General features: G+C 39.3%; 2 protein-coding genes across 5 annotated transcripts; both read left to right on the top strand.

Annotated features, from left to right (window-relative positions):
- The first annotated feature begins 31026 nt into the window (after positions 1 to 31026).
- Positions 31027 to 130170, top strand: LOC114664714 (cystatin-B-like). 4 transcript variants are annotated; one of them, XM_028818940.2, is made up of 3 exons: positions 31027 to 31119; positions 129504 to 129605; positions 129959 to 130170. In XM_028818940.2, the coding sequence occupies exons 1-3, from the start codon at positions 31042 to 31044 to the stop codon at positions 130082 to 130084; spliced, it is 306 nt and encodes a 101-aa protein (XP_028674773.1). In that variant the 5' UTR covers positions 31027 to 31041; the 3' UTR covers positions 130085 to 130170. The 4 variants fall into 4 exon arrangements, with proteins under 4 accessions (XP_028674773.1, XP_028674803.1, XP_051783743.1 ...); XM_028818970.2 differs by lacking the exons at positions 31027 to 31119; positions 129504 to 129605; positions 129959 to 130170 and adding exons at positions 92038 to 92170; positions 97353 to 97454; positions 97806 to 98152; XM_051927783.1 differs by lacking the exon at positions 31027 to 31119 and adding an exon at positions 92050 to 92170.
- On the top strand, positions 61917 to 67534 carry LOC114664736 (cystatin-A-like). The gene is made up of 3 exons (XM_051927817.1): positions 61917 to 62027; positions 66952 to 67038; positions 67347 to 67534. Exons 1-3 carry the CDS (start codon positions 61956 to 61958, stop codon positions 67437 to 67439), a joined length of 252 nt encoding a protein of 83 aa, XP_051783777.1. The 5' UTR covers positions 61917 to 61955; the 3' UTR covers positions 67440 to 67534.
- Positions 130171 to 144179: the final 14009 nt, after the last annotated feature.

Raw genomic sequence — 144179 nt, 5'->3', positions numbered from 1 at the left:
ATAGATAGATAGATAGATAGATAGATAGATAGATAGATAGATAGATAGATAGACTCTTGAATGACTAAAAAGAAAGAAAAGTAAAAAGAAAGAAAACTTATTTGTCAGTTACAGTCATAGTAAGGAATTATACAGGAGTTCCTTGTGAATGCATCTTGTCAAAGGTAGGAGAGGAACCAGTAACATAGATGCCATACTTACTACAACTCAGCAGAATAAATTAGTGTATTTTTGTAAATAAAATAAATGAAGGCTGTTTTCTTTTCTGTATTGCTGACCCATTTACCAGTTACATAATCCTAGTCATTCACACATTTGATGTTTCCTAAGTTGTGTTACCCAAAGCAGGCATCTGCTGTCACTTGTTACCGATCGTAACTACTGTGACTTTCATTCAACACATGACCTTCCTTTCTGTCATATCTGTAAAACAGGACACCTTATCTTTACATAAGTGTCAACATATGGTAATAGTAAATTGAATGCGTGAAACTTAATTTTTACTGATAAATTTGATTTTCACAAATTGATTATGTATTGTTTATATTGAATGACTTCTTGTCCTTGTTCATTTTTAGCTTTTGCCTTTAGCACTCTTAGAAAGCACAGCTGACTCTGTTTAGCTTTAACGATACCGTTCATTAGAGTGTCACTAGTGCACTCATGACCAGATGCCCCTTATACCTGTGGTGAGCCAGTGTATAATCGATCCTTCTGGTTTATCTATCAGTGGAATTATGTTAAAGTGGATGGTAACATTTCTACCTGGCATTTTCTTCTTTCGAACCATACTAGAGAGGCAAATTTAACCTGCAGAAACTACATTGGACTGGGTTCTTTTCTTAACACGACCAGCGATGATTCCCAAACTATTGTTTTCCCTTCCCTTTACCAATCGCACCAGGTCACTTCTAATGGTGTACAGCCTGAATACAGTTTTATGAGAAACTGTTCTTCTATCTCCACTGCTGTAAAGAAAACCCAGAACTGCCTAAATGCATTCTGACCTTTTTGTGGGGATTTTAGACACTTGTTCAACATTTCTGGGGTTCTGATCCTAGCTATGCTAGCCAACTGACCTCAGGCACCTAACTCCTACTTAGTATATGGCCATCATGCTTATATGTGTCTGCCTTTGGACTGGTGTGGAGTGTGGCCTATGTTTTACCTGATATGACTGTTCCTTCAGACCCTGTTCCATCTTCTATTCAGGTTAAACCTGCCTCCATCTCAGTTTCTCAGATAAATTCATATGGCCTGTTAGTGTTACTGACATCTCCAAAGCTGCTCTACTTTACTCCTAATGGCCTGAGATATGGAGCAATTCTTCTGCCTCACATTTTTTGGCCTGCAGCCAGAGTACACATAAACTGACCGATGTATTGCACTGGTGGTTAATCTCACCTCTAAGGCCCTTTAAAAACTTTTGGCTGAGGCTCTTACTACAAGAACGGTGACTTCCCAAAATAGTATGGCCCTGGATATGCTTCTGGCAGCCCAGGGAGGTACCTGCAAGGTGTTAGGTCAGAAATGTTGCTCCTAAATTCTGGACATGTCTCACAATATATCTGACCTGGTCTATAAGACTTTTCATGCAGCTGACCTAGTTTCTGCTCTCAAATGGACATTAGAATGTAATTCTGACTGGTTTAATGAAATTCTTCCATTGTTGCCCAGCCTGGTTAAAAGCAGTCTTTGTTACTATAATACTTTTTGTCATCACCATTCTATTATGCTACTGTATTTTTAAATGTGCTACACAAATCCTTATGACACCTGTCATCAAAATCATGGTAGTCACTTCTGCTCCCCCTCCTGATATTGGTTATGTTGCGCTGTCACTTGAACTGCCAAATGCTAATGTAGACCTACCTGAATCAGTTGCTTAAAACATAACTGATTACTGTTGTTTTAGAAGAAGAAAATGGGGGATTGTGAAAGTTAATTTTTACTGATAAATATGATTTTCACAAATTTATTATGTATTGATTATATTGAATGACTTCTCTCCTTGTTAGCTGTTAGCTTTTGCCTTAAGTACTCTTAGAAAGCATTTTAATTTAAGCCTCTTGATCTGTGATCCAGTCCTACTGCTACTTTAGCACAAGTATTGATAAGAAAATCAGTACAATCAACTACACCAGAATCTTGACTCCAAGGATCCTGTTGTTGGTGACTAGCAAAGACATGAGAAATTAAACTAATCACTTCTATAATTGACAAAGTGTGTGTGACAGATTTAGGGTCCCCGTGACCCCTTGAACCCTCAGACCACACATTAGACACCAGGTAAAAGTCCAAATATTATATTTATTAGGACAAAACGTGCACAAAGCACCCTCTTCTCCACAATCTTCAAATAAACACAATAAACAATAAATCAATAATCTTCCTCACTCCCAGACGCGTTGCCACCCTTCCACCCAGCTCAGCTCCTTGACCTGGAAGTGTTTCGCCCTCTCTGTCCACGTGACTAGGAACACTTCCAGGTCATATAAAAACTCCACTTCTTCACCCCGGAAGCACGTCGTTTCTTACGGTCATGTGTTCATGACGCACTTCCGGGTTATAGGGCACGTAGCACTCTGTGATCCTCCCTGCAGCGACTCCTGATGGCCCCGACGTTATCCAGCAGGGCTGTGTATTAAAACTCCATAGTCCATGATGCCCTGCTGGAACTCGGGGCATCCCTATGTTGCAGATAGGGCTCCATCCGGCGGCTTGGAGGTGTTGGCCGGAATATATGGCTGGCAATCCTTCACATGTGTTAAAGAAGTGTAACCATCATCTGTAGATCAGTCATATTTTTCTATGTACTGAGTGGCTCCAATTACTTGTCAATAAAGTTTTTTTTCTCATCCTGGGAAAAAAAAAACAAGCATGAAATATTTAAGAGAAATGCATGTGAATAGACATGTCTTGTCTAACATTACTTGTGGTGCAGCCTTATGCGTTAGTTTCTCTCAGTCCGTTGTAACCAATTTGATGGGCATTACACTGTTTCATTGTGACCAAATGCAAGGAGAATACTGGCAATGCACACCTTTATATCTCTGTATATTAAAACATTCCATTGTCAAACATACATCTGTGAAGCTTAACACTTCAGACAAATGATAATTTTGCTGTTTTTCAAGAAAATGCACTGTAACTATTACACATTTTCTTACTTTTTTTGCTTATTCTTACCAAATGCAACACATCTACAAGAGCAATGAGCTTGGATCCATCTATCCATCCATCCATTTTCCAACCCGCTGAATCCGAAAACAGGGTCACGGGGTCTGCTGGAGCCAATCCCAGCCAACACAGGGCACAAGGCAGGAACCAATCCCGGGCAGTATCCTTCAATAAGGGCGCGCACAAAAAGGCGAACTTCAAAAGGGCGACCTCAATCGGACGCCGCGAATAAAGGCGCGCGTAAATAAAGGAGAGCTTCAAAAGGGCGACCTCAATTGAGCGAATGTTTTAATATTCTTGCTTTCGCCTTTTTATACGTTCAATCATTGCCTTTATCTAATAAATTTTCTGTAATAATTTTGTTGCGTTTGCCTTTATTCACTGTGCCCAATTGAGGTCGCCCTTTTGAAGCTCACCTTTATTTGCCGCACCTAATTGAGGTCACCCTTTTGAGCGCACCCTTATTGAATAGAACCATCCCGGGCAGGGTGCCAACCCACCACAGGACACACACAAACACACTAGGGCCAATTTAGAATCACCAATGCACCTAACCTGCATGTCTTTGGACTGTGGGAGGAAGCCGGAACGCCCGGAGGAAACCCACGCAGACACGGGGAGAACATGCAAACTCCATGCAGGGAGGATCCGGGAAGTGAACCCGGGTCTCCAACTGCGAGGCAGCAGCGCTACCACTGTGCCACCGTGCCGCCCATGAGCTTGGATCATACTTTTAAAAATAGTGTAAATTAAATTAATATAAACAGTGTCCAAATGTATTTCCTTTACTAAAGATCAAGAAAAAAACACATTGTTAACGATATGTACTCTCTATGTGAAAATGATGTCCCAAAAAATTTACAGCACAGTCCGCCCAAATTCACAACCTCCTGATCTATGACCTGTTACTTAATAATTGTAGCTGCGTTTTCCCAAAATTACCAAAGTTCTGCAGCTCTAGCATAAAAAATGTGATTCAACAAAAGCCTGACGTGCTGAAATGATTCCATAGACAAAATATCTTCGTTTTTAAAAGTTTTAGCTAAAATTTTAAGTAAAACAGTTCACATAAAAAAGATAAAATTGTAATAGCAAAAAAAGAAAAGTTCTTGTTAAGAAAAGATCTGTTCAAAGCTTAAATCTTGTTACATTTCAAATCATTACAAATCACTTATAAATGTTTCTGAACTATTTCAAAACGACAGTCAGAAAACTATATGCCTATCCCATTTCTAAGCTGAAAATGGGTCGTTTAAGTCTCTGTGTACTGGGACTTATTCTAAACAACAACCGACACAATTATCACACTGTATCTCCGTTATAGCAAGAAAGTTCTATCTCTTACTAACTTATAGGAGGAAAAGACTATACCATTGTCTATAACTATGGATGAAAATTATATTCTATTAAAATTAAGATTCTAATTTGAGTTTAACTCAAAGTTTTAACTTTCTAAGATTGGCTCTTACAGTACCAGATAATAGAGAAATTAAGGCATTTTAAGTAAAAGATAAGTCTGTAATATTCAGTTCAACAAAACCACCACCACCACAATCCTGCCTTCTTTAAATGTCATATTTTAAAGACCTGTTTGGCTTTAAGTGAATGAAAGATTCCCTATACCACATGAAATATGTTATGTTAAGTAAAATACTGTTTTTCTGGAACTCTTCATCAAACCTCAAAAACACGCAGAGGTACGCTGTCTTTTATATTCTATTCAGTGCAGTAGGATGTGAACCAGGATGCAGCCAGCTAAACGGATGGCTGGAGGTATCTCTCAAACACTAATGGATGCACTATTTTACTAAAATACATCTCAAATAAAAAGTTGTTTATTTCTTCAGAAATATTTTTGTAACTCAAATATGTACAAGTACAATAAATAAATCCATCCTGCCCTAAGCAGCTCTCTACTGCATATTACCTATTACCTTAAAACAGAACATACACATCACTCTGGGTGGGTCTTAGGGAGCTGAAGGGTGGGAGGAATGGGCAGACTGCTTTGTTTGCACAGTTGAATTACAAAAACATACTGTTCTTAGTGTGTGTGTGTATGCGTGCATATGTGTGTGTGTTTTTAATAAAATGTTTTTTTGGCTTAAACAAGTCTGCCTGTATTATTTGTCAATATGTAACTACGTTTATTGGCTATATACAGTATAAAACAAGAACCTATATTTTTTGTACTTTTGACATTTAAGTACACATATATTGGATGCTTTTAAACTTCTACTTAAGTAGTTTTCTCATGGGCAACATTTAATTGAGTCATTGTCTAAAAAAGTATGTCTACTTTTACTCAAGTGTGGCTGTTGGGTACTTTATGCAACACTGGCCAGAAGAACCATGCTTTCAACACCACATCTGGTCATTTAAAAACTACAGAATAAGTCTTAGGTGTGTAAGCATACGTTTAATATGTCACTGTGCTCCGTGCAAATCTATCTTATATAAACCTGATTTTGTTACTCTTATGTGGTACAGCAGACACATAGCCAAATTTAGCAAACTAGAATTGCCATGCATGCAATTTGACAAAACACAGACTAGAACAAATGGACACTTTACGCAGTCAGACTGTGGGAAGCTGTAAGCTGTTCTATTTCTGTCTGTTAAGTCAGCAAGGAATTGTACCCTTGTTTAAGCATCATTGCCTTGTTTGGAATTGCATACTCATCTGAAGGTATAAAGCCTTGGAACATTGCCTGGCACACATTTGAAGTTATCGAACAGATGGAAGACATCTCCACCTGTTCCTGAGAATGCCTTCCACATCTGCACTGACGAAACCAACAGACTCCACTCCTTGGGCCCCCACTCCTGAACCGGATCTTCTCACTAGCTTCATTCGTCTTTGTACTATCTGCAGTATAAGCTAACATTAAACAAAGTTAAGTTATTTCTCCAACATGATTTCTTACCGCCGTATCACTAGGGAGGAGTATTGTCTTTTATGTTATATCTATATAGATTCGGGTTAAGTAACACGCTGCAATCACAAAAAAACTCATTCCCAGGGAGTGAGCGCCCCCTGCTGGATACAAGGTGACAATTAGCTAAGACTTCTCAAGTGTTTATGACTTTGGTTTTTGGTCAGAGTCTTGGAAAGATTTATTAAACTGTTAGAAAAACTAACTGTAGCAACCCCTGCTTGTTAGAAGGCTGCTCTTTTGATCTGTCTCAACCAGCAACAATCACTGTGGATTTTTTATTTCAAACAAATGTAGCCACTGCAGCTGCAGTGTCAATTTATTAAAAACTCTTACTCTTCTCTGGATTTGCATATCTCTATATCCATCCATCCATCCATCCATCCATCCTCTTCCTGCTTATCCGAGGTCGGGTCGCGGGGGCAGCAGCTTGAGCAGAGATGCCCAGACTTCCCTCTCCCCGGCCACTTCTTCTAGCTCTTCCGGGAGAATCCCGAGGCGTTCCCAGGCCAGCCGGGAGACATAGTCCCTCCAGCGTGTCCTAGGTCTTCCCCGGGGCCTCCTCCCGGTTAGACGTGCCCGGAACACCTCACCAGGGAGGCGTCCAGGAGGCATCCTGATCAGATGCCCGAGCCACCTCATCTGACTCCTCTCGATGCGGAGGAGCAGCGGCTCTACTCTGAGCACCCCCCAGATGACTGAGCTTCTCACCCTATCTTTAAGGGAGAGCCCAGACACCCTGCGGAGGAAACTCATTTCGGCCGCTTGTATTCGCGATGACTAGCTCATTCCACCAACCAGGAACTAGACAAGGATAGAGTCTGGACTAAGATTTGACATCGAACCAAGGTGACATCACCAGACACCATTCATCAGTAGTGGTCGAGGAGATGATTATCCACTTTTCATATTTTAAGTGACTAATATATTGATTTATGTGCTAACATGAGTAGCATGGGGTGTTTTGCACATTTGTAGCCTGTTATTTGATATTTACCAGCATAGACAATGTAACTGATACACCACAGATAACATGGATATGTGTGAGATATTAAATTTAAGTCTGATGTTGAATAGTCCATGAAAATATGAAGTTTCAGTTTGACTTCATGTTGTGCATGAAGCTGCGGGCTACAAATTATTACATGTTCAATGTCTAATTCTACCCTATACTGTTATTTCAATCTATTTTTAAGTAAATAAAAGTGCATCATAATCAGAAAACAAACAAAAATATTTTTAGACTCATACTTCAAGCTAACAAAATACTCAAAAACCATTAACTGTTAAACTAGCATATTCACCTGTTAGACAGGAATGACAAACTGCTGAGTCTGCCAGAAAAGAAACATAGCTGCGTGTGGAATCTGCTCGGTTTGCTTTGTCTAATCCTTTCATAGTGGTGCTCCAACCTGAGCTGTTGGCTGCTGCATTGCACTTAAAATGACAAGAATAAACTTTGCTCTATCCTTAACACGCACAATTTTATTTGTTTTTAATGGTACCACTTATATGGTTGAGGTAGCTGCATGGATTGTTGCTCAGGAGTTGGACCTACAGGCCTAAAATGAGAGATAAAAAAAATTAATTAATTTCTGCAGTACATTATTATTTTAGTAAAATACAGTAAAGAATCAGTAAAACTCAGTTGTAAGCTAGTTTGCAACAGAATATTACAATGGAATGAGTTCATCAGCGTGTGTCAGTGGTCTGTATTCCCTCACTTTGGTGACAATCACAAAGGCTTCATGACAAGGTGGATTCAGTAAAATTTGAATAGCACATGTAGAAACTGCTCATGTCCACAATGAACCTGAATGACAATGACAACATTCCACCAAAAATGAAGCAAGAGCAACTGCCATCATAAATACAGTAGTCACCTCAGCAATACAATCTTGTCAATGGCATTAAGGACTGAACAAGTCCCCCAACACACCAGTTATCTTGAGTTCTGTCAAACCGTTGAAGAAAGATTAGGACAGGTTGGGGAGCAGGCACAGCTACAGTACTTTGCTGCACCCACCACATGACGAAAAAGTTCAAGATCCTGGTTGGCAACCCCCTAGGAAGACACACAGTCCAGTCCTACCCCTCCGGAAATAAACCTCTATCTGCTGCAGCCAGGTATTACATGGGTGTCCCCTTGGCCTGGTCCAGCCACTGGGTCCTCAGCAATGAGGATTCTGCGAGCCGGATCACCCTTGGGGAATTGCTCCACATGGCTGTAGTGCCATAACTGATGCTCCTTCACAATGCATGTAATGTGCATCATTCGGGACTCTTTGAGCAACCGCTCATTCGACACAAAGTTAAACCAGCGGTACCCAAGGATTCTCCGAAGAGACAGAATACCAAAGTAGTCCAGTCTTCATCTCAGGTCACTGGATAATGTCCATGTCTCACAACCATACAGCAAGACAAGAAGCACCAGGACTCTAAAGACTTGGACCTTCGTCCTTTTGCAAAGATATCGGGAGCGCCACACACCCCTTTCCAGTGACCTTATGACCCCCTATGCTCTCCCAATCTGTCTACTGACTTCATAGGAAGAGTCACCAGAGACATGAATGTCACTGCCCAGTTAAGTAAACCTCTCGACATAAACGGACACACTGCAGATGGCTGAGCACAAGAGGTCATTATAGACCTGGATCTTGGTTTTTATCCAGGACACTCACAAACCTAGACACTCAGACACCTCGCTTAGTCACTCAAGAGCCATGAGCAGAGCCTACATGCACTCCGCAAAGACCATTGCATCATTGGCAAAGTCAAGATCAGTAAATCGTTCTTCACCAACAGCCGCTGGACCCCAAACCCTGCCCAACACCCAGTCTATGCAAGCATTGAACAGAGTAGGAGCAAGAACACACCCCTGATGAACCCCAGAATCAGCTGGGAAAAATGCAGAGGTTCTGTCTCCACTCTGCACCAGAGTACAGGCGGGTCATGATATCCAGCAACCTTGAGAGGATCCCGTGAAGTCTCAGGATGTCCCACAGGGCAGGTCAATTAATTGAGTTGAGCACTTTACAAAAATCAACAAAGACAGCAAAGGAACTCTGACGATATTCATGTTTGCGATCCATGAGAACCCCCAGCGCCAGGATGTAGTCGATGGTAAACTTCTTAGGCATAAAACCAGACCGCTCCGGTTGCTGGTTGGTGAACAATTGATCACGGATCCTATTGAGGATGACCCTAGCAAAGACCTTACCTGGCACAGAGAGCAGTGTTATCCCCTTGTAGTTATCCAGTTAAAACTTTAAAATTGCAAATTAACATTTATACTGTCAGAGACACAAGTCTTATTAATATTTTAAGAGCAAATCATTTTCCAAGCTTTTTTAAGAAACAGCTATTATTCTGAATGTGCCCCCAGTATGATACATAAGCTAACAGGTGCCACACTTCAGTCTTTTTGTACACAAAGCTTTCAACTTAGGGCAAACACACTCACTTTGATCAAGCACCAACTTCCTCCCACCTCAAAACATTTATGCAGGAAGGCAGGACGTTTTTCAAACTTTTTTTGGAGTTTTTTTCGACTTTGGTTTTCATCTGTGGTGTTAAAAACAATATTTAGTTTTGGTCAACACAGAATGTCTTGATTTTCTCCAACATGATGGACTTGAGAAAGAGGCTCTGAAGGATGTGTACTAAAGAAAAAGCTGAGTGAAGGAAAGGAAGCTTACAAAGCCAAAATAGAAAACAAACTCACTCAGAATAACATGAAGGATATCTGGAATGAACTGGGCATAATTACTGGACTCAAGCAATCCAAGGTTCAGGAGCTAGATGGGGATGTGGAAAAAGCTATACCCTGAACCAATGTTTTAATAGATTTTCCATTCTACTGCCACCTTCCTCTAATGATCATCCTCCCCACACCATCCCTACTATATTAACAACTCCTGCAAAGTCAAGTGGAATGGCCAGTGACAAGTCCACCTCTGCCCATCAGTGTGGGCTGGCCATAAATAAAGACCAAGTAAGGAGACAACTGAGGAAGCTATACACAGAAAAGCTATGGGAGCAGATTGAGTCTTCACAAGGAACAGTCCTGTCTCCTTTTCTCTTCACTCTGTGCACTTATGACTACAAATATAACACCAGGTCATGTCACTTGAAGAAATTCTCAAATGATTCTGCACTTATGTGGTGTATTGATAAAGGGGAGAGACAGAGGAGAGGAGTCTGGGGGAGAACTTTGTTTCTTGGTGCAAAGAGAATTGTCTGTACCTTAACATCAGCAAAACCAAAACCGCAGCAAAGAGACTCTATGTCCGGTCACTATTCAAGGAGTGGATGTAGAGGTGGTCCACTCCTACAGGTACTTGGGTGTCCACATTAATGGCAGGTTGGACTGGTCTCAGAACACAGAAGAACTATATAATAAAGGGCAGAATAGGCTCTTCTTCCTTGGGAGACTTCTTCCCTTTAATGTGAGAAGTGACATCCTTCACATCTTCTACAACTCTGTAATGGCCAGTGTGGTGTGCTGGGCTGGTAACATCACCTCAAGAGATGCCCACCGAATCAATAAGCTAATTAAAAGGGCACACTCAGTTATGGGACACACTCTGGAACACATGGAGGTCGTAGCAAAGGAGACAATTAAAATAAAACCGAGTGCCATTATGAACAATGCTGGACATCTTGTCTCTGACACACCAACACTGAGGATTTTCAGCCAACGAATCACTCAGCAGAAGTGTGTCAAGAAACACGACGGGGGCTCTTTTATACCAACTGTAATACGGCTGTATAAAGCCTCACTGGGACTAGGAGTGCCAAGTCAGTTTTCCTCTGATTTTCTTGCTTTTTAGTCATTCTTATGTGTGTTTAGACCAAAGTGTGGGTGTATATTTATATATTTGTGTGTTTATTTATATGTTTATCTATCTACCTATTTATGTATTTATTTGAGCATCTGCAATAAAGTCAAATTGCCCCTGAGAACAAATAAAGTTCTTTCTATTTATAATTACTGTATTTTTATATGGTACTAGGGTGTTGTACCATGTTAGACATTATGAATGTAGTGAGAAGTCAAGCAAAATGACACCTTTAATTGGCTAACTAAAAAGATGACAATATGCAAGCTTTCGGGGCAACTCAGGCCACTTCTTCAGACAAGATGTAATTATATTGATTACATCTTGCCTGAAGAAGGAGCCTGAGTTGCCTCGAAAGCTTGCATATGGTATTTTTATGGTAAAACTATTAAATTCCCATTAATCTTTATATGGTTACAGATGCCATCTTTTTTTCCCAAAAAGGAAAAAAGCACTGCCAACAGGGCTACTACATTGAATAATAATTCTGTAAACTTCTCTTGTATATAATCCTACATGGTATACTGTTGAAGTTTAGAAAGTGCTTCGATGTTGCCCTTAAGTAATGGCATACCCATTGATTATGACAGGTACGCTTAATTCATTTCTAACAGGAGACTGGGTGATGAAGCCCACCTTCCAAATCCTAAAAAAGGATGGCACACTTTTTTAATTTCAGAATGGCTTTCAATTTTCCTGTGAAACATAGCTCTCCTTAGAATATTTGTTAGAATTTCTTTTATTTAGATAATTATTATTTAAAAACCCAATGTGTTAAAAAGTTCCCATGGCCAAAACACTATTTTATCAAACTGAAATAATTATCAGAGATAAGTTTGGAGATTTGCTTTCTTTGGGTTTGTTTTTCTCACTCTTCTCAGTTCAACCTCGAGATCAACTGCTCCATCTTAGAATACTTCATTATTTATGTACAAAATATTTTGTTTTTCCAGCAGAGAATTTATAATACGAGGCCGGGAGCAGAAACAAGCCAAATTTTATAACTAGGAAACTAATAAACTATTAAGCAAAACCAACCTTTACCAAAACCTTTATAGTAATGGTGTAGAAATCTTGCATAGTGCCTACAAATTCCAATCATCTTGATTGTGTAGCACTGTAAATCATAAAGATCATGGGATTTCTAGATAAAATGTGCAATTGTATCTCTTAATATTATCAATGACAAAATCAGAGACACATTTATCAAGATTTTTCTATGTCTTTAGATGGCTGAGCAGTTCAATCCTCAAGTGACAGAAGGACAGAAAGATTAATTTTAAAGTGGTTTCTGTTTGGATTTCCTACTCTTGCTTCAGTTCCTATCTTTCGCCTTTCTGTAAGGATCTTTTTAATACTACTGCTCAAGAATTCTATATTCATTGATTGACAGAGATTAATAATACATTCTTTTAGTTGAAATTCAGTGGAACTACACACTGATTAGTTTGTTCCCTGGAACAGAAAGATTGTAATCTTTGCCAAATATTTTATTTTCTTGTGAAAGAACTGCAGTGTTTTCCTTAAGCTGATTCATGTCAATAATACGTTATTTCAAACTAATTGAAATTCCTTTTTTTTTCTCCCATACACTCCCAGGGGTTCTGTGGAACTGTGTTCTGGTTAGTATATATCTTACATGGAAGAGAATGTTTACCAGCAGACATTATAATCTTGGCCTATTTTTAAATTTTCTTCCCAACAAAATGGCAAGTGTGTTTTGAAACAGGTCTCATCTTTACCAAAAGATAAGAATAGAGAATAACCAGTCTTACTTTTTGTGAATGATTACACTTTACCTCACAAAAATTTCAGACCTAGAGACTTGGCAGTCTGTAGGAAAGCCCCTACAGGTTAATATATTAAGACTGGCACCTTGGCACGTTCAGGCTGCTTTGTTCATCACAACTCCTGCACTGTTTAAGCTCAATTGGACAGAAATACCATAGTGATTAAAATTCATATTAATTTATTTCTTCCTTGAAGATTGCTATGAATTATTAACTTCAACCATGATAACATAAGTTGTTTATTAATGTGAAATCATTGGTTTACATGAACTTTAATTTTTCTTTCCTTCTCTGACACAAAACTACATTAACATGCTTAACAGGTTGTCTGTATTCACATAACTCCGCTTGAATCAGCCTGAACAATTCACCAGATTTTAGGAGAAGATTGAAGGGAAGTGAAGCATAGAAGTGGATGCAATAGAAAACCAATTCTACATGGGACAGTACTTCTTTATATAAAAACACACTTACTGTACCTACACTAGGCAAATTCAGAATGGTCTGTTAAATTACTGTATCAGTCTTTGAGGTTTGTCAAGAGACCAGAGGGTCTGATCAAATAGCCTCCTCTGTACCAGAACAAGAAATTGGCTTAGTAGGAAATGCAGCCCTCTTTCCTGGAGCTGCAAGGCAGCATTACTGGGATTGTGTCCCACCCTCAGGTCAATTCAGTTTAATTTACTTTTTACACTGCACTTCTAACAAACAGTTAAGAAATTATTAGACAAATGTTTTTAATATACACATATAAATGCCTGAATAAACAATTGTTTAGCATGCTCTTAAAATAAATAAAATATCATTTATTAAAGAAATAAGTTCAATGATATTTCCGTGCTGAAAACAAAGACGGTGAAAGATACACATGATCCATGCCACAGACAAGAGTGAATTGTAGTTCTGGGTTCAAGACAGAGGCAGCTGAGCAGGATAAATATGGAAATACTCAGGCAAATGAAAAGAATGCAGAGACGGCTGCTACAAGCTTTGATTATTTTGCACAAAAATAAAAATAAACGTGCCAAAGTGGTTCTTCAGAGTGATATTGTCTCCCAAAAGACTCATCACATGAAGTTTCCAGAAAGAAGCTTTATTTATTTTGATTTATAACAGAGTTACAGTAAACAACCAAGAGTAGATGGTTTGACGGATTTATGAAATGACACTGGGTCCTGTTTATTAAGAAGAATCCTGCTAGTAACGTAGGCCAAGTTCAAGGTTTCTTAATCTGTTATTGTCTAGCAGCCTACTATACATTAAAGATTTTGATGTTCTTTTTTTCTCTTTCTCTACATATTAGAAAGTTTTTTAAAGCACAAAGAACCAACTTTATATGCAAAGAACCCTTCCCAGAGTGGAATGGTGCATGGTCAAGCAATGGCTCAGTGAGGAACCACACAACCCTGTAAAGGATTTCATACTGTCGATAAGCTAGTGCCTAATTTGAGTAATACTGACATTGACTTTTATGTAATTTACCAATATGTTTTTTTTTATTATTTTTATTGAAGACCACACACCCATACCTATTCAAATACAGGTGTATATATTTGAATAAACAAGTTAATTTATTCTGAGCTGCTGTGTGGAATTCTCTGCATCATTTACCAGTGTCCTGACCGACATTCCGGAGTGAATACTATAAGTACCGAACACACTACAGATACGGAAGTTTGCTACAATGTTGCCCTTCTGTCCTCAGCTGTGAAGGCAGTAAGCCGTGAAGAATTCGAAGCTGCTTCTGCAGCTATACCTAATGAGCGTGTACCGTACTTTTGCATACTGCACGAATTTTCTGTTAAAGATGATTTTGTGTTCAGAGGGTCGGATCGGTTAATTGTGCCGGTTAAATTCCGACAGGTAATTGTGGACCTAGTACACGAGGGTCATCAAGGAATTGTCCACACAAAACAGAGGCTTCGCGACCTGTACTGGTGGCCGAAAATGGATGATCTTGTCACGACAGCAATCAAGTCCTGTCAGCCTTGCTAATCAAATGATAAGACCGCAAAGTTGTGTGCCGCGCCGTTACAACCCAGACGGGCCATGGCAGATAGTTGCCATTGATGTGATAGTGCCCTTTGAAATCACACCTGCAGATTTTCGCTTTGCCTTCACACTATTCCTTAAAATTGCCGGGAGTTGGTTTTACAAACCAGATTACTGCTTCAGCTGTAGTTGCTTTTTTAGCATCTATTTTCAGTCGCCAAGGCAACCCTCAATGCTTCATGTCTGATAATTGTCCTCAGTTCACATCTTCTATGCTTTCCACATTCCTACAAGAGAGGGACATTCAGCACACTAGATCGGATAATTATCACTCTCAGGTTAATGGGTGTACATCTTGCCTGAAGAAGGGGCCTGAGTTGCCTCGAAAGCTTGCATATTGTAATCTTTCTAGTTAGCCAATAAAAGGTGTCATTTTGCTTGGCTTTTCTCTACATTCATAATGGCTAACACGGTACAACACCCTAGTACTTCAGGTTAATGGGGTAATTGAAAGATTTAATCGAGTGCTCAAGGAAACGGTACAAATGCTTAATTTACAGCGTAAGCCCTGGAAGTCATCCATTACGGAATTCTTTCATATCTTGAGAACTATACGCCGCATGCGATAACGGGTATTTCGCCTTTTGAACTGCTTCATGAGCGCAAGATGCGTACTAAGCTGAACGTATTGCCTTTGTCAACCTCTGTTGGACTACACGATGCAAGCATAAGACGATGAGTTGCTGCTAAGCAGAATAAGATGAAGAAATACACGGATGATAGAAGAAGAGCTTGAGTCCCGTTACTGGGAAAGTGGGACACAGTGCGAGTAAAAATACCTACCCTTGTGTCTACTGCCTCATTACAGTAATCCCATGCCTGTAAATAAAGAAATTGGAGAAAGTAGCCACGTGCTTGTTGACGGTAAAATACGGAATGCAGCGCGTTCAAAGTCAAAGAGATTAGTCTATTGTTTTACGAGTATTTCATTGTTGTTATCTTCCCTTTTGCTAGCAAGCTTTAGACGGGGAGTTAGGTATTTAAGAAAGGGGGGGATGTTATGTTGTGTTATTAATTTTGGACAATAGTGGCACTGTACAAAATGATATAAAAAGAACCGAGACAGAAATGGGAGGAGAGTTCCTAGAATGAGATTGTGAGGGGGAGCTGTATTATTACTTTTTATTTGGCTTAAAGCCTTTATCCCTGGGACGTGAGAGATACAATTGTTTACATATTCATTGTTTTTCACATTGGAGCACAGGCAGGTGAAGTGACTTGCTCATGGGCACACAGTGTCAGTAGTGGGATCTGAAACCACATCCTCACAGTCTGAAGTCCAGTACCTTAACCACTACACCACACTGCATGCCTGGTACACAAAGTACCTTTTATTTCTTGGCATACAAAATCCAGACATTTGTTTGGTCTTGTTAAGTACCGAACTCTTATTTGGCAAAAGCAACTAAAGGTGATGTTTCTTCAATCCCACCTGTCAGAAGGGGGCCTTGTTTTTTGATTTCCTGGATAATCCAGTTACTGATTGCGTCAGGGTTGTCTGTGTAGGTATTTGCTGTCTTGCAAAGGAGTCACCGCTTTGAAGTCTGGCCTTGGAGGATGTCTGTATTTACCTGAAATTAACATGTTTGACAATATTGGTTTGTATTTACCTGGCTTGGAAATATTGGTTCCTAATCCACATATCTGTACTCATTAATGGTTGGTAACAATACATTTTGTTAACTTGTGTTTTCATTAATTGTTAAACCCAGGAAATTTAGATGTGCCATTGATTAAACTGATTGTCCAGGACTGACAACAGCAGGGACTGAAGGAGATTTAAACTCCTGGGCAGCAGAAGGCAGGAGAGGACAGTCCACAGAAAACGCTGCCAAGACACTTGGAGAGAGCAGAGGGGCTCGTAGGGCAGACAAGGGTACCTGGCTGGCATGACGTGAGGCACAAGGACGGCAACACTTTCAGGGAGGAAGAGACAGCTCCACAAGGAGACGCCGGATGTGGGTTCAGCGAGAGAGAGAATCCGCATGAAAGGACCAAGCAAAGCTGACAGATGAGAAATGAGGCGTGCCTAGGTCCCAGTAACACAAGGAGCCCAGAGTGGAAGAAAAAGGAACAACGAAGAGAAGCTGACAGGGATTCAACAATTTGACACAACTTCTGTAGGGGAACGAGTGTCCGGGGAACAGAGTGCATCCATGGACAGTTGAACAATTAAGTGTTGGGGTAACACAGTGCACAAACTGGACTCTGCACCACTAAAGGTTGTATCCTCCAATTCTTGTTTTTAATGGACTTTTAGAGTGTGGACTGTGTATTTTCCTTTTAAAAAAAAGGAAATTAATTCCTGATATGTTTAGGTTTTGTTATGTTCGTTTATCTTTTTAATGTACCTTATATTGTCTTGTGTAATAGAACTTACTGTTGTTTTTTTCTGAAATTACTGTTGTGTCTTTCATTGTGTGTTTACTCACCGCCAAATTTAAAGAAACCTGTGTGCTCTTATTGATAAATTTCAGGAGTTCCTAGTCTCTTAGTAAAACTGGGTGGCGTAGTCGGATATTTAAATGGTGTCAAAGTTAGATTACCTGTAAGTGTGACCAGACACCTGTTACACACCTCCCTAATGTCTTATTTTGGAGTTTTACCAAGTGATTAATCAAAGTGTTTTTTTTTTTTTGTCTGTTAATTTTTCTTATATAAGACACTTTTTAAATACATTTTTAATGCAAGAAGAGTACTGTAGTGTGGCTTGATATGGAGTAAAACAAGGGGAGCCTAAAATTTCCATACTTTTAATTTACATCCATCCATCCATCCATCCATTTGCCAACCCGCTGAATCCGAACACAGGGTCACGGGGGTCTGCTGGAGCCAATCCCAGCCAACACAGGGCACAAGGCAGGGAACCAATCCCGGGCAGGGTGCCAACCCACCGCAGGACACACACAAACACACCCACTCACCAAGCACACACTAGGGCCAATTGAGAATCGCCAATCCACCTAACCTGCATGTTATATAATTGCATTTACATTTCGATCAAAAACATTTCACAAGTTACATAGTACTTCAGATCAAAAAAGAGCAGAATAACTCAAAGTCAGTGTGAAGGCTGAGTCAGTGTCATGGCTACACAGCTCTGCCTTTCAGGTTCTCCAAGCCACTGTATTTGTTTTTAATGGACGAATGGAGGTTCCTGAACATTGACACCTCTGTCTGAAACAAAAGCTTTCCACTATTGATTAACATTAGTAAACCCTAAAATGAAGCATTAAATGTGTTTATTTTATTATTAGAAATCGCTTATTTTCGTCTGTTGTTCCTCATTGCATTATTCTGCATTAGTCTGACAATTTCTAAAATCGTTATAAAATGACGTTACACTAAAAACATTTATCAAAACTAAAATATTGTAATTATTGTAATGTTGTCAGATTGGATCAGATAAAGAAAGAGGGGGAGACACCCTCACTGTGCAAACTTCTCAGCAGGGAGTGCATGGAGGGGTTGAGAGAGACAGAGCACTCAATGCTCTTTTTGCCAAAATCCTTTGGTTTTGACGTGTGGTTTCCGTGCAGTCTCAGTTGTAGCATGGATCGACCTAAAGAGGTGCAGAGTGACAGAGTAGAGAGAGACTTCAAATTGCCTCTGGCGGTGGACACGGAAGGTAAGATCAAGGTGGAGTTGATGAAACAGGAGGGACATCTCGCAGTAGGAGCGGTGGAAATGAAGCGCAGCTGAGCAAGGAGACACGAGCTTTGCTGTTTAGGTTTTTAAAAGCATCTTTTTGCAGGTCTTTTTATGCGTGTCTGTGCACGCGCGCACTTTTACTCACATATCACCTGCGAGCTCCTTGCGTATCAGACAACTTGCAAACCCGCAGCTCTCCTTAATAAATACATTGATACAGAACTACTGTACTTTAATGCAACAATTGAATAGCATTTTGACTTATACTCATTTAAAAACTCTTTGAGATGATTTAAAGACAACTATTAAAATTCGGCTTATTTTTTAAGAACATGGACCTTAGCAGAGATGCCATTGATCCCCAAGTGCAGAATGGCAGCTTCTAGTGTGAAAACCTCTGCCAAAAACCACCAATCATTAAAAAATATATATTGTATCAGACGGCCCTGACATGGAAGGATGGGGGAAGGCATCTTTTTAGAACACTGCCTCCCCCAAGACGCTAGATGGCAGCTTTCCTGGACTGCAGTAGTGGCACTATGGGAGATGGAGCTCGGCAACACAGCCCTGCTGGGTACCATGGGTGCCACCAAGGGACTCTGTGGGAAGATGGTGGGAGATGGAGATCTCACCTAGCCCGGAAGTACTAGTGGATCACGAGGATGGAAATCCTGAAATACTTCCTGGCTGTTTAAAAACTTGACTTCTCCATCTGACCCAGAAGTGCTGGCATGTCACATGGCTGGAAGAGCAGAAACACTTCCTGGTAGGACAATAGAACACTGTCAGGGGGCATCAACCCCAGAATTAGAAGTGTCAAACCGTTATCATGTCCTTGCAGAGTTGGACGGTGTCTCTGATCATTCTGAGGTGGTAGGGACGGATGAGGAGCCCCAAAGGGCCACCTCAAAAGCAGTTCCCAAAAAGAGAGAGGTAGTGATAGTTGGGGACTCAATCATTATGGGTATTGAAGTGCAGGTGTGCTCCAGAGAGAGAGAGAGTCTCACACGGTGTGTTGCCTTCCGGGAGCACAGGTGGGAGACCTGCCTGGAAGGGTGGATAGGCTCTTGGCCAGAGTGGGAGTGGATCCAGTTGCCACTGTCCATGTTGTAACAAATGACATACATAAGGGTAGTCTGTCAGCTCTGCGATCCAAATTCAAGAAATTAGGTGCCAAGCTGAGGAGCAGAACTGACAAGGTAGTCTTCTCCGAAGTTCTGCCTGTGCCACACGCCAATCCAGGTAACATTGAGGAGATTAGAAGGCTTAATGCATGGCTCAAACCTTGGTGCGGGGTAGAAGGGTATAGGTTTATGGGGCATTGGGACTCCATTTGGAACAGATGGGACCTGTTCCGCCGTGACTGGTTACGTCTGAACTGGAGGGGCACCAATGTATTGGGCAGGCGTATGTGTAGGCTAGTCGAGGATTGTTTACACTAGGGAATGAGGGGTCAGGGAATTTAGGACAGGCCAGTTTTAGATCTATACATGGAGGAACAAACAATGGTGTAGAAATAAAAATGCATAGTAATGTAAATTCTAAGCAAACATTTAAATATAGAAGGAGTAACCCTTTAAAATAGGTTGCCTTAATGTTGGAAGTATCAAAAATAAGGTAAGTGAGTTGGAGTTGTACACAGCAGAGCATAATTATGATATTACAGCAATAACGGAAACCTGGCTAAATAACAAAGATGGGGATGAGTGTAACATAGAGGGATACACATTTTTTAGGAAGGATAGACAGAACAGTAAAGGAGGTGGGGTTGCTGTTTATGCCAAACAGGATTTAAATGTAAGTTCTCTTCAGTTGGACAATGAGCCCCATCTTAGTGAGGACATGTGGCTTCGCCTGGAAAATATTAGGGAAAGAGGTCTTATTTTAGGAGTGTGTTATAGATCACCCAATTCAGACAGTAATTTCAACACACATCTTTTTAGTAATATCAAAAAGGCAAGTTTACAGGGAGATATTATAGTCATGGGGGACTTTAATTATCCAAATATTAACTGGGATAACCTTGCAGATGGAGGAGCACAAGAGCAGGAGTTTTTAGAAATAATTGGTGAGTGTTTTCTAACACAGCATGTTAAAGCACCAACACGACGTGAAGCCTGTCTGGATTTAGTATTTTGTAATAATCAGGATAGAATTGAGGGTGTAGAGGTGATTGAACCACTAGGGTCAAGTGACCATAATGTAATACAATTCTCAGTTTTTTGTAAGAGTGCAGATGCAAAGACTCAAATTGTTAAGTTGAACTTTGGTAGGGTAAATTTTGAGCAGATGTGAAAATATCTAAGTAGGATACACTGGGATAAGCTTTTAAGTGTGGAGACAGTCGAGGAGCAGTGGAACAGGTTTAAAAATGTTTTACATGTAATGCAGGACAGATACATATCTAAATTTGGAATTAATAGGAAAGTAAAAAAACTCCACGGTGGATTAATAAAGATTTAAAAAAAGAAGTTGCAAAGAAAAAAACTGCTTTATAAGGCATATAAGACGAATGACTGCAAAGTGAATCGTAGAGCATATGAGAACATGAGGGCAACCATTAAAAAGGATATCAGGGAGGCTAAAAGACAGTTGGAGAGGAATATAGCAGATAAGGTGAATGACGACCCTAAGAGATTCTTTCAGTATTTTAGTAGTAAAAGAACAGTCAAGGAGGAGGTCAAGTGCATCAGAAATAGTAAAGGGGAATTAAAAAATGCAGACAGTGAAATAGCGGATGCCCTAAACTTACATTTTTCTGAGGTCTTCACAAGTGAGCAAGTGGATAACTTCCCAGAGGTAACAGTGACTACTAAGGAGATACTGAGGGATTTGAGAATTGTAGAGGGAGAAGTACTGCTCAGATTAAATAAGCTGAAATCAAACAAATCACCAGGACCAGATAATATTTACCCTCGAGTTCTTAAGAAGGCTAGTGAGTACAGATATAAACCCTTGACACATATTTTTAGGAAGTCATTGCACACTGGAGAGATTCCGAAGGACTGGAAAATGGCAAATATCATCCCATTATATAAAAAGGGTGACAGGACAGATCCAAGCAACTATAGGCCAGTAAGCTTAACATGCATCACAGGAAAATTAATGGAAGGAATTACTAAGGATAAGATCGAGCAGCACCTGGCAAGGACAGGAGTTATTAGGAACAGTCAGCATGGGTTCAGAAAAGGGAGGTCGTGTTTTACTAATATGCTAGATTTCTATGAGGAGGCAACAAAAGGATATGATGGAGCAGATGATATTATTTATCTGGACTTTCAGAAAGCATTTGATAAGGTGCCACATGAGAGGGTGGGCATCAAATTAAAAGAAGTGGGAGTTCAGGGTGATGTTTTTAGATGGGTGCAGAATTGGCTCAGACACAAGAAGCAGAGGGTGATGGTGGGAGGAACCTCATCAGAATTGGCTGATGTTAAGAGTGGTGACCAGCAGGGGTCAGTGCTAGGGCCGCTGCTATTTTTAATATATATAAATGATTTAGATAGGAATATAAGTAACAAGATGGTTAAGATTGCAGATGATTCCAAGATAGGTGGATTAGCAGATAATTTGTAATCCGTTATATCATTACAGAAGGACCTGGATAGCGTACAGGCTTGGGCAGATTTGTAGCAGTTGAAATTTAATGTCAGTAAATGTAAAGTATTACACATAGGAAGTAAAAATGTTAGGTTTGAATACACAATGGGTGGTCGGAAAATCGAGAGTACACCTTAGAAGAAGGATTTAGGAGTCATAGTGGACTCTAAGTTATTGAGTTCCCAACAGTGTTCAGAAGCCATTAAGAAGGCTAACAGAATGTCAATTTATATAGCACAATGTGTGGAGTACAAGTCACAGGAGGTTCTGCGCAAGCTTTATATCACACTGGTGAGGCCTCATCTTGAGTACTGTGTGCAGTTTTGGTCTCCAGGCTACAAAAAGGACATAGCAGCGCTAGAAAAGGTCCAGAGAAGAGTGACTAGGCTGATTCCAGGGCTACAGGGGTTGAATTATGAGGAAAGATTAAAAGAGCTGAGCCTTTACAGTTTAAGCAAAAGAAGATTAAGAGGTGACATGATTGAAGTGTTTAAAATTATGAAGGGAATTAGTATAGTGGATCGAGACTGTTATTTTAAAATGAGTTCATCAAGAAAACAGGGACACAGTTGGAAACTTGTTAAGTACAAATTTCGCACAAACATTAGGAAGTTTTTCTTTACACAAAGAACCATAGACACTTGGAAAAAGCTACCAAGTAGTGTGGTAGACAGTAAGACATTGGGGACTTTCAAAACTCGACTTGATGTTTTTTTGAAAGAAATAAGTGGATAGGACTGGTGAGATTTGTTGGGCTGAATGGCCTGTTCTCTTCTAGAGTGTTCTAATGTTCTAAAGTTCTAATATATTAAGGACTGTGGAACACCCAGCAGGTGAGCCAGAGTTGGGAGGAGGTAGACAAAGGTTGCTGGGAGGTGTGGAGGAGAAAGAAAGAAAGAAAGAAAGAAAGAAAGAAAGAAAGAAAGAAAGAAAGAAAGAAAGAAAGAAAGAAAGAAAGAAAGAAAGAAAGAAAGAGAAGAATTGTGTATTGTGTTTATTTAATTGCACTGTAAGAAGGAATAAAAAAAAAATGATTAAATCTCTTCTTAGTGCTTTTATCGTTTCCTGAGTGTCTGTCTGTTTGGTTTAAGGTGACAGTGACCTCTAGCGTCCATAATATATAAGAAGAAACATAATAATACACTTTTGTTTTCTAGGTCTTGTCAGCTTTTGGGTTTTATAGCAAAGTCTACCTTTAGGATTCTATGTTTGGAAAGACTGCAATGACTTCATTGTTGTAACAGCAGTTCTAATATTCATATTGTAGCGACTACAGAGGGTGAGACAGTTTACTGAATAACATGAAACAGTGAAAACCCTTCCCCAGCCTGCTGTTTGGGGTCACTAGATACCCCTCTTAAACAATAAATGTCACTATGCTGTCTTCACCCCCCCTTTTTTTTTACAGTGCCCTTCGAATTACTTTCCCTGTTAACTTCTTCATCTAGCTCATTATCCACATACCCAACTCTCCCTGTCATGCGCACCTCCTGTCTTTTTATGCAGTCATAAGCAACTCAGAGCCTCTCCTAAGAGGTGTGTGCTCCATTAAATAGAAAACATTGTAAATATTAATTACAAGGCGTCACAATATTTATGTAGATAGAATCAGAAGATAAAGAGCTGCTCTCATCCACATAGATTTTTGAGTATGGGTTTAACTAAGCTGAACCTGGAAAAACGTTTCTCAGCAGTCGCTGCTGATACCAGTGATGGGGCAGCAATTTTCAGCAATTCCAGCAGCGCTTGAAACAATAGCATCAAACTTTTAATATATCCCACATTGCTTGGATGCTGATTTATCGGCCGATGAATGCAGAATAAAGTACTCTCTGCTTTGTCAGGAGACCCAGCCCGTCTGCACTTGAATGGTTCTGCCATGTCAGGCCGTCTCTAGTCCTCTCTTAGGCAGACCCACATGCAGACAGGGAGACAGACACACTGTCATCCACAGTCTTATGATGCTTTGTTTGGTTGTTAGTATTCTTGAGTTGATGGGTAAACAATGCTGTGTGCTTTACAACACAGCTTTGTAAAGATCTTTAATATTTTTTCAAGTGTGGATCACCTGACCACCGTAACATGCCAATTAGAAAACATGGCATTACAATTACAACTAACATCTGCGTCATAACATAATATGAAACAACTAGACCAGCTTACATGTTACTGTACATTTTGTGGAGAGTTAAATGCAATAATGATCATAATGGTTTTCATTTCCATATGAGAAAGCAATCGGCCACCTACTAAGCTTTAATAAGGCCTGCTGCTTGGAAGTGATCATTCAAGATGTGGATGAATTTTTTTCTTTGTTAAATCAAATGATAAATTAAAAATAGTGCATTCTGTTTACTCAGGTTGTCTCTTGTATTATATTAAATTTGTTTCTCAATCAGAAACAGTTAAGTGTTATGAATAAGAAAAATAGAAGAAATCAGGAAGGGGAAAAAGCTTTTTCTTGGCACTGTACACTTACACCTATTACAATGATAAGCATTAGCTTTGTAGGAGCTTTTGAACAAAATGTGGAAATTGCCTAAAACGGTTGTTCTTTTTGTCTGGCCATCCTTCTGTACCACCCGTCCAAAGCTCTAATTTAAAAAAGCTTTGAAACCATTTGGAAATCGTCTGTGTAAATACAGAAACATTCTTTGCAGCCTCAAATAATGTTTAATTTACTAGTTCAAATTTACTTTATAAAAGACTATTTCAATTTACATATTTTTTTTTTTATCCCAGAGCCATTCTTTATTGCAAAATAGATGAGTTATTGTAATAATGACACAGTTGTGTGTGTGTTACATCAGTAGCTTCAGCAAAACTCGGTCTCATCAACCCACTTCTCCTGCTGCTTAAAGTCATATTAGGTGAGTAAAATAATATTTATTAACATAAACAGTTAAAAAAATGCAAAGCAAGGATTGGAAAAAGTCCATTTGTTTTTCTAAAATGAGCTGAAGAGTAAACAAGCTCTATAAGCTGTCACGCCCAAGTTGAGTACACACGCATTAATGATAATTACATTACACATGGGGGTAAACACCCTCACTGCTGCATTATCTGAAAATTGTAATAATTCAGTATTTCTCTAACACTATCATTTATCGACAAACACACAACATGACCCACTCTTTGACATGGTACGATCCCGCCAAAAATTTTAGCTTTAGATGTCAACAGATTTTAATTCTCCACTGGCTACTTCTTTATTTCTTTTGAGCTGGGTTTTTAACTACATGATACTGTGAAATGTTATTTAAAAAGTGGTATTTTTAATCTAATAATATATGTAATTTCTGTAAATTCTGCTATTGCTTAATTTTGGATATGACCAATTGCAAAGAAACTTAGCAAGAAAAATGTATATATAATTAAGCAAATAAACAAAACAAAAGTACCCGACAGTTACGCAATGCACACATTTTCAAACTCATTTCTAACTTTAATAAATTTAGTAACAGGATTGATTTTGACTCTTTTATGATCATGACAAGGTCCGAGTAGGTTCTAAAAACAGATGAGTATTATAGCGAGAAGCTGAAGGAAATATTTTGTGATAGCCCTACATCCAGACTGCTTTTAACTCCTCAGGTTCAACACAATGTTGAAGAACAAGAAGGCAAGAGCTTTCAAGAATTCACACCTCTGCAGTACTGAAGTTAGCAGGTGAATGGAACCAACCACTTGATTGAGGTAAACGGGTTTGCTCAGTGGTCTCTTGTGTATGCCGATGATCATTTTCTGCAAGCTGAGAGTACAAATAGACTGACATGTGCCTTCTGATAGTTTGTGTATCATTGTGGTGGGGCACATTCAAGGAAATATCTGATTTCACTCACAAAATTCCAGAGATTGAATGGCTTTACAATATTCTATTCAAGGCTTCCATTTTCATCATTTTTGGATTCTTAGGTGTTGTTTTTACAGTTTAAACTAATTGTGTGTTTGATATTTTCAAGAACAACAAGATATATGTGAGTGTGATGTTTCACTCTCTCAGTACAGACAAATCTGGTATTCCTATTGCGGCCTTGCCTGTTGACCTTTCCACACTTTTGATGGCATTCGGTGTTTGCCATGCAGGTTCAAGTTGGACATGAAGATTCCCTGCACCTGAAAACTCACTCAGACAAAGGTAATAATCCGATCATCGAAGAAGAAAAAACTTAGTGATAAGCTAGAGCCATTCTAACTTTGTGTTGCAAAATAAATTATGGTAGGATTTTACTGTTTTGCTCTATCAACCTTTTTTGTAAAATCATAAGGCATAAATCATCAATTAAATGGATTATCTTTGAAACTTGCTTAATATCTTACTTTAGGTTGTGGGTTTGGCCTGCATATCTCTCCTATCAGCACCCTCTCCACTGAATTAGGATTTGGTCATTAAGATGTCTGCTCACACTGAATGTCGCTGCTTCAAGTTACGGTTACTTGGATCATACACTGGTGATTGTAATGTGACTCACACTCAAAAAGTAGGACGTCTGAAATTTTAGAGGATTTTAAGATCTTTTACTTGGCAGTATATTTCAATTGGTTTGGTGGTTCAGAGGTAGCACTGCTGCCTTGCAACCAGGAGACTGTGTGCTTATGTCAGGAGCTTCTTTCTAGGTTTGTGTGAGTTTCTTCCAGGTGCTCCAGTTTTGTCCTACAATTTAAAGACAGGTGGATTGGGGATGATAGATTGGCCCCTGATGTGTGTGTGTGTGTGTGTGTGTGATTGATCACCCTGTGATGGGCTGTCGCTCTTTCCAGGGGTTGTTCCTGCCTTGCACCTGATGCCCACTGGGTTTGGCCCCAGCCGCCCTGTGAACCTGCTCAAGATAAGCAGGTTTTGAAAATTGATGGATAAAACACGGGGAGAAATTCTACATTTTACTTGTATTTCAGTCCAATTAATATCAGAGACTTTAAAACATTTCCTTGACTAGTTTCATTATGGACAATTTTTTTTAGTAAATATTCTAAAAGATGTATGTTTTATTCAAGTATGTCTGTTGAGTATTTTATACAAGTATCTATCTATCTATCTATCTATCTATCTATCTATCTATCTATCTATCTATCTATCTATCTATCTATCTATCTATCTATCTATCTATCTATCTATCTATCTATCTATCTATCTATCTATCTATCTATCTATCTATAACACTATACAAATGTATAAAGTACAATAAAATTATTTTTAAAGCTATTTGTCTGTTCAGTAAGTATTTGCGTGTTAAACACTAAAATATTTCAATAAGCATAAGTAAATATTGGGTGGCATGGTGATGCAATGGTAGTGGCACTGCCTTGTGGTTCACATCCTGGGTCCTCTCTATGTAGAGTTTGGATGTTCTCCCCATGTCTGCATGAGTTTCCTCCCACCGTCCAAAGACAGGCGGGTTAGGTAGGTTGGTGATACTAAATTGGCCTGTGTGTGTGTGTGTTTTGTTCTCCCTGTGGTGGACTGGTGCCCTGTCTAGGGTTTGTTCCTACCTTGTGCCCTGTGCTTGCTGGGATAGGCTGCAATAACCCTGTTTAGGACTAAGCAGGTGAGATAATGACATGACAAATAAATTTTGATATAATAAAAGTAACAAGAATATGGGTTATGGCTTTAACTCTTAAACCTCCAGTCGTTCAATATGAGACTTGTCAAACTGGTGGCTGTTTCTCCTTCATCCCATCTTTAGCAGATCAAGGAATTAATACAAAAGGAGACTTTTTGATGACTTGGGATTTGGTGCATTCTACTGGCTGTAGTCCATGTTCTCTATTTCAACTTCCATTTTCTTCATGTACACTGTAAAAAATGTTTTGTTGGATCAACCTAAATAAATTACTTCACAAGGTAACAAGCAATTTAATTGATTTCCTTCAAATTTTAAAAAGTATTTGAGTAAACTTAATTCATTTGAGTTTGTTTTAACCTTTTCAAAAACTTGAATAAAAGCAAAAAATGTATTTAGCTCAAACCAAATTTCTTTAAAAACTCAAATTAACTGCGGTGGGCTGGTGCCCTGCCAGGGGTTTGTTTCCTGCCTTGCACCCTATGTTGGCTGGGATTGGCTCCAGCAGACCCCCGTCACCCTGTAGTTAGGATATAGCGGGTTGGATAATGAATGGATGAACTCAAATTAAAATTTTGTCCATTATTGTATTCACTGTAATGCCAACTTAAATTCTATATATATAGTCACAAACTCGAGACAGAGTCATATAAAGGTTTGGGGCAGCCACCCGTATAATTTGGTTTCCTGGCTGCAAAGTTGCTTTTCAAAATAATACAGCACTGAAGTGTACAAAACCGAGTCCAAACAGAACTGAGGGAATAGGGAAAAGGTGGAGGCTTTTAAAGGGGGAGACAGGAAGTGAAGTCAAAGGGGTCGGGATCATGGAGGTCTTCTGCCATTGGTGTGAGCCCAGACATGACATCACAAGGGCTGGAGCCGGCAAAGTCTCCAAAGCGATTTTTTGCTTTAGACTAAATAGAAGTAGTTACATTAAGCAACAGCAGGGTTTTTCAATTTGAAGTAAAGCAAAAAATTACGTTAGGTGAACAAACATATTAATATAGTTTATTACAACTACTAAAATTACCTTAAATCAAAAAGAGCCCTTTTTCTCTTTTTAGAGTGTAGGGCGGCACGAAAGAAGAAGAAGAAGATCAGTTTTTCATTGTTACTTAGATTATGTTGCAGTCTTTTTCCCCCCTGTAAGTTAACATGAAACAGAACTTTCTTAGCTATACCTTAGCTAAGTGTTAAATAAGCCAGTTAGGAAACAGACACTCTTCTAGAAGCACTGACTGATAGATCAGTTTGCAAATACAACATTGGTATACGGTCAGCACAGTGGCGCAGTGGTAGCGCTGCTGCCTCACAGTAAGGAGACTTGGGTTCACTTTCCATGTTATCCCTGCATGGAGTTTTCATGTTCTCCCCGCGTCTGGGTGGGTTTCCTCCGGGTGTTCCGGTTTCCTCTCACAGTCCAAAGACATGCAGGTTGGGTGCATTAGCGACCCTAAATTGTCCCTAGTGTGTGCTTGGTGTGTGTGTGTGTGCCCTGCGGTGGGCTGGTGCCCTGCCTAGGGATTTGTTCCTAACTTGTGGTCTGTACTGGCTGGGATTGGCTCCAGCAGACCCCAGTGACCCTGTGTTAGGATATAGCAGGTTGGATAATGACTGACTGGCTTTCTTCATGTACCTCTAGCTAAAATCTGTCCTTAGGACATGTGGTCTTCCACTACCTTTTCCTCTTCTCTTCCCCTCTTCCTTAATTTCTATTATTTTTTTGTATTTCAAACCTGTCTTCACCTTTTATGTTGCTTTCTGTAAAACTGCCTAAGGACCTTTGCCAACATATTCACTTCAGAAGAGTGACCTCCCTTCCTCTTTATTTTGTATTTGTCGCCCATACTAGTATGTCCATTTATTGCAGCATTTAAACGACAACGTGATCATTATAAGATCAAAATAACACACCGATCGTTCTTAGGCTTTTAGTGCACCTGGCCGCTGTGTCGAGATCTCGGCTGCTATTCTTTTAACTACTAGATGTCAGTGTTTTCACGAAGCCCATCACTTCTTTTCAACCGCCTGCTCAATTTGAGATACACCCAGTGCCGCTACTAGGTTGTTTTGAGCCCTAAGCCAAGCCTATTAGTGCACCAACCGACTGTTTGGTACAGTGACTAACCCGTGCGTCTGGTTCTCTCTCCCAACAACCACAACAACATTTGGGCCTTATGATCTGCGCCCTAGGGTAATGCCTATTCGTCCAAATGGTGTTCCGGATCTGATCATACCCCTAATTCTGTCTCACCTGAAAGGAATCAAGCACCGTCAAACCATTGTTAATTAACAAATTTCAAATGTGAACAATTATAAATAAATTCAATACAGCAGTGCCAGGAAAATAAAGGAAAAAAGCAAACATTTGAGCAACAGGTGACAAATACAGCGAACAAAACTGAAAGCAATATGTTATCATATAAGGTCTGACATTGACATTTCAGATAACTCATAACTCCCTTTGTGTTGTACTTGAAACAGCAGGCTAGGTAGCACTCCCAAACATGAACATATAGTACTTGTTTATTTATTTACCTGCAATTTATTAAATAGATGTTTTGTCCTTTTTTTTTGATAGGTCACGTTTACCCTTAATTATCAAAAACGCCTGAGAAACTTAATTGGTGATGTACTTTATCCATTGATTTTATGAACCCCTGGAGGGAGAAAGGCACACCCAATACCAGGCACGAACCTATCTTACGAGGACACATTGACGCACACACAGTAAAATTTCAAACCACTCTTTTAAGATCGAGCTCTTTGAGATTTGACAGGACACTCGAGCATTTGAAGAAAATACCCACCTGGATAAAAAAAGAAAATTGACAGATAGAGGCACACTAACCTAGTTGTGTACCTAGTACTTAGTTGTGAATTTCCCCTTGGGATTAATAAATTATCTATCTATCTATCTATCTATCTATCTATCTATCTATCTATCTATCTATCTATCTATCTATCTATCTATCTATCTATCTATCTATCTATCTATCTATCTATCTATCTATCTATCTATCTATCTATCTATCTATCTATCTATCTATCTATCTATCTATCTATCTATCTAGTCTAGAATTGTACCTTGTTTGCTGTATATTTTAGTCATTAAGTGATTTAAGTATGAGAAAAGTGCTATGTAAAAAAATGTATTAATGTTATTAGTAGTATTACTACTATCAGTTTGATTTACTGCTTATAACTAGTCCCGCTGTAATGTGCTGTTCAGTAGTAACGGCACTCTAAACTTGAGGCCACGCCCTAGTTTTGGACAGGAATGTTTTGGGACTCCGCCCACTATACCTGCCCTCTCAGGTTCCGTTCGTTGCGCCCTTCTACATATATCTGCCTTTGACAGTTTTGATGTTTCACTTCTATTCATTTCTCTTCTTTCTGAACTTCTCCTGAAAATCACCAGGCAGGTATGGACAAGATACCCATATGTGGAGGGTGGTCGGACGACATACCAGCAGATGACAATGTGAAGGAAATCTGTAATCAGGTCAGTGTAATCTATTAAATTGGGACAGATGTAACTTGTATGAATTTAAGGAGTGTAAAGTTAGCCCACTTTCCCACTCTTTGGCAGCAGACTGGGGTCACTAGCTCGGTTGTCCGAATTTGCCCTACTTTATGATAATAAAGTAGCACTTTGGGAAGTGTACGTTCCACTGATGGGCAAGGACGTTGACGTGAGGGTGGGGGGTGATTGAGATACCTCAAGAAACAGCAGCAGAGATGGGGCGCAGACAGAGCAGCTAAAGTCTGGGTGACTGGGTGGCCACCTTTGAACCAATGTGGAGATGTTGAGTCGTCTCTCGGAATCGAGGCAGGTGTGGCAGACGGGTTACATCTGAACAGTGGCATGCAGAGGCTTGAAGATACCCGGGGCAAACTCCTTTATTGTATGCCCCCAAAGGTGAGGTGCTGTCAAAGTGAATGGTAAAGAAGGCATATTAAGTAAGAAATAAACACTTTATTCAAATTATATATTCATTTAAGTTCGTTTCTCCAAATTAGATTTCCTCTCTGAAAACACTTGTACTACTTCATTTTTAAATCATCTATGAGGAATTCTTTTTCAGTGCTGGTTGAAAAGTCCTTATGAAAGAATTTAGAATTCTTAAAGATTTTTTAGTAATAATTCGTTGTATGTAAACATCATTAAAAATAGTAAAATATTATAATGTATAGTCGTCACCATTGTTTATAACAATGCCTGACTTTAGTGTGCTTAAAAAAGCTTGGATGTGAAAGGTCAAGAACCCCGACCGAACTCCTGTACATGCAAGAATTATAACATAACCCAGATTTACTCTGGCTACACAGACTTCATATTTCTCTGGCTTACCTTACTAGACTAGCTAGAAAAAGAACATGACAGATGAAAAAAGGGAGGTAAACTCAGTCTCAGAAAAACACTTCACTGCACCAACGTTGGACAAATGACCCATAACACGTTCACTGCACATATGGGACTGATGGAGGGAGAGAGAGTGGAGCACATATCTCGTGCTGAAGCCATTTTCAAGGTTGTTTGACTCATAGGTTCAATTTCCTGTGCTATGTGAAATAAACATAATGTTTTCAAGAGAAGGCCTGTTTTCGCTGCTCGGGGCCAATGCTTCTAGCACTTAGAAGTCCCAGTGCTTCACTGAGAATAAGCTAAAATAATTTAAATTTGTTCATATTAAATTAAAGTTATTTTCCAAACAGGACTCTCCTAGAAAGTAACAGTCTTTGGATCGGATACCATTCCAACCCCCCCCCCCCCCAATATGGATGCCCTGGGCTGTCGCGCCCTGAAATCCCCCCTGCACGCCACTGCTTTTGACTAAGAATGAGTGGGGTGGGGCGAGACTGGCAGCGTGTGTGTGTGCAGGAGCAAGCAATACACAGAAAGCCAGAGAGATGTGCACGAGCGGCCCATGTAGCGGGTCCGGGCGAGGAAGAAACCATCAGACAGTTCCCAAAATAGTGCTAAGCCCATTTTTCTGTTTTCTGAGCACCTGGATCTTTACAATATTAACTGATTACAAGTTTCAATCTATAAGTGTGAGGCACATCAAGATGACCTGACAAAATCTGCTGTGCAGACTCTGCTTTTCTATTTTAAGCTTGACATGAGTTAATAATATAACCTTTGTCCTAACGACCACTCTCTCTCTCTCTTTTTTTTTTTTAAGGTTTCAGATTGGTTCTTCATTGTTATACCATTTTTGGTTCCTAAAAGATCCATTCACATTAAGGTTCCAGAAAGTACCGTAATTTATTTAGATCTGAAAAAAGGCACCGTAAAGTGAATAACCGCATGAATAGCTTGGTAACAGATTTGTGAAATACCAGTGGGTTACAATTTTAAATGGACTCTTATTTCATACAATAATGCAGGCTTACTCAATCTGTTAGTATTCTGCTAGTTGGCCTACAATAAAACATTTCAGTTGTTTTTCTACATATTCGGAAGTGTTTCAAAGCACACAGAACCGACGTCATATGGAAAGAACCCCTTCCAGAATGAAAATGCTGAATTGTCATACAATAGTTCTACGAGGAACAGCACAACCCAGTAAGGGACCATGTAATAACATTAAACAGCCATAATTTTTAATTGTGCATGATGTACGGATCTTTTGGTGGGCAGTAGTTCAAAAGGGGAGAAGGGGCATAATCCTAGGTTAGTACCCACTTTTATCTGTCTTTTTAAATGTCTGAGCACAGTGTTAGAAGCATTACAAACAATATCCACAAAGCAGCAAAAAGTATGTTTGTCCATTATTGTTAAGTATGTTCAATTATCAAAAAGTGTGCTACACCTCCTCTGCACTGCATATAATTTATTTTCTTAATATAAGATATATAACACATAAGGCAAAATGGCAAATTAAAGAATTCTCATCTAGTTACATGAAACACCAAATGGACCAGGACAGCAGGAGTTCACATCACAGGATGTCTACATTTTTTTTCCCTCAATAAAGCCCCTATTGTGTGTCAAATTCTGTATTTAGGAAGCCACTAGAACAGATCCTTATATACCACTGATCGCTAGTCTTTTTTGAGCATTAGACCTTAACCAAGGAAGAGTAAATGTATGTGAGTATATTCAGTGCCATCCTTAATATAGGGGGCATAGATGGATTTTTTTTTCCTTGCTTTACCCCTCTGCTCCACAGTACAAATTAAACAATTCATGTGTTGTTACAGTGCACACTACTGACTTTCAGATAAGGGGATTTGCCGTGTAGAAATGGCAATACTTTTTCTACATGATTCCCCCCCCTACCCCCATTTCAGGGCACCATAATGGTTGGCACGCAGCAATGTCAGGTCTATTAAAGCCGATCTCATATTTAGTTCTTTGTCACATGTCCCTTACATGCAATAACTGCTTTAAATCTGCAACTCATATGCATCACCCAGTGCTGAAGATCTTCTCTGGTGTTGCTATGCCAAGCCTCTCATGCAGCCATCTTCAGCTCCTGCTTGTTTTGGGGGCTTGTCCCCTTAATGTTTCTGTTCAGCATATTGAAGATCTGCTCAAATGAATTTAAATCAGGTGACTGGCTTGGCCATTCAAGAATTTTCCATTTTTTAGCTTTGAAAAACTCCTCTGTTGCCACTGCAGTATGCTTGGATCATTATCTTGTGGTGGGATGAAGTGCCATCCAATGAGTTTGGGGGCATTTAGTGGACCTTGAGCAGGTCAGATGTTTTTGTATACCTCAGAATTCATTGTGTCACCACCATCAGCAGTGAAGAGAAGTGTGTCAGGGTCTGTGGCAGCCATACATGCCCAAGCCATAACACCCCCAGCACCATGTTTAACAAATGAGGTGGTCTGCTTTGGATCTTGGGCAGGTCCTTTTCAAATCCACACTTAGCCCTTTCCATCACTCTGATGAAGGTTCATCTTTGTTTTGTCTGTACACAAGGCCTTTCTCCAGAATTCAGAAGGCTTTTTCTTAATTGCTTTTTCGCAACTGTAATCTGGCCATCCTGTGTTTGTGTTTAACAAGTGGTTTATGTCTTGCAGTGTGTCTTCTGTATTTCTGTTCATGAAGTCTTCTGCTGATAGTCATCTCTAACCTGAAGATTGTTTCTGATCTGTCAGACAGGCGTTTGGGGCTTTTTCTTTACCACAGTGAGGATTCTTCTGTCATCAGCAGTGGAGGTCTGTCTTGGCCTACCAGTCCCAATGTGATTACAGCGCTCACCAGTGCATTATTTTTTCTTAATGACATTCCTGGAAGTTGATTTTGGTCATCCTAATGTTTTACCGATGTCTGGTTTTTCAGCCTCATAATTGCTTCTCTGACTTTGATTGGCACAGGTCTTGTCCTCCTGTTGAACATTGACAACCACAGACTCCAAAGGGTAGAAGCAAGCTGAGATATCATATGAAGCCATGAAACCCACCTGAGGAATCACAAACACCTGTGACACCAATTGTCCAAAACATTATGGTGCCCTGAAATGGGAGGACCATGTAGAAAAAACGTTGTCATTTCCGCACAGTGTGACTGAAATGCATTTAAATCCTCTTAAATGAAAGTCTGCAATGTGCACTTTAGTCACAATGTCTGAATTGTTTGATTTGTAATTTTAGACTGTGGAGCAGAGGGCTAAATCAAGGAAAATGTGTCTTTGTCCCCAACGTTATGGGAGGCACCTTTTTATATTTACTGAGATCTCAGCATGGGAAAAAATCAATAGTACAATTTTGTCTCGTATAATTTGTCAGCTCTTGGGTATTTTAGGGAAATCATCCTTGAAGAGCTAATGTTTTGATAGATTGTAGAGACTTCATTGTTCTTATAGCTCTTCTAATAGTAATGTCTTTCTAGGCAGAATCAGAATATCAGAGAGCTGTTCTCATCCACACAGATGTTTGAGTAGGAACTTAATTAAACGTAGCCTAGAAAAACTTCCTTTAGCTGTTGCTGTTGAAATGGATGATGGGGTATCAGTTTTCAGAAATTGCAACAGCTTTGGAATCAATCACATCCACCTTTTTAACATACCTAGCATTGCTTAGGTGCTACTCTTTTGGTGGGTGTATGTAGAATGAAGTACTCTCAGCTCTGTTGGGAGATGCACCCCACGTGTGTTCAAATGGTTCTGCCATGTCCGTCTGTCTCTGTTCCTCTCTTTGGCAGACCCACATGTAGACAGACAGATGAACCCTCACAGACACCCGCAGTTTTGCAATGCTGTGCTTGGCTGTAGTATACGTGAGTTGATGGGCAAAAATACTGTGCAGTGTGGAAAAACGGTATAGATCTCTAAAAACTTTATTAAAAGTACGGTGCACCTGAGCCAACTAGAAAAGTTGGTGTTATAAGTAAAGTGAAAGTGTGAGACTGGAGCACAGACAAAACAACCAGTGCATCAATATTTATATATATTTTTTAGAGTTAATAGTAATGATTATCAAAATCCTTTGGACAATATGGCGTTTAGAGAATTTCCCTTCTCCCAATAACACAGTTAATGGCTCATCCTTTTCACTAAATAAATGACATGTGACTTCTAAGTACACATCCTATATGTATGGATGTCCACATGTCAGTGGTTAGAATCACTGCTATGGCCTTTTGCCTCCTCTTTTTCCTCTTTAAATTTCTTTCCACCGTACTGTTCAAAATTTGTCGGGATGGAAGGATAAAGGTTGGATCTGAGACGCCAACAAACTCTCTAAATCCGACATCATCCAGAATGGTAAATGGATGAGAATTCTTTACTACAATAATCACCAAAGCCTCATCAATCATGAAAATTGTGGTTCCTGCAATATAATAAAATTCTGGCATGCTAATATATACTATAATATCCAATAGCCTAAATTGTTTTAAATACCATTTAATATTTTTTCTGAAAGTGAGAGGAGCTATAAAGTAGAGGAATACACACCACAGTAAGCTAGCTACCTGTAGAAAAATGAAAGAATGAATAGAATGGCAGTAGGCCAGCACCTGCAGTGGCATAGCTAGGTGGGGGCAAGGGGGGACATCTGTCCCCAGGCAAAGCATCCGGGGGTGCCGAATTGATGTTCCTCATTGCATTTTGGCAAACAGGAGGGGGCGCGAAATCTTTAGTTGTCCCCGGGCGCTGAAAACCCTTGCTATGCCTCTGAGCACCTGAAAATTCAAGCAATGATGGAACATCCTCATGGTTTGTACAGAAGTGTCTCTGTATTTCTGTTGTTTTATTAATATATAAGCTGTGCTACCCTTCTAAGTCATATTGAAATCTAATTAATTTTTGCATTGCACTATCTATTAGAAAGCATTTTGTAATTCATGTAGTAATAAAATGCATTCTCACAAATGTTTGTGATGTGCCATCTGTTGGAATGACAAATGCAATGCATATGTCTCTGTTATATGGCATGTTTAAAGAATTTGTAAAAGTAGTGTAATGTTGGAATGATACAGACAGGCATGAAAATGAAATGGAAACTGATGCCATCAGAATAACGTGGCCAGAATAATGATGATATCTTTGTCTGCCATCAGGTGGTTGAGGAGTTGCTTTGCTCTCGTTGCTTGTGACTCCTCCTTCTGGGTGGTCATGCTTTTAGGCCCAGGGACTGGAAGGGGTGGAGACGGTTGCCCTTATTGGGGGGTTTGTCTCTGCTCTGTGAAGGAAGAACAAGACAAGATGGCTAGTGGCAGTGCCTCCTCTCAGTCCTGGGTGGTATCACATACCTTGGAAGAACTTGGAGGGTGACCCTCTGATGCCCATCCATGACCAATAGTACTAGAGAGTGCAATGTGTTTGATGTTGATTAGCACATCCAAGTAAGAATCTTGCTCCACTCTGTACAGATAACACTAAGAACCCAATGAACCTGTAATACTGTAAACTTAGAGGTGTATTAACTAGGCTATGAGTTTAGATCTGGGGTCTCCAACACGTTGCTCACGATACCGGTAGCTCGCAACCCCTTTCCATGTAGCTCGCCAAAGGGTTAATGAATCCTACATAAATTTAAAAACTTGATTAGTCAAATTAGGGGTGGGCGATCTTTCCAAAAATTCATGTCACGATCCTTTTGAATGTGAATTTCCCATTGGGATTAATAAAGTATCTATCTATCTATCTATCTATCTATCTATCTATCTATCTATCTATCTATCTATCTATCTATCTATCTATCTATCTATCTATCTATCTATCTATCTATCTATCTATCTATCTATCTATCTATCTATCTATCTATCTATCTATCTATCTATCTATCTATCTATCTATCTATCTATCTATCTATCTATCTATCTATCTATCTATCTTTTAACACAAAATCACAATCCACAATCTGAATTGCAATCTATCTTTTCAATATGACATACACTTAAGAGACTATCCGGACTCAAACTCATCAAGACCTAAGTAACACTTTATTTTAAATATCAAACAAAGTTGAATTCAATTGTTTTCTCATTCGTTAGCTAGGTGGATTTAAGGAACATGCCCTGAAGCTGGCCAGTGAGTAGCTCTCGGCCATTTTCATTTTGTAAAAGTAGCTCTCAGGGGAAAAACAGTTGGAGACATCTGGTTAAGATAGACTTTTTTTTGTTTTTGTTTTAGAACAATCTAGATGAGAACAGGCCATTCAGCCCAACAAAGCTCACCAGTTCCATCCACTTAGTTCTCCTAAATAACTTCAAGTCGAGTTTTGAAGGTCCCTAAAGTCCTTCTCTGTACCACACCACTTGCTCAATTATTCCATGTGTCTGTGGTTCTCTATATGAAAAGAACTTCCTAACGTTTGTGTGAAATTTACCCTTTTAAAAGTTTCCAATTGTGTTCTTATGTTCTTGTTGAACTCGTTTTAAAGTCACAGTCTCAGTCCACTGGACTAATTCCCTTCATAACTTTAAACACTTCCGTCATGTCACCTCTTAATCTTCTTTTGTTTAAACTATAAAGGATCAGTTCTTTTAATCTTTCCTAATAATTCAAACCCTTTAGCCCTGGAATCAGCCCAGTTGCTCTTCTCTGGACCTTTTCTAGTGCTGCTATGTCCTTTTTGTAGCCTGGAGACCAAAACTGCACACAGGACTCCAGACAAGGCCTCACCAGTGTGTTATAAAGCTTGAGCAGAACCTCCTGGGATTTGTACTCCACACATCAAGGCGCTATATAACCTGACATTCTCTTAGCCTTCTTAAACATAATGACAGTAAAAGGTGTTTATACAGTATATATATATATATATATATATATATATATATATATATATATATATATATATATATATATATATATATATATATATATAGTGGCAGGTGGCCGGGTGTGGTCATCAGCCGCCTGCCTATTTAAGGAGCCACCTCCCTTCAATCAAGGCGGGAGTCGGGTGAGGAGGTGGACAGGGTTGGAGAGGAGGCGGCAAGGAGAGGCCTGAAGTGTGTGAGAAGAGAGAGAGAGAGAGAGATACGGCTGGGGAAGAAGCCGAGACGAAGAGAGGTGGCTAAGTGAAGCGTAGACTTTGGGAGACTGTGGGGGTTTGGTGGCGGTGCACTTAGGACTTGTAAATAATATAGTGTAAATAAACGTGTGGTGATAGCTGTAAATGTGTCTGCCTGTCTGTGTCCGGGCCGTACTATTTCACAGTCATTTTTATCAATACAGGTCCCCACCTTGACCCAGGTGGAACATCCTGCCGACTACGCCACTGTGAAATAGTGCGGCCCGGTTCATGTGCACCCACAAAGTTGATGTTACAAAACTCCATATCATTGTAATAAGTGGAATGCATGTTTAAGTGCTTATATACTGCATTTTAGAAATCTGTCTTCATAAAGTATGTCACCAGCTTTCTCACAACTGTATGTACGAGAGCAAAGAAATGCAAGGAACAATTTCATGTGGGCTCCTTTCGAGGTTCTTCCTAAGTTGTAAATCTGAATGAAAACATGCTGTGACACCCACAAATCCAGACTGCTTTTAACTCCACAGATTCGACCTGATGTTGAAAAGCAGGCAGGCAAGCGTTTTCTACAATTCAAACCTATAAAATACAGAGGTCAGGTGGTGGCAGGAACCAAGTACTTGATCGAGGTAAACATGTTTGCTCAGTGGTTTCTTGTGCATGTAGATGACTCTTTTCTGCAAACTGAGAGTACAAATAGACTGACGTGCCTTCTGTTAGCTTGAGTGTCATTCTGGTGGGACCACATTCAAGGAAATATCTGACTTAATTCACAAAATTCCAGAGAATGAATTGCTTACAATATTCAAATCTTGCACTTGGGGGGTTTGAGTTCTTAGTTGTAAATTTAAAGTTTGTTATTTTCAAGTACCACAAGGTAAATGTGAGTGTGATATTTCGCTCTCTCAGCATGGATAAACTTGGTATTCCTATTGTAACCTCGCATGTTGGCCTTGCCGCACATTTAATGGTATTCTGTGATTGCCATTCAGGTTCAGGTTCAATGCCTGCACGTGCAAGTTACCGAGGAGCTGCCATGTTATGGAGGTCAGCTGACGGTCATCGGTGTGAAGAAGCCAGCAGACAATGATGAACTCGAGCCATTCTAATTTCGTCAAGGCAAAACAGATTGTGGTTGGATTGTGCTGTTTGCTCCATCTACCTTCTCATTATAAAATCATGATGCAAAAATCAAATAAATTATTTTTTTGTAATTCATTTGACATCTTTCCTTGGGTCTATTTTAGATTGTGGGTTTTTGTTCTAAAAATTGCTCAGTTAAAGTGTAAACTGCACTATACTCCCGAACAGTAATTGCATGATTTTCAATGGGAGTTCTTAATTTGGGTTATTTTGGAATAAATGGTAATAAAAAAAACAGTTTCAGATGGTTGAAATCTAACAAACAACCCTGCAAGGCATGTAATATTTCAGTAACCATTTTTCGGTTGTAGATCTACTTCTCACCAGGCACTTCACCACGCTCACCAAGGATTGGACATCTGTTTGACTTTGCTTTGCTGTTAATACTATGAGTACTCAGATTGTAAATAAATTTTATATGTGGTTCTGGTAATTCAGTCAGAAAGAACAAAATAACAATCAGAAAAGAAAGCCATTTGGTCTGTGAATCTCAAATTTATTCAATGATTTTAACCTTCATGGCTCCTTGCAGATATAAAATGGCAACATGCTACTCTTTTTCTCCAAGTTTCAGATAATCTCAAACAATTCTTGTGCATCAGGTTTTTGGAAATCTTTTCTGAAGTCCACACTTAAACTTTTGAATTACTGTAAAAGTTTAGGTATTGGGGTGTGGCATTTGGTTTCAGTTTCGGCTTTTGATCATGGCTTTTTGTAACCTTTAGCTTTCATCTCTGATCCTTTGTGCTTATTTTGTTTTCTGTCTTTAATTTTTGTGGCAGAACATTAGTGATGGAGCAGTAAGTAAGTAGTTAACACCACTACTCCATAGTTCCAAAATGCTGGGTTTAAATCTCATGCCTGGGGACCTCATTTATATACCTTAGAGTGGTTTTGAGAGAGAAAATATGTGCCTTTTACCCTTTATCAACTCCAAATGTTTTGTAACTCTGCATTCGTGAAAATCCCTCAAACATCACCCAATTCACCCTGAAACCACCATATATGGACCATGCTAATCAACCTTCGAGATATGCAATCGCAATACTGCTGGTAGTGCATCCAATAGTATGAGACAGAACTTCTCATTCCAGGGTACAAGGGATGAATTATGAGGAAAAGATTAAAAGAGCTGAGCCTTTTACAATTTAAGCAAAAGAAGATTAAGATGAGACATGATTGAAGTGTTTAAAATCATGAAGGGAATAAGTCCAGTGGATCGAGACTGTTATTTTAAAATGAGTTCCTCAAGAACATGGGGACACAGTTGGAAACTTCTTTAGGCTAAATTTCATGCACATATTAGGAACTTTTTCTTCACAGAGAGAACCACAGAACACTTGGAATAAGCTTCCAAGTATTGTGGTCAACAGTAGGACTTTAGGGACTTTCAAAGCTCAACTTGATGTTGTTTTAGAAGAATTAAGTTGATAGAACCTGTGAGCTTTGTTGGGCTGAATGGCCTGTGACAAATATGGCAAACAAAACTGAAAACAATATGTTCTATAAAGATGTAGAAGTAAAGCATAATCTGATTTGAGCTATACTTGACACAGCAGGCTGGGTAACCGGTTTTCCTATAAAGCAATTACTGTACTATGATCACACCTAAACATAAACATGCATGTTTAAGTAATTACAATTTCTGACATAAATGTTTTGACACTTTTTTATTTAATTTTATTGATTTTTATTAAAATAAAATAACATTCCATACAAATAACTCAAGTTTTACAAAAAAAAAGGTTAAAAACAAATCAACCCCAACCCCACCCCTGAGAAAGAGAGTGAGGCCAGCAGAGTAAAGCTTTAAGCTAGTAAAAATAAGTAAATAAATAAATTAATAAATAGAGTAAAAGATAGGAGAGAGCCTTCATCTCCAATTTAAAAGCTTATTCTAAAATGTTATTGATTAGATCCTGACAGGTTTTGCACAGATCCTCTAAGTGAGAATTAGATTTATTCCAGTTTTAAATAGCATATAAAATCAGATACCCACTGATTCACAATAAGTGAGTTATTGAGCAAGATAAGTCTACGTGCCAGTAGTGTAGTAAAGGCAATCACAGTTTGTTTGTCCTTCTCCACGTTAAGTCCATCTGAGAGTATACCAAACACAGCTGTTAGTGGATTAGGGGGGATTTGTGAGAATTTGATTTTTAGCAATTTCAAATAGTTAGGAGGGATTGTGACACCAAAGGTTTCTGAAAGGCATTTAAAGATTTTGGTCCAGAATGATGTTAATTTGGTGCACACCCAGAACATGTGACCTAGTGAGGCTGGAACTTGACTGCAACGTTCGCAGGTTGAATCTTGCCCTGGAAACATTTTAGACAATTTTAAATGAGACAGATGTGCTCGATATATAATTTTGAGTTGAATAATTGAATGTTTTGTACGGAGCCCGAGAGGGGACATAAAATTAATGGGTGAAAAAAAAAAAGATTCACTTTTTCGATATCTCGCAAAACGTTTCAAGGCAAATATACTTCCAGGTCATTTGCTCACCATATAAACGACAAGGATGGGACACACGTTGTGTTAGCTTTTCTGTGCTTGGCCTCAGTAGGTTAGGTTAATTAGCTGTTGATAACTGCACTGAGGGGCAGCAGTAACAGTGCTCGCCAGCAAATGCAGAGACAGCAGAGGAGAAGATAAAAATGACAAATGGAGCGCTTCGGTTCTGATACACCAAAGACTGAAGAGTCATGGAGGAGGGTTTGTTAGATTTCTTGTGGTCGAGAGACGTCCCAGAACAGGACATCGCGAACAAGCAAAGAGACCAGGTGGGCTGAAATTCCTTTCATTATCTTAAGTGCTTGTATATATTTTGAACCAAATGTTAATGTCAAACAACAAGACTCAGTGTGACAGTTCAGTAACCACATAGCTATCGTCGTTCACGTTATCTTAAAACTGTATTTTGGAAAGTCTTCATTTTCTTTATGTCAATTTATGTAATTTTCTAGTTTACTAAGTTAAGAAACATTAACTTAACGCTACCTTGTAGCTAACTAACACAGTATGACACACGCTATAGAGGCTGCTATACCCATCATTTATTTAATTCTGATCAAATTTACAAATATAATTTAGCAAAAGTTCTCTCTTGGTCTGAATTTTAATCTTGGTCAGATCTAAATAAAACGCAATATATACAACTCGGGCAATTACAGCACTAAGCTGATTACAATGGTCAACAAACATTTTGCTACTGGGATTCTTTTACCTGTACTTTAACAAATTTCACTTGCTGACTCCAAATGTGAAAACCATTTTCGTCCAGCACGTCCCATTTTTTAGTTATGATGTTCCAGGTCTTGGACAACTAGGGTGACTGGACAGTAAAGGCGATGCGTTTCAGCATTTAAGAAATAAGTTTGGTCTCGAGCAAAGTGAATCCAAAACTAAGGAAGGTGTTTTGTTGGCCCTGAGATACGTGAACTGATGCTTGACAATGAGTTCAAAAAGAAACTGAAGCCAACTGAATCAGCACCCTTATTCGTGCAGGTTGTCCAGAATTTTCTTGACAGTCACAGAGCAGAAAATTATACTGAGCTTGTGGAGAATATGCTGAAAGTATATTAGCTTACGGGAACCAGAATGCCACTGAAGATGCATTTTTTACATTCTCATCTCGACTTTTTTCAACCAAATCTAAGCAATGTCAGAGATGAGCATGGGGAAAGATTTCATCAAGATATAAAGGTGATGGAAAACTGATATCGGGAAAAATTCACTCCGAGCATGATGGTTGACTACTGTTGGTTCTTGCAAGAGAGACAGATTTGCAGTACAAGCACCAAAGCGAGTGCCTCCAACATTTTTGCGCACGCTGAACTCACTTTTATATTGAGGTAAATTGACATAAATATGCTTTAGTGTGTCTCTGGTATCGATTTCTGGTTTGATTTCAGAATAAACACATCAATACAATTTTGGTGGGACATGATCCAAACTCCAGATATCGTGTTGATATATTATATTGATATTCAAAAGTGTCTAAATGTCAGTAATTTGTATTTGAAAAACCTGATGTGCTATCTTAATTCTGAATTCATATATGAAATCAGTGTAAAAAACTTGATAAAGAGATGCTCTGAAGTTCCCAGTATCAAACAAAAAATATTTTTTTGTAGACCAGTGACTGAGAAGCACTGTCCTTGATTGAAACATTAGCATGACCAGGATAAATTAATGTACTGTAAATACCTAAGGTGTTCTTCTTATGTTAAATGACAAACTGACTTTAATTACACCTTAAATTCTCTTGTAAATCGCAAAGACAACAACAGTAGATTTCTGGAAAATGAAAAGGCGTATAATGAATTTTGTAAGGTGGCCAGCTCTCTTTGAGATTCCTCACTATAAATTCTCAATCTGGGATTATTTTGAATGGTCCCACCACTAGTTGAAATGAAATGTTCCGAATATGGATCTTTCTGTGTGCGTGCATGTGCATCCACGCAGGTGTGTTTTTATAATTCATATTTAAACTAACAGTATTACATCTGATATTTCAAATTTACAGATAGACAAGGCAGTGCTGTCCATCATGAACGATGAACAAATGGCAAAATATATCTCTTGATATGGTGACAAAGTTGCTGTCCTCTCCTTCTGTCAACAAGCAAAGTGCAGCACTGATAAAGAGACTCTTTTACAAAAATTAACAGATGAAATAGGACCACAGAAAAAGAAATCAAAGACAAAAGGAGCCTTGTGTGGTACATCATCTGTGATTCAAAAGCAAGGTGACATGATGGAAAGACAGCAAAATAATGCAGGAGAAAAGACCTCAAGGAAGATTGAAATTGGGTGGCTTCATTTTAGTAGTAATGAATACCACCAAGTGAGGACCAGAAATGGTGGAGGAACAAGACATGCCACAGTTGAAAAGACAACAATTGTTTCTCAGGTTTTGGAAACAGGAAAGGAGCTGTTTTTCCCAAATGGGCATTCAACTAAAGGAAGAATTGAAGACTTTACTTTTGATGTCTGTGATTTTAAAAGAAAGTAGATTCCTATGGATGTTACGGTTGGCACATTTTATGAACAAACCAAACTGAAGTTGTTCAGATTTTACATTTGCACAAAAGAAGATGCACCTTTAACAGATGAATCATCTGAAGTAGATGAGTCCTCAGATAAGGAATCTTCTGTGTATTCATCTGTCAGCACAACAGAAGAAGTGGATCCGCTGTTGACTGAAACTATTGCAGATGATTTAATCACAGATGTGGTGGAGCACAGACATGCATCTGACAGTGGAACCAGTGAACAGGTTTGTGATATTAGAAGCATTCATAATAAATACAGTAATGATGATGATGGGGAACATTAACGGAGATAGAATCAACTTTAAGTAATAAGTTAATCCACATGAACTTTATAAAACAAAGTTGCATTTTGTGCCGGCAATCACTCCAGTGCTTCTCTGGAACTTTTTGCATGTGCTATCGCTTCTCTAGGATGCAATTATTTTTCAGGTCTTTGTTGTTTATGTGTGGTTAGATCCATTTAATGGTATGAACATTCCAAAATAAATGTAGTTCTTTATTCTTACTAAGCTTTTGGTACTAACGCATTTTGTTTTTATTTTCTGCAGAATGTTCATTTTCAGTTGCAAAAAACAAAGGGTACTCTTTGAGACTGTTGGAGCTCAATGCCAGCGGAAATCACATTATTCTCATTCAACCCCAGAAGACAGTAAAATACTTCACACTGAAAAAGACAGGACCCAAACTCATGTGATGATGATGACAGCATTTGGAATGATACTCTCCAATCCTCTGATGATTTCTCCAACTTCTGTTTTGAAAGTATTGATCTGACAAGTGTACACATCTCTCCTGAATCTTCTGAAGATATTGCAGAACTCAATGCAGAAGAGGCAGATACAATTGCATGGGATTCAGAGGACGATCTTGGTTGAGAATTTGGTGATGAGACTGTTGTGATAACATGGAATTACAATACGGATGTCACACAGGTAATGCATAAGATCAGGAATCATTTTTGAAATAGAGGCAGGAATAAAAATACCACTAAAAACAGACCAAATAAAAATGTGTAACTACTTACATTTATTAAGTTAAGACATTTTTTAGGATTTTATGTTCAGTAAACTCAAATATATAAGTGTTACTCAGCTGTGCATTATTACTACATTCCTACTTTTGAGAAAATGAACCATTTTTTATGTTATATGTCCTCTTTGCTGCTGTGTATGCTGTATATGAAATAGCTGCAGTCCAAGAGCTGCACTAACTTACTTGTTGGTTTGCCCCTTGTTATTTTAAGGATCTCATTTATCCTCTGGGCAATAATTGATAAACATTAATTTTTCAAACTGCATAAAGTCAAAGAAGAGCTGATAACAACCAGTGGAATGAAAAGTACTTTTTAATATTTTTATCAGAAAGACATATATATATATATATATATATATATATATATATATATATATATATATATATATATATACTGTACATATGTATATATATATATATATATATATATATATATATATATATATATATATATATATATATATATATTTTGCAGCTGGAGATCCACGAAGGGAGAAAAAAGAATCACGTATCATAAAATAGTTTGTTTTTTTTTGTTTTTTTTTCATTCCTGAGCTTTCAACCCCTATCAGGGGTCTTCATCAGAGGATAATGCTTAGACTTACAAGAATCAAAGGCAATATATAGCAACACATTCAGTGGGGGGTGGGTAGAGGTGACTAAGTCAGTATGATCAATGGGTGGGGGGGGGACTTGTATAGTTTAATTATTGTGTACATGTCCTTCTTAAGTTGGCATATGCTGGATTTATGTCCAAGTGTCTGTCGATGGCGTTTTCATCTGATAGCCAAGACTCAGCCAACTCTCTGGCACTTTTAGTACTGGCCTTAAATTTTACTTTTACGTTGTCCCAGTTGAATGTGTGTCCTGTCGATTTAGTATGTGCATATATCAAAGATAGTGCGTCCTTTCTTCTGACGGCGTTGCGATGTTCCTGTACACATGTTGAGATTCTTTTTGACGTTTGTCCTATGTATACCGCTGAGCAAGAATTGCATGGAATACTATAAACTGCGTTTCGTGTTTCGGCTGTCAATTTCTTGTTTTTAGCATTAAACAAGACCGTGCGCAGATTGTTCGTGGGTTTATATGAACTTTTCGTTCATTCATATCTCTCAACATTGTTATGTCCAAGTCATAGAGAAACAACAAAGTAGCAATAATTGTTGTTATCAAAGGCCCGTGGATCCAATGCATCTAATGACACAGTTTTCATAAACAACAACTTGTGATTTCTTCTGCCTATGGAAAAAAAAGTGTTGTCTTACTTTTAACTTTTTAACCTTTTGTCAAAATATACATTTTGACTGTCTCCTGGATTTAAATTGAAGGGCATTATTTTAAAAATTTTAACTTTTGCAAATTACAGTATGCAATAACATTTTTGGCTTGTATGTCTGCTGTCAGTTAATACTGTATAAATTAATATAGTGATTGTGTTTTTTCATCTTACTTATTATTTAAGAGTGCAGAACTGGATGGAGAGCCTTTGTCATCAGCTAGTGGCCAACATCCGCTACATGTGCTGTCCGTGAATGAAGAAGAAATGCAGACTGCACAGGTAAAACACAGCACAGCAAACAGCCTGCATACATCCTTTAAGTGATAGTATGACATTACATAACCGTAAAGAACTTATGCATTGGAAATATTTGGCATTTTTGGTTTATTATATGATAACTCAAAAAATAGGGAAGACCAGGATAAAAGTTCATATTTTCACATCAGTCTGGTGGTGGATGATCACATACGCTGCCAGTGTGTTGTGCCCTAGTGATATAAATCACATATTTATCTTCTTTTAAAGCAAATTGGCTAACTTGTATCATTCTGCAGTTAGTTAGAACTCGGGGATTCTTTTCAAACAAATAATAATTTGGATGATCTCTGTATATTTGGGATCATGATAACTACTATAATATGGTGGTGAACATTATTCCACTCATCCGAATTGATCCGTATTGATAGCAGATGCAAAGCAGGGGAAAATATATCAATCAATCCTACATGCAGCTCTTTTGAAGATTTCTTTTTTCTGTTTTGCTGTTTTACAAACAAACCTGTATCATTTATATGATTGTTACTTGTTAATATAATTACTGTGAAGATTACTTAATCCAAATATCGAGTCATGATTTAAGGGATAATTTGACATGTAAAAGTCAGCTATCTGGTATACCAATTCTGTTCCTGTAAATGTAGTTGTTTAATACACTGTGAAGCCATGAAGGAATGTTGTCAGGTTTGGAAAGTAATTTTAATATCATTGTGATGCTATCAGTGTTTTTTGAAATGTTTTTTGTTTGTTCTAGCAGGACAGTGGACCACAAGACTTGCCTTTAAATTCAAGCAGCCAACTCTCCTCATCTTTCTCAACTGACAACTTAGGGAACCCAGAGAGCCCATGGTGTTTATCAGTCCGAAGGGTAAAGATTGTTGAAGATCTTTTGAAAGTATTTATGGACAGCAGCATAATAGACTTGACTCTAAAAATGGACTTTGTAGATGAGAAAGCCATTGATGATGCTGGTGTGTCTAGTGAGGTTTATACAGCATTCTGGGAGCAGTTGCTTGAACAGTGTGTAGGGGAAACAGAGTGGGTTCTGAGGCTGCGGCAAGATTTCTGTGAGGCTGAATGGCAAGCTGTGGGACGTATCTGAGTGAAAGGATTACTAGACCATGGTGTCATGCCAGCTAAACTTTCAAAAGGCTTTTATATTAGCCTGCATCCATGGAACCGACTCTGTTGATGCGGATATTCTGATGATGTCATTTCTAAATTATCTTCCTCCTGTTGAAAAGGCTCTCCGGGACACAATCGAGGACTTGCTTGATCTTTTTACAAGGATGGGTTCCCATTTCCTCCATCCAAAGTACAACATTGAGGCAGCCATCCACACAATGGCTCATAAAGCCATTCTCCAAGAGCCAAAATATATAGTAGATTGCTTCTCCACACCTATGGCATCGGTACAGCTGAAACTTCCAGACAAGGAAAGAGTGTTGTCTCTGTATAAGTCAAAGAAAGCCACCAGAAAAAGAGTGTCACAAATGTTAGAGACAACAAAGGTGATACTGACTCAAAGAGAACAGACAATCTTCAACCATCTCCAGCGTTATGTGAAAAATGGTGACCCAGACAAAGATGAAAAAATTGTTCTGCACTGGTTCTTCTGTTATATGTGTTGACAAGATTTTGGTCAGCTTTAATGCTGAAATTGGGCTCAACGGAAGGCCACCTACACTGGAAGTACCATGCAGTGTTCTTACCCAGAATTTTGCACAGAGTTTGATAACATCCTGTCCAGCAACTACTTTGAAATGGACCTCCTTTAAAGCAGACAGTAGTGCTGATCAGTAGTAGATAGTAACAAGCCTTGTTTTTGGATTCAGTTTTCTTTGTGAAAAGAATTGTGATTATCTAATGTATGGTTTCTTTCCAGCTGGACCAGCAAATTATGTCAATTCTTGTCTAAACTACAACTGGTTATCAAAATTAAATCTGATTATTTTTCACTGATTGACCAAATGACCAAACAGACAAATTAACGTTTGACAAGCAGCAACATGTTAGGCTCACTGAACTCCTTTTTGAAGCCATATATGAAGTGACCCCTCCAAGATACTCTGGACTTACAGAGATGCATTATTTGCCTCTCTAAGGTACATGTACAAGTTCACAGCTTGATATGGATCATTTGGTAGATTGAGGTGGGTCTTTGCCATAATAATATTGCATAGTTCATATATATCCGGATTGCAGGGTTTGGCTGACCGAAAAACACATTCGTTTTTGTACAGTTGAACATGGTCATCTTCAACTGGGTTTAGAAAATCACTTGTCCTATACAGTTCAGGCACAGCAAACATTACATTAGGTCAACCGCTGGGGACATTTATGTTTTTGGATGGCCTGATGGTGTGCGCATTCCAAACCTGTGCAGTATCATCCAGCTCATCCTGATAAAGAGAATATGCATGCAGATTTAGGCAGGCAACTAATAATCTTGAATCATATATGAAGCAGAGCTGTATAATATAATATCTACACACCATATTTTTAACTGTAATTCTCCCCTCTCTCTGCATCATCCTTGACTCTGTAATTTCCCATCCTATCATCTTTTTTCTATTCTTTCTCTTTCTTCTCTCTTCCTGCTCTTCCCCTCGCTTCTCACAAACAAACACACATATAACACTATGTGAAAACATTATCATTCATCAACTCACCTGGATAAGTCCCATGCAAGAAAACTGGAGAAGGAAAGCCTTTGAAGCCATTGTCTCTGAGGTCTGAAAACAAGCATAACCATAACTCTATGCACTGGCAGCAAAGAAAAACACCACCAATACTCAATTCTTTGCTTGGCAGTGCTGGCTACCTCCAGGAAACTGTCAAGTGTATTGTCTGGCTGAGTGGGGAGGAGGAAACGCTGAAACCCTCTGACATAACCATTTTCAGTTCCAAGATCACCCCTGACTCTAGGACAACCAAATAAACATTGCACTGCTTCCATGTAATATTCACCAATCACCTTTGGGTCACTATGTGTTGTGTAGGCATTAAAACAGATGATTTTTCTGGAAAAGCTATCAATGCATCCTTTTATACCAATACCGTATGGCTTAAGTTTATCATATGAATCCAGGTGTCAGGTGAAGTTCGACCCTTTTGAAAAGTAACTCCGTCGTCTGAGATGTCTTGCCTGCCTTAACAACACTCCTCTGAGATCCAACTCCTTCATAGTCAAGCGCACATCCTCCTTCCTCACGCATAGTCCATGTTCTCGGCAATTAGCGTACATCCATCTGTACCCGTGAAGCTGCCCAGAGTACTGCAGTTGGTTACGAATGAATTCCCCCATGTCCACCAGTTCGGAGTACGTTTTCCGATGAGAGTAGCCCTTTGCGCTAAGTATTCGTTTCAACTGTCTCTCACTCATGTGTAAACCGTGTTTACTGCCAAGCACTGATTAATATCTTTATATTTGAGGCCAAGTTCAAAATAAAACTGGTTCCATTATTCCACTGTTGTCATGTCTATGGTAACCCACTGACCCGGAAGTACTTTTACAATAAAACTATTGCGAGATCTCGCAAAAGTATACAGTGATCCCTCGCTATATCGCGCTTTGCCTTTCGCGGCTTCACTCTATCGCGGATTTTATATGTAAGCATATTTAAATATATATCGTGGATTTTTTGCTGGTTCGCGGATTTCTGAGGACAATGGGTCTTTTAATTTCTGGTACATGCTTCCTCAGTTGGTTTTCCCAGTTGATTTCATACAAGGGACGCTATTGGCAGATGGCTGAGAAGCTACCCAACTTACTTTTCTCTCTCTCTCTCTTGCGCTGACTTTCTCTGATCCTGATGTAGGGGGTGTGAGCAGGGGGGCTGTTCGCACACCTAGACGATACGGACGCTCGTCTAAAAATGCTGAAAGATTATCTTCACATTGCTACCTTCTGTGTGCAGCTGCTTCATGAAGCGACATGCTGCATGGTGCTTCGCATACTTAAAAGCTCAAAGGGCACGTATTGATTTTTCAGTTTGTTTTTCTCTGTTTCTCTCTCTCTCCCTGCTCCTGACGGAGGGGGTGTGAGCTGCCACCTTCAACAGCTTTGTACCGGCGGTGCTTCGCATACTTAAAAGCCAAACAGCCCTATTGATTTTTGACTGCTTGCTTTGTTCTCTCTCTCTCTCTCCTGGCATACACACCTTTGAAAAGGAAGATATGTTTGCATTCTTTTAATTGTGAGACAGAACTGTCATCTCTGTCTTGTCATGGAGCACAGTTTAAACTTTTGAAAAAGAGACAAATGTTTGTTTGCAGTGTTTGAATAACGTTCCTGTCTCTCTACAACCTCCTGTGTTTCTGCGCAAATCTGTGACCCAAGCATGACAATATAAACATATGGTTTCTACTTCGCGGATTTTCTTATTTCGCGGGTGGCTCTGGAACGCAACCCCCGCGATGGAGGAGGGATTACTGTATATATTTTTTTCACCCATTAAGTTTTTTTTTCTCCCATGTCCCCTCGCGGGCTCTGTACTTTTGTACATATGGAGCTTGACTGAATTCTGTGCATTGCTACCTTCCATTCCTTTTCTGAGATGTTGAGTGAGTGGTGCATGGTTTTATACATTATGAAAATGCTGTCTGAGTCCTCAAGATTGATCAATATTTTTTCCATTATTGAGGTTGGTTGGAGGTGAGGAAAATTGGGTAGTTTCTGTTTAACAAAGATTCTAATTTAAAGGTAGTGAAAAAAATGTATTACTGGTAAGTTAAAAAAAAAAAAAAACTCCTTGGTGGCAGGGCCACGGGGGTGGATGAGATACGCCCGGAGTTCCTCAAGGCTCTGCATGTTGTAGGGCTGTCTTGGTTGATACGTCTCTGCAACATCGCATGGACATCAGGGACAGTGCCTCTGGATTGGCAGACCGGGGTGGTGGTCCCCCTCTTTAAGAAGGGGGACCGGAGGGTGTGTTCCAACTACAGAGAGATCACACTCCTCATCCTCCCTGGAAAAGTCTATTCTGGGGTTCTGGAGAGGCGGGTCCATCGGATAGTCAAGCATCGGATTCAGGAGGAACAGTGTGGTTTTCGTCCTGGTCGCGGAACAGTGGACCAGCTCTACACCCTTAGCAGAGTCCTGGAGGGTGCATGGGAGTTCGCCCAACCAGTCTACATGTGTTTTGTGGACTTGGAAAAGACATTCGACCGTGTCCCTCAGGGAATCCTGTGGGGAGTGCTCTGGGAGTATGGGGTACCGGACCCCCTGATAAGGGCTGTTCGGTCCCTGTACAACCGGTGTCAGAGCTTGGTCCGCATTGCCGGCAGTAAGTCGAACGCGCTTTCAGTGAGAGTTGGACTCCGCCAGGGCTGCCCTTTGTCACCGATTCTGTTCATAACTTTTATGGACAGAATTTCTAGGCGCAGCCAGGGTGTTGAGGGGGTCTGGTTTGATGGACTCAGGATTGGGTCACTGCTTTTTGCAGATGATGTTGTCTTGTTTGTTTCATCAGGCAGTGATCTTCAGCTCTCTCTGGATCGGTTTGCAGCTGAGTGTGAATCGGCTGGGATGGGAATCAGCACCTCCAAATCCGAGACCATGGTCCTCAGCCGGAAAAGGGTGGAGTGCCCTCTCAGGGTTGGGAGCGAGATCCTGCCTCAAGTGGAGGAGTTCAAGTATCTTGGTGTCTTGTTCACAAGTGAGGGAAGAATGGAGCGTGAGATTGACAGGCAGATCGGTGCGGTGTCCGCAGTGATGCAGGCTCTGCATCTGTCTGTCATGGTGAAAAAGGAGCTGAGCAGTAAGGCAGAGGTCTTAATTTACCAGTCAATCTATGTTCCTACCCTCACCTATGGTCATGAGCTATGGTTAGTGACCGAAAGAACGAGATCGCGAATACAAGCGGCTGAAATGAGTTTCCTCTGCAGGGTGTCTGGGCTCTCCCTTAAAGATAGAGTGAGAAGCTCAGTCATCTGGGAGGGGCTCAGAGTAGAGCTGCTGCTCCTCAGCATCGAGAGGAGTCAGATGAGGTGGCTCGGGCATCTGATCAGGATGCCTCCTGGGCGCCTCCCTGGCGAGGTGTTCCGGGCACGTCCAACTGGGAGGAGACCCCGGGGAAGACCCAGGACACTCTGGAGGGACTATGTCTCCAGGCTGGCCTGGGAACGCCTTGGGATTCTCCCGGAAGAGCTAGAAGAAGTGGCCGGAGAGAGGAAAGTCTGGGCATCTCTGCTCAAGCTGCTGCCCCCGTGACCCGACCTCAGATAAGTGGAAGAGGATGGATGGATGGATGGATGGATGGATGGATGGATGGATGGATGGATGGATGGATGGATGTTTTCCAAACATTAAAAACTCACATATGTTTGAGAGTGTGGAAAAAGGTGGTTCTCATAAAGAAGTGCCACAGATAAAAGCTTCTCTATCTTAAGAATACTTCCTACATTGGTTCCAGATTCTGAATGAGTGAAGCACAATTGGGTTGTTAGTATATTGGCTATGACTTGTATTTACTGAGGTACAAAGCAAGGAATATAAAGAAGTACTGCAGGATTTTATTTCTATTGTGGACCAAGCCTGTGTCTGTTCATCTATTTGTGTCCATGTCCAGGTTTTTATAGCTTGTATATTTGCTGCCCAGTAATAAAATTGAAAGTTAGGTAGAGCCATGCCACCTTCCACCTTAGGTCTTTGTGGGGTCACCCTTTGGATATGGGAATGTTTTAAATTTCAAATATATGAGGTTATGGTTTAATCTAATTTCTGAAAAAATTATTTATCGATGTATATTGGAATGTTTTGAAATAAGAAAAGAAGCTTAGGAAGTATATTCATCTTAACATTGTTAATTCTTCCAGCTAAAGTGAGATGAAGGGTTTACCATCTATGAAAGTCTTGCTTAATTTTTTCCATACAGATGACAAAATGCTGTTGATAAAAAGCTTTATGTTTACTTGTGATGTTTACCCCTAGGTATTTAAACTGATCTGCAATGATAAAAGTGATGGAATCCAATCTGATATTGTCTGCTTGAGAATTCACTGGAAAGAGCACACTTTTATTAAAATTGATTCTGAGACTAGAAATCTTTTGAAATTCTATTAGTGCTGTTAGGACTGCAGGCACAGTATTTTGTGGATCTGATATATACAGTACCATATCATCTGCATATAGAGAAATTTTCTGTTCAAGTCCTTCTCTGATAATCCCCTTTATCTCATAAGAATTTCGACAGTGAACTGCCAGTGGCTCAAAGGTGATTGCAAAAAGCAGTGGTGACAAGGTGCATCCTTGCCTATGTGGAATGGAATTTAAAATCTATTGCTAGATTCTGTATGAAAATCTACATGTTCTCTGTGTGGCTAGGTATTATTATAACAGATAAATAAGCGTGCTTACATAGCATAAAAACTGAGTCCTGAAAGAGCCAAAACAAGATCATGTGATTGACCATTACAGGATGCAGTTTTTGGCTACACCCGAACTTGTCTCAGCAGTGTCTAAAAATATTTTGTACCATTTATTATGTAAACCAAAACTAATGTTATGTTTGCAAGTACAAGAGTTCTTTTGTGCTAATTATATGAATGCATTAAGAATGTTAAGGTATGGAATGTGGAATATGAAAATATCTATCATATAATCCTATTATGATATTATAATGCTACGCTTGTGTTGACTGCTTGTTCTACCCTGCCTATGTATGGTTTATACAAAGAAACTGTTTTTAGTATACGCTGTATATTTTATGCAAAGACACCCTGAGTCAGCTCCCTAGGGCAATTCCTCATGCATAACAGTTGAATCAAAGGATATGTCTGGTTATTGTCTACATAAGTTGCCAAGTGTATGACAAGTTTTCTGTTAAATTTTCCAAAAACTATATAAAAGATTAGGATTTCCGTTTTCCGTTGTAATCAACAAATTGTGTAAGAATGTTCTGTGACATTTGGATGTAATCGAACTTACTCAAGCATTTTTGAAGCGCTTCTTTAAAATTTATCTTATAAAAAGGAAGCTCATCCCCCTAAGATTAGCTTTTTTGCACTTCAGACTGTCAGTGAAAAAAACTGGCAGGCCTTGCAAAGCTGATCTGCTCATCAAGAATGGTAAAGAATAAAAGAACTCTGCTTATTTGAATTGGTGTCTGCCTGCTGTTGTCTCGACCTTTCGTCCGCACCTAGTACCACGTTCTAGTTTAAAGTAGTCTGAATTAATGTTGTTAATACAAACTGAAGTTTCTGGACTGGTATACAGTAGTATGATCCACACACAAATGTTCGGGCCAAATCCAAATTTCTCCGATGTAGTTCAAAGGTAGTTCCATTTGACCATGTCAAATGCATTTTCTGCATCCAGCGATAATAAGATCTTTAGGGTGTTAGACTTTGTGAGTAAATATATTACATTAAATAGGCATTGGAGATTGGAAGGTAAGTGTCTGCCTTTAATAAATCCTCTTGGGTCTTGTGATATTACCGAAGGGAACACTTTCTCCATTCTCCTAGCTAGGACTTTAGAGAGTATCTTAACATCGTTGTTCAGAAGTGAAATTGGTCTGTATGATGCACATTGTAATAAGTCCTTATTTTGTTTAGGAAAGACAGTAATTAGAGCTTGACAAAAAGTTTGAGGTGGAATTTTATTGTCTCTAGCTTTTGTAAATGTTGCTAATAAAAGGGGAGCAAGCTTAATTGACAATGTTTTATAAAATTTGGCAGGGTAGCCATCAGGGTGTGCTTCTTTCCCACTCTGAAGTGAGTTTATAGTATCTAGTAATTCTCAAAGTGCCAGAAGTTTATCCAGTTCCTCTGCAATGTGAGAAATGCATTAGATTGTGTCTTGTCTTCTTTAAGCTCAGTAGAATATAAGGACTTATAGTAGTTTCTAAATGTGTGCATTATTCTGTTATGATCAATGATTTTGTCTCCGTTTGTGTTGGTAATTACTGGGATTGCATTGCAAGTTCCTGATTGTGAATTTGTTTCTCTCCGTGTTCAAAGTAATGATGTTTTGATTTAGAAATGAGTTGTTCTGTTTCTTTAGTTGTCAAGAGTTTGAGTTCTAAATGCAGATCCTGTCTTTGCCTATGAAGGGGTTCATTTGGACACCTGGCATATTATTGTTCTGTTCTGTAAATTCCACTGATAACCTCTGATACCTTCTTGGCTTCCAATTTATTTTTGTGGGGAAGATATGAGATAATCTGTCCTCTTAAGAAAGCCTTCAGAGTTTCCCAGAATATTCCTGCAGAAACCTCTGAGGATGTATTTGTCTCTAAAAAAATCAATTTGCTTGGATATAAATTCTGTACAGTTCTCGTCTGCTAATAAAAGTGGGTTAAGATGCCATCTGCAAGATGAGTATGTGGGGCATAATGATTTTAGTTCCATGATCAGAGGAGCATGGTCGAAAGTAATGATAGCATCATACTTACAACATTTCATCGTAGGCAAGAAATTATTATCTATGAAAAAATAATCAATTCTTCAGTAGCAGTGATGAGTGGAAGGAATATGCTCTTGAGTTTGGGTTTAGAAATCTAGATGGGTCTGATAAGTTGTGGTCAGTTACAAACTGTCTAATTGTTTTTGCGGTATTAGACGTCATCATACTTGTGGCAGAAGACCTATCTAGGTATGGTTTTAAAAGACCATTAAAGTCCTCTGCCATTATAATTTAATGAGTGAAGTATGTTTTGGATAAAGTCCCTATCATCTACATTGGGTGAGTAGATATCATTTTAAAGTTAAATAATTTACCTGTAACAATCACATATCTCCCTTCAGGATCAGATACTACATCTGTTACTATAAATGCTGCTGTTCTATGTACAAGGATTCCCACACCTCTAGTTTTCTTTGTAAAGCTGGAATGGAATATTTGGTCAGTCCAATCTCTGTGCAGCTGAAACTGATCCTTGCATAAAAAGTGGCTCTTAAAATCATATTTTAGCGTTTAGATCTGTTAGGTGAGAGCATCCTTTCTTTCTCTTTCTCTTAATTTCCAGTTTTTTATTGGATTCTTAGTTGTAATTGTAAAATTTCAAAATAAGATGTATGTTTGATACTTTAAAGGACTACAAGGTGTGATATTTCACTCTCTGTGAACAATGACAAATCTGGCATTCCTATTGTGACTTTGCATGTTGACCTTGACAAACTTTAGATGTTATTCTGTGTTTGCCATGCAGGTTCAAGTTGGACATGAAGATTATGTGCATCTGAAACCTCACCAAGATTTTGATGTTTTTGGACCTGGGGTGGAGGTCACCATTAAACAGTCGAAAAAACTCAGTGATGAGCTAGTGCCAATGTAATTTTATATAGCACAGTTGACTATGGTTGGATTTACTGTTTGCTCTATCTACCTTTTTTCTGTGAAATCTTGATGCAAAAATCGATTAAATGGATTGGATTGTAAAGTTGCTTAACATCTTACTTTTGTTTTGTTTTAGGTTGTGTATTTGTCTTGTGCATTTCTCCTATTAGCGCCCTTCACACTGAATTAGGATTCGGTAATTAAGATGTCCGCTCATGCTTAATGTTGGTTCTTCAAGTTACAGGTACTTGGCTGATACTCTAGTGATTGTAATGTGACTCACACACAAAATGAATGTCTGAGTTATTTTAAGGATTTTAAGAACTTTTTTTGACAAAATAACAAATGGGTGGGTGCCATGACTGTTGCTTTGCAACCAGGAGACTGTGGTTCAAGTCCTACTTGCTTCCTGTGTGGAGTTTGTGTGTTCTTCCTATTGTTGTGTGGGTTTCTTCCAGGTTCTCCACTTTCCACCCACAGTCTAAAGACAGCAAGTTTGGCAATGCTAAATTGGCCCCTGGTGTGTGTGTGTGATTGTTTACCCTGTAATGGACTGGCAGCCTGTCCAGGATTTGTTCCTGCCTTGCATGTGATGCCCACTTGGACCGGCTCCAGGTGGACAGAGAACCTGCTCGACACTTGCCGGGTTTGAAAATGGATGTATGGATATAACATGGTGAGAAATCATACATTTTACTTGTACTTAAATACAATTAATATCAGATACTTTAAAACATTTTCTTGAATAGTTTCATCAAGGGCAAATTTTACTTGAATGTTAGTAAATTTTTTGAAAGGTGTCGCTACTGTTTTTCAAGCATAGCTGTTGAGCACTGTATACAACAAGCTTCCACCATTAATTTATCTATCTATTGTCACACACGTGCGATTGGGAGGCAGCAAAAGGGCCTGAATAATAAAAGTACTATGCCAGACCAGGGGCTGGTGAGCTGCACTCTGTCTCTCAATCCTCTGCAGACCATGCACAGGAAATAACAATGTTAATGTCCTGTAGAGGCTGAATCAGAGTTCAGATCTCAATCCAGTTGCGAATTTGAGGCTGGACTTGACAAGTGCTGTTTAGACACAATTAACATGCAGCCTGACAGACCTTGAACAGTTTTGTAAAGAAGAAAGCAGGAAAATGGTGGTGCCCTGATGTGCAAAATTGACAGAGAGAGAAAACCTGTGCTCACAGACTGAAGGCTGTCATGGCTGCAAAAGGGGACATCTACTAAATATTGGTTTTGCAATCAGTTATTTTAGGTTTTATATTTACAATTAATTTAGATCACTGTGCAGAGATGTTTTCACGTTGATATTAAAGAGTCTCATTCAATGTGAAAAATTTAATTCACTGGGATTCAGTGTTATAAAACAATAAAATGTAAAAACCTCCAAGTGCTGAATACTTTTTATAGGTACTTTGTCTATGAGCAGCAGTTATACCACCTGTGCTTCAGAAGAGGTCATTCACCTGAAGCTGAGCATGTTTGGGCCTGGCCAGATCTTGGATGACAGACCATCTAGGAAAAGCTGGGATTGCTGCAGGAAGAGGTGTTGGTGAGACCAGCAGGGGGCGCTTACCATGTGGTCTGAATGTGGACCAATGCCCCGGTGCAGTGATGGGAAGACTGTGCTGTAAAATGGTGCCACCCTCTGGATGAGACATAAAACTGAGGTCTTGACTCTCTGTGGTCATTCAAGATCCCTGGACATCCTTTGTAAAGAGCAGGGTGTATCCCAATGTCCAGGCTAAATGGCCCTCCATAGCCCACTCATGCTAATGTCTCTAACTGGGTATCTGTCTCTTGCTCCATCACCACCTCACAGCTCATGTGTGGTGAGTGTACTGGCACAAAAATGGCTGCTGTTGCATCATCCAAGTGATGAGCAGCACATTAGTGGGACTTGAAGTTGTTCCCCATTCACTTTGTTAGGCACTTTAAGTAGTGGAGAAAAATGCTACATAAATGTTTGGAACTATTATTATTATTATTATCTTATGTGCACAAAACTTTTAAAGCTATTCATTCTGCAAATATTTTGTGCTTGTGAAAACACAGTAAAATAATTAAATTAACACATATAAATATTGGCACAATAAAAGGAGCTGAATATCTGCTCAGGCTGTAACCTTTAAACCCTCCACTCTTTTGGTGTGTATCTTGTCAGATTGGTGGCCTGTCCTCTTTCTTCCCATCAAGTCATTAGCACAGTAGGAGACATTTTTGATGATTTGGGGCTCAGGCCACTGACTGTGGTTCAATTTCTTTGTTCCGTCCTCCATTCTCTTCTTGTACTCCCATGTCTTTCAGACATGAGATGTTCTGCTATCGTCTTCTCCTCTCTTCCCCTCTTTTTTAATTCCTCTTATTCTCAATGTCCCCATGTGAGACCTGCTGTCATTGTTTACGTTGCTTTGTGTAAAGCTGCTTAAGGGCCTTTGCCGTTATACTCAGTTTGGAAGAGTGACCTCCCTTCCTTATTTTATAGTCAAAAAGTGCAACCCATACTAACATGCCCATTTATTACAGCATTTTAATGACAATGTGATCATTATGAGGTCAAAATGAACACTTTTAGTGCACCTGACCAACTGAAACTATGCGATCGATCAACAAGGACTTGCATATCTGCGCTTCCTCAGCTCACAACTGCTATGATTTCTGTAAACCAACGGGATTTCACTATTTTCAAAGTTTCAAATGCATTTCATGCACAACCAGAAAGAAGCCTCAGACACTGCACGGGGCATTGTGAGCCTATCACTACTTTATAACCACCTGACAACTGGTATTTATAACCTCATCTGAAGGCAATCAAGCACCACTGACCCAGTGTCAATTCGAAAATTAAAAGTGAAGAAAACAACACAAGACAAATATAAATTTTGTAGTGTATTTTTGTATATATGATATATGCAGTAATTAACACATCGGTCTGCGGTGGGTTGGCGCCCTGCCCAGGGATTGGTTTCTGCCTTGCACCCTATGCTGGCAGGGATTGGCTCCAGCAGACCCCCGTGACCCTGTGTTAGGATATAGCGGGTTGGAGACTGACTGACTGACTGACTGAGTGACTAACAAATCGGTAATGTGCAGCAGTGAGCAGTTTGATTTGGACAAAAGTGATAGTCTTAAACCAAAATCCATCCATCCATTTTCCAACCTCCTGAATCCAAACATAGGGTCATGGGGGTCTGCTGGAGCCAATCCCAGCCAACACAGGACGCAAAGCAGGAACACATCGCAGGCACACACTAGCGACAATTAAGAATCGCCAATCCACCTAACCAGCATGTCTTTGGACTGTGGGAGGAATCTGGAGCACCTGGAGAAAACCACACAGACACGGGGAGAACATGCAAACTCCACACAGGGAGGACCTGGAAAGCAAACCCAGGTCTCCTTACTGCGAGGCAGCAGCGCTACCACTGCGCCACGGTGCCGCCTTTAAACCAAAATTTTTTAATTAAATCATAATTGACAAATGAAAAATGAGAATAATTGCAAATAATCTTAGCACAGTGTTGCCAGAAAAAGACGGGAAAAAATAAACATTTGACCAACAGGTGACAGATATGGCAAACAAAACTGAAAACAATATGTCATGTAATGACATTGCATATCTAAAGCTTAACCTCCTTCGAGCTATGCTCAACACAGCAGGCTGGGTAGTTTTGGTAAAGAATGTGTTGGGGCCCTGCCCACCGCCTACCCACTCAGGTTCCACCCTCTGTGCCAGTTTACTATAATTTGCCTCCAACAGCTTTGATGTTTAACTTCTATCCAGAGCTTCTCCTTTAAATCCAGAGACAGCTATGGCTGAGGTACCTGGCGGGGGGACACACATCAAACCAGCAGATATCACAGTGAAAGCAATCAGTAAAGAGGTGAGTGTAATTATTTTAAGACGAGATAAGATTACGGATGGACGTGAGTTATTATTATTACTCATTATTTGGATAAAAAAAGAGAAACGATTGTCAGTCAGTCAGTCTCCAACTCACTATATCCTAACACAGGGTCACAGGGGTCTGCTGGAGCCAATCCCAGCCAGCACAGGGCACAAGACAGGAACAAATCCCTGGGCAGGGCGCCAACCCAACGCAGGACACACACACCAGGGATAATTTAGGATTGCCAATGCGCCTAATCAGCATGTCTTTGGACTGAGGGAGGAAACTGGAGCACCCTGAGGAAACCCACGCAGTCACGGGGAGAACATGCAAACTCCACACAGGGAGGACCTGGGAAGTGAACCAGGGTCTCCTAACTGCAAGGCAGCAGCGCTACCACTGTGTCACTGTTGCTGCTTGAGATACAATTGTTTACATTTTTATTGTTTTTCCCAATTAGAGCACAGACAGGTCAAGTGACTTTCTCACAGGCACACAGTGTCAGTAGTGCGATTTGAAACCACAACCTCAGGTATCAATTCCAAAACCTTAAGCACTACACCACACTGCCTGATTGTTACACAAAATCCCATTTTTTCTTGGCACTTTGAGTGTTTCAAAATCCTGACATTTATTTGGTCTTGTTCAGTATTGAACTCTTATTTGGCACAAACAACTAAAGGTGACGTTTCTTCAATCCCACATCCCTAATGTCTTATTTTGGAGTTTTACCAAGTGATTACTCATAGTTTTTTTTTATATGAGTGTGTGCGTCTCTTAATTGTCTTATAAAAGACACCTTTTAAATACATTTTTAATGCAAGAAGAATGGCGTGGTTTGAAATGGAATAAAAAAGAAAAGACTAAAATTTCCATACTTTTAATTTACAAAATTATACAGATACATGTGCATTTAGATTAAAAAAAAGTTTACAAGTTACATAATACTTCGGATCAAAAAGAACAGAATAACTCAAAATCACTGTGAAGTCTGAGTCAGTGTCATGGCTACACAGCTCTGCCTGCCCCGTATTTGTTTAAAAGGACGGATGGAGGTTCCTGAACATTGACACCTCTGTCTGAAACTAAAGTTTCACACTGTTGATTAACATTAGAAAACCCTAAACTGAAATGTTGAATGTGCTTATTTTATTATTAGAAATCATTAACATTTGTCTGTTGTTCCGCATTGTATATTCGTCTGCCTCAGTCTGACAATTTCTACAATTGTTTAAAGAATGATGATAAACTAAAAGCATTTACTAAAACTAAAAATTTTGTAATGTTGTCAGACTGGAAAGGGGGCTGGAGCAGGACACGGTGCAAACTTCTCGTTGGGAAGTGGAGGAGGTGGAGAAAGACAGCATTCAATTATTAAGATGGTCTTTACTGCAAAAATCCCTCGGTTTTGCCCCGTGGTTTCTGTGGGTGGGCTCAGTTCTAGCTTGGATTTACTAAAGAAGGTGTGGAGTGAAAATGTGGAGTTTGAAGCGCTGGCGGTGGACACGGAAGATAAAAACGAGATGGCATTGGCAAGATAGAGATGAGTCGTGCAGTGTGGAATCTGTGACTCAGAGCGAAGGAATTGAAGTAAAGCTGAGCATAGAGACACGGGCTCAGGCATTACGTTTTTTAAGAAGCACTTTTTCACAGGTTTTGTTGGTTTTGTTTGCTTGTGTGTGTCTGTGCTCCCTCACATATCACTTGAGAACTTCTCACATATTGCCAACTTGCAGCTGTAGTCATTAATAATATTAATATGGGACTATTTTAAAGCAACAATGGAAGACCATATTCAGTTAATCATACTTAAGTGTGATCATTTTAAAACAATCCTTAAATTCTGGATATATATATATATATGCGCGTGTTAAAGTTGTCTGTGAAGGGCTCCCTGTTTAAACGCGGCTGCCAGTCGTGAACTGGGCCCTTCGTCGCATAGCATTATGATTTTTTATAAGGGAAACAAAATTACAAAACAAAACCGTTGGACATTGATTCGATTAATCACCACACTCCAACCTCATCCAACGATACTCCCCCTCACTTCCTCTCCTCCTCCATCACTACTGCCCTCTACTGAACACAGCAGGAACACCACACAAGGCAGTGAATTAGCGGACAAACAAAGATCAAGATCCAAATGAAGATATATATATATGTATGTATATTTAAATGTGAATGTTTCCAGGGTTTCCATGGATCCCCAAGTGCAATATGGTGCCCCCCAGTTTAAAAACACCTGCCACTGACCACCACTCATTTTTGTGCATTAGACCTTCAACAAGGAAAAGTGTGAGTGTGTGTATACACACAATACACACACACATACATATGTATAGTATGTAAAGAGCTCTCCTCAAATGAAAAATAATACACTTTTGTTTTCTAAGTGTTGTCAGCTTTTGGGTCTTATAGCAAAATCTGCCTCTAGGATTCCATATTACGATTGAGTGCAATGACTTCATTGCTGTTACAGCTGTTCTAATAAGAAGATTTTTCTACACAGAATCAGAGATCCGAGTCAGAATCTGATCAGATCAGAGTGCCTAACTCGTCCACATTGATGTTTGAGTTTGCACTTAACTAAGCTGATCCTCAAAGAACTTCTTTTCAGAAGTTGCTACTGATGTAGGTGATGGAGCAGCAATTTTAGCATTTTAAACAGCACTGGAAACCATAGCATCAAACTCTAAACATACCCACCATTTATTGGATGCTACTTTTTCAGCAGGAGTATACAGAATGAAGTACTGTCAGGTGACTCATCCAACTGCACTCCAATGGTTCCGCCATGTCAGTCCATCTCTGTTCTTCTCTGTGGCAGAGCCACATGCAGACAGACAGACAGATGCACTCTGAAAGGCACTCACAGTTTTGTGATGCTTTTCTTGGTTGTATTGCAGTAAAGTTGAAGGGTATAAAATGTTGTGCATTGTGAAAAAACAGCTTTTGTAGAGATCTTTAATACTTTTTAAAGTGGGGTGCACCTGATAACCAAAACAAGTCAATTACAAAAGCTGGCATTATGAGTACAACTAACCCCTGCGTTACAACATACTATCAAACAACACAGTCAGCACCCAAGTATTTCTTCTACATTTTTGTAGATGTATAAGCAATACGAATTCTAATCATTTTTTTCAATTTTTCAAATAAGATAACAATCAGTAGCTTACCTAACTTTAACAAGTCACATATCTTATCACAAATTCTATGCTTAGGAGGCAATCAATTGTGGGTTGATGAACCTTTTACCTTCAATGAATCAACTGATCATTTAGATATTGTGTATTCTGTTTACTCAGTATGTATTTTGTATTACACTAATTTGTTAGGTGATCACAAACAAATTAAGTGTTATGAATAAGCAAAAATAGGAAGGCGGCAAATACCTTTTCTCAGCACTGTGTATAATCACTTAAAGGAAAATTGCACATATTACAATGGCAAGCATCTGTGTAACATCCACTTTGTAGGACCATTCAAACAAAATGTGGAACTCGCCTCCTCTTGTCGTTATTGTTGTCTGTCCACCTTTCTGTATCAGTGGTATAATACACTTATTCTTCAGAGTTTTGAAATTTAAAAAGCAATGGCAAATTTTTGAAATTGTTAATGTAAATACAGAAACATTCTCTGCAACCTCAAATTTACTATTTCAAATTTATTTTATGAAAGATTATTTCAATGTGTATATTTTTCTAATCCATTGGCCATTCCTAATGGCAAAATAGATGAATTGCTGCCATGCCAGCAGAGCTGTGTGTGTGTCACATCAGTGGCTTGAGCAAAACTCAACCTCACCAACTCACTTCTCCTGCTGTTTAAAGTCATACCAGATAAGTTAAATGATCTTAAAAAACATAAAAGGTAAAAAAAAAGCAAAGCAAGGATTACAAAAAGTCTATTTATTCTTCTAAAATGAGTTGAAGAGTAAACAAGCTCTGTAACCTTTCACGCCCAAGTTGAATAAACACGAATAAATAATTATATTTACATTACACACAATAAACAGCCTCACTGCTGCATTATCTACAGATTTGTGATGATTCAGTATTTCTCTAACTTGATCATTTATTGACACACAGACACAGTGGCTTGCTCTCCATCATGGTACAATGCAGCCAACAATTTTAGCTTTAGAACTTGCAGATTTTCTTAACTTTTTCTTTATTTCTTTTGAGCTGGGAGTTTAACTGCATGCTATTGTGACATTTTATTAAAAATGTGTTGTATTTACTCTACTAATACATGTACTCTTCTAATACTAATACATCTAAAGACGCCAATACCTGCGGGAAGCAGAAAGGAGGAGGATTTGCTCTCTATGTGAACACAAAAAGGTGCAAACACAGCACCCTGAGGCGCTTATGGTACTCTCTGGAGACTTTAACCATGTGACGCTGGATAATTCTTTTGTGAATTTTCCCTTCGTAATTAATAAAGTATCTATCTATCTATCTATCTATCTATCTATCTATCTATCTATCTATCTATCTATCTATCTATCTATCTATCTATCTATCTATCTATCTATCTATCTATCTATCTATCTATCTATCTATCTATCTATCTATCTATCTATCTATCTAATTACTGTACATGCTGTTTTCACTTAATTTTGAATATGACTTTTTACAAAACAGCTTAATAAGCAAAATCTAATTTCTGTCTCTTTGATTAAGTAAATTAACTAATATTGTATAAACCTCTGAACCTACCTGACTGTTACACAATGCACACATTTTCTAACGTTTTTCTAACTTTTATTAAGTTTGGTAACAGGATTCAGTTTGACTCTTTTATGATTGTGACAAGGAAAGAGTAGGGACTGAAAATGGATGAGTATTATGGTGAGAAGCTGAAGGAAATATTGTGTGATCCTCCTAAATCCAGACTGCTTTTAACTTCATAGTTGCCTCCCGATGTTGAGAAACAAGTAGGCAAAAGTTTTGAAGAATTCACAAGTCAGAAGGAGAATGGAATCTACTACTGGATCAAGGTAAACACGTCTGCTCGGTGGTCTCTTGTGCATGTAGATGTCTGTTTTCTGCAAGCTGAGAGTATAAATAGACCAACTTGTCCTTTTTGGTAGTTTGTGTTTCAGTCCAGTGGGGCGCATTCAAGGGGAATTGCTTGATTTCCTTACAATATTCTAATTAATGCTTCCATTTTCAGCATTATTGATATTGTTAGGTGTAATTTTAAAATTTAAATTAGATGTCAGCACTGACAAATCTGGTATTCCTATTGTGACCTTGCGTGTTGTCTATACAACAATTTTGATGTTATTCTCTGTTTCCCATGCAGGTTCATGTTGGAAGTGAAGATAGTCTGCACCTGAAAGCTGACCAGAAATATGATTATTTTGGTCAAGGAACAAAGATCACCATTGTGGATTAGAAAAAGTAGTACCAAAGTAATTTTGTCTTGCATAATTGATGGATTTTGCTGTTTGCTCCATCTACCTTTTTCTCAATAAAGCCATGATGTAGAAACTGATTCCATTGATTTTTTCAAATTGCTTAACATCTTACCTTGGGTTTATTCTAAGTTGTGTGTTTGTTCTGTTCACGTCTGCTATTAGTGCTACTCCCACTGAAGTAGGATTCAGTCATTAGGATGTCCACTTCCGCTGACTGTCGCTTTTTCAATTTACAGTTACTTGGCTCACACTCAAAAATAGGGAAGCCTGAGTTATTTTAAGGTTTTTAAGAACTTTTTACAACAATATATGAAATGGATGGGTGACATGGTGGTGAAGTGGTACCACTGCTGCTTGCAACCAGAAGACTGGGTTTCAAGTTCTGGGTGTTCCATATGTTCTTCCTTTATTTATGTGAGTTTCTTCCAGGTACTCCAGATTCCTCCTACAGTCTATAGACGAGCAGATTAGTGATGCTAACTTGGCCCCTGCTGTGTGTGATTGATTGTTCTACCTGTGATGGGCTGCCACCCTGTGCAGGGGTTGTTCTTGCCTTGCATCTGATGCCCACTGAGATAGGCCCCAAATGCCCCCTGATTCTGTTCAGGATAAGTGGGTTTTGAAAATGGATGGATAGATATAACACGGGGAGAAAACCTACATTTTACTTGTACTTAAATACATCTAATATCAGATGCTTTAAAATATTTCTTTGAGTACTTTCATTTTACTTTTACATCATTAAATTTTTGAAAGGTCTTTCAACTTTTACTCAAGTGTGGCTGTTGTTTATACTACAAATTTCCACTTTCTGTATATCTATTGATCTATCTATTGTGACCAGTAAGGGGGATAACAGCACCCACCAAATCCTGAACACAACCTCACCAACACATTCCCGGGTTTAAATACATTTCATCACCTGTGAAATCTCAGTGAGACTGGGTGGTTCACAGTTAATTGGAGGATTGGCCTCAAGAACCGTGGACTCAGATATCCAACATTCAAGTCGGAGGATCAGCTTTAAAGAGCTGCTCAAAGAAGTCAGCCCTGTGGGTCACAACTACTGTGTCATCCATAAGGACTGTTTCATCAGCTGCCTTGAGTGAGACTATTCGAGGAACAGATCTGGATGTGCGTAAGGCTTCCATTCCTCTGTAAGCAGGACGGGGGTCACAAGACCATAGATAGTGTGTCACTTGCTTACAGATTATTCATATAAACACATCCTTATCTGCCCTCAGAGCCTTTGCAGCCATTTTTCTCGGTTCCCGGTACAGACAGAAGCTGTGTCAAGCTGTGCGCTGCATCTCTTCTCAGTGATATCTAGACTGTCCTGAGAGATGAAACACATCCTTCTAGGAACACTGGCAACACCAACACAACCCTTAGCAACCTTCAGGATCTTGTCACGGAAGGTCTCACACATCAAATTAGGTTCAGCAGTCCTTAAGTTCCTCACACAAACTGTGTGCAAACTCATTAGAAACAGCCTTATCTTGGAGTCTGGCCAGGTCCAGTCTCATTTTCCTAGAAGGTGGTAGCCTACTAGACCTAAGCTGGATCTTCAGAGTAGCAACAAGTCTGTGGTCAGAATTCACAAACTGGGCACTTCTATATATCCTGGAGTTTTGTAAGAGCCCCCAGCACCTTCCCATATGGATGTGTCTTTCACCACACCACCAGTATTGGAATACCAAGTCCTACAATGCAGCTTAGTTCCGGCGATCCACAGATCCCAAGCTTTTGCAAAGTCTAGGAACACTGAGCCACTTTCACCACGGTCTCCAGATCTATGGAGACCAACACAATCCTCATAGCCAGGCCTGTCAGTGCAAGCAGTCGCATTGAAGTCACACATGACCAGAGGAGTTTTATTGGCAATCGATGCATGCTTACAAAAAAGAGATGTATAACTGGTACAGAGGCAGAGTCCTTATATCTAGTATCGTATTCCAAGTCTCTGAAGGTGAATCTGATGATAAGGTCAGATCTCTGCAATGTAGTCTAAATGAATTGCATATATAAAACACAAAATAATTGATCACACAACTACTCCTTCAATGCGACACACCTAAATAATCAGTACTGCAGCCAATTGGTTGTAGAAATCACAGAATTATTTCAGTGTCTGGGGTTTCATTTGCTGGTAGTGTAAATGCACCTTATCTGGAAGGTCCAACTTGTGCTGAGTCAGTGTGGTGGCCTAACCTGCAAAATAAAGACAAAGTAACACTCCAAGTGAAAGGGGAACTGAAAAGCACAAGTCAGGGAATGAAAAAGAGAAAAGATCCAAGTCTCTGAATATACCTTGGAGTCCACCTAAATCATGAAAAAATGAAAACCATATGGCACAGCAGGAAATCTGCCCAGAGCAGGTCTTCCACAAAAACTGAATGATTGTGCAAGAAGAAAACAAGTAGGGAGGCCACCAAGACACCTCTGAGAACTGAAGGAATTAAAAGCTGTTACAATATCTAAGACTGGCGACGCTGTGCACGCACAACTGTCACTTGGATGATTATTAACCAGTTCTAGCTTTATGGAAGAGTAATAAAGAGAAAGCCACTGTTAAAAAAAAAGGAATTCACATGACATCTCAGTTAGAATTTGCTAGAAGACATATCAGAGACAGAGAAGTATCTGTATTCTGTTGGGACCAAAATTGAGCTTTTTGCCTAATATTTCAAATGCCATGTTTGAACACTGCGTGTTTTCAAAAACACACCAATCCCAATGTTTAGCATGGTGGCAGTGTCAGGCTATGGAGATGCTTCTCTGCAGCAGGCCCTGGAAGGCTTGAATGGGTAAAATGAATATAAGGAATTCCTGGAGAAAAACTTGATGCCATTTACAAGAAACCTTTGACTTGGGAGATGATTTGGTTTGCAGCAAGACAACGACCTCAAGCATAAACCTAAAGCTACACAGAAATGGCTTAAAAATAACAATGTTAATATCGTGTTGAGGCAGAATCAGAATTCAGCTCTCAATACATCGGAAAATTTGAGGCTGGACTTGACAAATGCTGTTTATATGCAATTAATATGCAGCCTGACAGACCTTGAACAGTTTTTTAAAGAAGAAAACAGGAAAATGGTGGTGTCCTGATGTGCAAAACTGACAGAGAGAGAAAACCTGTGCTCACAGACTGAAGGCTATCATGGCTGCATAAGGGGGAAATCTACTAAATATTGACTTGAACACTTATGCAATCAGTTATTTTATGTTTAATGTTTACAACTCATTTAGCTCAATTTGCAGAAATGTATTCACGTAGACATTAAAGAGTCACATTCAGTGTAGAAAACTAAATTCACTGGGATTCAGTGTTGTACAACAGTAAAATGTAAAAAACTTCCAAGTGCTGAATATTTGTTATGGGTAATTTGTCTATGACCAGCAATCATACCACCTGTGCTTCAGAATAGGTCATCCACCTGAAGCTATGGACGTTCAGGACTGGCCAAGACTTGGATGACAGACCATTTAGGAAATGCTTGTGTTGCTCCTGGAAGAGGTGTTTGTGAGGGCAGCAATGCCCCAGTGCAGTGATGGGAACACTGTGCTGTAAAAATGGCATCGTCCTTCAGATGAGTTGTAAAATTGAGGTCCTGATCATCTGTTTTCATTACAGATCCATTGGCATCATTCATAAAGAGTAGGGTGTATCCTGATGTCCAGGCTAAATTGCCTTCCATGGCCTAGTCATTCTGAACACCCTAATCATCCCCTGTCTGTAATTAGCTATCTATCTCACCACTTCACCACCTAACAGCTAACGTGTGGGGAGTGTACTGGCCCAAAAATGGTTGCCGTCACATCATCTAGTTGGGATTATGAAATTGCTCCACCTTCACTTTGTAAAGTACTTTGAGCAGTGAGAAAAATGCTATATAAATGTAAGGAATTATTATTATTATTATTATTATTATTATTATTATTATTATTATTATTATTATTATTATCTGTAGCACTGAATAAAATTCTTATGTGCAATAAAAATTTAATGTAGTTATCTTGACATCAAATATTTATTTGCTTGTGAACACACAATCAAATTTTTCATTTAACACAAATAGCTATTGATATAACAAAAGCAACAAGAGTATCTGGTCAGGCTGTACCCTTTAAACCCTCCAGTATTTCAATGTGAGACTTGTCAAATTGACGGCCGTTCCTCCTTCTTCCCTTCTTCCCATCAGGACATTAGCACAGTAAGAGACATTTTTGATGATTCAGGACTCAGGAAATTCCACTGACAGCGTCCGCCAATCTCTTCTTGTACTCCCATGTCTTTCAGATATGAGGTGTTCCACTATCGTCTTCTCCTCTCTTCCCCTCTTTTTTAACTCCTCTTATTCTCAGAGTCCCAATTTGAAATTTGTTGAAGTTCTTTTGTTGCTTTTTGTAAAGCTGTTTAAGGGCCATGTGCCACCATATTGAGTTTGGAAAAGCGACCTCCCTTCCTTGTTATTTTATAGTAGAAAATTGTCGCCCATACTAACATATCCATTTATTGCACCATTTTAATGACAACTTGATCATTATCAGGTCAAAATAAATATACTGAGCGTTCTGTGGATTTTAGTGCACCTGCCCAACTGATACTGTGAGATGGAGCAACAAGGACTTGTGTGTATGTTTGCTTCTTCGTCTGCTATATCGAGTTCATGGCTGCTATGATTTTTGTAAATCAAACAGATATAACTATTGCTGAAGTTTCTAATCCATTTCCTGCACAACCAGAAAGAAGACTTAAATGCTTCACAGGGCTTTGTGAGCTCACCACTACTTTTTAACCACCTGCCCAACTGGTGTGTATAACCTTATCTGAGGGCAGTCAAACACCATTGACTCAGTGTCAATTTGCAAATAAAAAATGAAAAAAAAAAACAACACTTAAGACAAATACAAAAATATATTCAAAATATATTCAAGAATTTCTGTATATGTACTAATTAACAAATTGGTAGTGTACAAAACTGAGCAGTCTGATTCAGACAAAAGTGAATTATTGTCTTAAACCAAAGTGAATAAATTAAATCATAATTATTAAATGAAAAATGAGAATAATTGCAAATAATCTTAGCACAGTGCTGCCAAAACAGAAGGGAAAAAATAAACATTTGACCAACAGGTGACAAATATGGCAAACAAAACTGAAAACAATATGTTCTATAAGGATGTAGAAGTAAAGCATAATCTGATTTGAGCTATGCTTGACACAGCAGGCTGGGTAACCGGTTGTCTTATAAAGCAATTACTGTACAATGATCACACCTAAACATAAACATACATGTTTAAGTAATTACAATTTCTCAAATAAATGTTTTGATACTTTTTTTATTTAATTTTATTGATTTATTAAAATCAAATAACATTCCATACAAATAACTCAAGGCCAGCAAAGTAAAACTTTAAGCTAGTAAAAATAAGTAAATAAATAAATTAATAAATGAGTAAAGATAAATGGAGTAAAAGATGGGAGAGAACCTTCTTCCTCAATTTAAAAGCTTATTCTAAAATGTTATTGAATAGATCCTGCCAGGTTTTGAAAAAGTTTTGCACAGATCTTCTAAGTGAGAATTAGATTTATTCCAGTTTTAAATAGCATATAAAATCAGATACCCACTGATTCACAATAAGTGAGTTATTGAGCAAGATAAGTCTACCTGCCAATAGTGTAGTAAAGGCAATCACAGTTTGTTTGTCCTTCTCCACGTTAAGTCCATCTGAGAGTATACCAAACACAGCTGTTAGTGGATTAGGGGGGATTTGTGAGAATTTGATTTTTAGCAATTTCAAATAGTTAGGAGGGATTGTGACACCAAGGTTTTCTGAAAGGCATTTAAAGATTTTGGTCCAGAATGATGTTAATTTGGTGCACACCCAGAACACGTGACCTAGTGAGGCTGAAACTTGACTGCAACGTTCGCAGGTTGGATCTTGCCCTGGAAACATTTTGGACAATTTTAAATGAGATAGATGTGCTCGATATATAATTTTGAGTTGAATAATTGTATGTGTTGTACGGAGCCCGCGAGGGGACATGGGAGAAAAAAAAATTAATGAGTTAAAAAAAACACTTTTATGAGATCTCGCCAAACTTTTCAAGGCAAATATACTTCTAGGTCATTTGGTCACCATATAAATGACAAGGTTGGGACACACATTGTGTTAGCTTCATTGTGCTTGGCCTCAGCAGTTGTTAGTTAGCTGTTTATAACTGTACTGAGGGGCAGCAGTAACAGTGCTCGCCAGCAAATGCAGAGACAGCGGAGGAGAAGATAAAAATAACAAATAGAGCATTTTGGTTTTGATACACCAAAGCCTGAAAATTCATGGAGGAGGATCTGTCAGATTTCTTGTGGTCGAGAGACGTCCCAGAGCAGGACATCGCGAACATGCAAAGAGATAAGTTGGGCTGAAATTCCTTTCATTATCTTAAGTGCTTGTATATATTTTGAACCAAATGTTAATGTCAAACAACAAGACTCAGTGTGACAGTTCAGTAACCACATAGCTATCGTCATTAACGTTTTCTTAAAACTGTATTTTGAAAAGTTTTCATTTGCTTTATGTCAATTTATGCAATTATCTAGTTTACTAAGTTAAGAAACGTTAAATTAACACTACCTCGTAAGTTAACTATCACGGTACAACACACGCTATAGAGGCTGCTATACCCATCATTTACCTAAATCTGACAAAATTTACAAATATGATTTAACAAAAGTTCTCTCTTGGTCTGAATTTTAATCTTGGTCAGATCTAAATAAAACGCAATATATACAACTCGGGCAATTACAGCACTAAGCTGATGATTGAGAAGCATTGTCCTTGGTTGAAACATTAGCACAACCAGGATAAATTAATGTGCTGTAAATACCTAAAGGGGTTCTTCTTATGTTAAATGACAAACTGACTATAATTACACCTTAAATTCTCTTGTAAATCGCAAAGACAACAACAGTAGATTTCTGGAAAATAAAAAGGTGTATAATGAATTTTGTAAGCTGGCCAGCTCTCTTTGAGATTTCTCACTATAAATTCTCAATCTGGGATTATTTTGAATGGTCCCACCACTAGTTGAAATGAAATGTTCAGAATATGGATCTTTCTGTGTGTGTGCATGTTCATCCATGCAGGTGTGTTTTTATTATTCATGGTTAAACTTACAATATTACATCTGATATTTCATATTTACAGATTGACAAGGCAGTGCTGTCCATCATGACCAATGAACAAATGGCAAAATATATCTCTTCAAATGGTGACAGAGTTGCTGTCCTCTCCTTCTGTCAACAAGCAAAGTGCAGCACTGATAAAGAGACTCTTTAACAAAAATTAGATAAAATAGGACCATGGAAAATGAAATCAAAGACAAAAGGAGCCTTGTGTGGTACACCATCTGTGTTTCAAAAGCAAGGTGACATGGTGGCAAGACAGAAAAATAGGAGAAAAAACTTCAAGGAAGATTGAAATTTGGTGGCTTCATTTTAGCAGTAATGAATACCACCAAGTGAGGACCAGAAATGGTGGAGGGACAAGACATGCCACAGTTGAAAAGACAACAAATGTTTCTCAGATTTTGTAAATAGGAAAGGAGCTGTTTTTCCCAAATGGGCATTCAACTAAAGGAAGAATTGAAGACTTTACTTTTGATGTCTGTGATTTCAAAAGAAAGCAGATTCCTATGGATGTTATGGTTGGCACATTTTATGAACAAACCAAACTGAAGTTGTTCAGATTTTACATTTGCACAAAAGAAGATGCACCTTTAACAGATGAATCATCTGAAGTAGATGAGTCCTCAGATAAGGAATCTTCTGTGTATTCATCTGTCAGCACAACAGCAGAAGTGGATCCACAGTTGACTGAAACTATTGCAGATGATTTGATCACAGATCTGGTGGAGCACAGACATGCATCTGACAGTGGAACCAGTGAACAGGTTTGTGATGTTAGAAGCATTCATAATAAATGCAGTAATGATGATGATGGGGAACATGGATAGAGATGGAATCAACTTTAAGTAATAAGTTAATCCACATGAACTTTATAAAAACAGAGTTGTATTTTGTGCCAGCAATCACTCCAGTGCTTCTCTGGAAATGTTTGCATGTGCTATCACTTCTCTAGGATGCAATTATTTTTCAGGACTTTGTTGTTTATGTGTGGTTAGATCCATTTAATGTTAAGAACATTCCAAAATAAATGTAGTTCTACTCAAAGCACTGTGATGTTCCAACAATGATAGATGGATTAAAAGCCAGAAGTCTGTATGACCATCAGCATCAAGTGACTCCATGAGAACCCTAACTACAAAGAGGACTATTTCATTTATGTTAGGTAGAATGCCCAGAGGGGACTGGGTGGTCTCGTGGCCTGGAACCCATGCAGATTTTATTTTTTTCTCCAGCTTTCTGGAGTTTTTTTTTTTTTTTTTCTGTCCACCCTGGCCATCGCACCTCACTCCTTTTCTATGTTAACTAATGTTGTCTTATTTTAATTTCTTATTTTGTCTTTTATTTTTCTTTTCTTCATTATGTAAAGCACTTTGAGCTACTTTTTGTATGAAAATGTGCTATATAAATAAATGTTGTTGTTTATTCTTACTAAGCTTTTGGTTTTTCAGTCCTATGTATTTTATGCACAACTTTTAATAGTGCAGAAACATGTCACTACCACTATTTTAAATTAATACTAACACATTTTGTTTTTATTTACTGCAGAATGTTCATTTTCAGTTGCAAAAAACAAAGGGTACTCTTTGAGACTGTTGGAGCTCAATGCCAGCGGAAATCACATTATTCTCATTCAACCCCAGAAGACAGTAAAATGCTTCACACTGGAAAAAGACAGGACCCAAACTCATGTGATGATGACGACAGAATTTGGAATGATACTCTCCAATCCTCTGATGATTTCTCCAACTCCTGTTTTGAAAGTATTGATCAGACTGGTGCACACATCTCTCCTGAATCTTCTGAAGATATTGCAGAACTCAATGCAGAAGAGGCAGATACAATTGCATGGGATCCAGAGGATGATCTTGGTGGAGAATTTGGTGATGAGACTGTTGTGATAACATGGAATTACTGTACAACACGGATGTCACACAGGTAATGCATAAGATCAGGAATCATTTTTGAAATAGAGGCAGGAATAATAATACCACTAAAAATAGACCAAATAAAAATGTGTAACTACTTACATTTATTAAGGTAAAACTTTTTTAGGTTTTTATGTTCAGTAAACTCAATTATGTAAATGTTACTTAACTGTTCATTATTACTACATTCCTACTTTTGAGAAAATTAACCATGTTTTATGTTATATGTCCTCTTTGCTGCTGTGTATGCTGTATATGAAATAGCTGCAGTCCAAGAGCTGCCCCTTGTTATTTTAAGGATCTCATTTATCCTCTGGGCAATAATTGATAAACGTTTATTTGTCAAACTGCATAAAGTCAAACAAGAGCTGATGACAACCAGTGGAATGAAAAGTACTTTTTAATATTTTTATCATATAAAAATAATTTTTTTATAGAAATAATAATTCCTATAATAAACATTTCATTCATTCATATCTCTGAACAGTGTTATATCCAAGTCATAGACAAACAACAAAGTAGCAATAATTGTTGTTAGCAAAGGCCCGTGGATCCAACACATCTAATGATGCAGTTTTCATAAACAACAACTTATGATTTCTTCTGCCTGTGGAAAAAAAAGTGTTGTCTTACATTTTATTTTTTTTATTTTAACCCTAATTTTACTTATTGTCAAAATCTACATTTTGACTGTCTCATCGGCATTCCTGGAGTTAAATTGAAGGGCATTGTTTTAAAATTTTAACTTTTGCAAATTACAGTATGCAATACAATTTTTGGCTTGTATGTCTGCATTCGGTTAATACTGTATAAATGAATACAGTGATTGTGTTTTTTCATTTTATTATTTAAGAGTGCAGAACTGGATAGAGAGCCTTTGCCGTCAGCTAGTGGCCAATATCCGCTACATGTGCTGTCTTTGAATGAAGAAGAAATGCAGACTGCACAGGTAAAACACCACAGCAAACAGCCTGCATACATCCTTTAAGCGATAGTATGACATTACATAACTGTAAAGAACTGGTGCATTGGAAATATTTGGCATTTATGGCTGATTGTATGGTAACTCAAAAAATAGGGAAGACCAGGATAAAAGTTCATATTTTCACATCAGTCTGGTGGTGGATGATCACATATGCTGCCAGTATGGAGTGCCCTAACTCCGCCACTGCCGGTCCCAAGCCCGGATGGAAAAGGAGGAGGGTTGGGCGTCGGGCCAGCACCCCGACCCCGTAAAAACAAAACCTGCTAGTGAAACGCCAAGAGAATCACAACAAATTCAACTAACCAGCAACGATGGGGGCCGATCCCGTGTGACGGTGCTGGAACAAAGCCCATCTTTGGCCATCCAACACCCGATGCGCATCTCTTTATTCAATGCTAAGAAACTAACACGAATCGGAACATGAAATGTACGATCGCTCTACCGAACGGGCTACCTCGCCCAGGTGCTCCAAGCGTTCGACGACTACCACCTGAACATTTTAGGCCTCGCCGAGGTACGATGGGCGGGGTCAGGACGCATAATTAGCAATGGAAAAACGCTTCTCTACTCTGGCCATAGTACCGAACATGCACGTGGTGTTGGACTTGTACTATTACCACAGGCAACAGCAGCGCTCACGGAATGGAAACCGGTCTCCGACCGAATTATCACCGCCCACTTCCGATTCCGACAGGTGAAAGTCACAGTCAACCAGATATATGCCCCAATAGAGGAATCCGACGAAGCAGCAAACGAAGCATTCTACGACCAGCTCCAAGACGAGCCGACGACCGTACCTCGCCACGATTTGCTCCTTCGAGGGCTTAGAGGTGACAATGGGTCCGCATGGATCAGGCACTCGAACAAACGACAACAGCGAGCGACTGTGCTCACTCTGTGCCATGAACAATCTATGCATCGGAAATACATTTTTCCAGCACAAAAGGATCTATAAGATGAAGTGGCGGTCTCCAGGGGGACTATACAAAAACGAAATCGATTACATCTGCATCAGCAAAAGATGGCGCTCGTCCTTGCTAGATGTGAAAAGCCGGAGAGGAGCGGACGTCGGCTCTGACCATAATTTACTAGTCACCAAATGGCGGCTAAAACTTATGTGATCAATGCCTAAACCACAGAGACCAAGACCCTTCAATGTTACAAAGCTCAAAGAGACATCCGTAGCCCAACAGTTCCAACTCGAGCTCCGAAATCGCTTTGAAATACTCGCAGAAACAGGCGGCGAAGAATCGGTTGAGGATGACTGGACACGACTCCACCAGATTGTCATCGAAAGTGCCACAACTACAATTGTTCGAAGACAAGGCACTTGGCACCCAATGCGCCACCAGGCATGGGAGGAACTAAGTCTAACCTAAATGTTGTGCCCTAGTGTTATCAATCACATATTTATTTTCTTTTAAAGCAAATTGGCTAACTTGTATCAATCCGCAGTTAGTTAGAATACAGAGATTCTTTTAAAACAAAATATTAAAAATTTGAATGATCTCCTTATATTTTGGATCATGATAACTACTATAATATGATGGTGAACATTACTCCACTCATCTGAATTGATCCCTATTGATAGCAGATGCAAGGCTCGGGAAAACATATCAATCGATCGTACATCCAGCTCTTTTGAAGAATTGTTATTTCTTTTTTGCTGTTTTACAAACAAAGCTGTATCATTTATATGACTGTTACTTGTTAATATAATTACTGTGAAGATTACTTAATCCAAATATCGAGATATAATTTAAGGGAGAATTTGACATGTAAAAGTCAGCTATCTGGTATACTAATTCTGTTCCTGTAAATGTAGTTGTTTAATACACTGTGAAGCTCTGAAGGAATGTTGTCAGGTCCGGAAAAAGTAATTTTAATATCATTGTGATGCTATCAGTGTTTTTTGATATGTTTTTTTTTTTTTTTTCTAGCAGGACAGTGGACCACAATACTTGCCTTTAAATTCAAGCAGCCAAATATCCCCATCTGTCTCAGCTGACAACTTAGGGAACCCAGAGAGCCCACGGCGTGCATCAGTCCGAAGGGTAAAGTTTGTTGAGGATCTTTTGAAAGTATTTATGGACAGCAGCATAAAAGACTTGATTCTAAAAATGGACTTTGTAGATGAGAAAGCCATTGATGATGCTGGAGTGTCTAGCGAGGTTTACACAGCAGAAACAGAGCAGGTTCCATACTTTTGCACATATGGAGCTCGAGTGAATTCTGTGCATTGCTACCTTCCACTCCTTTTCTGAGATGTTGAATGAATGATACATGGTTTTATATATTATGAAAATGCTGTCTGAGTCCTCAAGACTGATCAATATTTTTCTGGCATTGAGGTAGGTGGGAGGTAAGCAAAATTGGGCAGGTTCTGTTTAACAAAGATTTTAATTTGAAGGTAGTGAAAGAAATGTGTTGCTGGTAAGTTAAATTTGGAGTGTAGTTGGTCGTAGGATGCAAAAACGTTGTCTATGTACAGATCTCTAAGTGATTTAATCCCAAATGTTTTCCAGACATTAAAAACTGTGTATATTTGAGAGGGTGGAAAAAGGTGGTTCTCGTGCAGAGGTGCCACAGATGAAAGCTTCTCTATCTTAAGAATACTTTCTACATTGGTTCCAGATTCTGAATGAGTGAAGCACAATTGGGTTGTTAGTATATTGGCGATGACTTGTATTTATTGGGGTACAAAGAAAGGAATACAAAGAAGTACTGCAGGATTTTATTTCAATTGCGGACCAAGCCTGTGTCGGTTTGTTTTCAATGTCCATATTTTTATAGCTTGTATATTTGCTGCCCAGTAATAAAATTGAAAGTTAGGTAGAGCCATGCTGCATTCTACCTTAGGTCTTTCTAGGGATGCCCTTTGGATACGTGGATGTTTTGAATTCCAAATAAATGAGGTTATGGTTGAATCTAATTTCTTAAAAAATTATTTATGGATGTATATTGGAATGTTTTGAAATAAAAAAAGAAGCTTAGGAAGGATATTCATCTTAACATTGTTTTTTTTTTTATTATTATTAATTTTTATTGTAATCATTCCATACAAATAGATCAATTTATAACCAAACAAAATTGAAGACAAATCAAACCCCACCCCTGAGAAGGAGAGCTAAGCCAAAGGAGAATTGCTTAGGGCTTTTTAATAAGGCAACAATAAATAAAAGAAAGGGAGAAATAAATATATAGGTAAATAAGAGATGGAGAAGGGAATTGAATATGGTAATAGTTATTTCTCTTATTCTAAAATAATATTGATTAGATCCTGCCAGGTTTTGAAAAAATTTTGTACAGATCCTCTAACTGAGAATTTGATTTTTTCCAATTTCAAATAATATAAAACATTGATTTCCCACTGACTTATCAGAGGAGAGTTAGGATTCTTCCAATTTAACAGAATAAGTCTGCGTACCAAAAGCATAGTGAATGCAATCACCGTTTTCTTGTCCTTCTCCACTTCAAGTTCGTCTGGAAGAACACCGAACACAGCTGTTAATGGGTTAGGAGGGATTGTGATACCAAGGCTGTCTGAGAGGCACTTAAAAATTTTGGTCCAAAATGATGTTAGTTTGGTGCAGGCCCAGAACATGTGACCCAGTGAGGCAGGAGCTTGGTTGCAGCGTTCGCAGGTTGGATCTTGCCCTGGAAACAATTTGGACAGTTTTAAGCGAGACAGATGAGCTCGATATATAATTTTTAGTTGAATAATTCTATTCTTTGCGCATATGGAGCTCGAGTCAATTCTCTGCTTTGCTACCTTCCACTCCTTTTCTGATATATTGATTAAGAGATCTTCTTCCCAATGTCCTCTTGGATCTTTGAAAGGTAGGGACTCTAATAGGATTTTATATATTGCGGAAATGGTGTTTAATTCCTCGAATTTGAGCAGAATTTTTTCCAGCATTGTGGAGGGTGCGAGGTGGGGGAAATCGGGCAATTTCTGTTTAACAAAATTTCTAATTTGAAGATAGTGAAAGAAATGTGTAGCTGGGAGGTTGAATTTTGAGCATAACTGTTGAAAAGATGCAAATATGTTGTCTATATAAAGATCTCTGAGCATTTTAATCCCAAAACTTTTCTGGGTATTAAAAACTGGATATGTTTGCGAGGGTTGAAAGAGGTGGTTCTCTTGCAGAGGTGCCACAGATAAAAGATTTTCTATCTTAAAATGCTTTCTAATTTGGTTCCATATTCTGAGTGAGTAAAGCACAATTGGGTTGTTAGTATATTTGCGATAACTTGCATTTATCGGAGAGCAGAGCAGCGAGTATAAAGAAGTACTGCCGGATTTTACTTCTATTGCAGACCAAGCCTGTGTATGTTCATCTATTTGTGTCCAGGTTTTTATGGCTTGTATGTTTGCTGCCCAGTAAAAAAACTGAAAATTAGGTAAAGCCATGCCACCTTCTGCCTGATGTCTTTGTAGGGTCGCTCTTCGGATACGTGGGTGTTTTGAGTTCCAAATAAATGAGGTTATTGTTGAATCTAACTGTTTAAAAAATGATTTATTGATATATATTGGAATGTTTTGAAATAAAAAAAGAAGTTTAGGAAGGATATTCAACTTAACAACGTTAATTCTTCCGGCTAGAGTGAGATGAAGGGTTGACCATCTATGCAAGTCTTGCTTAATTTTTTCCATACAGACGGCAAAATTTTGTTGACAAAGAGCTTTATGTTTACTTGTGATATTTACCCCTAGGTATTTAAACTGATCTGCTATGGTAAAAGGTAGGGTTTCCAATCTGATATTATATGCTTGTGAATTCACTGGAAAGAGTATACTTTTATTCAGATTAATTTTAAGACCAGATATCTTTTGAAATTCTGTTAGTGCTGTTAAAACTGCAGGGACAGTGTTTTCTGGGTCTGATATATATAAAACTATATCATCTGCATATAGAGAAATTTTCTTTTCCAGTCCTTCTCTGACAATCCCCTTTATCTGATAAGAATTTCGGCAGTGGATCTCCAGTGGTTCAACGGTGATTGCGAACAGCAGTGGCGACAAGGGACATCCTTGTCTGGTACCACGTTCTAGCTTAAAGTAGTCTGAGCAAATGTTAATAATACAAACTGAGGCTTCTGGATTGGTATACAGTAGGTTGATCCATGCACAAATATTCGGGCCAAACCCAAATTTCTCCAATGCAGTGAAAAGGTAGTTCCATTCAATCATATCAAATGCTTTTTCTGCGTCTAATGATAATAATATTTCTGGGGTGTTTGATTTTGCTGGTGAATATATAACATTAAACAAGCGTCGGAAATTGGAAGATAGGTGTCAGCCTTTAATAAATCCAGTTTGATCCTGTGATTTTTACCGAGGGCAGCACGTTCTCCATCCTTCTAGCTAGAATTTTGAGAGTATCTTAACATCATTATTCAGGAGTGAAATTGATCTGTATGATGCACATTGTAACAAGTCCTTATTTTGTTTAGGAAAGACGGTGATTAATGCTTGACAAAATGTCTGAGGTAGTATTTGGTTGTCTCTTGTTTCTGTAAATGTTGCGAATAAGAGGGGATCTAGCTGAGTGGATAATTTCTTATAAAATTCTACGGGGTAACCATCAGGGCCTGCTGATTTCCCGCTTTGAAGTGACTTTATAGCATCTAGTAATTCTGTTAGCGTTAGAGGTTTATCCAGTTCCTCAGCACTTAAAGCATCTATTTGTGGTGTCTGTAATGTATCCAGAAATGCATTAGATTGTGAGTTGTCTTCTTTGAACTCAGTAAAATATAAGGATTTATAATAATCTCTAAATACGTGCATTATATTTTTAACGTCAATAATTTCTTCTCCATTCATGTTGGTGATTACTGGTATTGCATCTTAAGATTGTTAATTCGTCCAGCTAAAGTGAGATGAAGGGTTGACCATCTATGCAAGTCTTGCTTAATTTTCTCCATACAGATGGCAAAATGTTGTTGATAAAGAGCTTCATGTTTACTTGTGATGTTTACCCCTAGGTATTTAAATTGATCTGTGATGATAAAAGGGAAGGAGTCAAATCTGATATTGTCTGCTTGAGAATACACTGGAAAGAGCACACTTTTTTTCAAATTAATTCTGAGACCAGAAATATTTTGAAATTGTATTAGTGCTGTTAGGACTGCAGGCACAGTATTTTGTGGATCTGATATATTCAGTACCATATCATCCGCATATAGAGAAATTCTCTGTTCAACTCCTTCTCTGATAATCCCCTTTATCTGATAAGCATTTCTACAGTTAACTTCCAGTGACTCAATGGCGATTGCAAAAAGCAGTGGTGACAAAGGGCATCCTTGTCTAGTACCACGTTCTAGTTTGAAGCAGTCTGAATTAATGTTGTTAATGCAAATTGAAGCTTCTGGATTGGTATACAGTAGTTTGATCCATGCACAAATGTTTGGGCCAAACTCAAATTTCTCAGATGTAGTTCAAAGATAGTTCCATTCGACTGCATCCAACAATAATAATATCTTCAGGGTGTTAGACTTTGTGGGTGTATATATTACATTAAATAGGCATTGGGAGCTAAGTGTCTGCCTTTAATAAATCCACTTGGGTCTTCTGATATTACCGAAGGGAGCACTTTCTCCATTCTCCTACCTAGGACTTTAGACAGTATCTTAACATTATTATTCAGACGTGAAATTGGTCTGTATGATGCACATTGTAATTAGTCCTTATTTTGTTTAAGAAAGACGGTAATTAGAGCTTGACAAAAAGTTTGAGGTGGAATTTTATTGTTTCTAGCTTCTGTAAATGTTGGTAATAAAAGAGGAGCAAGCTTAATTGAGAATGTCTTATAAAATTTGGCAGGGTAGCCATCAGGGCCTGCTGCTTTCCCACTCTGAAGTGAGTTAATAGTATCTAGTAATTCTCAAAGTGCCAGAAGTTTATCCAGTTCCTCTGCAATGAGAGTTATCTAGTTGTGCTATCTGTAATGCGTCCAGTAAAGCATTAGATTGTGTCTTGTCTTCTTTAAACTCAGTAGAATATAAGGATTTATAGTAGTTTGTAAATGTATGCATTATTCTTTTATGATCAAAGATTTTGTCTCTGTTTGTGTTGGCAATTACTTGGATTACATTGCAAGTTCCTGCTTTTGAATTTGTTGAAGTGCTTCATTTGGACACCTGGCAAATTTTTGTTCTATTCTGGAAATTTCACTGATTACTTCTGATACCTTCTTGGTTTTCAATTTATTTTTGTGGGTAAGATATGAGATAATCTGTCCTCTTAAGAAAGCCTTCAGAGTTTCCCAGAGTATTCCTGCAGAAACCTCTGAGGATGTATTTGTCTCTAAAAAAAATTGATTTGCTTGGATATAAATTCTGTACAGTTCTCGTCTGCTAATAAAAGTGGGTTAAGACGCCATCTGCGAGATGAGTATATGGGGCATAATGACTTTTGCTCCATGATCAGAGAAGCATGCTCAGTAGTAGTGATAGCATCAAACTTACAACATTTCATCGTAGGCAAGAAATTATTATCTTTAAATGCACTGGTGAGTAGAAGGAATATGCTCATAAGTTTGGGTTTAGAAATTTCCAGGGGGGTATTTTTCGTACGTCGCTTAAATCATCCGAGATCATGTGCCTCATCTTGGATAAGTTAATGCCAGTGACACTCATTTTTCAAACGCAGCCGTGTAGTAGATTAGTCGAGCTGGATCTAATCATCAGATGAATGTGCGCGCCTGCGCTGATTGAAAAGCCCATATATATTGAGTCTAGAAAACATGATCAGCAAATCTTTGATAGGCTATAGCAAAATGACAAAAGAACAGGTGCATTTTTTTTCATACATGCACCGCAAGACATTTTATTCAAAGGACATGAAGAATTTCAAGATTTAATATGCACAAGGGTTAACACTGCAAAAGCAGTCCAGACCAGAAAAGACGGCTGGCATGTTGGCCTTGACACACTTTAGATGTTATTCTGTGTTTACCGTACAATTTCAAGTTGGACATGAAGATTATGTGCATCTGAAAACTCACCAGGATTTTGATGTTTTTGGACTTGGGGTGGAGATCATCATTATACAGTCGTAAAAAACTCAGTGATGAGCTAGTGCCAATGTAATTTTATCTTGCAAAATTGACTATGGTTGGATTTACTGTTTGCTCTATCTACCTTTTTTCTGTGAAATCTTGATGTCAAGAATCGATTAAATGGATTGGATTTTAAACTTGCTTAACATCTTACTTTTGGTTTATTTTAAGTTGTGTGTTTGGCTTGTGTACTTCTCATATTAGTGCCCTTCCCACGGAATTAGAATTCGGTCATTAATATGTCCGCTCATGCTTAATGTTGTTGCTTCAAGTTACAGTTACTTGGTTGATACTCTAGTGATTGTAATGTGACTCACACACAAAAAGAAGAGATCACAGTTATTTTAAGGATTTTAAGAAGTTTTTTTTTGACGAAATAACAAATGGGTGGGTGCCATGATGGGACAGTGTTTGATGGTTGTCTTGCAACCAGGAGATTGTGGTTCAAGTCCTGGGTGCTTCCTGTGTGGAGTTTGTGTGTTCTTCCAATGTTTGTGTGGGTTCCTTCCATGTTCTCCACTTTCCACCCACAGTCCAAAGACTGCTAGTTTGGCAATGCTAAATTGGCACCTGGTGCGTGTGTGTGATTGTTCACCCTCTAATTGACTGGCAGCCTGTCCAGGAGTTGTTCCTGCCTTGCATGTGATGCCCACTTAGATGAGCTCCAGCTACCATGTAAACCTGCTAAAGATAGGCCGGGTTTGCAAATGTATGTAAGGATATAACATGGTGAGAAATCATACATTTTACTTGTACTTAAGCACAATTAATATTAGATACTTGAAAACATTTTCTTGACTAGTTTCATCAAGGGCAAATTTTACTTTTATGTTAGTAAATTTTCAGAAAGGAATCAGTACTGTTACTCAAGTATGGCGTTTGAACACTTTATACAACAAGCTTCCACCATTTATATATCTATCTGTCTATTGAGGTATCTATGGTGACTAGTAGGGCAAGTAACAGTGCTTCCCAAACCTCAAACACAACCTCATGTATGCAGTCCCAAGTTCAAATACATATTTTTATTAAAAAATACCTTTGAAAGGCTTTTATAGCACAGCAGAATTCAGTACAGCAAAACAAACTCCTTCTCTTCTATCCCCTCGATTCCACCCAGGCAAGTGTCGTCCAGCTCCACTCCTGATTCCAACTCACCTGGCTGAGATCAAGCGGCTCCTTTTACCTATGACCAGGGAGTACTTCCAGTGCTAGGGCATGGGGCACAGCCTGCTGGAAGCACTTCTGGGTTGAACAGAAGTTCCTGAAAGTAGGGACTGTGAATCCTAGAAGTTTCCCCTGGTGGTCCCCACAGAACCTAAGCAGGGTTCCTCCATGGAATTACAAGTCCCAGCATGCTCTGTGGGTGTCTGTGTGGGAATCCTAACCAAGGGATGCTACCATCTAGCTTACTGGGGGGGGGGGGGGGGGGGGGGATTTTCACCAGTGCTTATCTCTCCCAGTCCATCCAATGCACTAGCCTCCCAGTTGGGTAAAAATCCCTGTTCAGTCTTGGCCAGGATATCAGTCCACGTGTGCCATCTGTTACACTATCTATCTATCTATCTATCTATCTATCTATCTATCTATCTATCTATCTATCTATCTATCTATCTATCTATCTATCTATCTATCTATCTATCTATCTATCTATCTATCTATCTATCTATCTGTTCACAATGTTTAAAAAAATATGGTTCTTGTTGGAAGTTTTCACATTTTATTGTTACACAACACTGAACCCCAGTGCATTTACAGTATTGGGTTTTATTGATAACAGAAAAAAAAAACTTTTAACGTCAAAGTGAAAACAAGAGCAACATTTATTTCTAAAGCACAAATTCATACACAGGAAGCAGCTCAAAGTGCTTTACAAGATGTCAAAAAATAGTTGAAAGAAAATAAAAACAAATTCAAATTAGGTAAGAATAATAAAGAAAAAATAATAGCATGAATCAATGCATGCTTACAAAAAGGAGATGTATAATTAGTAGATACTGTATTACTGTATTCTAAGTCTCTAAAGGTGAATGTGATTATTAGGTCAGATCTCTGCAGTGTGGTCTAAATGATTTGCAAATATAAAACACAAAATAATTGATCTCACAACTATTTACTCCCTTGTGACACATCTACTTCATCAGTACTGCAACCAGTTTGTTTCAGAAGTCACAAAATTAGTTCAGTGTCTCAGATTTCATTTTCTGGTAGTATAAATGCGCCTTCACTGGATGATCCAACTTGTGCTGAGTCAATATGGTGGCCTAACCTACACAATGAAGATGAAGTAACACTCCAAGGGAAAGGGGGATTGAAAAGCACAAGTCAGAGGATGTACATAAGAAAAGATCCAAGTCTCTGAATATACTTTGGTGTCCACTTACACCATTAAAAAATGAAAATGTATGGCACAGCTGGAAGTCTGACCATAGAAACTATATATAGAATACAACGAAAACAAGTAGGGAGGCCACCAAGAGACCTCTGAGAACTGAAGGAATTAAAAGCTGTAACAGTGTCTGAGATAGAAGACGCTGTGCAGACACAACTGTCACCCAGGTGTTTCACCAGTTGCAACTTTACAGAAGAATAGCAAAGAGAAAGCCACTGTTAAAAAAAACAGAAACTCATGTGACATATGGGAGACTGCAAAGTCTCTGTGTTCTGTTGGGACCAAAACTGAGCTTTTTGGCTATCAGATCAAATGCGATATTTGACCACGTCATGCTATCAAAAGCACATCATCCTCACCTTGAAGCATGGTGGTGGCAGCATCAGGCTATAGAGATGCTTCTCTGCAGCAGGCCCTGGAAGGCTTGTTTGGGTAAGATGAAGGCAGCAAAATACAAGGAATTCCTGAAGACAAAACATGATGACTTTTGCAAGAAGCCTTTGACATGGGAGAAGATTTGATTTGCAGCAAGACAACGACTTTAAGCATAAAGCTGAATCTACAAAGAAATGGCTTAAAAATAACAATGTTAGTGTCCTGTAGAGGTTGAATGAGAGTTCAGATCTCAATCCAGTTGCGAATTTGAGGCTGGACTTGACAAGTGCTGTTTACACGCAGTTAACGTGCAGCCTGACAGACCTTGAACAGTTTTGTAAAGAAGAAAGCAGGAAAATTATGGAGTAATGATGTGCTAAATTGACAGAGAGAGAAAACCTGTGCTTACAGACTGAAGGCTGTCATGGCTGCGAAAGGGGACATCTACTAAATATTGGTTGAATACTTATGCAATCAGTTATTTTAGGTTTTATATTTACAATTAATTTAGATCACTGGGCAGAGATGTTTTCACGTTGACATTAAAGAGTCTCATTCAATGTGAAAAATTAAATTCACCGGGATTCAGTGTTATAAAACAATAAAATGTAAAAACCTCCAAGTGCTGAATACTTTTTATAGGCACTTTATCTATGACCAGCAAGTATACCACCTGTGCTTCAGAAGAGGTCATTCACCTGAAGCTGAGCATGTTTGGGCCTGGCCAGATCTTGGATGACAGACCATCTAGGAAAAGCTTGGATTGCTGCAGGAAGAGGTGTTGGCGAGGCCAGCAGGGGGCGCTTACCATGTGGTCTGAATGTGGACCAATGCCCCGGTGCAGTGATGGGAAGACTGTGCTGTAAAAATGGTGCCACCCTCTGGATGAGACATAAAACTGAGGTCTTGACTCTCTGTGGTCATTCAAGATCCCTGGACATCCTTTGTAAAGAGCAGGGTGTATCCCAATGTCTAGGCTAAATGACCCTCCATAGCCCACTCATGCTAATGTCTCTAACTGGGTATCTGTCTCTTGCTCCATCACCACCTAACAGCTCATGTGTGGTGAGTGTACTGACACAAAAATGGCTGCTGTTGCATCATCCAAGTGATGAGCAGCACATTATTGGGACTTGAAGTTGTTCCCCATTCACTTTGTTAGGCACTTTAAGTAGTGGGAAAAATGCTATATAAATGTTTGGAACTATTATTATTATTATTATCTTATGTGCACAAAACTTTTAAAGCTATTCATTCTGACAGCAAATATTTTTTGCTTGTGAAAACACAGTCAAATAATTCAATTAACACAAATAAATATTGACACAATAGAAGGAGCTGAATATCTGCTCAGGCTGGAACATTTAAACCCTCCAGTCTTTTGGTGTGTATCTTGTCAGATTGGTGGCCTGTCCTCTTTCTTCCCATCAAGTCATTAGCACAGTAGGAGACGTTTTTGATGATTTGTGGCTCAGGCCACTGACTGTGGTTCAATTTCTTTGTTCCGTCCTCCATTCTCTTCTTGTACTTCAGACATAAGATGTTCCGCTATCGTCTTCTCCTCTCTTCCCCTCTTTTTTAATTCCTCTTATTGTCAATGTCCCCATGTGAGACCTGCTGTCACTGTTTACGTTGCTTTGTGTAAAGCTGCTTAAGGGCCTTTACCACAATACTCAGTTTGGAAGAGTGACCTCCCTTCCTTATTTTATGGTCAAAAATTGTAACCCATACTAACATGCCCTTTTATTACAGCATTTTAATGACAATGTGATCATTATGAGGTCAAAACGAACACTTTTTGTGCACCTGACCAACTGAAACTATGCGATCGATCAACAAGGATTTGCATATCTGCGCTTCCTCAGCTCACAACTGCTATGATTTCTGTAAACCAACGGGATTTCACTATTTTCAAAGTTTCAAATGCATTTCATGCACAACCAGAAAGAAGCCTCAGACACTGCACGGGGCATTGTGAGCCTATCAATACTTTATAACCACCTGACAACTGGTATTTATAACCTCATCTGAAGGCAATCAAGCACCATTGACTCAGTGTCAATTCGATAATTAAAAGTGAAGATAAAAACACTTAAGGCAAATATAAATTGTGTAGTGTATTTTTGTATATATGATATATGCAGTAATTAACACATTGGTCTGCGGTGGGTTGGCGCCCTGCCCAGGGATTGGTTTCTGCACCCTATGCTGGCTGGGATTGGCTCCAGCAGACCCTCGTGACCATGTGTTAGGATATAGCGGGTTGGAGACTGACTGACTGACTGACTGACTGACTGACTGAGTGACTATCAAATCGGTAATGTGCAGCAGTGAGCAGTTTGATTTGGACAAAAGTGAATGATAGTCCATCCATTTTCCAACTCGCTGAATCCAAACACAGTTTCACGGGGGTCTGCTGGAGCCAATCCCAGCCAACACAGGATGCAAGGCCGGAACCAATCCCGGCAGGGCGCCAGCCCACCGCAGGGCACACACACACCAAGCACACGCTAGGGACAATTTAGGATTGCCAATGCACCTAACCTTGATGTCTTTGGAAAGCGGAGCACCCGGATGAAACCCACGCAGACATGGGGAGAACATGCAAACTCCATACAGGGAGGACCCGGGAAGCGAACCCAGGTCTCCTTACTGTGAGGCAGCAGTGCTACTACTGAGCCACTGTGCCGCCTTTAAACCAAAATGTTTTAATTAAATCATAATTAACAAATGAAAAATGAGAATAATTGCAAATAATCTTAGCACAGTGTTGCCAGAAAAGAAGGGAAAAAAATAAACATTTGACCAACAGGTGACAGATATGGCAAACAAAACTGAAAACAATATGTCATGTAATGACATTGCATATCTAAAGCTTAACCTCCTTTGAACTATGCTCATCACAGCAGGCTGGGTAATCGTTTTCCTTATAAAGCAATAATTAAACTATGACCACACCTAAACATTAACACGCAAGTTTAAATAATTACACTTTCTCAAATAAATGTTTTGTCACTTTTTTTTTTTTTTTTGATAAGACACATTTGACCCCACAGTATCAAGAATACCTGAGAAAATGAAATAATAATTGATCTATCCATCCATTTTCTAAGCTCACTAAGGATGTGGCTGAGCTGAAGATTATCCAAATAGCAGGCACAAGCCAACCATATGACATCCATCTTGAGGGCACAGTCATACATAAATGGATGAATTCAAAGCATTTGATAAGACTGAGCAGTTTCAGATTTGGCATTACAGCAGAACATTTCAAGAAAACATCCATCTAGATAAGGAGAAAATTGACATAGCCTATAGATACCCATTATCCTGGGCCATTACAGTGGCTTGTTCATCAGAAATTTGAGACATTAAATGTTTTGAGCATCAGAACAGTTCTATATAAATAAAATATATGTTAATAGTAGTATTAGTGTTATTATTATTACTTTGTTTTAGCTCGGTGTAATTTACTGCTTATAACTACTGCTGCTGTAATGCACTGTTCAGCAGTAATGTCACTCGAAACTTTAAGCCACGTCCTACTTTTCCTCAAGAATGTTTTGTGACTCTGCCCACTACCTACCTACCCTTTCAAGTTCCACCCCTTTGTGCCAGTCTATTAATGTTTGCCTCTGACAGTTTTGATGTTTCACTTGCGTTTCTCTTCTTCCAGAGCTTCTCCTTAAAATCCAGAGACAGCTATGGCTGAGGAACCTGGACAGTGGACAGACATCAAACCAGCAGATAGCAATGTGAAGGCAATCTGTAAAGAGGTGAGTGTAATTATTTTAAGATGGGATAGATAACGGATGGACGTAAGTTATTATTATTACTTATTATTTGGATTAAAGCCTTTAGCCCCCAGATGTGAGAGATAAAATTGTCAGTCAGTCAGTCTCCAACCCGCTATATCCTAACACAAGGTCACGGGGATCTGCTGGAGCAAATCTCAACCGGCACAGGGAGCAAGGCAGGAACAAATCCCTGGGCAGGGCGCCGACCCACCACAGGGCACACACACCAAGCACACACTAGGGACAATTTAGGATCGCCAATGCACCTAGCCTGCATGTCTTTTGACTGTGGGACGAAAACAGAGCACCCTGAGGAAACCCACGCAGACATGAGGAGAACATCCAAACTCCACACAGGGAGGACTCAGGAAGCGAACCCGGGTCTCCTAACTGTGAGGCAGCAGTGCTACCAATACGTCTCCATGCCGCCCGACATACAATTGTTTACATTTTTATTGTTTTTCCCAATTGGAGCACAGGCAGGTCAAGTGACTTTCTCACGGGCACACAGTGTCAGTAGTGCGATTTGAAACCACAACCTCAGGTATCAAGTCCAAAACCTTAAGCACTACACCACACTGCCTGATTGTTACACAAAATCCCTTTTTTCTTGGCACATTGAGTGTTTCAAAATCCTAACATTTGTTTGGTCTTGTTCAGTATTGAACTCTTATTTGGCACAAACAACTAAAGGTGACGTTTCTTCAATCCCACATCCCTAATGTCTTATTTTGGTGTTTTACCAAGTGATTACTCATAGTTGTTGTTTTTTTTAATGAGAGTGTGTGCGTCTCTTAATTGTCTTATAAAAGACACTTTTTAAATACATTTTTAATGCAAGAAGAACGGTGTGGTTTGAAATGGAATAAAAAAGAAAAGTCTAAAATGTCCATACTTTTAATTTACAAAATTATACAGATACATGTGCATTTAGATTATTTTTTAAATAGTACTTCAGAGCTGAATAACTCAAAGTCACTGTGAAGTCCGAGTCAGTGTCATGGCTACACAGCTCTGCCTGCCCCGAATTTGTTTAAAAGGACAGATGGAGGTTCCTGAACATTCACACCTCTGTCTGAAACAAAAGTTTCCCACTGTTGATTAACATTAGAAAACCCTAAACTGAAATGTTGAGTGTTTATTATTAGAAATAATTAAAATTTGTCTGTTGTTCCACATTGTATATTCATCTGCCTCAGTTTGACAATTTCTACAATTGTTTTAACAATGATGATACACTAAAAGCATTTACTAAAACTAAAAATATTGTAATGTTGTCGGACTGGAGAGGGGGTTGGAGCAGGACAAATTTCTAGTTGGGAAATGAAGGAGGTGGAGAAAGACAGAACTCACTTATTAAGATGGTCTTTACTGCAAAAATCCCTCGGTTTTGCCCCGTGGTTTCTGTAAGTGGGCTCAGTTCTAGCATGGATTTACTCAAGAAGGTGTGGAGTGAAAATGTGGAGTTTGAAGCGCTGGCGGTGGACACGGAAGATAAAAATGGGATGGCGTTGGCAAGACAGAGATGAGTCTTGTAGTGTGGAATCTGTGACTCAGAGCGGACGGATTGAAGTGAAGTTGAGCATGGAGACACGGGCTCAGGCATTACGTTTTTTAAGAAGCACTTTTTTACAGGTTTTGTTGGTTTTCTTTGCTATTGTGTGTCTGTGCTCCCTCACATATCACTTGAGAACTTCTCACATATTGCCAACTTGCAGCTGTTGTCATTAATGATATTAATATGGGACTATTTTAAAGCAACAATGGAAGACCATATTCAGTTAATCACACTTAAGTGTGATTATTTTAAAACTATCCTTAAAATCTGGATATATATATATATATATATATATATATATATATATATATATATGTTGTCATACACGTGTGTTTTGGAGACAACTAAAGGGCTCGAATACATGTAATTCCATGCCAAACCAGGGGGTGGCGGAGTGAACTTATTTTCCCTCTCAATCTTTTGCAGTCATTGGGGCAGCCAATGACGTCCCTTCCGGTTCCGGCTGATGACATCACTTCCTTCGCTGGCCTTTAAATCCGCCATATTGCCTGAAGAGAGGCAGTTCTGTTTTGGACTCAGTTGAATGAACATATCTTTGCTAATTAATTAGTTTTGCAGCCGTAAACAATTATACGGGTGGCTGCCCCAAACCTTCGCATTGTCTTATGGTCATTTTTGTGACAATGTATATTTAAATGTGAACGTTTCCAGGGTTGCCATGGATCCCCAAGTGCAATATGGTTCCCCCCAGTTTAAAAACACCTGCCACTGACCACCATTCATTTTTGTGCATTAGACCTTCAACAAGGAAAAGTGTGAGTGTGTGTATATATACACACAATACACACACACATACATATGTATAGTATGTACAGAGCTCTGCTCAAATGAAAAATAATACATTTTTGTTTTCTAAGTGTTGTCAGCTTTTGGGTCTTATAGCAAAATCTGCCTCTAGGATTCCATATTACAATTGAGTGCAATGACTTCATCGTTGTTACAGCTGTTGTAATAAGAAGATTTTTCTACACAGAATCAGAGATCCAAGTCAGAATCTGATCAGATCAGAGTGCCTAACTCGTCCACATTGATGTTTGAGTTTGCACTTAACTAAGCTGATCCTCAAAGAACTTCTTTTCAGAAGCTGCTACTGATGCAGGTGATGGGGCAGCAATTTTAGCATTTTAAACAGCACTGGAAACCATAGCATCAAACTCTAAACATACCCACCATTTATTGGATGCTACTTTTTCAGCAGGAGTATACAGAATGAAGTACTGTCCGGTCACCCAGCCCAACTGCACTCCAATGGTTCCGCCATGTCAGTCCATCTCTGTTCTTCTCTGTGGCAGAGCCACATGCAGACAGACAGACAGATGCACTCTGAAAGGCACTCACAGTTTTGTGATGCTTTGCTTGGTTGTATTACAGTTAAGTTGATGGGTATAAAATGTTGTGCACGGTGAAAAAACAGCTTTTGTAGAGATCTTTAATACTTTTTAAAGTGGGGTGCACCTGATAACCATAACAACTCAATTACAAAAGCTGGCATTATGAGTACAACTAACCCCTGGATAACAACATAATACATAACAGCACAGTCAGCACACAAATATTTCTTCTACATTTTTGTAGAGGTATAAGCAATAAGTATCCTAATTATTTTTTTCAGTTTTTCAAATGAGATAACAATCAGTAGCTTAGCTAACTTTAACAAGTCACATATCTTATCACAAATTCTATGTTTAGGAGGCAATCAATTGTGGGTTGATGAACCTTTTACCTTCAATGAATCAACTGATCATTTAGATATTGTGTATTCTGTTTACTCAACAACAACAACATTTATTTATATAGCACATTTTCATACAAAAAGTAGCTCAAAGTGCTTTACATAATGAAGAGAAGAAAAATAAAAGACAAAATAAGAAATTAAAATAAGACAACATTAATTAACTTAGAAAGGAGTAAGGTCCAATGGCCAGGGTGGACAGAAAAAACAAAAAAAAACTCCAGAAGGCTGAAGAAAAAAATAAAATCTGTAGGGGTTCCAGGCCACGAGACCACCCAGTCCCCTCTGGGCATTCTACCTAACATAAATGAAATAGTCCTCTTTGTTACTCAGTATGTGTTTTGTATTACACTAAATTTGTTAGGTGATCACAAACAAATTAAGTGTTATGAATAAGCAAAAATAGGAAAGCAGCAAATACCTTTTCTCAGCACTGTGTATAATCACTTAAAGGAACATTCCACATATTACAATGATAAGCATCTGTGTAACATCCACTTTGTAGGACCATTCAAACAAAATGTGGAACTCGCCTCCTCTTGTCGTTATTGTTGTCTGTCCACCTTTCTGTATCAGTGGTATAATACACTTATTCTTCAGAGTTTTGAAATTTAAAAAGCATTGGCAAATTTTTGAAATTGTTAATGTAAATACAGAAGCATTCTCTGCAACCTCAAATTTACTATTTCAAATTTACTTTATGAAAGATTATTTCAATGTGTATATTTTTCTAATCCAAGGGCCATTCCTAATGGTAAAACAGATGATTTGCTACCATGCCAGCAGAGCTGTATGTGTGTCACATTAGTGGCTTGAGCAAAACTCAACCTCACCAATTCACTTCTCCTGCTGTTTAAAGTCATACCAGATAAGTTAAATGATCTTAAAAAACATAAAAGGTAAAAAAAGCAAAGCAAGGATTACAAAAAGTCTATTTATTCTTCTAAAATGAGTTGAAAAGTAAACAAGCTCTGTAAGCTTTCACGCCCAAGTTGAATAAACACGAATAAATAATTATATTTACATTACACACATTAAACAGCCTCACTGCTGCATTATCTACGGATTTGTGATGATTCAGTATTTCTCTAACTTGATCATTTATTGACACTCAGACACAGTGGCTTGCTCTCCATCATGGTACAATGCAGCCAACAATTTTAGCTTTAGAACTTGTAGATTTCCTTAACTTTTTCTTTATTTCTTTTGAGCTGTGAGTTTAACTGCATGCTATTGTGACATTTTATTAAAATGTGTTGTATTTACTCTACTAATACATGTACTCTACTAATACTAATACATCTAAAGACGCCAATACCTGCGGGAAGCGGAAAGGAGGAGGATTCGCTCTCTATGTGAACACAAAATGGTGCAGACCTGGACATGGACATCTGTGTCCCTATTACTTGTCCAGAGAGTTTGGACATGCCATTGCTTTTATTGTTTACATCCCTCCTCATGTGGACGTGGAGATAGCGGGTGACGTCATTCACTCCGCTGTTGCTAATTGTGCTAATCTCTGGAGACTTTAACCATGTGACGGCGGACAATTTTTTTGTGAATTTCCCCTGGCACAAAATTGCATAATAAGCAAAATGTAACTTATGTCTCTTTGATTAAGTAAATTAAATAATATTTTAAAAACCTCTGAACCTTCGTGACTGTTACACAATGCACACGTTTTCTAACTTTTTCTAACTTTTAATAAATTTGTTAACAGGATTCAGTTTGACTCTTATATGTTTGTGACAAGGACAGAGTAGGTACTGAAAATGGATGAGTATTATGGTGAGAAGCTGAAGAAAATATTGTGTGATACTCCTAAATCCAGACTGCTTTTAACTCCATAGGTGCGGCCCGATGTTGAGAAACGAGTAGGCAAAAGTTTTGAAGAATTCATGCCTCTGCAATACACAAGTCAGAAGCAGAATGGAATCAACTACTGGATCAAGGTAAACACGTCTGCTCGGTGGTCTCTTGTGCATGTAGATGTCTGTTTTCTGCAAGCTGCGAGTACAAATAGACCAACTTGTCCTTTTTGGTAGTTTGTGTTTCAGTCCAGTGGGGCGAATTCAAGGGGAATTGTTTGATTTACTTACTATTCCAATCAAGGCTTCCATTTTCAGCATTATTGGATTCTTAGGTGTAATTTTAAAATTTAAATTAGATGTATGTTTGATACTTTCACTGACTTCAAGGTGTTATGTTTCACTTTGTCAGCACTGACAAATCTGGTTTTCCTATTGTGACCTTGCATGTTGTCTTTACAACAATTTTGATGTTATTCTCTGTTTCCCATGCAGGTTCATGTTGGAGGTGAAGATAGTCTGCACCTGAAAGCTCACCAGGACATTAAAACTTTCGGTGAAGGAACCAAGATCACCATTGTGCGTGCGAAAAATCTTGCCGATGAGCTAGTGCCAAAGTAAATTTGTCTTGCATATTTGATGACAGCTGGATTAACTGTTTGCTCCATCTACCTTTTTTCCATAAAGCCATGATGTAGAAACTGATTCCATTGATTTTTTCAACTTGCTTAATATCTTACCTTGGGTTTATTTTAAGTTGTGTGTTTGTTCTGTTCACGTCTGCTATTAGTGCTACTCCCACTGAATTAGGATTCAGTCATTAAGATGTCCACTTCCGCTGACTGTTGCTTCTTCAATTTAGTTACTTGGCTCATACTCTAGTGATTGTAATGCGACTCACACTCAAAAACAGGGAAGCCTGAGTTATTTTAAAGTTTTAAAGAATTTTTTACATCAATATATGAAATGGGTGGGTGACATGGTGGTGAAGTGGTACCACTGCTGCTTGCAACCAGGAGACTGGGTTTCAAGTTCTGGGTGCTCCATGTGTGGAGCTTCTATGTTCTTCCTTTTATTATGTGAGTTTCTTCCAGGTACTTCAGTTTCCTCCTACAGTGTACAGACAAGCAGACTGATAATGCTAAATTGGCCCCTGCTGGGTGTGATTGATTGTTCTACCTGTGGTGGGCTGACACCCTGTGCAGGAGTTGTTCTTGCCTTGCACCAGATGCCCACTGGGACAGGCCCCAAATACCCCCTGAATCTGTTCAGGATAAGTGGGTTTTGAAAATGGATAGAGAGATATAACACGGGGAGAAAACCTCCATTTTACTTGTACTTAAATACAATTAAAATCAGATACTTTAAAATATTTCTTTGAGTACTTTCATTTTACTTTTACATTATTACATTTTCTGAAAGGTCTTTCAACTTTTACTCAAATGTGGCTGTTTTTTATGCAACAAATTTCCACTTGGGATATGAGCACCCTCCAAATCCTGAACACAACATCACCAACACAGTCCCGGGTTCAAATACATATTTTGTTTTAAAAAATACTTTTGACAGGCTTCTTCTTTTATATTACAGCAAAATACAGCACAGCAAAACAAACTCTTTCTCTTCTTTCTCCTCGACTCCTCCCAAGCAAGTGTTGTCCAGCTCCTCTCCCAACTCGGCTTCTTTTATCTATGACCCGAGAGTACTTCCAGCGTTAGGGAACAAGGAATAGCCTGTTGGAAGCACTTCTCAGTCATACAGAAGTTCCTGAAAGTAGGGACTGTAAATCCTCTAGAAGCTCCCCAGGGAACCCAAACAGGGTTGCCCCATGGGACTATAAGTCCCTGCATGCCCTGTGGGTGTCTGTATGGGAATCCCAACCCAGGGATGCAACCATCTACTGTATTGGGGGAGAAAATATTTACTAGTGCTCATCTTTCCCAGTCCTTCCATTGCATTGACTTCCTAGTCAGGTAAGAATCCATGTTCAATCCTGGCAGGGATGCCAATCCATGTGTGCATCCATTACACTATCTATTTATCCATCTGTCTGTCAATGTGTTATATAGTGTCTTTTTATCTATCTATCTATCTATCTATCTATCTATCTATCTATCTATCTATCTATCTATCTATCTATCTATCTATCTATCTATCTATCTATCTATCTATCTATCTATCTATCTATCTATCTATCTATCCCTTATATAGTGCCTTGCTATCTATTTATCTATCTGTTGTCAATGTTTATAAAATGATTGTTGTCCTTGGAACTTTTCACATTTCTTTGTTACACAACTTTGAATCACAGTGCATTTATAGGGTTTTTTTGACAATAGGAAAAAACTTTTATTGTCAAAGTGAAAACAAGAACATTTATTTCTAAAGCACAAACTCATACACAGGATGCAACTCAAAGTGCTTTACAAGATGTAAAAAATAGTCAAAAGAAAAGAACAACAAATTAAAATTAGGTAATAATAATAATGAAAAAATAATACAAATCAAGGCACAGGTCAGGTTAGGTCAAGTTGGGGAGCATGCACTGGTACAGCACATTGCCGCACCCACCACACGACAAAACAGCTTGTGATCCTGATTGGCAACCACCCAGACAGACACTTGGTCCAGTCCCACTCTCTGGAAATGACCATCAATCTACCGCAGCCAGGTGTTATGTGAGCATCCCCTTAGACTAGTCCAGCCTCTCAGGTCCTCAAGAATTTTACAAGCCGGATCACCCGCGAGGAATCAAGCCACATGACCATAGTGCTGTAACTGATGCTCCCTCACAATGCAGGTAGTCAAACCAGCGGTACTCAAGGATTCTCCAAAGAGATAAAGTACTGAAGGAGTCCAGTCTTCATCTCAGGTTACTGGATAGTGTCCATGTCTCACAACCATATAGCAAGACAAGAAGCTCCAGGACTCTAATGACTTGGACCTTTGTCCTGTTGGACAGATATCGGGATACTCTCCCAATCCATTTACTGACTTCACAAGAAGAGTCATCAGAGACATGAATGTCACTGCTGAGGTAAGTAAACTTCTCGACAAGGTCGACACTCTCTCCCAGACAGACCCACTGCTGATAGCTGTGCCCAAGAGATCATTAAAGGCCTGGATCTTGGTTTTTATCCAGGACACTCGCAAGCCCAGACACTCAGACTACTCGCTCAGTCTCTTGAGAGCCCCGATTAGAGTATCCATTGACTCCTCAAAGATCACGGCATTGTCATTAAAGTCAAGACCAGTGAATCTTTGTTCACCAACAGATGCTCCACAGCTGCTGGACCCTACGATCTTGCCCAACACTCTGTCCATGCAAGCATTGAACAGAGTAGGAGCAAGAATACACCCCTGATGAACCCCAGAATCAATTGGAAAAAACACAGAGGTGCCTCGACTCTTCACAGCACTCACAGTACCAGTGTACAGGCCAGCCATGATGTCCAGCAAACTCTGAGGATATCCCGCAAATTCTCAGGATGTCCCACAGAGCAGCTCGATCAACTGATTTAAATGCTTCATGAAAATCAACAAAGGCTGCAATGAAATTCGGCTGATATTCGAGTTTGCACTCCATGAGAACCCTCAGTGCCAGGATACAGTCGATGATGTAAAACCAGACTGCTCCAGTCGCTGGTAGGTGAGCAGATGATCACAGACCCTATTGAGGATGACCCTAACAATGACCTTATCAGGCAACAAGAGCTGTGTTATCATCTTGTAGTTGTAGTCACCAATCCACCCTTCCCTTTCCAGATAGGGATGACAAGTCCCATTTTCCAATCAGTTGGGATGACTCCCATCTCCGAAATGGAAGCAAACATTACTTGCAATGCCAAGAGAACAGCCTTACCACCAGCCTGGGAAGTTCACCCCATACATCACAGATCCCTGCAGCCTTTCCTACTCTCAGCTGGTTCATCACCTGTAAAATCTCAGTGAGACTGGGTGGTTCACAGTTAGATGGAGGATTGGCCTCAAGAACCGTGGACTCAGATATCCAACGTTCTAGTCGGAGGATCAGCTTTAAAGAGCTGCTCAAAGAAGTCAGCCCAGTGGGTCACAACTACAGTGTCATCCGTAAGGACTGTTCCATCAGCTGCCTTGAGTGAGACTATTCGAGGAACAGATCTGAATGTATATAAGGCTTCGATTCCTCTGTAAGCAGGACGTGGGTCACTAGACCATAGATAGTGTGTCACTTGCTCACAGATTCTTCTAATAAACACCTCCTTATCTGCCCTCAGGGCCTTTGCAGCCATCCTTCTCAGTTCCCGGTACAGACAGAAGCTGCATCAAGCTGTGCGCTGCAACTCTTCTCAATGATATCAAGACTGTCCAAGAGATGAAACACCTCCTTCTAGGAACACTGGCAACACCAACACAACCCTTAGCAACCTTCGGGATCTTGTCATGGAAGGTCTCACACATCAAATTAGGTTCAGCAGTCCTTAAGTTCCTCACACAAACTGCATGCAAACTCATTAGAAACAGCCTTATCTTGGAGTCTGGCCAGGTCCAGTCTCATTTTCCTAGAAGGTGGTAGCCTACTAGACCTAAGCTGAATCTTCAGAGTAGCAACAAGTTTGTGGTCAGAATTCACAAGCTGAGCACTTCTGTAGATCCTGGAGTTTTGTAAGAGCCCCCAGCGCCTGCCCACAAGGATGTGTCTTTCACCACATCACCAGTATTGGAAAACCAAGTTTTACAATGCAGCTTAGTTCCTGCGATCCACAGATCCCGAGCTTTTTCAAAGTCTGGGAACACTGAGCCACTTTCACCACGGTCTCCAGATCTATGGAGACCAACACAATCCTCATAGCCAGGCCTGTCAGTGCCAGCGGTCGCATTGAAGTCACACATGACCAGAGGAGTTTTATTGGCAATCGATGCATGCTTACAAAAAAGAGATGTATAATTAATACAGAGGCAGAGTCCTTATATCTAGTATCGTATTCCAAGTCTCTGAAGGTGAATCTGATGATAAGGTTAGATCTCTGCAATGTGGTCTAAATGAACTACAAATATCAAACACAAAATAATTGATCACACAACTACTCCTTCAACGTGACACACCTAAATAATCAGTACTGGAGCCAATTGGTTTTAGAAATCACAGAATTATTTCAGTGTCTGGGGTTTCATTTGCTGGTAGTATAAGTGCACCTTATCTGGAAGGTCCAACTTGTGCTGAGTCAGTGTGGTGGCCTAACCTACAAAATTAAGACAATGTGACACTCCATGTGAAAGGGGAACTGAAAAGCACAAGTCAAGGGAATGAAAAACAGAAAAGATCCAAGTCTCTGAATATACCTTGAAGTCCACTTAAATCATGAAAAAATGAAAACCATATGGCACAGCAGGAAATCTGCCCACAGCAGGTTATCCACAAAAACTGAGTGATTGTGCAAGAAGAAAACAAGTAGGGAGGCCACCAAGACACCTCTGAGAACTGAAGGAATTAAAAGCTGTTACAATATCTAAGACTGGAGATGCTGTGCACGCACAACTGTCACTTGGATGTTTAACCAGTTCTAGCTTTTTGGAAGAGTAATAAAGAGAAAGCCACTGTTAAAAAAAAAGGAATTCACATGACATCTCAGTTAGAATTTGTTAGAAGGCATATCAGAGACAGAGAAGTATCTGTATTCTGTTGGGACCAAAATTGAGCTTTTTGCCTAATATTTCAAATGCCATGTTTGAACACTGCGTGTTTTCAAAAACACACAAATCCCAACGTGAAGCATGGTGGCAGTGTCAGGCTATGGAGATGCTTCTCTGCAGCAGGCCCTGGAAGGCTTGAATGGGTAAAATGAATATAAGGAATTCCTGGAGAAAAACTTGATGCCATTTGCAAGAAACCTTTGACTTGGGAGATGATTTGGTTTGCAGCAAGACAACGACCTCAAGCATAAACCTAAAGCTACACAGAAATGGCTTAAAAATAACAATGTTAATGTCGTGTAGAGGCAGAATCAGAATTCAGCTCTCAATACATCGGAAAATTTGAGTCTGGACTTGACAAATGCTGTTTATATGCAATTAATATGCAGCCTGACAGACCTTGAACAGTTTTGTAAAGAAGAAAGCAGGAAAATGGTGGTGTCCTGATGTGCAAAACTGACAGAGAGAGAAAACCTGTGCTCACAGACTGAAGGCTGTCATGGCTGCATAAGGGGGAAATCTACTAAATATTGACTTGATGGGGTTTAAAACTTACGCAATCCGTTATTTTATGTCTTATATTTACAACTCATTTAGCTCAATTTGCAGAAATGTATTCACGTAGACATTAAAGAGTCACATTCAGTGTAGAAAACTAAATTCACTGGGATTCAGTGTTGTACAACAGTAAAATGTAAAAAACTTCCAAGTGCTGAATATTTGTTATGGGTATGTTGTATATGACCAGCAATCATACCAGCTGTGCTTCAGAATAGGTCATCCACCTGAAGCTATGGACGTTCAGGCCTGGCCAAGATTTGGATGACAGACCATCTAGGAAATGCTTGTGTTGCTCCTGGAAGAGATGTTTGTGAGGGCAGCAATGCCCCAGTGCAGTGATGGGAACACTGTGCTGTAAAAATGGCGTCATTCTTCAGATGAGATGTAAAACTGAGGACCTGATCGTCTGTTTTCATTACAGATCCATTGGCATCCTTCATAAAGAGTAGGGTGTATCCTGATATCCAGGCTAAATTGCCTTCCATGGCCTAGTCATTCTGAACACCCTAATCATCCCCTGTCTGTAATTAGCTATCTATCTCACCACTTCACCACCTAACAGCCAACGTGTGGGGAGTGTACTGGCCCAAAAATGGTTGCCGTCACATCATCTAGTTGGATGCTGTACATTAGTGGATTTTGAAATTTCTCCAGACTCACTTTGTCAAGTACTTTTAGTAGTGAGAAAAATGCTTTATAAATGTAAGGAATTATTATTATTATAATTATTATTATTATTATTATTATTATTATTATTATCTGTAGAACTGAGTAAAATTCTTATGTGCAGTAAAAATTTAAAGTAGTTATCTTGACATCAAATATTTATTTGCTTGTGAAAACACAGTCAAATATTTCATTTAACACAAATAACTATTGATATAATAAAAGCAACAAGAATATCTGGTCAGACTGTAACCTTTAAACCCTCCAGTATTTCAGTATGAGACTTGTCAAATTGCTGGCTGTTCCTCCTTCTTCCCTTCTTCCCATCAGGACATTAGCACAGTAAGAGACACTGTTGATGATTCAGGGCTCAGGACATTCCACTGACTGCGTCCGCCAATCTCTTCTTGTACTCCCATGTCTTTCAGACATGACGTGTTCCACTATCGTCTTCTTCTCTCTTTTATCTCTTTTTTAACTCCTCTTATTCTCAGTGTCCCCATTTGAAATCTGTTGAAGTTCTTTATGTTGCTTTGTGTAAAGCTGTTTAAGGGCCATGTGCCACCATATTGAGTTTGGAAAAGCGACATCCCTTCCTTGTTATTTTATAGTCGAAAATTGTCACCCATACTAACATATCTAACATAATTTATAGATACTTTGAGTAAGTCGAGTGTAATTGTGGAAAACCATTTAGATCAGTTAACATCAAATGTAAACATGGAAAACAATTTAGATCAGCTAACATCACATTATAATGTGACCTTGAGAGATGCTCTGGACACAGTGGCTCCGCTTAAAACAAAAGTGATCAAAGCACATAGAAACTCTCCCTGGTTTAATGAAAACACTCGAGCTCTTAAATTAGAGTGTCAAAAACTGGAGCGCAGATGGAGAACAACAAAGCTGCATGTCTTTCAAATTGCATGGACAGAGAGTGTTAATAAATATAAAAAAGCCCTCTTTAAAGCTCGGTCAGAATACTATTCTACATTAATAGATAACAATAATAAAAATCCTCGGGTACTGTTTAGAACAGTGGCTAAATTAACAAATGGAAATTCAGATCAACAGTGCAAAATACCAACAGACATTAGCAGTACAGACTTTATGAACTTCTTCAATGAGAAAATTAAAAATATAAGATCCCAGATCTCTGCATCACAGTACAAACCAAATACTAGCTTAGCAGACCCTGTCTCACATTGAACTCAGCACTTTAGTAATTTTAATCCTGCAACTGAGCAGGAAGTCTTAAGTTTAATTTCTAAAATGAAGCCCACTACTTGTTCCCTAGATCCAGTGCCAACAAAACTAGTAAAAAGTGCAATGGATGTTCTTGCAGCGCCTATTCTAAACATTATCAATAGTTCATTATTGCATGGCACAGTACCTGATACACTAAAAGTGTCAGTCATTAAACCATTACTTAAAAAGTCAGACCTTGACCCACATATACTAAATAATTATAGGCCTATTTCAAGTTTACCGTTTCTCTCTAAAATACTAGAAAAAGTAGTCGCCAATCAGCTTCAGACACACCTTACGCATTACAATTTATTTGAGAAATTCCAGTCTGGTTTTCGCACTGGTCATAGTACAGAAACGGCACTAACACGGGTTGTAAATGACATTCTGATATCCTCTGATGAAGGAAACTCCACTATAATTATGTTGTTGGACTTAAGTGCAGCGTTTGACACCATCGACCATTCTATTTTACTGCACAGGCTAGAAAATTATGTTGGGCTTACAGGCACCGTTCTCGCTTGGTTTAGTTCTTACTTATCAAATCAATTCCAATATGTACAGAAATGTGCTGACAGTACTCCATCATTATACACAGAAGTTCAATATGGTGTCCCGCAGGGCTCAGTACCGGGACCTTTACTGTTTTCACTGTACATGCTTCCACTGGGATCTCTCATTAGGAAACTTATTAGGATTTTCACTCGTATGCAGATGACACCCAGTTATACCTTTCATTTAAATCAGATGAAGTTTCTCCAATGTTGTCTTTAATTAGTTGTGTTAGCGAATTAAAGGAGTGGATGAATGAGAACTACTTGTCTTTAAATACTAATAAAACAGAGATGTTAATTGTTGGAGGGAATGATGCTGATCACAACAATATTTTGTCATCATTTAACTCAGTTGAAATCCCAGTCAATTTTACTGTATCAGCCCGCAATCTAGGAGTTATCTTTGACTCTAGCATGTCATTTAAAGTGCATATTACAAAGTTGCCCAAAGCATGTTTCTTCCATCTTAAAAATGTTAGGAAATTAAGGCGCTTTTTAAATAAACAGGATTCTGAGAAACTAATTCATGCATTTATTTCTAGTAGGACTGACTACTGCAATGCGGTGTTCACTGGATGTTCAAACTGTTCTTTATACAGCCTCCAGTTAATCCAAAATGCAGCTGCAAGAATTATTACAAGAGCAAGAAAATACGAACACATAACTCCAGTTCTTAAATCCTTACACTGGCTCCCGGTTAAGTTTAGGGCAGATTTCAAAATCCTTCTTTTACCATATAAAGCATTAAATGGTCGAGGTCCGGCTTACTTGTCTGAACTTATCATGACTTACAAACCTGAGCGCACATTAACATCTCAAGATGCCAGTCTGCTTATGATTCCAAGGATTAATAAAATAACAGTGGGAGGTCGAGCTTTTAGTTACAGGGCCCCTAAACTGTGGACTGGTCTGCCTGCTACTATAAGAGATGCCCCTTCGGTCTCAGCTTTTAAATCCCGGCTGAAGACTCACTACTTCAGTTTAGCACACCCTGACTAGAGCTGCTGATTAACTGTACAGACTGCATCTCTGTTGTTAGTTATTAGCACTTAAACATAAGTAACATGACAGTTATAATTGTATATTAACCCTCACTTATTCTGTTTTCTTCTTGGTACTCAAATGTGGCACTTGGTGCCACGGCCCACCTGCCAAGTTGTTTTGCCTGCCTAAGGAAAAGTCATCCCACATGGAGGATCGCAGGAATCATGGGAAAGAGGGGTCCTTTCATCGGATTGGCTGGCCCAGCACTGTTTCAGCCGTGGAATGGCCAAATGGGGGAGGCAGCTTGAAGGATGAGGTCTCCAGGACTCTACACAAATCCAAATCTTATTATGGGATATATCATCTACTGTTAAATTCTGCTCTGTACTTCTAAAATTTATATTTTTTATTTCTTACTATATTGAGGAATTGTTCTGTTCTGTGTACTGTATTGTATTGTATTGACACCCACTGCACGCCCAACCTACCTGGAAAGGGGTCTCCCTTTGAACTGCCTTTCCCAAGGTTTCTTCCATTTTTTTCCCTACAAGGTTTTTTTTGGGAGTTTTTCCTTGTCTTCTTAGAGAGTCAAGGCTGGGGGGCTGTCAAGAGGCAGGGCCTGTTAAAGCCCATTGCGGCACTTCCTGTGTGATTTTGGGCTATACAAAAATAAACTGTATTGTATTGTATTGTATATCCATTTATTGCACCATTTTAGTGACAACTCGATCATTATGAGGTCAAAATAAATATACTGAGCGTTCTATGGATTTTAGTGCACCTGGCCAACTGATACTGTGAGTTGGAGCAACAAGGACTTGTGTGTATGTTCACTTCTTCTGCTGTATCGAGTTCATGGCTGCTATGATTTTTGTAAATCAACCAGATATAACTATTTCTGAAGTTTCGATTCCATTTCCTGCACAACCAGAATGAAGACTTAAATACTTCACAGGGCTTTGTGAGCTCACCACTACTTTTTAACCACCTGCCCAACTGGTGTGTATAACCTTATCTGAGGGCAGTCAAACACCATCGACTCAGTGTCAATTTGCAAATTAAAAGTGAAAAAAGGCACTTGAAACAAATACAAAAATATATTCAACAATTTCTATATATGTACTAATTAACAAATTGGTAGTGTACAAAACTGAGCAGTCTGATTCAGACAAAAGAGAGTTATTGTCTTAAACCAAAGTGAATAAATAAAATCATAATTAATAAATGAAAAATGAAAATAATTGCAAATAATGTTAGCACAGTGCTGCCAAAAAAGAAGGGAAAAAATAAACATTTGATCAACAAGTGATAAATATGACAAACAAAACTGAAAACAATATGTTCTATAAGGTGTCTATAAGGGACGCCCCTGATGCATATGTTCCTGGGGAGCAGCCATGGGTGACGTTGGTGCCTCAGTTTCCTGCAGGGCTCCGTTGGAGATGGAACTCTCCACAACCCTGTGGGGATCTGGGGTGGCTGCAAGGAAGTGCTGCATGGATCTACAGCCCCGCCCGGAAATGCAATTAGCAACAGGTGATCAAGCACCTGGAGCACTTCTGGGAGGGCTATAAAAAGGGCCAGCATCCACCTCTCAGGAGCCAGAATCGGGAGGAAGAGGACGATGTTGCCTGTGAGGAGTGGTGGTGCCAGAGGAGAAGTGTTTTGTGTTGCCTTTAGTGCTTTTGGGGCTGTGTTGCGGCTGGAGGGATTACGGGGAAGACGTGCCATCCAGCTGAAGAAAAATAAAAGTACTTGTGTGTTTTTACACGTGCCTCTGCGTCAGTCTGTGCTGGGTTGGGTGCTATATAGCGCCATTAACAAAGGTTATAGAAGAAAAGCATAATCTGATTTGAGCTATGCTTGACACAGCAGGCTGGGTAACCTGTTTTCCTATAAAGCAATTATTGTAATATGACCACACCTAAACATAAACATACATTTTTAAGTAATTACAATTTCTCAAATAAATGTTTTGACACTTTTTTTTAAATTTTATTGATTTTATTAAAATCAAATAACATTCCATACAAATAACTCAAGTTTACAAAAAAAAGGTTCGAAACAAATCAACTCCCACCCCTGAGAAACAGAGCAAGGCCAGCAGAGTAAAACTGTAAGTTAGTAAAAATAAGTAAATAAATAAATAAATGAATAAAGATAAATGGAGTAAAAGATGGGAGAGAACCTTCTTCCTCAATTTAAAAGCTTATTCTAAAATGTTATTGATTAGATCCTGCCAGGCTTTGAAAAAGTTTTGTTCAGATCCTCTAAATGAGGATTTTTTCCAGTTTTAAATAGTATGCAACATCAGTTACCCGCTGACTTAAAAGAGGTGAGTTAAGATTCTTCCGGTTGAGTAAGATAAGTCTACGTGCCAGTAGTGTAGTAAAGGCAATCACAGTTTGTTTGTCCTTCTCCACGTTAAGACCATCTGGGAGTATACCAAACACAGCTGTTAGTGGATTAGGAGGGATTTGTGAGAATTAGATTTTTAGCAATTTCAAATAGTTAGGAGGGATTGTGACACCAAGGGTTTCTGAAAGGCATTTAAAGATTTTGGTTCTGAATGATGTTAATTTGGTGCAAACCCAGAACATGTGACCTAGTGAGGCTGGAGCTTGATTGCAACGTTTGCAGGTTGGATCTTGCCCTGGAAACATTTTAGACAATTTTAAGTGAGACAGATGTGCTCGATATATATAATTTTGAGTTGAATAATTGTATGTTTTGTACGGAGCCCAAGAGGGGACATGGGAGAAAAAAAAAATAATGGGTGAAAAAAAAAAAAGATACACTTTTGCGAGATCTTGCAGAACTTTTCAACGCAAATATACTTCCAGGTCATTTGCTCACTATATAAATGACAAGGATGGGACACACATTAGCTTCTCTGTGCTTGGCCTCAGCAGGTTAGGTTAATTAGCTGTTTATAACTGCACTGAGGGGCAGCAGTAACAGTGCTCGCCAGCAAACACAGAGACAATGGAGGAGAAGATAAAAATGACAAATGGAGCGCTTCGGTCCTGATACACCAAAGCCTGAAAAGTCATGGAGGAGGATTTGTTAGATTTCTTGTGGTCGAGAGACATCCCAGAACAGGACATTGTGAACATGCAAAGAGACAAGGTGGGCTGAAATTCCTTTCATTATCTTAAGTGCTTGTATATATTTTGAACCAAATGTTAATGTCAAACAACAAGACTCAGTATGACAGTTCAGTAACCACATAGCTATCGTTGTTAACGTTTTCTTAAAACTGTATTTTGGAAAGTTTTCATTTGCTTTATGTCAATTTATGCAATTTTCTAGTTTACTAAGTTAAGAAACATTAACTTAACGCTACCTCGTAGATAACTAACACAGTATGACACACGCTATAGAGGCTGCTATACCCATCATTTATTTAATTCTGACCAAATTTACAAATATAATTTAGCAAAATTTCTCTCTTGGTCCAAATATTAATGTTGGTCAGATCTAAATAAAACGTAATTTATGCAACCCAGGCAATTACAGCACAAAGCTGATTACACATTTTATTTCCAGTTATTTAACTTGTCCAATTACTTTTGAGCCCCTGAAATGAAGGGATTGTGTTAAAAAAATGCTTTAGTTGCCTCACATTTTTATGCAATCGTTTTGTTCACCCCACTGAATTAAAGCTGAAAGTCTGCATTTCAACTGCATCTGAGTTGTTTCATTTAAAATTCATTGTGGTAATGTACAGAACCATAATTAGAAAAAAGTTGTCTCTGTCCAAATATTTATGGACCTAACTGTATATATATTTTCAATTTCATTGTTCCTTTGTAAAAGTGACAATGACAATAAAGATCGATCTATCTATCTATCTATCTATCTATCTATCTATCTATCTATCTATATATATATATATATATATATATATATAGATAGAGAGAGAGAGAGAGAGAGAGAGAGAGAGAGAGAGCAATTAACAAATTGGTAAAGTGCTAAATTGAGCAGTCTGATTCAGACAAAAGTGAATGTCTTAAACCAAAATGATTAAATTAAATCATAATTAACAAATGAAAAGTTAGTAAAATTGCAAATAATATTAACACAGTGTTGCCAGAAAAAGAAGGGAAAAATAAACATTTCATCAACAGGTGACACATATGGTAAACAAAACTGAAAACAATATATCATGTAAGGACATTGCATATCTAAACCTTAACCTCCTTTGAGCTATGCTCAACACAGCAGGCTGGGTAACTGGTTTTCCTATAAAGCAGTATCTATACTATGACCACACTTAACATTCAAGTTTGAGTAATTACAATTTCTTGAATAAATGTTTTTGACATATTTTTTTTTTTTTGGCTCGGACATATTTGACCCCACATTATCAAGAATGCCTGAGAAAATTGAATGATAATTGATCTTTTCATCAATTTTCTGTGCCCACTTGGGATGTGGTTGAGCTGGAGATTATCCAAATAGTTGGCATGATGCAACTAATTATCCTCCAGGTTTAGGACACATTCATGCACAAATGGATGAATTCAAACCACTTGGTAAGATCGAGCTGTTTGAGATTTGGCATTACAGCAAAGCATTTGTAGGAAACATCCTGAACCATCAGAAAAGATCAATATAAATAAAATATAGTTTTATTAGTAGTATTATTGTTATTATTATTATGTTGTTTTAGCTCAGTGTAATTTACTACTTATAACTAGTGCCGCTGTATTGTGCTGTTCAGCAGTGACATCACTCAATCTAGTTTTGGACAAGAATGTGTTGGGGCTCTGCCCACCACCTAATCTCTCAGTTTCCGCCCCTCTGTGCCAGTCTACTAATGTTTGTCTCTGACAGCTTTGATGTTTCACTTCTATGCATTTTTCTTCCACAGCTTCTCCTTAAAATCCACAGGCAGGTATAACCGAGGTACCTGGAGGGTGGACGGACATCAAGCCAGCAGATAGCAATGTGAACGCAATCTGTAACGAGGTGAGTGTAATTATTTTAAAATGGGATAAATAATGGATGGATGGGAGTTATTATTATTACTTATTATTTGGCTGAAGTCCTTAGCACTGGATGTGAGAGATACAGTTGTTTACATTTTCATTGTTTTTCCCAATTAGAGCACAGGCAGGTCAAGTGACTTGCACACAGGCTCATAGTGTCAGTAGTGCGATTTAAACCCACAGACTCAGCTCTAAAGTTTAAAATCTTAAGCATTACACCTCACTGCCTGCCTGTTACACAAAATCCCTTTTTTCTTGGCATATTGAGTGTTTCAAAATCCTGACATTTGTTTGGTCTTGTTAAGTATCGAACTTTTACTTGGCACAAACACTTAAAGGTAATATTTCTTCAATCCCACATCCCTATTGTCTAATTTTGGAGTTTTACCAAATGATTACACATAATTGTTTTTTTTTTATGTGGGTGTGTGTGTGCCTTTTCATTTTTCATATATAAGACACTTTTTAAATACATTTTTAATGCAGAGTATTGTGGTTTGATATGGAGTTAAAAAGGGAGAACTAAAAGTTCCATACTTTTAATTTACAAAATTATATTGTTACACATGCATTTAGATAAAAAAAATTCACAAGTTACATAGTATTTCAGATCAAAAAAAAGCAGAATAAGTCAAAGTCACTGTGAAGTCCGAGTCAGTGTCACGGCTACACAGCTCTGCCTGTATTTGTTTTTAAAGGACGGATTGAGGTTCCTGAAAATTGACACCTCTGTCTGAAACAAAAGCTTTCCACTGTTGATTAACATTAGTAAACCCTAAAATGAAACGTTAAATGTGTTTATTTTATTATTAGAAATCGCTAATATTAAAAGCGCTATATAAATGTAATGAATTATTATTATTATTATTATATTCATCTGTTGTTCCTCATTGTATTATTCTGCATTAGTGTGACAATTTCTACAATCGTTATAAAATGATGTTATACTAAAAACATTTATCAAAACTAAAATATTGTAATTATTGTGATGTTGTTGATTTGGACCAGAGAGAGAAAGAGGGGGAGACACCCACACTGTGCAAACCTCTCGGCGGGGAGTACATGGAGGGAGTGAGAAATACAAAGCACTCGCCTACACCTTTTGCAAAAATCCCTCTTCATTTTTTTAAGAACGAGAACCTTAGCAGGGATGCCATTGATCCCAAAGCGCAGTATGGCAGCTTCTAGTGTGAAAATATCTGCCATAGATTACAAATCTTTAATATATATATATATATTGTGGCACCCGGCATGAACCCCAGCCGGGATGCCCAGGAGGAACACGAGGGGGTGCCCACCCTGGTTGCCTTGGGGGCCACGGGTACAGAGCTTGGAAGCTCAACCCTGTAGGTGCCCGTGGTCACCGCCAGGGGGCGCCCTGTTGCCTTGGGAGCCCTGGACCTCAGCACTTCCGTCACACCCGGCAGTGCTGGGGGAAAGAGGATTGGGGATACCTGGAGGACTTCCGGATACACCGCCAGAGCTTCCGCCACACAGGGGTGTGGCTACAGAAGCTCCTCAGGATGCACCTGGAGTCCATCCGGGGTGTATAAAAGGGGCCGCCTCCCTCCAGTCATTGGCAAGAGTCAGGTGGAAGTAGGATGGAGCTCAGAGGAGAGGAGTGGAGGTGGACCAGAGACTGAAGGCATTGTGTTGTGTGGCCAAGGACTTAAGGGGTGATTGGTGCTGCGGCACTGGGTTGTGCACTTGAACAATGTATATAGTGTATAATAAACGTGTGTGTGGTGAAACCAACATGTCTACCTGTCTGTGTCCGGGCTGTTCCCCACAAATATATATATATATATAGTGACAGGTAGAGGTCTCCGTGACCACTTTAACCCTCAGACTAGACGTCAGACACCAGGTAAAAGTCCAAATATTTCTTTTATTTAGACAATAATGTGCACAAAGCACCCTCCACTCCCCAATACTCATATAACTAATCAATACACAATAATCAGTCCTCCACTCCCAGACGCGTTGCCACCCTTCCACCCAGCTCAGCTCAATGTCTGGGATTTCCCATCGTCCTTTTATACACCCTGACCCGGAGGTGTTCCTGTCCAATCCATCCACAGTTCCTTATCCCTTCCGGGTCAGGGTAAACAGTCCTTTTCTTCAACCCGGGAGCACATTGTTTCTTCCTGTCACGTGACCGTGACGTACTCCCGGGTTATAGGGCGTATAATAGTCCACGAGCCTCCCTACAGTGACTACCGGTGGCCCCCAAGGTATCCAGCAGGGCTGTGTATAAAAACTACATAGTCCATGCGGCCTTGCTGGAACTCGGGGCACGTCCACGCTGCTGGGAGAGCTCCTCCTGGCGGCCTGGGGGTGAGGACCGGAGTAAAAAGCCGGCATTCCTTCACAAATATATATATATATATATATATATATATATATATATATATATATATACTGAATATATTGAGATCTCTCATAAGAAATTTAATATACTTTTGTTTTCCAGATGTTGTCAGCTTATGGGTTTTATAGTAAAGTCTCCCTTTAGGATTCAATATTCGGACAGATTGCAATGACTTCATTGTTGTAACAGCAGTTCTAATATTCATATTGTAGTGACTACAGAGGGTGAGACGGTTTACTGAATAACATGAAACTGAAGAAAATAGTCAAAACCTTTCCCCTGCCTGCTGTTTGGGGTCACTATGTTGTCTTCACCCCCTTTTTTAACAGTGCCCTTTGAATTACTTTCCCTGTTAACTTCTTCCTCTATCTCCTTATCCACACACCCAACTCCCTGTCGTGCGCACCTCTTCTCTGTTTATACAGTCAAAAGCAACTCAGACCTTCTCCTAAAAGGTGCATGCTCCTCTAAAACACTGTACATAGAAAACATTCTGAGAATTGATTAAAAGGCATCACAATATTCATGTAGGCAGAATCAGAAGATAAAGAGCTGCTCTCATTCACATACATTTTTGAGTCTGGATTTAACTAAGCTGAACCTGGAAAAACTTCTCTCAGCAGTCGCTGCTGATGCCAGTGATGGGGCAGCAATTTCCAGCAATTCCAATAGCACTGGAAACAATAGCATCAAACTCTTAATATATCCAGCATTGCTTGGGTGCTGCTCTGTCGGCAGATGCATGCAGAATAAAGTACTCTTTGCTCTGTCAGGAGACCCAGTCCATCTGCACTCGAATGGGTCTGCCATGTCAGGCCATCTCTGGTCCTCTCATAGGCAGACCCACATGGAGACAGACAAGGAGATGCATTCTCACCCACAGTTTTACGATGCATTGTTTGGTTGTTAGTGCACTTGAGTTGATGGGGAAACAATGCTGTGTGCTTGCAACACAGCTTTGTAAAGATCTTTAATATTTTTTTAAAGTGTGGAGCACCTGACCACTGTAACAAGCCAACTAGAAAAGCTGGCATTACAAGTACAACTAACATCTATATCATAACATAATACAGTCATATGAAAAAGTTTGGGAACCACCCTTAATTCTTTGGATTTTTGTTTATCATTGGCTGAGCTTTCAAAGTAGCAACTTCCTTTGAATATATGACTTGCCGTTTGGAAACAGTGGTATTACAGCAGTGACATTAAGTTTAATGGATAAACAGAAAATATGCAATATGCATCATAATTAAATTAGACAGGTGCATAGCTTTCGGCACCCCAACAGAGATATTACATCAATACTTAGTTGAGCTTCCTTTTTCAAATATAACAACCTCTTGACACCTCCAATTGCCTGTGATGAGTGTCTGGATTCAGATTGGAGGTATTTATGACCATTCTTCCATACAAAATCTCTCCAGTTCTATTAAATTTGATGGCTGCCAAGCATGGACAGCCTGCTTCAAATCATCCCATAGATTTTCGATGATATTCAAGTCAGGGGACTGTGACGGCCATTCCAGAACATTGTACTTCTCCCTTTGCTTGAATGCCTTTGTAGATTTCGAACTGTGCTTTGGGTCATTGTCTTCTTGTAATATCCAACCCCTGCGTAACTTCTACTTTGTGACTGATGCTTGAACATTATCCTGAAGAATTTGTTGATATTGGGTTGAATTCATCCGACCCTCGACTTTAGCAAGGGCCCCAGTCCCTGAACTAACCACACAACCCCATAGCATGATGGAACCTCCACCAAATTTGCCAGTAGGTAGTAGGTGTTTTTTTTGGAATGCAGTGTTCTTCTTCCACCATGCAAAGCGCTTTTTCTTATGACCAAATAACTCAATTTCTGTCTAATCAGTCCAAAGCACTTTGTTCCAAAATGAATCTGGCTTGTCTAAATGAGCATTTGCATACAAGAAGCAACTCTGTTTGTGGCGTGAGTGCAGAAAGGGCTTTTTTCTCATCACCCTGCCATACAGATGTTCTTTGTGCAAATTGAGAAGAATTGTAGAACGATGTACAGATACACCATCTGCAGCCAGATGTTCTTGCAGGTCTTTGGAGGTGATCTGTGGGTTGTCTGTAACCATTCTCACAATCCTGCGCATGTGCCGCTCCTGTATTTTTCTTGGCCTGCCAGACCTGCTGGGTTTAACAGCAACTGTGCCTGTGGCCTTCCATTTCCTGATTCCATTCCTTACAGATGAAACTGACAGTTTAAACCTCTGAGAGAGCTTTTTGTAGCCTTCCCCTAAACCATGAGACTGAACAATCTTTGTTTTCAGATCTTTGGATAGTTGCTTTGAGGATCCCATGCTGTCACTCTTCAGAGGAGAGTCAAAGGGAAGCACAACTTGCAACTGACCACCTTAAATACCTTTATATATTTTGGCTGGGATTGGCTCCAGCAGACCCCCATGACCCTGTGTTTGGATTCAGCGGGTTGGAAAATAGATGGATGGATGTCTATGAAGTTAAAGGCTTTAACGAGCTAATCCAACCAATTTGGTGTTGCAAGTAATCAGCATTGAGCAGTTACATGCATTCAAATCAGCAACATTACAACGGGACCCACATTTTTGCACAGCCATTTTCACATTTGATTTAATTTCATACAACTAAATATTGCATCACTAAAAATCTTTGTTCAGAAAACACCTCAGTACTCAGATGTTCCTAGGAAATTAAAGACCTACCACTGTTATCTTTTTTGTTGAAAGTAAATTATTATGCAGGCCGAGAGGGGTTCCCAAACTTTTTCATATGACTGTATAAAAACAACTTACATGTTACTGTACAGTTTGTGGAGAGTTAAATGCAATAATGATCGTAATGGTTTTCATTTCCATATGAGAAAGCAATCAATAGGCTACCAAGTTTTAACAAGGCCTGCTTCTTGTAGCCTTTTCTCTGCTTGGAGGTGATCAGTCAGGGTGTGGATGAGGTTTTTTTTTTTTGTTAAATCAAATGATTATTTAAAAACTGTGCATTGTGTTTACTCAGGTTGTCTCTTGTATTATATTAAATTTGTTTCTCAATCAGAAACAATTAAGTGTTGTGAACAGCAAAAATAGCTTTTTCTTTGCATTTTAGTAATATTAGCTTTGTAGGAGCTTTTGAACAAAATATGGAAATTGCCTATAGCGTTTGTTCTTTTTGTCTGGCCATCCTTCTGTACCAGCGGTCCAACTTTCAAAATTTTGAAATACAAAAAAAAAAGAAGCTCTTATTTTAAAAAGCATTAAAAACATTTTGAAATACAGAAACATTCTTTGCAGCCTCAAATTTACTATTTCAAATTTACATTATAAAAGACTATTTCAGTTTACATACTTATTTATATTTTAATCCCTGATCCATTATTTATTGCAAAATAGATCCATCCATCCATTCTCCAAACCGCTGAATCCGAACACAGGGTCACGGGGGTCTGCTGGAGCCAATCCCAGCCAACACAGGGCACAAGGCAGGAACCAATCCCGGGCAGGGTGCCAACCCACCGCAGGACATACACAAACACACCAAGCACACACTAGGGCCAATTTAGAATCGCCAATCCACCTAACCTGCATGTCTTTGGACTGTAGGAGGAAACAGGAGTGCCCGGAGGAAACCCATGCAGACACGGGGAGAACATGCAAACTCCACGCAGGGAGGACCCGGGAAGCGAACCCGGGTCTCCTAACTGCGAGGCAGCAGCGCTACCACTGTGCCACCGTAAAATAGATGAGTTATTATAATAACGATGTATTACATTAGTAGCTTGAGCGAAACTCAGGTTCACCAACTCACTTCTCCTTCTGCTTAAAGTCATACAAGCTGAGTAAAATAAATCCATCCATCCATTATCCAACCCGCTACATCCTAACTACATGGTCACGGGGGTCTGCTGGAGCCAATCCCAGCCAACACAGGGAGCAAGGCAGGAAACAATCCTGGACAGGGCACCAGCCCACTGCAGAGTGTATACACACACACTAGGGACAATTCAGTATCACCAATGCACCTAACCTGCATGTCTTTGGACTGTGGGAGGAAACCCACGCAGACACAGGAAGAACATGCAAACTCCATACAGGGAGGACCCAGGAAGCGAACCTAGGTCTCCTTACTGCAAGGCAGCAGTACTACCCACTGCGCCACCGTGCCCCTGAGTAAAATAAATGATATTTATAAACATGAAAGGTAAATAAAAATGCAAAGCAAAGATTGAAAAAAGTCCATTTATTTTTCTAAAATGAGTTGAAGAGTAAACAAGCTCTGTAAGCTGTCACGCCCAAGTTGAGTAAACATTTGTAAATTATATTTACATTGCACACATTAAACGTCCTCACAGGTGGTGCAGTGGTAGTGCTGCTGCTTTGCAGTAAGGAGAGTGTGGAAGATTGTGGGGTCGCTTCCCGGTTCCTCCCTGTGTGGATAGCGCTTTGAGTATTGAGAAAAGCGCTATATAAATGTAATGAATTATTATTATTTTATTATTATCCTCAGTGCTACATTATCTGCAAATTGTAATATTTTAGTATTTCTCTAACACTATCATTTATTGACAAACACACAACATGACCCACTCTCCATCATGGTATGATGCAGACAAGCCTATTCTGTCTAACCGTCTCCTGGAATCAGTAATCCATGCATTTATTACGTCCCGGCTTGATTACTCTAATTCCTGCCTTTATGGCATCAGCAAAGCCACTCTTTCTAGACTACAACTGGTTCAAAATGCGGCTGCAAGGCTTCTAACAGGGAGTGGCAGAGGCCAACATATTACTCCAATTTTAAAAACCTTGCATTGGCTGCCGGTTAGATTCAGAATCGATTTTAAGATACTTCTCCTAACTTATAAGGCATTAAATGGTCTAGCCCCCGCCTATTTGAGTGTTTTGCTCCATCGATACAATCCCCCTCGCATTCTTAGATCTGCAGATCAGCTCCTTCTAACCGTTCCCAAGGCACGTTTCAAAGCTCGTGGTGAAAGGGCTTTCTCCGTCGGTGCACCCGGGCTCTGGAACTCCCTACCCTTAGTGGTTAGGCAAGCCACTTCAGTTGCCACATTCAAATTACGCTTAAAAACGCACTTCTTCACATTGGCTTTTAATTCTTAACTTGTTTCATTTTCTACTTGTTTTTCGCTATTTTCTCTATTTTATTGGGTCCTCTGACCTGTTTTTAGTTTCTTAGTTCAAATCTCCTAATGTTAGCTTTTAATATTTTGTTTTTAGTCCTGTTTGTTTTCACTGTACAGCGCTTTGGTCGGTTGTAATGCTGTGTTTTTAAGCGCTTAACAAATAAGTATGGTATGGTATGGTATGGTCAACAGATTTTAATTCTTCACTGGCTACTTCTTTATTTCTTTTGAGCTAGGATTTTAACTACATGATATTGTAAAATGTTATTTAAAAAGTTTTATCTTTAATCTAATAATATATGTAATTGCAGTACATTCTGCTATTTCTTAATTTTGGATATGATCCATTGCAAAGAAACTTAGCAAGAAAAATATAAATATAATTAAGCAAATAAACAAAAAAAAAGTTAAAAAAATCTCTAAAAGTACCTGACAATGCATACATTTTCAAACTTATTTCTAACTTTTATAAATTTACTAACAGGATCGATTTTGACACTTTTGTGATCATGACATTAACAGAGTAGGTACTGAAAACAGAGGAGTATTATGGCGAGAAGCTGAAGGAAATATTGTGTGATAGCCCTAAATCCAGAAGGCTTTTAACTCCAAGGTTCGACACGATGTTGAAGAATAAGAAGGCAAGAGCTTTCAAGAATTCACACCTCTGAAGTACAGAAGTCAGCAGGTGAATGGAACCAACCACTTGATTGAGGTAAACAGGTTTGCTCAGTGCCCTCTTATAAATGCAGATGATCGTTTTCTGCAAGCTGAGAGTACAAACAGACCGACGTGTGCCTTCTGTTAGTTTGTGTATCATTGTGGTGGGGCACATTCCAGGAGATATCTGATTTCATTTACAAAATTCCAGAGATTGAATGGCTTACATTATTCTATTCAAGGCTTTCACTTTCATCCATTAGGTGTAATTTTTAAAGTTTAAACTAATTGTGTGTTTAATATTTTCAAATACAACAAGATATAGGGCTGCACGGGGGCGCAGTGGGTAGCGCTGCTGCCTCGCAGTTAGGACAGCTGCAAACACATATAAACGAAACAATCAAATCGGTTGTGCTTTCTAAACAGCCTGAACTCAGAGGGGATATGGCCATCTCTATTGTGCACTTACCAGATGGTTCACATTCTTTCTCTGCTGTAAATTCGTGGGTACGCCTAGAAGATGACATGTTAACAAGCGTCGCTGAAGCACTAAAATTCCCTGATGATACAGTGGAATCAGCCTCGCCTGAATTCCTGACTTCAGCAACATCAGGCTGGTCAGTGGTGACACTGAGGCATCTTGTCTTTGTTTGAGGCATAGAGGCCTGACACTTCCGAGGTGTTTTGATATTCTGTAGCCATTTCAGGAGTTCCTGTAATGAGGAATACAAGGCGTGACTGCTCAGTCTAAAGCCCCTATAAAAACTCGTTAGTTACCCTCACTCTGTGTGGAGTTTGCATGTTCTCCCCGTGTCTGTGTGGGTTTCCGCCGGGTACTCCAGTTTCCTCCCACAGTCTAAAGACATGCAGGTTAGGTGCATTCTAAATTGGCCCCAGTGTGTGCTTGGTGTGTGGGTGGGTGTGTGTGTGCCCTGTGGTGGGCTGGCGCCCTGCCCAGGGTTTGTTTCCTGCCTTGCGCCCTACTGTATGTTGGCTGGGATTGGCTCCAGCAGACCCCTGTGACCCTGTAGTTAGGATATAGCGGGTTGGATAATGGATGGACAAGATATATGTGAGTGTGATGTTTCACTCTCTCAGCACAGACAAATCTGGTATTCCTATTGTGGCCTTGCCTGTTGGCCTTTCCACATTTTGATGGCATTTGGTGTTTGCCATACAGGTTCAAATTGGATATAAAGATTCCCTGCACCTGAAAGCTCACCAAAGTCTGACAAAGGTCATCATTCGATCATCGAAGAAGAAAAAATTTGGCGATAAGCTAGAGCCATTCTAATTTTGTGTTGTAAAATAGTTATGGTAGGATTTTACTGTTTTGCTCTATCAACCTTTTTTTGTAAAATCATAATGCATAAATCAATTAAATAGATTATCTTTGAAACTTGCTTAATATCTTACTTTAGGTTTATTTAAGTTGTGGGTTTGGCCTGCATATCTCTCCTATTAGCACCCTCTCCACCGAATTAGGATTTGGTCATTAAGATGTCTGCTCACACTGAATGTTGTTGCTTCAAGTTACGGTCACTTGGATCATACTCTGGTGATTGTAATGTGACTCACACTCAAAAAGTAGGACGTCTGAAATTTTAGAGGATTTTAAGATCTTTTATTTGGCAGTATATTTAAATTGGCTTGGTGGTTCAGATGTAGCACTGCTGCCTTGCAACCAGGAGACTTCTTTCTAGGTTTGTGTGAGTTTCTTCCAGGTGCTTCAGTTTCGGCCTACAATTTAAAGACAGGCAGATTTGGGATGATAGATTGGCCCCTGATGTGTGTGTGTGTGTGTGTGTGTGTGTGTGTGTGTGTGTGTGTGTGTGTGTGTGTGTGTGTGTGTGTGTGTGTGTGTGATTGTTCATCCTGTGATGGGCTTGCACTCTGTCCATGGTTTGTTCCTGCCTTGCACATGATGCTTACTGGGTTAGCTGCCCTGTGAACCTGCTCAAGATATGTGGGTTTTGAAAATGAATGGATGGATATAACATGGGGAGAAATTCCAATTCCAATTAATATTAGAGACTTTAAAACATTTCCTTGAGTAGTTTCATTATGGGCAATTTTTAGTAAATATTCTGAAAGGTGTATCTACTCTTATTCAAGTACGGCTGTTGAGTATTTTATACAAGTTTCTATCTATCTATCTATCTATCTATCTATCTATCTATCTATCTATCTACACTATACAAATGTCTTAAGTCCAATAAAATTATTTTTTAAAGCTATTTGTCTGTTCAGTAAGTGTTTGCTTTTGAAAACACTGCAAAATATTTCAATAAGCACAAATAAATATTAGGTGGCATGGTGGTGCAATGGTAGTGGCACTGCCTTGTAATACGGAGACCGTGGTTCACATTCTGGGTCCTCTCTATGTAGAGTTTGGATGTTCTCCGCATGTCTGCATGAGTTTACTCCCACATTCGAAAGACAAGCAGGTTAGGTAGGTTGGTGATACTAAATTGGCCTGTGTGTGTGGCTGGGAGTGTGCTTTGTTCTCCCTGTGGTGGACTGGGGCCTTGTCCAGGATTTGTTCCTACCTTGTGCCCTGTGCTTGCTGGGATAGGCTCCAACAATCCTCTTTAGGACTAAGCAGGTAAGATAATGACATGACAAATAAATTTTGATGTAATAAAAGTAAAAAGAATACAGCTCATGGCTGTAACTCTTAAACCTCCAGGTCTTTCAATATGCGACTTGTCAAGCTGGTGGCTGTTTCTCCTTCATCCCATCTTGAACAGATCAAGGAATTAATACAAAAAGAGACGTTTTGATGACTTGGGATTTGGGACATGTTCTCTGTTTCAACCTCCACTTCCCTCATGTACCTCTAGCTAAGATCTCTCCTTAGGACATGTGGTGTTCCACTATCTTCTTCTCCTCCCTTGCCACCACCCCCCCCCCCCCTTAATTTCTCTTATTTTCATTGTTTCTATTTGAAACCTGGCGGCACGGTGGCACAGTGGGTAGAGCTGCTGCCTCGCAGCTGGGAGACCTGGGGACCTGGGTTTGCTTCCCGGGTCCTCCCTGCGTGGAGTTTGCATGTTCTCCCCGTGTCTGCGTGGGTTTCCTCCGGGCGCTCCGGTTTCCTCCCACAGTCCAAAGACATGCTGGTTAGGTGGATTGGCGATTCTAAATTGGCCCTAGTGTGTGGGTTTGTTTGTGTGTGTCCTGCGATGGGTTGGCACCCTGCCCGGGATTGCTTCCTGCCTTGTGCCCTGTGTTGGCTGGGATTGGCTCCAGCATTCTCCCGTGACCCTGTGTTCGGATTCAGCGGGTTGGAAAATGGATGGATGGATATTGGAAACCTGTCTTCACTCTTTATGTTGCTTTCTGTGGGACTGTATAAGGACCTTTGCCAACATACTCACTATGGAAGATGTGACCTCTCTTCCTTTGAGCTGTATTCAACACAGCAGGCTAGGTAACAGGTTTCCCCATTAGCTGTATCAGGGGTAGACAAAGCCGGTCCTGGAGGACCACAGTGGCTGCAGGTTTTCGTTCCAACCCAGTTGAAACCAATCCTTGCCAATTTCAGACCTTATTTATTGTTATGGCTTGTTAGTCTACAATGTTAGGTTTTTATTTTGTAGATATTTCCTTTCCAAGGATATCATCCAAATGATTTGATGCCTAAAACTGATCATTTTCAGTCTGTCACATTTTTTCTGTTAAGTGTTTTATTAAATCACTTGCACGATGAACACACACAGATATAAATGGAAACAAGCTAGATGAAGAACTGCTGGCCGCTTTGTTATTTACATCTTACTGTTAATAAGGAGCCATTAACACACTGAATGCAGCTGTTTAAGATTGAAATAAGTAATTAAGTGAGGGGAAACTTAGCAAGTGAGACCACTAAAATGAAGCAACAAACTATCACTTAAGCAATAAGTGCTTCATCAGCAATAATTGACTTCTCATTAAGAAACTGGGTTGCAACAAAAACCTGCAGGCTGCAGCCACTGCGGCTCTCCAAAATTGACACTGCCTAACCTTGAGCTATACTATGAGCACTCCCAAACATCAATATACATGTTTATTTAATTACCTGCAATTTATTAAAAACATGGTTCGCCGCTTTTTTTGGGGGGGATCGCGTTTCTCTCAAATTATCAAGAACACCTGACAAACATAATTGATGATGTACTTTATCCATCCATTTTCTGAACCTCTTTTGGAAGAAGGGCGTTATCCAAATATCAGGCACAAACCAGCCTTACGAAGACACATTGACGCTCACACGGGAAAAATTCAAACCACTTTGTTAAGATCGACCTCTTTGAGATTTGACAGGACACTCCAGCTTTTGAAGAAAATACCTATACCTGAATAAAAAAGAAAATTGACAAACCCTATAGAGACACACTATCATAGTCTAGAATTGTACCTTGTTTGCTGCATATTTTAGTCATTAAGCACTTTGAGCATGAGAGAAGCGCTGTGCAAATAAAATGTATTCGTATTATTAGTCGTATTACATCGTTTTAGCTCAAGGTGATTTACTACTTACAAGTACATGTAGTCCCGCTGTAATGTGCTGTTCAGTAGTAACGACACTCTAAACTTAAGGCCACGCCCTTGTTTTGGGCAAGAATGTGCTGGGACTCCGCCCACTAACCGCCCGTCTCCTGAAATCTGCCTCCGACAGCCTAGATGTTTCACTTCTGTTCATTTCTCTTCTTTCTGAAGTTTTCCTGAAAATCCGCAGGCAAGTATGGACGAGGTTTGTGGAGGGTGGACGGCCGTTAAACCAGCAGATGACCATGTGAAGGCAATTTGTAACCAGGTGAGTGTAATCCCTCAAGATGGGATAGATCTAAGTTATATGAATTTGTGTTATTTAAGGAGTGTAACGTTAGGTCACTTTTCCACTCTTTGGCACCAGACCGGGGCCGCTAGCTCGGTTGTGCGTTTTTTTTTTCCATTAAAATGTTTTTTAGCCTACTTTTAAGATAATTTAGCGTTTTGTGAAGTGTACGTTCCACTGGTGGGCGAGGACGGGGGGGGGGGGTACCTCAAAATTCCCATAAAAGCAGCGGAGATGTATCACAGACGGAGCAGCGACACTGGACGCGTCAACCCGCTGCTAAAGTCCGGGTGACTGGGTGGCCACCATTGAACCGATGTGGAGGTCTTGAGTTGTTTCACGGAATCGAGGCATGTATGGCAGACGGGTTACCTCTGACGCCGAATGAGTGGAGCGGGGCAAAACCGGCGGCGTGTGCGCGCAGGCGCAGGGACGAAACAGTCTTGCGCGCAAAGAATCTGCAGAAAACCGAGAGATGTGCACGATCGGCCCATGAAGCGGGTCCGGCCGCGGAAGAAACCATCACACCTTTTCCCAAATAGTGCTAAATCAATTCCACCGTCTTCCGAGCACCTGAGTCGTTACAATATTAACTGATTATTAGTTTCAAGCTATACGCGTGAGGCGCATAAAGATGACCTGACTAAATCAGCTGCACATGATCTGCTTTTTTATTTTACGTGTGATATTAATTTAATAACATAACCTTTGTCCTCCTAACGTCCACCCTTTTTAAAAAAAAAAAAAAAAAAAAAAGTGCCAGAATCTTCAGGGCGATGTCGTTTTGTTTCCTAAAGAAGGTTCCTGAAAGAACTATAATTTATTTAGATCTGAAAATGGCTCCATAAAGTGAATAATCCTGCAAAGATGGTAACAGATTTGTAAAATACCAACGGGTCACGATTTTAAATAGACTCTAGTTGCATGAAACGCAACACCAGCAAAGTTTAGTTTTTTCTTAATTTGTAGGCCTAAGTGTCCTGCTAGGTGGCCTACAATTTTAAACGTTTTCAGTTGTTTTTTGTTTTTTTTTTCTACATATTAGGAAGTTTTTCAAAGCACCCAGAACCACTTTATATGGATAATACCCTTCGCAGAATGAAAAGGTGCTTAGTCATACAATAGTTCCGTGAGGAACCACACAAGCCAGTAAAGAACCATAAAATGGCATTAAAGAGACAGTATTTTTAAGAGTGAATGGCATGTATGGACGTTTTGGTGGGCAGTTGCCCAAAAGTGGAGAAGGGGCAAAATCCTAGTGCATACATTTATCTGTGTGTTGTTGTAATATCTGGTCACAGTTTTGGAATCATTACAAACAATATCCACAAAACTGCAAAAACTCTGTTTGTCTATTACTTGTTAATTATGTTCAATTATCAAAAAGAGCGCTACACCTCCTCTGCTAACTTTCTTAATAAGGCACAAAGGCAAATTCAAGAATTCCCATCTAGTTACATGAAACACCAAATGGACCAGGACAGCAGGAGTTCACATCACAGCACGTCTACTTTTAATTTCCTTCATAAAGCCCCTATTGTGTGTCAAATTCTGTGTTTAGGAAGCCACTAGAACAGATCCTTATATACCATTGATCACTAGTCTTTTGTTTTTTGTGTATTAGACCTTAACCAAGGAAGAGTAAATGTATGTAAGTTTATAAAGTGCCCTCCAGAATGTCTGGGACAAAGATGCATTGTTTTTCTTGCTTTTACCCCTCTTACTTTCACGGTTCCCCCATTTCTGGGCACCATAATATTTGGGACACAGCAATGGCAGGTCTATTAAAGCTGTTGACATATTTAGGACTTTGTCGCATATTCCTTGCATGCAATGGCTACTTGAAGTCTGCCATTCACAGACATCACCAGGTGCCAAGGACCTTCTCTGGTGATGCTCTGCCAAGCCTCTAATTCAGCCATCTTCAGCTCCTGCTTGTCCCATTAAGTTTTCTATTCAGCATATGGAAGTCCTGCTTAATTGGATTTAAATCAGGTGATTGGCTTGGTCATTCAAGAATTTTCCATATTTTAGCTTTGAAGAAGGCCCATGTTGCTTTAGCAGTATTTTTGAGTTATTATCTTGTTGCAGGATGAAATGCTGTCCAGTGAGTTTGGAGACATTTACTGGAATCTGAGCAGCTCAGATGTTTCTGCACACCTCAGAATTAATTCTGCCACTGCCGTCAGCAGCTCCATCATCAGGGAAGAGAAGTGTGCCAGGACCTGTGGCAGCCATACATGCCCAAGTCATAACTCCCCCACTAGCATATTTAACAGATGAGGTGGTCTGCTTTGGATCTTGGGCAGTTCTGTGGTTTTAGCCTAAAGAAAACTTAAGACAAAATTTTTTTTACATGTTTATGAAAGACTGCAGCAAGCTTTGACACAGTGCAGTGGAACCAATAATCTCCTCACACAGACTGAGTTGTGACGCAAGATCATGGTAGGAGGGGTGTCTCAGATTGTTTGTTTTGTTACTTTCCCTTGGTTTAATTGATGGGTTGTTGCATTCATTTCATTCTTGGTTTCCTTCTAGTAATGTAGCATTTACAAGTTCTCCTCATATCTGTGCAGATTTTTCTCCAGGTACTCCACTTTTCTTTCCATATCCAAAATAAAATGTGTTAACTGTGTATCGCTATCCAGCTAATGAAACTGGTCACCCATTCAAAGAGTGCAGTAACTTGGTCTCCAGTCTGTTCCCACGTCAAAGCACAACCATTTATTTGCTTTCTGGAGTTTCTGTGTTGGCTTTGGTGCTTAGAAAATGACAATCTGGTAGAATGTTATAATGTGGTAGTTTGAATACAAGAAAAAAAATGTCTTGTTTTCCAGTTTGTCATGAATCTGAAATATATATATAATTCTTAAGTCAATTATTTTTCACAGATTTACCAAGCCAAGGCTTCACTCAACTTTTAGCTTTAATGCCAGAGATGTAATTAAAGAATAGTGCATCTGTATGTATAAGGTAGTTATTTCAGTTAAGCAAGAGAGAAGTGCCAGCCCACCGCAGGGCACACACTAGGGACAATTTAGGATCGCCAATGCACCTAACCTGCATGTCTTTGGACTGTGGGAGGAAACCCACGCAGACACGGGGAGAACAGGCAAACTCCTCACAGGGAGGACCCGGGAAGCGAACCCAGGTCTTCTTACTGCGAGGCAGCAGGTATGGTAGTTCTGCTCACTAATGCTGTGTGGTCATTGAAGTGAATGAGAAGCTTAAACAAGGATAAATTTTGAGGTGCCAACCTGGCCGTCCCTGTTTCCTTGATGCTTTAAACAAAAATAACCCTCAATGGTGTGAAAATTAAACAAAAACTGATGCCACCAGAATATCGATGACTACTTCGTCTGCCATCAGTTGATTGAGGAGCTCCTTTGCGCTTATCGTTTGGGTAAGATGTGACTCCTCCTTCTGGGTGGTTGTACTTTTATGGCCCAGGGACCAGATGGGGCGGAGTCAGTTGCCCTTATTGGACGGTTTGTCTCTTCACTGTGGAGGCAGTACCCCCTCTCAGTCCTGGGTTGTATCACGTACCTGGGAGGAACCTTGAGGGTGACCCTCCCTCTGATGTATATGCATGACAGATGGTACCAGGGAGTGCACATCCAAATAAGAATCTCACTGTACTCTTTACAGGTAACAATAAGAATCCAATTAATCTATATCAACCTTGGAGGTGTATTTACCAGGCTATGAGATTAGATGTATTACATTTATTTATTTAATTTTTTTTAGATCAATCTAAATTGGAACAGGCCATTCAGCCCAACAAAGCTTGCCAGTCCTATTCACTTAATTCTCCTAAAATAACATCAAGTCGAGTTTTGAAAGTACCTAAAGTCATACTGTCTGCCACACTACTACTTTGATTATTCCAAGTGTCTGTGGTTCTCTGTGTGGGGGAAAAAAAACCTTCTAATGTTTGTGCTAAATGTACCATAAACACGTTTATAACTGTGCCCTATGTTCTTGATGAGCTAATTTTAAAGTCACAGTCTAAATCCACTGTACTAATGATCTTCATAATTTTAAACCCTTCAATCATATCTCCTCTTATCTTCTTTTGCTTAAACTGAAAAGGCTCAACTCTTCATCTTTCTTTGTAATTCATCCCCTGTAGCCCTGGAATCGGCCCAGTTGATCTTCTCTGGACCTTTTCTAGTGCTGCTATGTCCTTTTTGTAGCCTGGAGACCAAAACTGCACACAGAACACCAGATGAGGCCTCGCCAGTGTGTTCTAAAGCTTGAGCAGAACCTCCACACATCAAGGCACTATATAACTTGACATTCTGTTAGCCTTCTTAAAGATAACAACAGTAAAAGGTGTTTTTTTGTATGTTGTTCAAATGTACCGACAAAGTTGATGTCACAAAGCTGCATGTCATTGTAATAAGTGGAATGAGCATGTAAGTGCATATAGAAGTCGGCTTCTTTTGTTCTTCCCAAGTTGTAAATCTGAATGAAAATATTCTGTGATACCCATAAATCCACTGCTTTTAACTCCACAGGCTCAACATGATGTTGAAAAACAAGAAGGCAAGCATTATCAAGAATTCTTGGCTTTAAAATACAGAAGTCAGCTGGTGAATGGAACCAACTACTTGATCGAGGTAAACACATTTGCTCAGTGGTCTCTTGTGCATGTAGATGACTCTTTTCTGCAAGCTGTACAAATAGACTGACGGGCTTTCTGTTGTGTGTCATTCTGGTAGTACCAAATTCAAGGAAATATCTGATTTAATTCCCACAATTCTAGAGAATGAATTGGTTACAATATTCAAAGCTTCTATTTTTGGGATTTTGAATTCTTAGCTATAATTTTTAAAGTTTATTTTCAGGTACCACAAGGTATACATGAGTGTGATATTTTGCTCTCTCAGCATGAATAAGCTTGGTATTCCTATTGTAACCTCGCATGTTGGCCTTGCCGCACTTTTAATCTTATTCTGTGATTGCCATGCAGGTTCAAGTTGCACATAATGAATGCCTGCACCTGAAAATTCACCAGAGTCTGCCATGTTATGGAAATCAGACGAAGGTCACTGGTGTGCAGAAGAAGAAACCCAGTGATGAGCTCCATGTATTCTAATTTTGTCAAGGCAAAACAGATTATGATTGCATTGTGCTGTTTGCTGCATCTACCTTCTCAAAGTAAAATCATGATGGAAAAATCAATTTTTTTTGTGTAATTCATTTGACATCTTTCCTTGGGTTTATGTTCTGAAAATTGCTCCATAATGTGTAAACTGCATTGTACTCCCGAACGGCAATTGCATGATTTTTCAATGGCAGTTCACTTCTTGGGATTATTTTCGAATAAATGCAAAAAAAAAAAAAAAATGGGTAAATGGTTTCAGATGATTCATATCTAACAAACAACCCTGCAAGGCACGTAACATTTCAGCAACTGTCTTTCGGTCGTAGATCTACTCCTCACCAGGTACTTCACCACGCTCACCAAGGATCGGACATCTGTTTGACTTTGCTTTGCTGTTAATACTCCATTAAACACTCTGAGTACTCAGAGTGTAAATTTCATATGTGGTTCTGGTAATCCATATTACTAACCGAGAATGGTAAACCAGAAGGCATAGACCCAGGTACATGCCGATGGACGCAGGAATATAGTGCACAGGCGCCTAAAGCGTGCGTCTCATAAACCACAAGCGAAGTCTGATCCACTGCGAACGAAGGAGTCACGGCTCAAAAACGAAATAGCTTAACTAACGCCACACAGAAAAGGGGATTCTGCACTGCACCCCAGAGTCAAACGGAAGACACTACGGGGTCCGCAAAGGTCCACAAAGAGAGTACGAAAGGCGCAGGCGCCTACAACGCGCTCCTGAACTAAACGTCCACACTACACAGCATGGTCCGGGTAATAAGAATAAACAAACTCTCTGTATTAAATGTACGGCATCCTCACACGTCCAAACCATATAGCATATGTGAATCACATTACAGTGATGCATTATTAACAGTACAACCACAGAAAACGCTCCGTATTAACAGTAAGTACAATTATCCATATTACTAACGGTAGACTACGGATAACTAATAGAGTCACGGTCACGGCTCCAAAACGATCCAGCTCAACTAATGGAGCTACAAAAGCGAGCCCGCATGGATAAAAACAATAGACATAGGCGTCTACAACGTGCGTCTGAAACCGCAGAAGCAAAACTGTCTCGGCTCCAAAACCAAACAGCTCGACTAACGGAGCTACAAAAACAAGCCTGCATGGACAAATACAATGAACATAGACGCCTACAACATGTGTCTGAAATTGCGGAAGCAAAGCAGGCACGGGTTCAAAACAAAAGACCACAACTGACAGAGATACAAAAACGAGCCCGCCTGGATAAAATCAATGAATGCAGGCGCCTACAGCGCACGTCTGAAATGCCGCAAGCAAAGCAGGCACTGCTCCAAAAAGAAACATCTCAACTAACGGACATACAGAAGCAAGCCCGCCTGAATAAAATTAATGAACGTAGGCGCTTACAACGCGCCTCTCAAGCAGCAGTGTCAATAGATAAACGGCAAAGAAAGGAACGACAGACGGCCGATAAACAATTCCGCCAATTAGCTGAGAACGCATTCTGTAATGAGTCCACTATTAGTGAACATTCATTAGGATTAATGAATATACTTCCTTTGTTCGTCATCTACACCTTTACACTCCAATATATCTCATACATTCATCAATGTATTTCGGGTTACCCAACACCAGGGGTAGGCGAGCGAAGCGAGCAGGGGGCGGAGCCATATTGTTCAGTAAGAAAGGACAAAATAACAATCCTAAAAGAAAGCCATTTGGTTTGTAAATCTCAAATTTTGTCAATACTTTTATCAATTTTTGACTCCTTGCAGATATAAAATGGCAACATGCTACTCTCTGTGGCCAAGTTTCAGATAATCTCAAACAATCCTTGCGTATTAGATTTGTGAAAATCTTTTCAGGAGTCTGCACTTTAACTTTTAAATTAATTTAACTTTTTTCTTTGATTTTTGGTTTAGGTATTGGGGTGTGTCATTTGTTTTTATTTTTAGCTTTTGACCATTGTTTTGTTTTATGATCTTTTTTTCCTTTAGCTTTCATCTCTGGTCCTTCATGCTTATTTTGTTTCCTGTCTTTTCTTTCTGTGTCAGAACTTTAGTGATGGAGCAGTAGTTAAGACCACCAGTTAAAATCCTGGGTTCAATTCTCATGACTGAGGCCTCATTTATATAACTGTGTGATTTTTTTTTTTTTTTTTTTTTGAGAGTGAAAACATGGGCAATTTACCCTTTAAAAACTCCAATCAGCTTGTAATTATGTATTCATGAATGTGCTTCAAACTCTGTCCAGTTTCACCCTGAAAAACCATATATCCATCCCGCTATATCCTAACTACAGGGTTACGGGGGGTCTGCTGGAGCCAATCCCAGCCAACACAGGGCGCAAGGCAGGAAACAAACCCTGGGCAGTTTGCCAGCCCACCACAGACAACCATATACAGGGTGAGGCAGGAAAGGACGGACGACTTTGAAATGGCTAGAACTCACCACTAGGTGGAGTGACAGATGTGCGGTAGGTGGCGTTAGGTTCGCAAAGTCTTTTTTTATTTTCTTTTTAGTTGGAGCCGTGGATGATAGAACACCGCATTTTTGCGTACGACTGTTTTGTCAAGAACAACCAATCTATTACCACAGTTCAGCGTGAGTTTCGTTGCCATTTCAATATCCACAGCAATAAAGCTGTTCCCGCTCGTAACACTATCCTATGTTGAGTTAACGCTGTTTGTACACGAGGTATACTAATGAACAAAAGATCTCCAGGGGCTACACGAACAGCACATACCCCTGAAAATGTGTCAAGCGTACGACTAGCCCTGCTGCACAGTCCAAGTCGATCTGCTCGGAAGCATTCTTCTGAACTTGGCCTCAGTAATCGTTCGGTAAGGCGTATTTTGCATTTAAACCTGCATTTCCTCAAGGCACCTCAAGGCACATGTATACGAGCATAAGCCCCGTACATTGGAGGAACTGAAGGAAGCCATTCGCATGGAAGTCGCCCAAATCGACAGAGCAATGTCAAAGTTTGGAGGCCAACTTCCATGAACGCCTTCAGAAATGCATCAGCAATAACGGACACCACATGGGAGATGTTGTTTTCCACACTTGATTTTGTCAAATGCTATTTCAATATGAACTCAAATCTTTCAATAAATTTCTTTGTAAGAAAAAATTAACAATTTTGTGATTTTGTAAAAAACGTCTGTCCTTTCTGCCTCACCCTGTATGAACCATGCTAATCAACCTTATATATATGCAATCACAATGCTGCAGATCTTCACTGGCTGGTAGTGCAGCCACATGATGTAACTGATAGTACTTGACAGAAGTTCTTGTTTCTAATTTAGAGGTGCACAATGAACCTTTATTTTGTGGCCTATGTGTAGGTGTTAGCAACCAAGCACAGATATATTGAATGGTAGCATGTTACTACTTCTGTAAATGGCTTGAGCTATAGCTGCACCACGCCTAAAATGAAAAAAAAAAATCTAGATTGCTAGTCACCGGCGTAGTGTGTGTAATTGGAGATGATCTTTTATGCAGTATTATGCCAGAGCAGTCCGGATGATTGTCAGTCAATCACAAATGACTTGCATGTTAATAGAATGTTGCTGCTTACAGTTAACAAAAGCAGCTTCATTCTCGCTAGGTGCCTTTATTGCAATATGAGTGCACTGAGGTGCTCCGATTACATTACGAACACCAGACACTGGTGCAACCTGACTTTTTATATCGGTAACAGCATGTTGTCTTATGTGTATATGAACCCAAACATGAGAACTGGATGTAGCACTTTTTTGGTTGGTAGTACTAGGGTGTTGTACCATGTTAGCCATTATTGATGTAATGAGAAGTCAAGCAAAATTATCTCTTTTATTGGCAGATTACAATATACAAGCTTTCGAGGCAACTCATGCTCTTTCTTCAGCAAATATGTAATCAGCAGGTATGACTGAGTGAAGATTGCTTGAGATATTCACCCTGTGAAGTGACAACAGGTAATTTAAACTGACAAAGAAAAAACCAAAAAAATTCTTCAGTGCAATTACACAGCATTGGTACTCTTAAAAGGGAACTAAAATACAGTTTGTATATAATATTTATCACATTTGAGGTTTATTATGTTTATGACATTAATGCACATTTTAATAACAGCTTGGTGATATGAATTATGCATGTGAATCGTCATTTGTCTGATTTGGTTGCATTTTCCTACTTGAGCAATGGTGTCGTCATTTCCCAGTTTCTCCAAAATGTTGCGTACACATGGGTCAGAGTTGCTACAAATATTCTCCTGTTCCCTCATCGAGTTTTCTTTTATAAACCAAGATAATTGTGTGGGAAGTTGCGTACACACTTCTCTAGCCTCTGTCAGTGTGAAGTTTTTTTTTAATTAATCTGGAGATTAGAAGAGGCAAAATTTGATTACAGGACAAACAGGGCAATGAAAATTAACCACTGTCATACAGAAATTAACCTCTGAAAAGGATATAGGGTTTATGTTGACACATTTTCCATTGACTAAGCAATGTGCGGAAGCAATTGAAAAGGTAAATGAAATGTTAGTATGATCAGTTTATATCATAAAAACTGTTGAATTTAAGTCAAGGGACGTTATGCTGAAACTATATAATGCACTAGTAAGACCACATCTGTAATATTGTGAGTAGTTCTTGTCACCACAGTACAAGATAGAAATAGTAGCACTTGAAGCTGTGCAGAGGAGAGAAACCAATTGTATCATAAGAGATGTTCTACTTTGAGAGACTCCGCAAATTAAACTTGTTGAGTATAAGGGGGAAGGAAACTGTGTTGGGACCTATTATGGGTATTTAAAATTATTTAAGTCATTGATAAAGTAGATCCAGCAACATTTTTTTTGGCTTAGGGGTGAATCACGTACTCAAGAACATCAGTGGAAATTAAAGTGAAGTGCATTTAAAGCTGAAGCTAGGAAGCTCTTCTTTACGCAAAGAGTTGTGGGACTCTGGAACAAACTACTAAGACATGGAGCAGAAGCAGAAACCTTGATAACCTTTAAGAAGAATCTGGATGAGATATTGGGACAGCTTAGCTATTAGCTAAACAAACAAGCGTGTTGGATTGAATGGTCTCTTCTGGTTTGTCAAATTTCTTATATTTCTATGTTTAAGACAGTTTCTGTTATAAGAGTGTTACTTGTATGTATTATTGGTAACAAAGAAGAACATTGCAAGGAAGAAAATAGGTAAGTGTGACAATGTAGTGGTGAGTGAATGTTTAAAGCCAATGTGTGACAGCTGTAACAACTGGCATGAAATATGTGAGCTGCTAGTATGAACAACAGACACTTTGCTAAAACAAACAAAAGCAGAAGTGTAAGTTAAAAGTTAGGGCAGTTGTGATGGGACCCTAAAACATTGATGGATGACTTACCTGAGACTGATGAGAGCTCAGACAAAAAGTGAAAGTGCAAATGGGAACAAAAGAAGAAGAATGAAGGGAAGGAAAAAGATCAAGAACTTTTTTTTTTACATTATTCTTCACTGTATCATATTCCCTATGAAATTCTGAGGTCCATCAGATATTTCTACAATATGATGAAATGATAATTTGTCTGCAACTGCTAAGTAGGCCAACCTAAACAAACATTTTTCTAAGGTCTTCACATGTGAGGAATTTCAAGGGATGTTCAAAAAGTTTCTGCACTTTTCACTGTCCTGCTCCACTGACAGATTGAGAAGATCGTTCCTCCCCCAAACTATGCGACTCTTTAATTCCATCCGGGGGGGTAAACGTTAACATTTAACATTATACATAGTTATTGTCTGTTTTTCACCTGCATTATTATCATTCTTTAATATTATTTATTGTATCAGTATGCTGCTGCTGAAGAATGTGAATTTCCCATTGGGATTAATAAAGTATCTATCTATCTATCTATCTATCTATCTATCTATCTATCTATCTATCTATCTATCTATCTATCTATCTATCTATCTATTTTCATTGGAAATGGTGAAGGCAGGAGGAGTAGTAATTGGGCATAAAAAAGTTGGTATGACGCTGGGAAAATTACATCGCAAACGAAGGTGACTATGTAGAAAAGTGATCGAATTTGTTTTTGAAATTCTTAATAAATACAGTTAAAAAAAAGTGCGGAAACGTTTTGAACATCCCCTGTAGTAAGACTACGAAGGAAGCATTGAGGGATTTGGAAAATGTAAAGGTAGAAGTACTGCTTAAATTAAATAGGCTGAAATTGAACAAATCTCCAGGACCCGCTAATATTTATCCTTGAGTTCTTAAGAAGGTTAGCAAGTACAGATATAAGACCTTGACGTGCATTTCTCAACCTTTTAGTACTTACGACCTGAGTTTTCATAAGTTTTAATCGTGCCTCCCTAACATTTTTTTGAAACCCTAATAAAATTTATTCCTATATTTCTTGTTACCGATACACCGCTACAAGATTAAAATTTTCCTACGAATAATGAAATTATGCCACAAATGGCAACATTCGCACCCCCTTTTTTAATTACTTCTAGGGGGGCGCGCCTCACAGTATGAGAACCGCTGATGTATACAGTATGTTTAGGACTTAACTTTGGAATGGGGAAATTTCAAAAGACTAGAACATGGAAAATATTATTAAACACAAAGGGTGGTTGGGCAGATCCAAGCAACTATAGGCTACTAAACTTAACATGAATCACAGGTACAGTAAATTAATGGAAGGAATTAATAAGGGAAAATTGAGCACCACATGGCAAGAACAGGAGTTTTAGTGAACAGTCAGTATGGGTTCAGAGGGAGGTCATGTTTAACTAACATATTGAAATTTTATGAGGAAGTATCAAAACAGTATGGTCAAAGTGGAGCTTATGATATTATGTATCTTCACTTTCAGAAAGCATTTGATAAGGTGGCACATGAGAGGTTGGGCATCAAACTAAAAGAAGTGTGAGTTCAGGGTGATGTTTTTAGATGGGTGCAGAATTAGCTCAGACACAGGAAGCAGAGGGTGATGGTGTGAAGAACCTCATCAGAACTGGCCGATGTTAATAGTGGTGACCAGCAGGGGTCAGTGCTAGGGCCACTGCCATTTTTCATATATATAAATGATTTAGATAGGAATAGAAGTAACAAGCTGGTTATGTTTGCAGATGATACCAAGATACGTAGATTAGCAGATAATGTTGAATCCATTGAATCATTATCAAAGGGCTTGGCCAGCATACAGGCCTGGGAAGATTTGTGTCAGATGAAATTTAATGACATTAAATGTAAAGTATTTACACATAGGAAGTAAAAATGTTAGGTTTGAATACACAATAGGAGCTCTGAAAATCGAGAGAACATCTTATGAGAAGGATTTAGGAGTTGTAGTGGACTCGAAGCTATCAGCTTCCTAACAGTGTTCAGAAGCCATTAGAAAGGTTAACAGAATGTCATGTTATATAGCGCCTTGATGTGTGGAGTGCAAGTCACAGGAGATTCTGCTCAACACACTGGTGAGGCCTCATCTGGAGTCCTGGGTGCAGTTTTGGTTTCCAGGCTACAAAAGGACATAGCAGCACTAGAAAATGTCCAGAGAAGAGCGACTAGGCTGATTCCAGGGCTACAGGGGATGAGTTATGAGGAAAGATTAAAACTGCTGAGCCTTTACAGTTTAAGCAAAAGAAGATTAAGATGAGACCTGATTGAAGTGCTTAGAATTATGAAGGGAATTACTCCAGTGGATCAAGGCTGTTATTTTAAAATGAGGTCATCAAGAACACACTTGTTAAGGGTACATTTTGCACAAACATTAGGAAGTTTTTCTTACACAGAGAACCATAAACACTTGGGATAAGCTACCAAGTAGTGTGATAGACAGCAGAACTTTAGCGACCTTCAAAACTCAATGTTGTTTTAGAAGAATTAAGTTGATAGAACTAGTGAGCTTTGTTGGGCTGAATGGACTGTTCTCGTCTAGACTGATCTAATATTAAGAAAAATAACCAATGCTAGGATAGAATTTGATCTAGGATAAATAAATCAGATAGAAGGCAGAGGAGCTGATAATTTTGGTTGGGAATTGTTACCTCCAGTGTGTGAACTGAATAGTGGAGTCTCAGAAATGAGTGAAGAAAATGTGGAAATAAAACAAGAAATTGTATAAATGAAAGAGAAGCAAGTGCTTGTAAATTGTGAAGATGCTAGTATGACAGTGAACTTGATGGAAGAAAAATACACTGATTTAAAAGTTTTTGAATGAAAAAGGACAAGAGAAAAAAGGGTGTGCATTGGGCTGAGTTGAAGGAGCTAAATGCAGAGATGAATGAAGTTGTTACTGAAAAAAAGAAAGAGTAGCAGGCAGGAAAAGCTTTCAGACAGCTATTGTGACACAGAGAGCCCTATGTACAGTATATGTGGCTGGATAAGTGAGATTGAAGATATCCTCAACAATCTCGGTGCAGTGTAGTAAAGGTTGTGCAACATGTGACAGAAACAGGCCTGTCGGCACTTGTTTACAATGCGGACCATACAAGCAGCTTAGATTTGCAGAAGGAGATTCAGGAATGTAGAGTGGCCTGGGAGCACAGCTAGAGCACTTCATGCCAAGACAGCTTCACCTTTGTGAAGAAGCTAAATTGATGTCTGGATTGACAGACGGTAAAGTACATGTGCAGAGCAGAAAGAGGAAAGGACAAATTCAATAGACTTATTTAGAGAGTTTAACACATGGAAAAATTGGAGTGACCAGTTAGAGAAGTGGCTACGTTTTGTTTAAATGACAACACAGCTCATTTTTCCTGTTTCATCTGAAGGGCCAGAATTTGTCTGATTATGTGTGGAAAGACAGAGGGCACATTTATAGATTCAGCTGCCAGGACCTGACTGACCAGTTGGATTTGGCACTTGAAATTTAAAGAGGTTTTATCCCACAAATTCCAAGCCACAGTTTAACATAAAAAGAGACTCTTGTCTGTAGGGGGCACCACTGAAACGCCCCAGTCCCAAACACAACAGAACCACTACAAGTCCTGCTTTCAATTAATAATTTATTTTAACAAATACCTTCACACAGGTTATTTTTAATCATGCAGAAAAGCACAATCGCTTCTTCTTCCTTTTCTTTCACTTCTCCACGTGAGCTTCATCTCCCACCTCTCAACTCTGACTCCCTGCATGAGGCGGAACCGGGAGCACTTCTGGTGGCACTTCTAGGTCATATGGAAGCTATCTGAAATAGGGAGGTCTGCTTTTCACAGTCACCACATGTGGCACCTAAAGACCCCAACAGGGTTGCCCCCTTCCATATACCACAATTCCCATACAACCCTGGGCTCCACAGTCTGTCACTACCCTTTGAACTACGTTCTCCGTTAACTTCTTCCTCTACCTCCTTATCCATTCTCCTAACCACACTGTGTGCGCACCTCCTGTCTCTCTATGCAGTCATAAGCAACCAGAGCCTATCCTAAGAGATGCGTGCTCCCCTAAACACGCAGTAAATAGAAAACATTGTTAATATTTATTACAAGACATCACAATATTTTTGTAGGCAGAATCAGAAGATAAAGAGCTGCTCTTGGACACATAGATTTTTGAGTCTGAATTTAATTAAGCTTAGCCTGGAAAACTTCTCTTAGCAGTTGCTGTTGATACCAGTGATGGGACAGCAATTTTCAGCAATTCCAACAACGCTGGAAACTTCTTTACTTCTTCTTTAGGCTGCTTGTTCTGTTACCCCCATCACATGCATGTCCTCTATCACCACATCCATAAACCTTCTCTTAGGCCTTCCTCTTTTCCTCTTCCCAAGCAGCTCCATCCTTAGCATCCTTCTCCCAATATACCCAGCATCTCTCCTCTGTACATGTCCAAACCAATGCAATCTCGCCTCTCTGACTTTGTCTCCCAACTGTCCAACTTGAACTGACCCTCTAATGTCCTCATTTCTAATCCTGTCCATCCTCGTCACAACCAATGCAAATCTTAACATCTTTAACTCTGCCACCTCGAACTCTGTCTCCTGCTTTATGGTCAATGCCACCATCTCCAACCCATATAACATAGCTGATCTCACTACCGTCCTGTAGACCTTCCCTTTCACTCTTGCTGATATCTGTCTGTCACAAATCACTCCTGACACTCTTCTCCACCCACTCCACCTTGCCTGCACTCTCTTTTTCACCTTTCCTCCACAATCCCCATTACTCTGTACTGTTGATCCCAAGTATTTAAATTCATCCACCTTTGCTGATTCTACTCCCTACATCCTCACCATTCCACTGACCTCCCTCTCATTCACACACATGTATTCTGTCTTGTTCCTACTGACCTTCATTCCTCTCCTCTCTAGAGCATATCTCCACCTCTCCAGGGTCTCCTCAACCTGCTCCCTACTATCGTTGTAGATCACAATGTCATCAGCAAACATCATCGTCCACAGGGACTCCTGTCTAATGTCGTCTGTCAACCTGTCCATCACCATTGCAAATAGCATCAAACTCTTCATATATCTAGCATTGCAAGTGTATGTAGAATAAAGTACTCTCTGCTCTGTCAGGAGACCCAGCCCAACTGCATTGTGGTATAGCGGGTCCACTGCTCTAAACATATGGCCAGTTTTTAAATAAATAATCACTGAAGTACACAGGTACGGTATCGCCCATGTCCGTAATTGATGGTGGGAGCTGCTAACCTCCACACCTGTGCCACATCCCCATTATAAATAGGAGGAGTGTGAGTCCAGAGGGAAGGAGATAAAGGAAGGAAAACCAGATGAAAGAGAACGGAAAAGAGACGCAATGAGTTTAGGTTAAGGAGCAGGCAGATGGGGATGGTGCCTCAGAAGGCATGAGGATCATTCCTGCTGAGCAGCCTGGAGCAGGAGAGTGATCGCTGCATTCCGGGATGTCTTCTCACCGGGTGGAGCCTGGATTGGCAGTGGTGGGGGCAGGAGCAGGGTTCAGGCCATGGATCAGGTGGTGGGACACGGGCCATGTGTAATGGATATCTGCATCTGTTGGCGTATGTCTCTCCATTCTGCAAGGCCTAGGAAGGACAAGCCGGAGGGGCATAAGTTTGAAGAGGGAAGCACTGGGTAATGGAAGATTTTAAACACTCCTGGCAGTATTTTAACCTCGGTTTTTATAGAAATTATTTATTGACATTTTAACCTCCACTTCACTGTTTTTAATGGGAATATTTATTAACTTTTGGTTCACTGCACTATGGGCACTGTTTTGGTTTTGTTTGGTTTCTTTTAATAAAAGCACTTGGACACTTTTACACCATCCCTTTGCTACATGTGTGATTTGTCCCCGTTTGTCAGTTCATTCGGTTACATTACCGATGGTGTCGGGTTCAAGATGCTCCCAGAAGAGGAAGGAGCATGGAGCAGGACCTTTACAATTTTCACTTTACATGCTTCCACTGGGATCTCTCATTAGGAAACATCATGTTAATTTTCACTTGTATGCAGATGACACCCAGTTTATACATTTCATTTAGATCAAATGAAGTTTCTCTGATGTTGTCTTTAATTAGTTGTGTTAGTGAATTAAAGGAATGGATGGATGAGAACAACTTGTCTTTAAATACAGATAAAACAGTGATGTTAATTGTTGGAAGGAATGACGCTGATCACAACAATATTTTGTCATCATTCAACTCAGTTGGAATCCCAATTAATTTTACTGAATCAGCCCGCAATCTAGGAGTTATCTTTGGCTCTAGCATGTCATTTAAAGCACATATTAAAAAGTTGTCCAAAACGGTTAAGTTTAGGGCATTTCAAAATCCTCCTTTTAACATCTAAAGCATTAAATGGCCATGGTCTGGCTTACTTGTCTGAACTTATCATGACTTACAAACCAGAGCGCACATTAAGATCCCAGGATGCCGGTCTGCTTTGGATTCCAACGATTAATAAAATAACAATGGGAGGTTGAGATTTTAATTACAGGGCCCCTAAACTGTGGAATGGTCTGCTTGCTACTATAAGAGATGCCCCTTTGGTCTCAGCTTTAAAATCCCAGCTGAAGACTCACTACAGTACTTCAGTTTAGCATACCCTGACTAGAGCTGCTGATTAACTGTACAGACTGCATCTCTGTTGTTAGTCATTAGCACTAAAACATAAGTAACATTATAGTTATAATTTGTTACTAACCCTCACCTATTCTGTTTCTCTTCTCTGTACTCAAATGTGGCACTTGGTGCCACGGCCCACCTACCAAGTTGTTTTGCCTGCCTAAGTTAAAGTCATCCTTAATGGAGGATCACAGGAATCGTGGGGTAGGGGGTCTTTTCATCGGATTGGCTGACCCAGCGCTGTTTCAGCTGTGGAATGGCCAAATGGGGCAGGCAGCTTGATGGCTGAGGTCTCCAGGACTCTAAACAAATCCAAATCATATTATGGGATATTATCTACTGTCAAATTCTGCTCCGTACTTTTAAATTTTATTCTTATACTGTATTGAGGATTTGTTCTGTTCTGTGTATTGTATTGTATTGACCCCCTTCTTTTTGACACCCACTATACGCCCAGCCTACCTGGAAAGGGGTCTCTTTTTGAACTGCCTTTCCCAAGGTTTCTTCCATTTTTTTCCCTACAAGAGTTTTTTTTTGGAGTTTTTCCTTGTCTTCTTAGAGAGTCAAGGCTGGGGGGCTGTCAAGAGGCAGGGCCTGTTAAAGCCTCTGACTAAGAATGAGTGGGGTGGGGGCGAGACTGGCGGGGTGTGTGTGAAGGAGAAAAGAATGTGCAGAAAGCCAGAGAGATGTGCACGAGCGGCCCATGTAGCGGGTCTGGGCGCGGAAGAAACCATCGGACCATTCCTCAAATAGTGCTAAGCCCATTTCTCCATCTTCTGAGCACCTGGATCTTTACAATACTAACTGATTACGAGTTTCAAGCTATAAGCGCATTATGATGACCTGACTAAATCTGCTGTGCAGACTCTAGTTTTCTATTTTACTCATGACATGTATTTAATAATATAACATTTGTCCTAACGACCACTCTCTTTTAATTAAGGTTTCAGATTGGTTCTTAAGTGTTTTGCCATTTTTGGTTCCTAAAAGCTATTCACATTAAGGTTCCAGAAACAACCACAATTTATTTCGATCTGAAAAAAGGCTCCATAAAGTGAATAACTGCATGAATCGACGGTAACAGATTTGTGAAATACCAGTGGGTTATGATTTTAAATGGACTTTGGCTTCATACAATAATTCAGGTTTACTTAATCTGTTATTATCCTGCTAGTTGGCATACAATTAAACATTTCAGTTGTTTTTCTACATATTCGGAAGTGTTTCAAAGCACACTGAACCGACTTCATATGGAAAGAACCCCTTCCAGAATGAAAATGCTGCATTGTCATACAATAGTTCTATGAGGAACAGCACAACCCAGTAAAGGACCATACAATAACATTAAACAGCCAGAATTTTTAAGCATGCATGACCTTTATGGATCTTTTGGTGGGCAGTGGTTCAAAAGGGGAGAAGGGGCATAATCCTAGGTTAGTGCCCACTTTTATCTGTGTTTTTTAATGTTTGGGCACAGTGTTAGAAGCATTACAAACAATATCCACAAAATAGCAAAAAGTCTGTTTGTCCATTATTGTTAATTATGTTCAATTATCAAAAAGTGTGCTACACCTCCTCTGCACTGCATATAATTTATTTTCTTAATATAACAAATCTTAATAAGGCAAAATGGCAAATTAAAGAATTCTCGTCTAGTTACATGAAACACCAAATGGACCAGGACAGCAGGAGTTCACATTACAGCACGTCTACATTTTTTTTCCTCTATGAAGCCCCTATTGTGTCTCAAATTCTGTATTTTGGAAGCCACTAGAACTGATCCTTATATACCACTGATCCCTAGTCTTTATGTGCATTAGACCTTAACCAAGGAAGAGTAAATGTATGTGGGTATATTCAGTGCCCTCCTTAATATTGGAGACAAAGCTGGACTTTTTTCCTTGCTTTACCCCTCTGCTACACAGTATAAGTGGGTAAAGTGCACACTGCTGACTTTCACATAAGGGGATTTGCCATGTAGAAATGACAACACTTTTTGTATATGCCCCTCCTCCCTCATTTCAGGGCACTATAATGGTTGGCACACAGTAATGGCAGGT

This window comes from Erpetoichthys calabaricus, chromosome 1 (genome assembly GCF_900747795.2).
Source record: "Erpetoichthys calabaricus chromosome 1, fErpCal1.3, whole genome shotgun sequence".
In the NCBI taxonomy this organism is placed as follows: domain Eukaryota; kingdom Metazoa; phylum Chordata; class Cladistia; order Polypteriformes; family Polypteridae; genus Erpetoichthys; species Erpetoichthys calabaricus.
Note: the sequence above shows the minus strand (reverse complement) of the source record. Positions and strands in the feature narration are given on the sequence as shown.

Coding starts and splice junctions, on each gene's coding strand:
- LOC114664714 (XM_028818940.2), top strand. CDS start 31,042: ATGGACAAGATACCCATATGTGGAGGGTGGTCGGACGACATACCAGCA. Junction 31,120..129,503: donor TGAAGGAAATCTGTAATCAG/GTCAGTGTAATC, acceptor TTAACTCCACAG/GCTCAACATGATGTTGAAAA. Junction 129,606..129,958: donor GAACCAACTACTTGATCGAG/GTAAACACATTT, acceptor ATTGCCATGCAG/GTTCAAGTTGCACATAATGA.
- LOC114664736 (XM_051927817.1), top strand. CDS start 61,956: ATGGCTGAGGTACCTGGCGGGGGGACACACATCAAACCAGCAGATATC. Junction 62,028..66,951: donor TGAAAGCAATCAGTAAAGAG/GTGAGTGTAATT, acceptor TTAACTTCATAG/TTGCCTCCCGATGTTGAGAA. Junction 67,039..67,346: donor GAATCTACTACTGGATCAAG/GTAAACACGTCT, acceptor TTTCCCATGCAG/GTTCATGTTGGAAGTGAAGA.